Source organism: Strigops habroptila, chromosome Z (assembly GCF_004027225.2).
Source record: "Strigops habroptila isolate Jane chromosome Z, bStrHab1.2.pri, whole genome shotgun sequence".
In the NCBI taxonomy this organism is placed as follows: Eukaryota; Metazoa; Chordata; class Aves; order Psittaciformes; family Psittacidae; genus Strigops; species Strigops habroptila.
Window position 1 is genome coordinate 87,028,296 of NC_044302.2, and position 144,179 is coordinate 87,172,474.

Consider the following 144,179-nt stretch of genomic DNA (forward strand, 5'->3'; position numbering starts at 1 on the left):
CTGCACATGGATGCATTGGGTGGTTTCTACGCGTATGTCTGGGCTTTCATCTTCCGCATCCACCCCACCGTCCTCGATCCCCTGCTGCCCTGGCTGCAGCAGGAGCTGGGGCAGCTGGTGGAGGATGCCCAGGCAGTGCCGGCAGTGCAGAGCCTCGTCATCTCCAGCCTGCGCTTCTCTGGGCTGGATGAGGAGGCTCTGATCCAGCTGCTGCAGCCCTCCCTGGGCCGGCGCATGAGGAGCTTCAAAGGTCCTCCATTTGTCTTTATTTCTTCCATGTATTCTGGACCAAGGTAGTAACTTGCTAGTATTTCCTTTTTCATATTCAGTTTTGATCTTGTTTGCATTTATATTGCATTCAAATATATAGTAATTTAATACTGTGTTGTTCCAACTTACAGTTGTCAGCTCCCACTAATATAGGTGTTGTGATTTGACTGCTTTATACAGAAGAGTTAATTAGGCAATACAAACACAAACTGAGACATCTAATCAAAGTGCTCATTTAGGTATTCAAATAGGTGAACCTCAATCAAACATTTAAATTATATTAGAGACAATGGGCCATAGTATTTCTTGTGATTCTCCCACACCTGGTGACAACTCTGTCCCCAACCGAGTCCAGCAGTACAGCAGTGAACTACTCTGTTTTAGTACTTCGCAAGGGAATAGATGTCAGATATTTAGCTACTTAGGACAAATTCCTTGTTGTTAACAGCTTTTTACTGGTTATCCACACAAGTGCAACATTATTTGGGTTTTCTGAAATCAGGGGAGCAAATTTTAACATGCAGTTAAAGTAGCAGAAAAATAGTTTAAATATGCATACCAGAATACAGGAAAACAATCATAAATACAATACAGCTGATGAAAATTGAGAAAGGCGAAATTATTTGAAGTCATCAATACACAACATTTGAAGTCACAATATCAGGTGATATTCTATTCTTTCCAACTTTGCTATTTTTGGTAGAATTTTGTTTACATATTCTTTAGGTATTTTTGCACTTGATTTGAGAGATGAACTAGAAAAATATGGTTCCTTTTTACAGTGGTAAAGACAGACTTCATTTCAAACTTCTGCTTTCCTTTACTATATGATAGTCTGTATTTTTATTTATTCTTCTCTATTTTCCATAGTGATCAAAGCAATAAAGCCAGTCTAAAACTCTGTATGTGCAATCTCAACATATTACAAACTTTATCATCTGAATCCATGCAGTTAGAGATCAGCAAGCTATGCATGGGACAGCATGCACAGCAAGTGGCCGTCTGTGTTCACATTGCTTAATTAGTGCATCATGTTCTAGGTGTGAAATAGTATGCCTGTGCACATTGTATACCATTCAGAAAACAGTTTACTGGTTTTTGACGCACATTTGTATTGCTACTAGCACAAATGACCCTGCATATACCGCTTTTCTTACAATGTTACAGATTAGACCCTTCCACAAAGCCGTAAGATCTTATACAAAACGCAGCTATTTCGACAGTCCAGGTTAGTGCTGAAATTCTTAAGCCATTAGACACAGCCTCTAACTTGGAGCCAGTGTCCCTTTCTGAGTACTCTTGTAGACATCCTTCAACTTCACCCTTCTGTACCTGACTTAACCCAGCCAGTCTGCAATAGCCTGGAGGAAAGAAAGTAATCACCAAATCGATGTCCAGTTGGCAGGGCAGCATTTTGGGTGCCTATTAGATCACCTTGTTTTGTAAATACAAGCATTTTACAGGAAGGTGGAGAAAAAGAAAACAGAGAAGGGGAGAGGGAAAGAGAAATAAAGCAAAACTCAAACCGGGGTTCCCACCTGGCTGCAATAATGTCCTTTCCCAAAAGATCAATAAATGAAGAAAAAAACTGGTAGCACGCTCAGCTCGTATGTTGTTTTTACTAACAATAAGCACCAACCTTGGATAAAGCCCATGCAGCTTGCACACCATGTCGCATTTGTCACCTATAAAGGTCAGACCTCTCTTCAGAATTCAAAGTATAATTGATCACTGGAGTCCTGTCATCTGCTTAGGTACAGCTGTAACTGAATTTACGTGTTTGGTTTTGTATTTCTGTGATGTCTGTCAACTGTTCTTGGTTCTCTCTTTTGTGGGTTCTTCTATGGCACCACTGAAGGCTTCTCAGACCTAAATCTCCTAACTGACCTTCTACAGAGAACATTTTCAATGAAACAATGTCTCACCTTGATGCTGATTATTCTTCTGCTGTGAGATATGGGAGGCAGAGTGCTGATAGACAAAATACGACACAACCTAAAAAGATGCTGAGTTTATGTTAGTCAATGTTCAATAACTTAATGCTAGCATTTTTAAAGCCGAGGCCTCATTTTATTTTAGAACTGAATTTCAAGTAGTTTAAAAGTCATTCTACAAGTCACTGTGGAAGCTAATAGCTGTGAACTTGTTACATTGTTCCTTAAAAATATGGGATGTTGCTTGCATTCAAACAGAATTGTAGGAAATCACACAGATACAGATGGGTACAAAGCCTGATACTTCCTTGTCTCCCTTCCGTGTACGTTCTGTACATATGCCAAAGCACTGTTAAGAACTGATGGAAGCAGAAGACAGGAAATTCAGCGACAGAGAAATTAGCAGATTTCTGTACTCTCTATTCTTCTTCTAATTTGAAGGAAAAAAAAGGAAAAAAGCACAACAACATGATTCACAAGCCTACTGATGCTGAGCATGAATTGTGATTCAAATTAGAATTGCTGTGGGAATATTTCTCTTTAGATGATGTCCAGAAAGTGCATCATTAACTTATGTGAATTCAGATGTCAGGAAGTGAAAAATCTGGCACCTTTACACATTAATGCAGGCTTACTGAAGCTTTTTCCTGTGTTACACAGTCTCTTTTAACATTAATTTGTGACATTGATATTAAAACTTAATTCTGATAAATTAAAGCGGGCTGAAAGCTTCTCACATTTTCTGTTCAATTGTGATCCTTACAAAAATGTTTGAAATTAAAATTCTAAATCACTCAAATAAAAGTTATGTATGTTTTAGTTTCCTGGTTTTGACTATTTTAGCATTTTAAATGTTAATTTACTTCATGTCATGCAATTTTTAACAGTATAAATATTATAAGTAGTCCCTATATTCCTTACCAGCCTATGTTTTGCCACTGGCTGAACAATTTACTTGGTTTTGTCAAATTAAAGTATCCTTTATACTTCCTTTATATTTTTGTTCATAATTTTTCTTGCACAGTAATGAACAGATAGGGTTTAATTTTTTTACCCCTTTAGGGTAGAAGGATGTTTTAAAATATAAAGAGTTTCCATGGACCAGAATCTCTGCTTCCAACTGTTACATTAATGACTGTAATGTAAGTAACGCTGAATGGTCTCTGAATCAGATTTAGGACAGTTACTAGAAAAAACTGTTCAACTTCCTGATGTCTGCACATTTTAAAATCTTTGTATTTATCTCTCTGTCTGCAGGCACATTCAGGGGCCGTGCTTAGAGTAGGGAAGAGAAAGCATTTCAGTCTATATCATTCACTTAGCCTGGAATACTGGGGAAAGGGTGTTGAGGTGATGGGAGTCCCTGATAACCTTCCTCTTCAGTCAATCTCTCCATACATAAATACCTCAGCCAATTGTTACTCTCCCAGATTCATCTGTTTCTTTAGAGGCAGGGTTGGGAAGTGGTTTAAAAATAACCCAATTACAGTCAACAATAAAAGAATACGGGTTTGGGTATGTAGAAAATACCATACAATAAATGAATGGAAGGAAGGCTACTGGCCTAAATGCAGTGTGAATGAGTTGGTGAAACAAACTGGAGAACAGGTCATCTGGTCAAGGTAGTAGGAGTTCAGAGGTCCTACTTTATATTCCCATAATAGGGCCTGGATTTGGACCAGGGAAGAGGAAAAGAGAAGGGAGAGAACTAATGTTTAATTTATAAGGTTGATAAGAAATATGGAAACTTGAGACATCTGTTTTTTTGAAGGTGGCTATGTTTTATGTCATAGGATCCCAACACTTATTTTTTAGTAGAATTGATCTTGAGGCAGCTTATGCTCCTGAATTATCACAATTAAGCGTTGGGCTGGCGTTTGCTCTTGGCGCCACGGAGGGAGGCGGGAACATGGCTACAGCAACCTGCTTCATCTTGTAATGGCACGGACCTTCCTTGACTGCCGAGCACGGGTGGTTTGAAAACCGAGCAAGGTTCATTAATTACAGGTACGGCTGTGTGCCCTGCACCGCCTCACTTGGGCGCCAGGAGGGACACCCCGCATCAAGCACAGCATTGAGCCCCGCTTCCTGCTGTCCGCGGCCAGGACCCGCACGCCCGGGGCGCCGCTGGGCCGACCCGGCACTCCCCCCCTCGAACTGCAATGGTTTGTCCCGGGGAGAGCGGGAAGGCGGTAAAAGCGAAGCTCGCTTCTAGCTTTCGATGCGGGCGGGCGCTGTGTGGTTGCTCCTCCTCCTCAGCTAAGGCTCCGGCGCGGGCGGGCACTATGCGCAGACTCGGCCCTTGGCTCAAGATGGCGGCGGCGGATAAACAGAAGCACGAGCACGGGCGGGTGAAGATCGGGCATTATATTCTGGGCGACACGCTCGGCGTCGGCACCTTCGGCAAAGTCAAGGGTGAGCGGCGGGGAGCGGGGCCGCCGCCTGCCGCGGGCATGGGCGCAGCGGGCCGGGCTCAGCGGCGGGTCTCTAGTTCTGTCCTGCCGCTGCCGCCGGTGCGGTGGGGCTGGGCGGCCGCAGGGGCCTGGCGGGGCAGGGGGGGTGAGGATGCCGCCGTCGCAGCCTGGGCTTGGCCCCGTTCCGTCTCCCGACCGTAGCGCTGCGGCGGGCCGGGCCTCGCCGGCGGCGACGCCGGGAAACTTGAGCTGCTAGGCGCCGCCCGGCCGGTGCCGCCGGGCCGGGTGAGTCATGGGCTGCGGCGGCGCTGGCGGGGCGGAGGAGAGCGGTAGGGTAGCGGCTGCGGGCCGGGAGGCCGGCGCCGCCGCAGGAAGGCGGTTCATGGGCCATTAGCGGAATCTTTGGCCGCAGCCGCGGTGGAGAACGGGCCGGGGGGCTCCGGCCGAGCGTGCAAGCATCGCCCGGTGCGCTGCGGGTGGCCCTCGGGAGAGGAGTTGTGTGCGCTGGCGGGGGACCGGCTCTTGTGTGTTGGCGGAACTAACTACTGCAAGTTAATGATGCTGCATTTATTGCAGGCAGCACCGGATGTGTAATGGGAGTAGGGAGACTTAGTTCTTGGGCTGTGTGTGCCTTGCATTTTGCTGCACAAGTACTAACTGATGTCCTTGTAAAGGAGGCAAGACTTCTCCCTCTGCAAAGAGGGGAGTAAGCATACACAGATGAATCTGGAATTGCTGGATTAACTGGCAACACAGCTGACATACAGATACGGGAAGACTTTATGCTAAATCCACTTGACTAGTGGTTGCCAAAGTAGATTTTTCCATCTCGGACTTTAAAAACTTTTCCCAGTAGGGGTGCAGATGCCACACTGCAGATTTGAAGCCTAGCAGAAATAGAAATTAAACTTTTCCTGAATGCCAACTGCCACAGGTGGAAAAACTGCAGTAGCTTATACTGTTCCTGCTGTGGCGTTTGTGAGAATTGTTCAAATACTGAGGTATGCAAATGGAAAACAACCTTTCACAACTGACTTAGACTAGACTCTCACTGCATTCTTTGTAAGGTCTTTTATGGTTAACCTAATGGATTGCTCATGATTACAACCAGTAGAGAACCGCAGCTTATCCTGTTGTATCTAATGTGCTAGCTGGCTTTTAATATGGTATGTTTTTTCAGTGTCGATGTTTGTACTGTATGTTCTCTGCACAAGCTCTTTCAACTATTAGCATGTTCTGAAGAAATTGCTCACATACAGAAAATAGGAGAATATTTGCCTTTAAGAGTAGCTAGGAAAATGTTTCTGAGACTAGAGTCCTCCAGGTCTCCTTTCTTCAAGGCAGGCTTAAGAAGTGACACCCCCAGCCACTTGGGAGCAGCTGGAGTACCATTACTTTCTGTGGGATCTTAGCACCTCCTTAAATAGAGAGGAAATGAGATAAGGCAGAAGGCAGGGATCAGATTCTTCCTCCTCATGGAGGGACTGCGTGGTTGAGGGGAGGAGAGCAGTCAAAGGTGTGGGGTTCTCCCCTCTACAATGCACTTCACAAAACCAAAGTTGGTATACCTTGCGTAAATGCTTACATAAACGTTGTTGTCTCTGTTGGCAAAAATGTGTCTGAAGTTGGTACCTTAAAAGATGATCATTTTGTGGCACTACTGTTAAAATTTTAATATATTATTGAACATCACTACTATTAATATTTCATGAAATATAGCTGGCTTTAAACAATTTAAAAAAGAAATAGAGTTGGAAGTTTTATTATTGCTCTATTTCCATAATACCCCTCTGCCTGCGTTATTTGACTTGCACTTACAAATCTTAGTGATGTGATGTTTTCCTCTGGCTGCGATAGCCTGAATTAACTACTGACTGACTCTTGACTGCGCCTCAGATGGACAGTCATGGATGAGACAGCTGTTTCTGGCCAAGATCTAGGCAAAGCTAAAATGCCACACAAGTGAAAAGCTGTGGGGTAGAAGAGTACTGAGCTCAATCATGTGAGACATTCTTATTTAAACTTTACTAGGATTTAGTGTAAAACCTCTATCCCTATTTTTATAGAATTTTATGATTTTGGGTGGTGGTTTTTTGTTGTGGGATTTTTTTTTTTTTTTTTTTTGTTGGTTGTTTTTTTTAACCACTGCTGATGTTTCCTGCTGAAACAGGAATGCAAACTTTGTTTCCAGACAGTTTTGGAAATAGTTAACTTCCATAGAAGGAGGAGTAGTCAGGCTTCCAGTGATTTATACTGAGAAAGTGATGGATTCTACTTAAGGTTGTAAATATACAATAATTGTTCCAAGCCCTGGTCTGTATAGAGTGCAAAACTGATGTGAACAGGTCATCTTGGTAAAGGCAATGATGAGAGTCCTGGATGGTGAAGATCAGTTTGCTATTAATGTTGTGCAGCAAAATGCCTTTGCATAACATTAACTCACGGTTGTTTTGTTTTAATGTTAATGAAAACATTTGTTTAGCTCATACTTTTTAAGACCATTTTCCTCTGAGCCTCAGAATGGCTTTTTGGCCTATTGCAGAAATGTTTCATTAAATACAGCATATGCATATTTAGCTTTTTCTCCCCTGCATTTTTATAACTGATATTTCAAAAGAATGTTGTATTTACTCTATATAGCCTTGTAATTGGTTTTCTTTTATATTTGAAGATCCTGCTGAACTGAGTTTAGGGACTGCTGCTCCTGCAGTTCAACAGTTAGAAGTCACTGCTGCTTTGAGACTCTGTCAGTATCTTGGAAGTTGGTGTTATGCATTAGCCATAGTGAAGCTTGGGGGCAGTGGGTGTTATCAGAGAATAAAGAAGTACAGGGAAGTATTAGGTCTGTAAAATGAACTTATTGCAGTAATATTCTTCAGAAGGACTGGTAGCTGGTTGAGCATTAGGGTGACTCATAAATAAATTTTGATTACTTGCAATTTCTGAGACTTCCCTTTTATAGGTAAAACTTCTGCGAAGAGGTAATACAAAGTAGCTTTCTGAAAGATAATACTGTCTGCTTACCTTTCTGCATGATGTTATCATTTGAGGTCTTGCATTCAGTTCTGTTTTCATGCCGAATTCAAAAGTAGTTAGCAGTCTGCTACCAGTTAGTGACTGCTGTTTTACTGTTAACAGATACCATGAACCGTGTACAAGGCAACAGTTTCATTTGCTAAAATAGTTACTTAAAACTTAAAAAGCTTTGTTAAAATCTTAAACTAAGTTTAAAAAGGGATGCAAAAATTATTAAAGAAAAAACTAATTCAGTTTGAAATGTCTTAAGCAAGTGAACAGGCTTTTGGGGATCTTTTTGCACCTGTACAAAGCCACCGTATGTTTTCATTACAATAATTTATTCAAAGTTGGCAAACAGAGTTGAAGTAGAAAATCTGTTTTCTCCTAGTCAATGAATAAAATTAAGGCTGGAAGCGCACAATCTTGATGGCTGTGACAGCTAGAATTAGTTTTAGTCAGCTGCAAATGTCACTGTTTAATTACTTTAAAGGGAAAATGTGTATTGAAGACCTTATGTGACATAAGATTGTTGTAGCTAGTAAATTACTTTCTAATGTTTTTCTGAGGTCTAATGAAATTGCAGTTTTTGTCTAAGGTAGACTGACAAATCAGAAGTTAAACAAATTGGCCCATAAATGAGAATTTGTAACACAGTGCATGTCAGAACTGAATATTTATATGCTAAGCTGTAGAATTATTCAAATATATGTGCTGCTTACTAAATTAAACACCTTACTACATGTACTTTGTAAAGCAAAGGAAGATGCAAATTCATATGTCTCTTTCTTTGTTTAGTGTCCAGGAAGCTGTTTCTTACTAACCATAATTAATGTTAAAATTTAACTTTTTTTTTTTTCCCCAAAAAATACTTCTGGCTTACTTGAGTTCATGTTACTGATAAGTAAAAACTCTGTAATTCAAATAGAATAGTTGCTTTTCTAATGTTTTATGTCACTGATTTGTTATTTGTTAGGGTTTGAACATGTGTGGTATAATTTGTTTGGTTCCTTTAAAACTTCATTCACATTTGAACTGAAGAAAACAAAGGGGATGCAATTGCTTTAATTGTAGAAGTTGAAAGCAACTAATTCTCATAGGTGACATGATTTTACAGTTCTAGGTACTGGCCTGTCCATGCGTTGTGGACTGTCTAGAACTTGTGGTGGGTGGGGGCTTTGTCCTGCATTCCTCAGCAGCGCAAATGTGCCTGTCTGGTGTTTTGATTATTTTGGCCATTTTTAGGTAATGGTTCCTTGAATGAGAGGAGGAGTTTTTTCACCTTGCAGTTGGAGCCCTTCTGTATTTTCAGGTTGTGATGGTTGAGGGTTTTGGGTAATCCACTACGTAGTTACTTACCTACAGGAACTTAGACAAACTGCTTTATTTTACACAGTGGCTATCTTTGTTGTAAGAATAATTATTCAGGTGCTTATCATTATCTCTGTGTCTTTGCTAAGAATTTCTTCTCACTTGTGTTGATTTTTAGCTCAATATAGAGGCAGAAGGTAGCTGGAAAGTTCTCTGTTGGGAAAGAGATTCACAGATTGATAAGTGTTTGCTGATTCTATCCAAATTATTTGTTGAATGCAGGAAGGTTTTTGTGGATCACTGCTGTTTATCACAGTTTCCCATGGATATGTTTAAATAAAGCTTGAAGCCTGGGGCTTAGTTAAATTCTCAGGTGAGGAAAGGCACCCAGATGAGTGAGTCAGCACATGTCTGTTAGCAGTGTCTGTTCAAGTGGACAAGGCTGAACAATTAGGTGTCCCTGGAATCTGACTAATCTTCAAAAGGCAGGAATCGGGGTGGCAAATGAATATGATGCTTGCAGAATATAGCTGCATGCGGAAATCCATGCAGATAGTGAAGCCTTCCAGTGGAACAGATACTTGCCTTCTGTGCTTTATCTGTGACCCAGTGCTGGGTTTAAGAAAAATATTCTTAGCAACTTTGTTGTGGTTACATCACATAGCACCTCCAAATTAAGGAGGGACAGGTGTCGAGGAAGTGTTCTACTCTTTTCAGTTCTCCTCTTGAAAGAAAATTAAACTCCCCCAGAAGTAGGAAAGAAACTGAGGAATATATGAGGTTGCATGTTTGCATTGCTTCTCATAGTTACAATTGAATTTTATTTTGTGTGTTTCCTGTAGCTTTTACCACTTATTTTGTGTAATAAAACCCTGGAGTTTACTGCACAAACTGTGGACTGTACAGTCAGACTGTTCCAAGGACAGGTAATTACTTTTCAAGTAAACTGATACTCTGTGGTAATTCAGAGTAATTGCTGAATCCGGCTTCTTGAGGGAACAATAGTGATTTCTTTAGTTAGAGTGATCCTTGCAGATAAAGTAGGAGAGCTGCAGGAAAACATGTCTGAGTTGGTTACCACGTGAGCTAAAAGTTTGGAGTGACTTATACAGGGAGAGAAAATGGTGTCCCTAATTAGCAGGGATGCCAGCGTTTTGAGATATGCTTTGTTTGTTAGCAATAGTGCAAAAATGTCATGCTGCAAGACATCTGAGGGCTAGGTTTAAGGTTTTTCTTTCCTATCCCATTCATCTTCTAATGGTAGAATTGTGGGAGAAATTGGAGTAGGGCAGAAGAAATGACATGCCATCTTTTTCAGCCCCATTTCAAGATAATGGGGATATGTGGAATGCTAACATTTTTGTATTTCTTGGCTATGGTTGAAGGGAACAAATTGTCTTTATGGAGCAGTTGAAAACCCTCACTAAATACTTCCTTGTTCTTGCAGTTGGCAAACATGAGTTAACTGGGCATAAAGTTGCGGTGAAGATCCTGAATCGACAGAAGATTCGCAGCCTTGATGTTGTAGGAAAAATCCGCAGGGAGATTCAGAACCTCAAACTCTTCAGGCATCCTCATATAATTAAGCTGTAAGTTTTGCTTGCTAAACATATTTAAGCAGTAATCTCTTTTTGCTCTCACTGATCTGAAACATGTTTAAAGGGCAATTCTAGGAGTATCTTGTCAGGAAAATAACCAGATTCCAAGTACACAGCCATTTTCAGTGTCCTCTATAATGTGTTTTCACAAAACTGACCTTCTCTGCAGGCCACAGGGCTTCTTTTAGATCTTTACTTACAAATTCTTTGAATGGATATGTAAAAGGTAATGCCATGATACTTCTAGTAGCATCCATCTCTGTTTTTTAACTGATGCTTCAGTTTTCTTTTTCTGGTTTTATTTGATCTTTCTTCTGCTTCAAAAATGAGTTAAGAAGATTGTAAAGGGCCATTTCTGTAGTAACTTTATTGTGTTTTCTTACTCAAAATATGTTGTTAGTGATGTGCTGGTCAATGATCTATGGTTTTCCAGCGTAGATGGCACTCTGTGAGATACTTCTGAATTAAGAATGTGCAGTTGGTTAAATTATTTTGCAATTCTTCATTATAGCTGCTACCACTTGTCCACACTGCTACAGTGTGCCTGTTTACGTCTGTTAGTTGATGAATAATTCAAAAGTGGAGTTCAGAGTACAATGAAATATCCCCCAGAGCAGACCCCTTGTCTCTGGTCTGAGGAAATAAGTTATAAATGCTGTTGATTTTTATACTTTCATTTCCTGTAAAGTATATCTGCGCCTCCAGAGCGTGGGTGATTTTTTTCACTGTCTTAATCGTGGTGTTGGTCCTATCTTTTTTTTTTTTTTTTTTTATTGGCAGTGTCTTCTCTTAAGACCCTGCTGCCACTGACATATGCCAGCACTATACACTCCCTTTAATTTGGCAACAGCTCTTAACACTGAAGCTAAATTGGATGTTGTAAGATCAACTTGCTTCTTCAGTGGGTTAGTTTGCAGAAGACTGTTGAGCTGATTTGGCTGCAGAATTCCTAGTGCTGACAGCTAGAGTTCATGAGCGAGTCCAAAGGACATACCTGTAGCCAAAACAAGATAGGAAGTGTCAATGTACCAACTGAGATGTGAGGGTGGAACAGGAATGCGTACTTGCTGAGTTGCTAAACTGTTAAGTCAGCTTAACAAGTTTCAGATGACAGGTTTTTTTTTTTTCTCAAGGAATTATGAGGAGATTTTTCTTCTGCATGTGCAGAGAATGGAGGAGATATAGGAGATGGTAATCCATCAGTTTTTTCACCAACTTTTCAGTTGGTCAGTCTGCATTTCTAAAGTAGAAGGATTATTAGCCTATATGTGTGTATCACAGAAGATGTAATTGATATTGTTATGCAGGTAGATAGCTGGAAATTTGGGATTGTGCTGCTCATGCTATTAGGAACTGCACTGGGGAACTGCTAGATAGCGGCTTAAGATATTTGGGATAAAGATAAACAGATCTCTTCAGCTTAGTATTAAAAGACAGACAATGTCTAATTTGAAACTTTTCTGTGCTTTATGAAAAATTTCGTACATGGCGTTTGCAGTATTTACAGTTGCCAGCCTGTTGCAATAAGATTTTCTTTCTATACTGTGCTAAATAAAGCCTTTGGAGCATCTCCTCCTGCAGTTTTTGACCTTTAGCAATAGAATGCATCTTGTTTTCCTCCATAAAATTGTCTCTTTTTCATTCCGGTCATCTATGCTGTGTGGTTCGATAATCTTATTGATGTTATAGGTATGTAACTATTCCAAAACCTCCTCTTCCATACCCAGAAAAATGAGCTGACTACGAAGAAGCATGGCTGTAGCTTATGGATTAAATTGATTAAAATACTGTCTCTGTAGTAGTCTTTTAGTCATGGCTTTAGAATGTTGTTGATGTTTAAGTACATAAGGTACTTTCAACCATGGTGTTAGAGAAAATCGGTAAAGGTAAAGCATGTCTGAACTCATTGCTGCGTGTAGTTCAAGAATAACTTGTCTCAGTAAGCTGAAGCACGTCTGTTTTCTCATTTGTCTTGAAGTATAGTTTTACTTATGGCAAGTCAAGTTTTTTGCATGTTGAGAAGTATGTATTTGAGATGCTAGCAAAGTCGTCCTGAATTTGTTCCTCACTGAACCAAGCTGTGTGCAAGGTAGCACTGTACAGGAATCGTTTGGACTAAGCTTACCCTCTGAAAGTACAAAGGCTGATACTCCTGTTGGGAAATACAAATATGCTGTTAGTCTTGGCAATGACTACATCTCATAGTAGAAAGAGAGGAAATGGCTTCTGAAAAATACTGTAATTCCAACAGCTGTAAACTGGCTGTTAAATATTTTAAAGTATACTTTTATCTGACTCTTTGCACAATGTTGTTTTTAACTAAATGTAATTTAGCATCTTTTACTAGAGTATGTAAACTAACAAATGCCTTCTCTTATCAGGTACCAGGTGATCAGTACGCCAACTGACATTTTCATGGTAATGGAATATGTTTCAGGAGGAGAACTGTTTGATTATATCTGTAAAAATGGAAGGGTAAGAAGTAGTCTGACTCTACAAATCAATGACTTATACTGTTACTGGTTTCACAACACTTATGTCACCTCACATTGAGAGAACAGACAGGTTCTTTTTGGGGATCCTTTTGGGGATGTATTTAAAGCTTTATTTTCTTAACAGGATATTATAGTTAGTGTAGCACAGAATTTGTGACTAGAGTGGCACAGGATTTCAACAAGCAGAATCAATGTAGTACAATTTGTAAGTAGCGTAATACAGAATTTATAACAGAATTTAACTTTTAGAATTCTAATCACCTGGACCCTCTGCAGATCTGGTCAAATCTTAATGTATGGTTTGCTGTATCAGTACAACATTCATAGTCTAGACTTGAAAATCATATGAAAGAAAACGAGTCACTCAGTCCTTGGAGGAAGCAGAGGATGGTGGAGGTGTCTCTGGCCACCAGGGAGTTGTGGCTCTCACTGTCCAGCAGTGGTTCTGTTCCAGGTTCCCCACTTAGAACTTGTAATTGATTTCACAGACAGTGCTCTGGGTGTTATTATGCTTCCCTGTTCTGTGACGGTGTTATCACCACCACCAGGCTGGCTAGGTGCCTGGGACCTTCAGGAACATTAAGGAAAGGCATTATCAGCCTGGTGCCCAGGAACCTTGAGGCCAGTAGGGACAGAAAGAAATGTTTGGTTTGCCTAATGCCTTTACAGGACCTTCAGGGCCAGACAGTGAGGGGAAGGGCACAAATACGTGACTCACTTAGTCACAGAATGGCTGCTTGCCTCATAAAATGGTGTTAGTTATGCTAATCAGATTACCAAGGGCCAGGAGCAGAGCGTACCAGTCACACCCTGTTGAATGAAGGTTTGTTTTTCTGTATTCAGCATTAATTTTGCAGTTAGCAATTAAAATACTTTATGACTACATCTTGTTCTGAAAATGAAAATGGTAGAATGTTAACATTTCATATTTTTATGTATGACTGTCATAGCACTTTTTCTCTCTACTGATCTGTTAATTTACAATTACTGGGAGCAGACTGGGTGGATATGTATCCAGCTGAAGTAGCTGAAAAATATTTCTTGAGCATAAGCCATTATTGGAAAGCTACTGTTGTGGCCTTAATACCCTCTTCTACTAGTAGAACAGTTTTTGTAAAAGCTCTGAAGACACTTTTGACAAATCAGGGTACTTTAGTTGTTAGAACAAACTCTGACATGGATTGGGGCATGTTTGTAGGAAATGTCCAGCTAAGTCTGCTGTTTGGGGCTACCTACTTATACTATCTAAAACTTACTACTTCTGTGCTGCATGTCAGCAGCTTTTGTCAACTTAGATCTTATGCTGTACTTTGGGTGCTAATGTTTCTGATTACTGAGTATGTAAGAACTGCCTAACCAATTTCAAAAGTGCGATTAGAAATTTCAGTGACTTTCTGAGTTGGTGGGTATGTTTTGTTTTAGTCATTTTTGAGCTGTGGTACAAACAAAATGATGTAAGCTATGGAGCTTTCTGCTCCAAGTTCTGATAATCTGCTGTATAAAGTGTCAATGATAAATGATAACTTCAGGTGATGGGAAAATTTCCCTTAACTCATACATATGAAAACTAAGTTATCTTCCACTGTCTCAATTGTTTTAAAACCTTTATCTGTCTTAGCTGGATGAGAAGGAGAGTAGACGTTTGTTCCAGCAAATCCTTTCTGGCGTGGATTACTGTCACAGGCATATGGTAGTACATAGAGATCTGAAGCCCGAAAATGTACTGCTTGATGCACACATGAATGCCAAGATAGCTGACTTTGGTAAGCATTGCTGGTTTATATCTGATCATGTTCCTGGTGGTGTTTAGGCCCCGTTAATTATTATGAGAAATGTTCAAGTATACACACTTTATTAAGTATCCTGGTGATGGGACACAATACAAGAACCTGAAAAGTACAAATGTAAAGCAAAATTATGTTTCTTGCACATGTGTAGAATTTTTTTTTTTTCCTCAAGCTTTCTCTTTAGGAATTTTCTGTGACTGGATGAAATTATGAACTGATTCATTGGTTTTGCTTAACAATATTTTCTCTGAAATGCTAAATAGGCATAGTTCCTGACCTTTCACTTCAAAATTCACTCTTACTGCCTGTTTCACCATCTGTAAACTGTAGATGCTTAGCTTTCTTGGAAGTACAGTGCAGGAGCAGTTCATCATGTTTAAGAACTACATTGCTGTGGTAAAATACACTTGTCCTCCTATTGAACTACTCTAAATTCACTTTAAGAACTCTAAAGATGTGATTGAAATAATGTAATTAAAATGTAAAAGGTAAAATAAGAACAGTTAATCTTGCAAACTGTTGTGCTTTTTTGCTATGTACCTGCCTAACTGATCAGAAAGCTTAAGTGTTTATACTACCTGTTTGTGACACAGCTGTTGAGAAGACTGGCAGCTAGTTCTTTGAGCTATCTGAATTGGGAAACCTCACCATATAAGCATAGTAAGGTATCCATACTGCTATAGCATCATGATATATCTCTTGTAGACATAGTGGGTAATGCCTGCCCTTGTAAAGCACTTTGAGGTCTCTGATGAACAGTGCTAGGTAATACTGAGTATTCTAAGTATATTTAAAAGTACAGTGGTCAATTATGTGGGCACTGGGAAGCATATTGATTTTTTTTTGTGTGTAGAAAATGCTTTGGGTGAAGTGGCTTACGTGGTGAAGAAACAAATTACAGTAACTTAAATATCTTCCTGTATCAGCAAAGCTGTAGCACTCAGTTGTTACTAGTGCATCAAACAAGATCTTAATAGAAGCTTTTGTATATTAGCATATGAAAGCTAGCAAAGCTGTACTCTTTCATCTCTCCCCTACCCCATGTAAAAGGACATAATTCCTTCTTGGAGACTGATAGTCTTGATAATGCAGCCTCCACTGAAGAAACTGAAGGTATTTTCCACAGCTATTCCAGAAGTGGTAGTTCTTTACTGATCTTAGGCTATAGTGAGGGCTGGTGAGTGAAGATGGCCTAGTTCTAAAGTCCACTTTAGTTACTAATGGAATATCTGAAATCAAACTCATGAGCTGCAGTGATTCGGGAAATTGTGAAGTCAGGTGTAGTCCTCAATTCCCATATTTTCTATATTTCTACAAAACTTTAGGCAATTCTGTGGTAGCATCTTCCACTTTGGCATTTAGAAGCAAATGTGGTTTTTAAGACTTTCTTCTTAATGACCAAAATCCTGTCTTGCTATGCTGTTCCATCTTCTTAGAACAACTTTGTTCTCTGTCATGCCTGTGTCATCCAGATCAGGCTGGTTTTTGTTTTGGTACTAATATGTTCTCAAATACTTCTAGGTTGTGTGCGATAATGGATTGATGTTACTCAAATTTGTGGTAAACTAAATGGAGGATTATGTGGCATGTTCATGTAAAAATTTCAGTAATTCCAAACAACATTATTTCTTTACTGAGATAAATTTACTGATTTTTTTTCTAATTTGAATTACTAGTGATTTGTTCTAGATGGTATATGCAGTGTGAAATCATTTTACTCTCTGAATTTTTAGTAGTTACTCTTATACACTTTCAGGTCTATCAAATATGATGTCAGATGGAGAATTTTTAAGAACAAGCTGTGGTTCCCCGAACTATGCTGCACCAGAAGTAATTTCAGGAAGGTAGTTTCTTTTATATTGGATACGTGTGTGCATGTACTTCATTTTGCTGCTTGATTCTAAAGGCTACAGAACTAGTTCATTTGACAAGCTTGATGCTGAGAAACTGGGGGCTGAACTTTTAATTGGCTTGATAATTTTTCATGAAGATTTAAGTCTTCTATGAACTAGCTTTGAATAGCTCCTGCAGGGTGGAGGTGATGTCTAATGCCCCACGTCCAGTGTGCACAGTGTGCCTGAATTGATTTAAAAATCTCACATCTCAGACCTTTGAAGTAGAGGTGTGAATACAATTACAGGCAAAGTCAGCTATGAAGCTGAGTAGCAGTGAAGTTTCTGCTGCAGGGTGGATACCTTCAGAATGAGTAACTTCCTTTTTCTTTTCCTTCTTTTTTTTTTTGACTCTGATTGTAAATCTGCTGCCTTCAGCTACCCACTCAATACTACCTCTTGCTGATGGATGCCAAATGTCTGTTTTATTCAGGCAGCAGCACAGATATAACTTCTGCTACGTAGACTTGTCTTAAACTTTTCAGCCTCACAAATCTGGGGGGATAGTTGACTTTGCACAGATTCTGCTAAAACCATGTATAACATGGGCTTTCTTAGTAGGAGGTGCAAGTTTCTTTGGGTTTGCCATTGTCTTAAACTGCATGTGTGGGCTATTGTTATACACTACAGAGGAAAACTATGTACTTGTGCCTTGTTTTATATTTGAAGTGGAAGGACACTGATATTCAAGGGAAGCATGCCATAGAACTGAAATGGTATAGTACTTGCAGATTAGTTGTCCCAAGCTAATACACTTTTAATTACTGTGGTACAGTGTAAGAAAGTAGAGAGAAAAATATTTAAATGTGTTAAACAAAAATCACTAATAGTTAACTTTTTTCCCAGATTATATGCAGGTCCAGAGGTAGATATTTGGAGCAGTGGGGTTATTCTCTATGCTTTGTTATGTGGAACACTTCCATTTGATGATGATCATGTGCCAACCCTTTTTAAGAAGATATGTGATGGTATCTTTTATACCCCTCAGTATCTGAATCCGTCTGTAATCAGTCTTTTGAAGCACATGCTGCAAGTGGATCCAATGAAGAGAGCAACAATCAGAGACATTAGGTAAAACATTTACTGATGTCTGATCACAGGATGCTGGAATGATAATCTCGGTGCAAATACGCAGAACAAAGAAATCATTCATACAGCTTGTCTGTGTTTTGTAGGCTGAGATAAAAAATTCAGCTGCTGGTGGTTTGTCTTTACCTCTGATTCTCATCTTCAGTGGCCTTCTGTTGGAGGTCATAGTAAACCAAGTTATATACATTGCATCTAGAAATTATGAGAAACTCTAGGCTTGCTGTAGCAAAGCTGTTTACCGGCAGGATGGTTTGCAAAAAATACACTATATTGGCTTTGGAGAGGTGGAGGGGGGGAGAGGTCTTTGTTATTAAGAACCACTATTCTATCCTGTAAATGTGTGAGAGGAAGTTACGGCTCTTCAGTCTGGTAACTACCGCTTTTATTCACATTTCTTCAGGCTCTGAAAAATCATCTGTTAAGACTGAATATTCCACACGCGAGAGAACACTTTCTAGTGTTCAACATCCTGGCATGAGTTTGTGTATGAGTGATAATTACTGCATTGAATGTTGATAAATTAGGGCGTGCAGGTACAGATAGCTACCATGGGCTCCAGATTATAAGAAGAGATTCTGGAGAAGGTGTCTGCTTTGGCATGTGTACGGTGGGTCAAATTAAAATTAAAAATTAAAAAATAAACGAAAACCCCACAAACAAACCCAATCAAAACAATTCCTCCAAAATGGTAGCTAATAGAACTGTACTTTATGCAGCAACTTAGTTAGGTTTTCCAGTTTTGTGTGTAAGAAGCTCTAAGGAGAGAGCTCTAATACCCTGCCTTAGTGAAAATGCTGCTGCTTTTAGGTTTGGAAGTTAAAGTCGGTGATGTTCATGTTCTTCTTGCAGAAAACAAAGTACTGTGAGAACTAAGCACAGTAAAACTTGTGGGGACATGAGCTTAGCTTACCTCAGTCATGTTAAGTAAGTCCAGAAGAGAAGTGTTGTGGAAAATGCTGGAAAACCTTTGGTTGCAGAGCATGGTTGCAGAGCATGGATGGCTATTGAATCCTAAACAGTTCTGTGCTGTTAGCCATGTCACCTCACAGTTTGAAGAACAAACTGAGTTCAGTGGAATATCTTAATTCTTCTGGGGGCGGTATGCCTTTAAAGAAGATCTTGCAAATTCCCTAAGCAAATGTATCATTACTGAGGGGAGGTATTCATTATTTGAGGGAATTAGTCTTAGTAGGGGTGATATGTAGCAGCCTGGATGATGACCAGGTATCCAAAGACCTGGATGAGATTTGGTGCACACAGTCCATGTGGCACAAGTTTGTACAAAGTGCATTGATGTCATGTGCCAACACGCTGGTGATAATGAGCTGGACAGACATGGAGGCACCAACTGTAGATTGATCGGCCAGCCAACTCTGAGAATTTGAAGAGGATCTTGCTTCCTCCACATGGGCCTGCATCTCAGCTGTGGAGAAACCCACAGGTTTCTTTCTCCCTGCCATCCCACCAGCGGGGGGTGAGCAAGCAACTCTGTGGTGCTTAGTTGCTGGCTAGGGTTAAGCCATATAGCTGCTCTTAAATCTGTAGCAAGGGTTTGTGCTCTAGGCTGGAATATTTTCGTCACTGGTGTCATGACATACACTTCAGCTAGTTAGGCAGCTTGCTCTGGGCACACAAAACAATTGTATCTCTTCTGTATGATTGGGCAATGCAAGTATTTGGTTCCTTCTGTATCTTTCCTTTTCCATTTTATGAATACCAGTGCATGGGTACAGTAGCGAAGAGGTACAGATTGACCCTTCCAGAGCTTCCCTCAACCCTTTTTAAGTCTTGAAGAAGCAGCTGCAGGTGTTGTGAATGAAAAAATTACAAGCAGCTTGTTTGGGATGGGAAATGTGGCTTCTATGTTAAAAAATCTGTGTCCAAACATCTACCAAAAAATTATTCATCTTTGGCATTTCGTAATTTTGTTAGATATTGTTATGTGTGTAATTTGGGGAGGGACAACTCAAGTGGGTAGTGTAAGAATTTCAGTTGAAAACACCTCAATAGTGTCAGTAAAAAGTATACCATTTGTAAAAAAAAAAAAAAAAAAAAAAAAAAAAAAACCAACCAAAAAAAAAAACCTGGTTGATGAGTTATACAAAGGTATTTTTGGAACTCAATTAGTTGAAAAACTTAAAAGAGGATATTTTTTAGTCTCTGCAGAATGTCTAGAAAGCTTTTGTGAAGGCGGTGTTTATGTACTTTTTTATTGTCTGTGCTGCACAGAAGAGGACGTGGAGTGACAACTGTGATTCTGTACAGATTAAAAATAATTTTGAAAGAATTTAGTATTAAAAAGGTTTGCTTTTCATACTTATACTCCAACTTTTTGTGTATATTTTTAAATCTAGAGAACATGAATGGTTTAAGCTGGACCTTCCGAAATATTTGTTTCCTGAAGATCCGTCATATAGCTCTACCATGATTGATGATGAAGCCTTAAAAGAAGTGTGTGAGAAGTTTGAATGCACTGAAGAGGAAGTGCTGAGTTGTCTATACAGCCGAAATCATCAGGATCCTTTAGCAGTTGCTTATCACCTTATTATAGATAATAGAAGAATAATGAATGAAGCCAAAGACTTCTATTTGGCTACAAGCCCTCCAGATTCTTTTCTTGATGATCACCATCTGTCTCGCCCTCATCCTGAAAGAGTACCATTTCTAGTAGCTGAAGCACCACGTCCTCGCCATACTCTTGATGAGCTGAATCCACAGAAGTCAAAGCACCAAGGTGTAAGGAGAGCTAAGTGGCACTTGGGAATACGAAGTCAGAGTCGACCAAATGATATCATGGCTGAAGTTTGTCGAGCAATTAAACAACTGGATTATGAATGGAAGGTAAAAGAATAAAATACCTTACAGCAGTCAACACTAAATTTTTGTTTGAGCTGTGTAGTTTTATACTTCTAGGATATGTAACTATGTTTGTATGAGTGGGAGGAGTTTTGGAAGAGGCTATTCATGTTGACAGGGAAAAAAAAGTCTTGCTATCATGTCTAATTTTTCTGTGGGGCTGTAGGAGTGTTTTTTGCTTGCTAAAAAAAAATCAAACAAAAACCCCAAACAAAACAAAACAACAAAAAAATCACCTACAACTGAATGAAAAAGAAAAAAACAAAACCCCAAACTTAAAAAAAAAAAAACAAAACCCAAAAGCAAACAACAACAAAACCAAGCCAAAGCAAATAACCTGCAAAACACTACCCCTGTTCCCCCAGATCACAACTCCAAACTCCAACAGGTAAGCCTGAAATCAGTTGGTAATACCATTTATTTGAAATGATAAAAACAATATGCAATGGTTTTCAAGCAGTTCTGGTTACTAACTCAAATCTCGTGTACTAGGTTGTAAACCCATACTATCTACGTGTTCGAAGGAAGAATCCAGTTACCAGTGCATATTCCAAAATGAGTCTACAGTTGTATCAGGTGGACAGCAGGACATACTTGCTGGACTTCCGTAGCATTGATGGTATGTAAAGTCTTACATAAATTTGCAGAGTTGTACAGGAAGCCATTCTAAATGCAAACCTGTCTAACTTCACTTCTAAACAAGTAACTTGTTACCCTTTAGTTTAAGCCAACCTAGATCTGTATTAGTGTTTCTTTATTCTTTCCTGGTCTCGTGTTCCTGTAGACAGATGGTTAGCTGATTCATCCCTTAAATAATAGCTTTTTAGCTATATCAGTTCCTGAATATTCCTGCTCTATTTTGTGTCTGCTCCAGCACTAATAGCACTAGTGCAAAAGGGGACTGGGCTGTGAGAGGTGAGATTTGGATCAACCTAAACTCGCTTTGGAGCCTCACCCCCAAGTTTAAACATTTAGATGTATGCATGTGGATAAACTAGTGAACATAAAGCTTGGCATCTAGGCATTAAAATTTGACTTGGACTGTACATTGCTGTGCTGGGTCTGGCTGAGATGGAGTTCATTTTCTTCATAGCAGCCTATATGGTGCTGTGTTTTGGATCTGGGACTAAAACAGTGTTGGCAACACACCATTGTTCTGGCAGTTGCTGAGCACTACTTACATGATATTCAGTCTTTCTTTTTTCCTCCACTGTCAAACTCAATGAGTAGGCCAGGAATGAGCAAGAAGCTGGGAGGGGATGCAGCTTGGAGAGCTAAGCCAGATTGTCCAAAGGGATATTCCATGCCACATAATGTTATGCTTGGCAAGGAAATTGAGGAGTGGGGGTTTGGGGAATGTAGCCTTGAGGCTGGCTGGGCATAAGTCTGCTTTGGAGGGGTGGCAAGTGGTGGCTTTTGCATCACTACCTTTTCCCCCCTCCCCCTCTGCTTTCCTCTTATTAATCTATATTTATTTCTACTTGTGAGTTTCTCACTTTTGTCTTTCCAGTTTTCTTGCCCATTGCTCAGAGGTGTTAGCTGCCAGGCAAAGTCAACCTGCCGGTGTTAGTGGTAGACAAAATTTTGAGATAGGAGTTTGTATGCTGGCAGTAACTTAAGCCTTGGAAGCAGTTCATCTAGCCTGTAGAAAGGTACATTTTATAGAGTGACAGTAATGGAGCATACAAATCCCAGTTGGATATCTTCCCGAAAACAAACAGAGGAGCTAATAGTGGCTGGCCACCGTGCTTCTCTTTGAGCATGCTAGACATAAGCAGAACTGCCTGCAGCCAGTGGTGTAGATGACATGCCTAGGAAAACAAATGACATCGAGAAATGATTTACTGGAGTGTGGCTGGATTACAGTATAGGGTGGCTGAAGCCATGTCTCGTGACAGTTCAGTCTGATCTGAACTGTCAGTTCTGTTCCTTCTGACAATACAGGTGCTTGCTTAGATCCAGTGGTACGTGATAGAGAGGACTAATAATTTTCCTGTATTGAGCTACTGCAGTATAGGACAAATACCATCCCTTTGAGAGGGAGATGGCTGCTTAGAGCCACGCAGCTGGGGGAGGGCAGCCTGCTGCAGTCCTGCCCTCAACTCTTGTGAAAATACAACTCATGTTGCACAAGCTGTTTTTATATTAATTGAGACTTTAAGAAACCCAAGATTTTGAAGTGTGAGAATGGGCAGATGTTTGCTGTTCCTATAACTGATCTGATACTGATACCTAATTTTCCTCCTCTCTCCCCTGGCCCCCCAGATGAAATCACTGAAGCAAAGTCTGGGACTGCAACTCCACAGAGGTCAGGTTCTGTGAGCAACTACAGATCCTGTCAAAAAGATTCAGATGCTGATGCGCAAGGAAAATCTGCAGATACATCCCTTACCTCATCAGTGAATTCATCGCTTGACTCTTCTACAGCTGAATTAACTCCAAGGCCAGGGAGTCATACAATAGAGTTTTTTGAGATGTGTGCAAATCTTATTAAAATACTTGCACAGTAATCTTGAAGATGGGCTTATTTGTTTTACAGCAATAAGCATGCCTAAATCATAGCCACATGCTTCCAGTTATAATCAAGTTAAATTTACTAAGGCGCTGAAAAAGCTAGCCGCAGAATGCAGTTTGCACAGGAATTGAAATGATTATGGGCAGTTCACATATATTTGAAGCTGGAGTGAATTCTGATTGTCTGCTGTCCAGTAGCAGAGGTGCAGGAAGTCACATGCCCTTGGGGCAGCATTTGTAACAATTTACATTGAGTGCACGTTAGGCTGCATATAACATTTAAGTTAGATGGACTTTGTTTTTTGTTTTCACTGGTAATACATACACCTGATGCACTGTAAGTAAATGTACACTTACTAGTTCAGTGACCTGAGTGTGACTTGTTGGTCACCAGCCACAGTTGTGACTCAGTTGGTCAGAACTATCAATATCTTCTAAGAGTAATGTGTTAAAACTGCTGTCTTCCTCCCCCCCTTACTTGACAGTAAATGATAAAGAACTGTTTAATGCATTACAGTGTACTACTTTTAACAATGGGTAAATTTGATTAAATGCATGCAGGTCCTGCCAGTTGGAAACACATGTAGGTGCTCTGTAATGCACTAAGGATAAAATTCTGTGGGCTGTGAGTAGAACAGAAATATCAAATATATATAGTTTGCAAAAGCTGTTTATGTATATATAAAGATTTTAAAAAGCCAAGATTTAGAAGCTATACTGAGTCCACAACAATGGCGAGAGACTTAATGCTGAGAAGACTTGACACCGTTGATAGGGTGACTATACGATAGACTTAATAGGCTAAAACACAGTGTTGCCCTGTCATTGAGAATGGTTTGATCTGTGCATATAACTTAGGGTGGCAGCAGCTCCCCACTGCTACTGCAGGCTCAGAATCCTGATCCTTAGTAACATTTGCATGTAGTTAAGAGCACACCCTACAGGCTGTTGTGTGCTAGTCCAGAATCTGAAATTGATGTTTAAAAAAAATGTGTTAGTACTTCGATACAGCTCTTTGTCACATGTTAACTTAGCATATACTATTTAGAATTCACTTTGCAGTTGAAACTACATATATAGGTTAGGTTTTCCTGCGCCACATCTATAGCAAACTTTGCTATTTAAATTAATTGTGAATATTGTAACTTTTCTGCTGAATATTGAAAACTGATCATGACAACTTGAGCACTAATATTTAAGAAGTTTTCAATAGTAGGTTGCGATTACCTGTAACATTCTTTTGCATTTATGGTTTTTGCAACGTTTCAGGGAGAAAAAATGAACCTTATGTTAAAATCACAACTAGAACTTGCACAAAAACATGTAGTCTCTTGTAAATTGGATATAATTAGCCATAGTTCTATTTTTATCTAGCACTAACAGGCATAAACAATAAACCGTCTGTCATAAAATGTTTAGTTTTGCATTCAGTGTTCTCTTCAAAACAAGCTTCATGATCACTCTCCCAGGGAGAGACTGGAAATCAAGGCATTACTGTGAACAGTGAAACCTGGACTCTTAAAATGCGATGGGGATCCTTGCCAGTGACTTGGGGCTTTATCCATGGAAAACTACTAGCTACAGCTATAAGAACAGTTTAATCCAAGCCCACTGGCTTCAGTCCAGAAGTTCATCTGTTACAAACATGCACAGAAACCTGAAGAAACATAAAGCTGCTTTAAGCCCTGGAACTGCTGTAACTGCGTTCTGGGCAATTGCGTGGCCTGCCTAGTATGTAGGTGCAAGTTACAACTTCAGTTCTTTATCCTCGAATGTCACGCATGGTCCCTGTGATGCAAGGTTGTATTATTGTACCTCAAAGAGAAAGATTTTTCCTTGGATAAAACTTTAGGTTTAAACTCCCAACATTGAGATGTCAACAGGAGGGACCAGCTGCAAATCCTATTTCTAAGTCACATTTTTAGTCTTGTAGGAATTGGTTCTGATGTACTTAATAAATCAGTGTGTTCATCTTCTGTTACCCTTTCATTTTGAAGTTGTTGCATATTGCACTTGTACAACTATAACAAACGCACAGTTTTTTTAATTGTAGTAATTCCTCATCTGGAATTGGTTTGGGATCACTCTTGCATATGTTTAACCTAAGTATTTATACATGGTATCTGCCCCATGTGATGCTGATCACAAATGCAAGGCGTCAAGGTGCAAAAAGCTTTGATACACTTTTTTTTGGCCCTCTTGTGCGTTAAGGCAGCCATGGGTTTTCCTTTGTCTTGTTAGCTGGAGGTCTAAGGAAATCTCTGGCAGAACCATACTGTATCTGTAGTTTTTAATAGAGTAAGTTGTATTAGTATGATAGACCAGTTTTGGTGGCCAGAAGTTTTCTGATTGAACTAAGATTTTTTTATAGGGGAGAAGGGGAGACTGACAACCTCCTTGAACCCAGAACAGTTGTCTGTTGTATGACTTTCCCATGATTTGTAGATCTTGCTGTTGAAACTGCTTTCTTCACATGTTCCTACTGATATTGCAGACCTTTTTTTAGTGTTGCGCTACTATCTGCCAATAGGCTGTGAAGCAAAACTTCTCTAAGAAAGCTGCCAGGGTTGTAAGGAGGCAGCTTATGCAAATACACAAATTGGTCAAGTAGGTTACTCTGTGTTCCCAAGCTTACTCCTGTTGGAGTACCTTGAATTATCTTGCCTTTGTATTGTAATTTTTTCAAAAGCATGGATGAGCCTGACTGTCCATGTGCAATATAACTCACTAGATAAGGGATAAAAATTCATCTTGCTGGTGCAATATTGAAAAAGGAAAAAACTTTCATGTTTGTCTTGATAATGAGTGTTTAATACAAACCTGGAAATAAAATTTATTTTACCAGTTGATTACCGTTGTAAGATATGAAGTCCTGTTCTTTAAGAAAGATGTGCCTACTTCCTATGTTCATTTCTTTTGACAAAGCTGAATCGCAAAAATGCTTGTTTATACCTGTATAACTTTTTAAACTTTCAAAACTTAAAACTAAGTAAACCTGAAATACTGAACCATTGTGTGCGTGCTCTCTTCTAGTGTTATAAATTAACGCGAGGACTGTTAGATGTGTCTTTAAAACAACAGCAACGACTTCAGCAGCAATGCAACACAACTTCCTGCAGCATTACTTCCCAGCAAGGTGCCAGCCTGGCCCCTGACTGTGCCTTTTCCCCTCGGTCCTATCAGCCCTTCCTCTTGCTGCCAAAAGCAGTTTCAGATGGAAGGGTTGCTGAGTGCTCGTGCGAAGGTTCCCCTTGGCCCTGCCCTGTGGTGACCCACCTTGCCTGCAGAGAATCACAGAATAGTTTGGGTTGGAAGGGACCTTAAAGCTCATCCAGTTCGAACCCCCTGCCACGGGCAGGGACACCTTCTACTCGACCAGCTTTGTCCAAGCCCCGTCCAATCTGGCGTTGAACACTGCCAGGGATGGGGCAGCCACAGCTTCTCTGGGCACTCTGTTATAGTGCCTTAACATACTCCCAGTAAAGAACTTCCTAATGTCTAATTTACATCTATTCTCTTTCAGTTTAAAGCCATTATCTTCCACTCTGCTCCTCTCGGGCACTGTAGGCAGTTCTTTAGTCTCGGTGTTTGCCCCTCTAGGCAAGGAGCAATGTGAAACGCTGCAGCCTGCCTCACGTTTTGCCTGTTTTTTAGGCAAACCTCTCTTTCGAGCCTCGGTCCTTTCCCTGTGCAGTGTTTCCCTCGCACCCAGCCGGCCCTCCCTTACCTCTCCCCTGCGCCTCCCGACCATCGCCAGCGGGTGCAACCCGCGCCCCCCGCCGGTGCTGCTGTGCTCGGCGCTGCGGCACCGACACGCTCAGACCGCGCATCCCGCCGTGCAGCGCGGGACGGGCTCCTCCCGCTGCGGGGCCCACACGCCTCCGGCTCGGCGCACGGAGGCCGCACTTCACCGGCGCTCCCCACCCGGCCCTGCCCGAGCCGGTGCCCGCAGCGCGGGAGCCTCCGCCAGGGAGCGCAGCTTCGGCACCGCGGGACTACAGCTCCCGGCACGCCCCGCGGAGCCCGCCCTGCCTTCCGCTTCCTGCCAGCTGCGGTCAAGGGTGGCGCGGCCCTTGCAACCAGCGGAGAGGCGCTCAGGGCACAGTGGTAGGTGACGGCGCTCAGCCGCGGGCCTGCGCGGGGATCGGGACGCGGGCATCGGGACGCGGGCGCTGCCGCGGCCTCTTCTGCACAGGAAGCGGCCCCCTCAGCCCGGCCGTGGCTCGGCGCTTGCCGCCTCCCCGCCGGTCGTGCCGAGCCGCGCTCCGGGGATGGGTGGCGGGTCGTGCGGTCCCGTCCGGGGGTGCCGGTCCCCGGAGCGGCCGCCCCGGGGAGATTCCCCGCAGCTTGGGCGGGCGGGCCGAGGGTGTTTCGGTCCGTGCAGCGGGGTGTGCGGGGCCGGTGCAGCTTGTCCGCATAGGGGCCGTGCCTGTGATGTGTCGCTTTCCTTGGAACGAGTCGCTTCCTTCCTGCTGTTGTGTCGTTTCAGACAAACTTTAAGGGGCTTTGTGGTGTGTCAGAGCTCTGGCCTTTGTTTTATTCTATTCCCTTTTTTTCTGCTGGCAGAGATCCCCTTGCAGCTGGGCTCAAGGTTATGCTTGCCTGACTGACATCTCTGGTGAAGCTCATGGGCAGAGTTTGCGTTGGGGAGGGGCAGTCTGCTACATGGTATTGTTTTAGAATCGAGATGAACAGGGTGTATTTTTTCATCTATGTACTTGAAAGCTAAATTACCTAGCTACTGAAAATGCGTTTGTCTCTAGTTGTCCAAATGGCTTCTTTTGGGTGGAAGAGAAAGATTGGTGAGAAAGTTTCAAAAGCTACTTCCCAGCAATTTGAAGCAGAAGCTGCGGATGACAAGGATGTGGCTGAAGAAGATGATGCCAACTGGGTGCACGCAACGAAGAGAAGAAAGGAGATTCTCTTAGAAGACTGTGTAAAGAAAAGTAAGGAACTGAAGGAGGAAGGTGCAAACTTGGCTGAAAAGACGAGGTACTAATGTTATCTTACTCCTTTTCATTGACTTAGCAAGTGCTAAATGATATTTTAATCCTTTCTCTAAAGACTAGGTAATTTGCTAGCAGCTGCAGTCACGTTTTTCACATTTAAAATAGTGACCATTTCTTTCATTCCGTCTTTACTGCCTGAAACTAAAAGCCAGTTTCCTTTGGTGGCGTTGGCAGCTGTGAAATGAAGACTATATTCCATCTCATTTTTGTGTGTACACGTAACAGAAAAATGATAGAAGGAGGGAAATGAGAAACTTATTGAATCTCACAGTGAGATAAGCTGCACTGTGCATAATGCTTTATCTACTCTGGTAGTTTTCTCCTCTACGGTAAATGTGTTTTTTTCCCTTATTAAGAGTAAGCTTATTGTACAGTGCCCAGGCAAATGCTGCAGAGCAGCTAATGCACTGTTAATCTGTCTAATGCTTTTGGAAAGTCAGGTTCAAGTAGCTGCTCCGAGCATTTTCTGATAGCAGTACTGAGTTGAGAGTTTGGCAATTCTGGAAGGATGTTGTAAAGATGGTGCTGTTGTTCTGTTATGCTTTAAGCAGAAAGTATATTTGGCATGGCAGGCGTTAGAAGAGGGAAAGAGGGACTATAAATTAGATATTAACTACATAATTTGGCTGGATCTTCTCTGTAGGGAGGAAAAAATCAGTTCCAAGATTAGTCTCCTTAAAATCTTCAGCGTGCTTGCAAGCTAAACCTGTGTCTTGACTTTACCTCTACATTTTATTCATTGTCCCAGATCAGACATAATATTATTTACCTGATAGAATCAATTCTATAATAAGTCAGTATGCCCTGCTGAGATGTTAAACTTCTCATTATCAGAAATTTAATCCTAAAAAAGGGTTTTCTGGGCAATATGGTAGACGAACAATTTAGAGGTTTAAAGCAGACAAGTTTATGTATGATAATAAACACATCCTATATGTGGTCTGCTCTGATTTAAAATATATAAATATAATATAATAATTAAATACAAAATGTCTTTGAGAAAAGATTTATTTGCAAATATTTAAATACTGTTTCCTCTTACTACTGTTCACTTGAATGGTGACACTGTTCAGGGGGACAGTGATTCACTTCTGTAGATCCTTTTGAGTTCCTGTGTTACATAATTCCTGCATAAGATTGTGAAGCGTTTTGAAGTTGGCCTTAACTTTAAATCAGCTTTAAGCATGCTGCCATTGTATTAATACTTTTAATGCAGCACCTGAATAATGATAGAATCCTAGAATGGTTTGGGTTGGAAGAAACCTTAAAGATCACCTAGTTCCAACCCCCTTGCCATGAACAGGGACACCTTCCACTAGACCAGTGGAACATGGTCTAGTGGACCAACCCCCATCTAGCCTGGCCTTGAACACTGCCAGGGATGGGGCATCCGCAACTACTTTGGGGAACCTGTACCAGTGTCTCACCACCCTCATAGTGAAGAATCTTTTCCTAACATCGAATCTAAACCTACCCTCTTTCAGCTTAAAGCCATTCTCCCTTGTCCTGTCACTACCTGTCCTCATAAAAAGTCCCTCTCCAGATTTCTCACTGGCCCCTTTAGGTACTGGAAGACTGTTACAAAGTTCCCCCAGAGCCTTCTCTTTTCCAGGCTGAACAAGCCCAGCTCTCTCAACCTGTCTTCACAGGAGAGGTGCTCCAGCCCTCTGAGCATTTTTGTGGTCTCCTCTGGATTTGCTTCAACAGCTCCATGTCCCTCTTGTGTTGGGGACCCCAGAGCTGGATGCAGTACTGCAGGTGGCGTCTCATGAGAGCGGAGTAGAGGGGGAGAATCGCCTCCCTCAGCCTGCTGGTCATGCTGCTTTTGGTGCTGCCCAGGGTATGGTTGGCTTTCTGGGCTGCAAGCGCGCACTGCAGGTCATGCTGAGCTTCTTGTCAACCGTCACCCCCAAGTCCAGGTCACCCAAGTCTCCCAGGTTGGTTATGTTACTATTAGTAGCTGAAAGCACAGAATACAATTCTATGTCAAGTCAATTAACGTCTTTAACACTGGAAATAAATTATTCAGTGGTCTATATAAAGGTAGGACTGTTCTGTCATTTTCAGGATATAGAGATTGTTACACAGAGCTTTCAGAATATAGAGCTTGAGAAATAAAGAAGTATTTCTAAATATTTTCTTTCTACAGCCGGTAATCACTAATATTTACTGTATTTACCTATGTTAAACAGATGGATTTTTATTTCTGTCTTACCTTCTGTTCTACCCTTGCCTTCCTCATGTTTTGCTTTGGCTGTTGTATATCTCTTCTCTGTGGATTTTGGTGTTCTTTTTTGATTTTTTTTTTTTTTTTTTTTGGGTGTATTATGTAAAGTGTAATAAATCTCTTGAACAGCAGCAAATAGTCTTTTGTATATGTGGTTTAGGGCAGGGAGATACAAGCTGCTGCATATTTATTTTGAACAACAAGTAATTTTTGATGCTTTTTTATATCCTAAGTTGAACTTCAAGTTTTCTTTTACCTGCAATTGGAAAACAATACAAAAGCTTAACCCATCTGTAAGTAGCAACGTAAGTTGTTTTTTTTTGTTAATTTAATGAGAACTGCATCATCTCAGAAGTGCTTATAAGAGCTACTGAGAAACACTGAATGGCTTATAACAGGTTTGAGGAACAAGTAACAAGAAATTAAAATGCAGCTTTTGGGAGGTTTATAAGACATATGCTCTATGTATTAATGTTCTTATATCTGAGGTTTAACGGAAGTTCTGACTTGAAATTGTAGTTTCCATGAATTACTCTAGCACACGGTACACACTTTAAGCAGTTATGGTGCTGTCAGGGTACATAACTTTTAGGCAGATTTTTCTCTTAAAAAAAAGATTTCACATAGATTAGAGTCTAAACTCACAGTGGGAGGCTTTTATTACTTGTTGCAGGTGGAATAGTTGACATACCATTACCAAGAACTTGAGGAAGTGGACTAGAAGGAATGTTTATTTTCTCTGGTTGGAAGTTCTGGTAAGGGAAGGCAGTGATGATGTTACACTCCCACTATGGATTTGTTAGTGTCTGTGTATGCAGTAAGTCAGTTTCTGTGGATGAATGAGATCTGATTGACTTGTGCTTGTAAAGTGAGTCTTCATGCTTCCTGGGGGAAGGAGTAACAAATGGGCTTCTTGGGGATCAGAACTTGTACAGCTTGCTTTCTTTGCCTGTTGGCAAACTTGGGAGCAGCATGGGTGAGTTGTTCTGGAGGTGGCAGCCCTCTATGGGTTTTCAGCTTTTATAGGAGCTGCTTGAGGATTATTTGTACCTGCTGTAATGTGGGTACGTGAACCTATTAAGCTGAGGCTGAGGCAGACACAGAAGAAAAATGGTACTGAATAGAACAGCTTCAGACCTAGAAGCTTGATCAATAGGCAGTTTGAAGATGGTGTTTGAATGACTGATCTTGCTGTCAGAACAGAAAGAAAAGGCAGATACTTGGAAGAAGTGTCACACTGTATGCTCTTGGGATATGAGGGAAGAAGCAATTAAACAAACATGTACAAACATACATATAGTCTTTTGGGAAACAGACTGTTGTCTGCTGGTAGAAAGAACACAGAATATTCCAGAGGAGAAATTGGTTTTGCTTATATGAAACTCCTGATGCTGGCAGATTATCAATCTTGAGACACTGGTACGGGTGTGTCTACATACACTGGAAATAAAAACAAAACATGAAAAGAAAACAAAAACAAAACCAACATAAAACCAAACAAAACCTGATCACAAACAACAAAACCAGTCAACCAAAAGAAAATAACCTAAAAACCAAAAAGCATAATCCAGGTTAGGTTTTTGTGTTAACAGTCCTAAACTGTTTTAAATCCAGCATAATTCCAAAGGATAAAATCTCATGTGCTCAGCCTCAGTATTTTGAATACAGGAGTTTGTGATTACTGTCTATTTTGACTGGTAGATACGTCATCTTTGACTGTGGAATGGGTTTAGATGAGATTCAACAATAAAGTATAATGTTCTTAAACATACAGCATGTAGAAAGCTGGTAGCAAGGACAAGACAAACTTCTCTCGGACTGCCATCTTCAATATAATGGAATTGCATATGCGTTTAAATGGCTTTGCAATCCCCCTGTGCAGTTTTCAAACTACAAACATTTTCGTAGCTGGTCCAGTAGGTGGAGATAGAGTCCTTCTCAATGTACCCCGAAGAGGTGCAAAAAATGCTCGTCTAAATACTTACTTTTCTTTTGCAAATAGACACTATTAGGTTTAAATTCTTCATTTGCATGTATTTTTTCGATATTGCTAAATAAAAATTAATACTGCTCTCAATTCTGAGGATATTTATTTGTTGTTCCATATTGCAGTAAAAATATCTCCATCTCTAAAGCTAGTATTGGTTTGGGAAGATCATGTTTTCAGCTGGAACACTCATACATTTTGTCTGAGCTTACAGAGATTCACCTATGTTAAAATAAATAGTTGCAGTCACTTTGTCACTTGATGCCACTTTGTCACTTGATATGTAAATTAGACTGGTTAATAAGGTTTTACTCTTTCTTTCCTTAAGCTTTTGCAGCAACAAGTTAAATAAGGACATGTCAAAGTGCTATGAGCAGGCCAGGTAGTAGGTCAATTTTCATGAAACTGTTTGCTTTTTGAGAGGAATTAATCTTTTAAGAATTACTTGATTTAATTTTATAATTATAAAAAAAAAATTTGAACTTCTGTAAAGTGCTGCTTATTCCACGTTTTAGCAATTGAGGCTTTTTTTCCCTTGATGCTAATATGCCAGCATCACTTCACCATGTGTAGCATATGATTCCTTAGCAATATAAGCTCTAATTGAGTTTGTCTTTCTCACTAGACGTTTTAAGGTGGTTGTGTAAAATGATAAGGCATACTCCTTTAAAAAGTGTGTTTAGCATAGCGGAAAGCTAAGTTATCAAAAAAATAATATTTTTAACAGATGGAACAGGAGAATAATACTTATTTAAAGTTGAAAAGCCTGTCATGTTCTTATAGCATTTGTATTTATTGAATTTACTCATGTCTTTCAAGTTTAGATTATGATAAGCATTTGATGACTAATGAGTTGTGAAAGTGCTAAAGTAATAAAATTGCTTTCAGATTATTTTGATAATTCATATTGATGCAACTAACATGACAAAGGGCAGAAGTCATTGTGTTGAAATTACCTTTCAATTTTCAGTCAATTAAACAGGTGTTACTTACATAGTATAGTGTTAATAAAGAAGTTTCCCAGAAGATCCAGCAGCTATACCTGGCAGGAACATTTCAGCAGTTTAATAGGCTCATTTACATTACAGAGTAGTCCAGTAGAAGTGCGGTATGGTAGGGAAGAATTAGGGGTTCAGAAGAGCTGGTTGCATTTTTTTTTTTTCCAAGGTATTGCCTCCAAGCTTAAGAATGGCTCATCCCGATCAGGAGGAAATCAAGAAAAGGTAACAGTAGTCCTGTGTGGACGTACAGGGTTCTCCTGGCAAAACCCAAACAGGAAATGGATAGGTGCAAGAGGTGGGGGCAGGGTCATGAGTTCCAGGAAGAACATAGAGACCTTGTTTGACCATGGGATGGGCTTAGGAAAGCCAAAGCCTGCCTGGAATTGAATCTGGTGAAGAATGTGAAGGGCAACAAGAAATGATTCTACAGATGTTTGTATTTGCAGCAAAAGGGAGACTGGGAAAAATGTGGGTTCTCTGCTGAATGGACTAAAGAATCTAGTGGCTAAGGATGCTGAACAGGCCGAGGTACTCAATGTCGTCTTTGCCTCGGTTTTTAGTGGTAAAACTTGCCTTCAGGAACCCTGGGCCCATGAGACCAGAGGGAAAGTCCGGGACAAGGAAGACTTACCCTTGGTGGAAGAGGATCAGACTGTGAAATGCTTAGATGAACCTGGCATATACAAGCTCATGGGACCTGATGGGGTGCATCTGTGGGTGCAGTGGGAGCTGGTTGATGTCATCACGAACTCTTTACTGCGTTTGGAAGGTCATGACAACTGGGGGTGGTTCCTGAGGCCTGCTAGAAAGCAAACATCACTTCTTCATGAAGGGTAAGAAGGAGGATTCAGTGACTTATGGGCTTATCAAGCTCTACTCTGTCCCTGGGAAGGTGAGGGAGCAGATAATTCTGGAAACCATTTTGAAACACAAGAAGTACAAGGTTATTGGGAATAGCTGGCGTCAGTTAGCAAATGGGAAATCATCCTGATGGATGACAGATTGACCAGAGAACAATGTGGACTTTCCATCCTTGTTGATACTCAGAACCCAACTGGACAGTAATAACCTGGGCAACCTGCTTCAGCTGACCCTGCTTCGAGCAGACTGTTTGGATTAGGTGATCTCTAGAGGTTCATTTCAATCTTGGTTGTCCTATAATTAATCCCATTAAAATTACAGACACATTTAAAATCCAGAAGATAGTTCTTCAGACTTTGAATTTGATTGTACAGGTCGTTGGTGTGGAAGCTTTCTTGGTGGCTGGGAAACTTCTGTTTATTTGTTTCAGTAGTTGGTATGTATCTTTGGTGGAATGCTTTGGGTACAGAGAAAGATGCAAAAAAATGGGCAGTCTTTGCTCTGTCTTCTTACCATCTCTGTTTGCTAACTGACCTCATTTAAGCAAAGATGCATTTTAAAAGAAATTGAAAAGGCTTGAGTTAGTAGATAATCTGGAAGTCTACAAATTTAGCTTTTATTTCTGGCTCCTAGAATAAAGTCTAAAATTCTGTTAGGCTGCTGGTATATTGCATCAGAAATATTGACTCTTATGGAAGAGTGATCTGAAAGCCTTAGACAGATTTTGTAATGAAGTGTAGGGAAATCCCTGGAAAAGGCTTATGGTGAAACTGGAGGAATGTAGTGAGTGCTCACTCCTACTTTTGTTTGTAGGCTGAAAATAACTGTTGGGTATCAGTCTTAGATGCAGTTTGCATGCCAGGTATAATTAGCTATTCCATACAGTGCTTACCTTTTTCAGAGTGAATGATCAATACCACTCTTCTCCAAATAAAATGAAAACTTTTAAGTCAGTAATTATTATCTTTGATTAGGTTGAACGTTTTCTAAGGTAAATCGTGCAAGAATGCAGAGAAAATAGGTAGGCTTGCCTATCTTCTTACATATTTTTTACTTCAGTGTAAGTAGAATGTTATAACATGAATAGGGGCTTGATTATAGTGGTTGTGACTTCTAGTCAAAATATGAGACCACTTTCTAATGTTTTCCAGGGTTTAGCATTATTGTCTGTTATGTGTATGTATATATACAACTTCCTTGCTGTTAGCTTCCTTGACAATGCCATACACGTGATCTGCTTGCTAAAATGAGACTAAGGGTGTGTAAACTCTAACTCTTGAGTGCAGAACACATGAGCTGAAACAGAAAAGACTCTGAACAAGTATGGACTTCTTACCTCCTTTTTTGGGGAAAAGCACATGTTGCAGCTTCTCTCTTATTAGTCAGAACATACGGCTTGTGTTGCAGGCCTCATAACCTTTCTAGTGAATTAAAAAAATAAGTGCAGGGAGTGTTTTACAGTGTTTAACACCCTCCCATAAATTGCCATGTGAAGTAACACGTTAATTTTTGTCTAAGTTAATTTTTATTGCTAGACTTACTGTTTTTCCTCACTTACTGATAGAATTGTTTCTTCCTGGTGATACACCTATTTGTCCTATCTCATTAAGGAGGAAGTTCTTTGCAGAACGTTTAAGTAGTTCTTTTAGTGTAAATTACAGTTTAATGTAGCTATTTTCCTTTTGTTCTGTCAAATATTATTTTCCAATGATTGGTTATTATTTGGTAAAGCAGGAGTTCAGTTTTGAAATTGTGACTAATTTAGTGTGGATTTTTCTAAGTGTTTGTGCAAGAATAATTGTAGATTATTTGAACTGTAGACAGAGTTTGAATGATTTTTAGAGTATCATTTTGCTAGAATTATTACTACTTGAGGATATTGAATTGTAAGGTACTGTCCATGTGTATTTGAGTGTATACATGTTTTTGTAGGTATGTATTTGTAAATAGAAACAGAAGGAATATTTGTCGAACAACTAGACTGGAAGCATTTTTTTACGCACATATGTTTTTCTTAAGGAGACAACATAACTTAATTGGTGCCTATATATCATCCTGTGTAACTTTAGGCCTTAGTGAAGTCAACCAAGATATAAATCTTTGTTTGTTCAGGGTCTCTTCACAATGAAAGGAGACAGAGGTATTGACATAATTCAGCTCATTTAAGAGCTTAACTCAATTTGGGATTTGGAGGTTCCTGTTGCTTGCTGTTAACCCTATAGATACCTTATTCATGTACAGGACCATTTGTAGTGCTTTTGCCTTCCTGAACAAGGTAGCTGTGGGCAAACTGGGAGGATGCTGGCTGGCTACAGCCATGCCAAAGACCACTGTCAGACAGAGTAACACTGCTCAGGTGCCCATGTCTGGGAACGTTCCCTGGACTAGTGTGCTAGTGCAGATACAGCCTGTGAGGCTACAGGTCTTTTGTGTGTGGTCTTAGTGTGAATGCTTGAGGTTAGGTGCCTAAACTTACATGGGTCAACTGGGTTTGTCTGCTTATACCTGCTTGGAGATGAAGGATAATTTGTTATCTGTCTTTGGATTTAAGTGTAGAGGGTCTGGTCCTTCTGTGCGTGAAATATAATTTACAGGACTCTGTAAGTGAAAAGCTGTTGAATTCACTGGACATGTGCAACATAGTTTTTTTTAAATGAACTCTTTCAAAATGTGTCTGTTTACTTAAAAACTCTTATTTAAATATGCAGAGTATGTTGCTGGAATTGAAGCATGAAAAAGAATTCGTTCTTAAGTAGAAGTGTCATCTGTACGTATTCATTTTCATGAATGTATTAATATCTCCAAATAGAGGAGTCAGGCCTGACAATTATGTTCTTCTAGCCCTCTAATGCTTGTGAAGTTAGTGGAAAATAATGAATACTTGCCTGTAATTTTTACATTTCATTAAAAAAGATCCGTATGTACTTCTTAGTGAGCAGTAGGACAGGAATTGATAGTTTCTAAATTTCTACATTGCTACCGGCTTCCGATGCTTCTGTTTGATTTCTAGCACTTTTTATGGACAGCTTTTGTTTATGACCAAATAAAATACCTGCATCTAATCCCAGAGTAACTCGGTAGTACTACGTAAGGTCCTATAAGGAACTTCAAAATATAATGGTCTGTAAATAAATATTATAAAAATATGGATATAGTTGTTTTTTTAATTTACAACAATATTATACATTTAATTTTTATCACTCATCATAGCTGTGCTTGAAATATTAAAAAATAGGTGAAAGCATATGTGCTGACATATTTCTAGCCTTGTAAATTATACACAAGTAGAGTAATTAACTCTCTTTACCTTTTTTGTTTTATACTTTTGACATTCTGTGATTTTCTTTGAATCTGATGTGTGTATGCCATGCAGCCTTTGAGATACTTTTCCTCTGCAACACTTAAAACCTCTTACTGCATATAAGGGATAATAAGTATATACACCAAAGTGCACCTGGTGCATTTTCATTTTCTCTCAGTGTTTGGTTGAGATGAAGTGCTCCACTACAAGTTTCTCTTACATCTGGCTTGTCTGTTTTCTGAATTGATCTCTGAAACTGCCTTCAGTCCTTTTCTCTTGCTGCATATTACTGCTATAAACTGGCTGCAACAGGGACCATCTTTGGAAATGGTAGAGAAGGTGGCAGCAGAACCAGCACTGTCGCCATCCTGCAGAAACTAATTTCTGCTAGCAGGTCTGTACTGGTAGGTGGTGGTCAGAGATTCATGTAAATAGTGCAAAAACTGTCAAGTCACTTAAAGAACACATTTCTGACTTGAGCTAAGAGATTTTTCCCACAACTTCTACTGTTAAATACACCTAGTTCCTTTTAGTTGTATTTAGAAATTATTTTTTTCATAATATTATTTCTCGTCATAGAGGAAGCTTCGGGGAAAAATAAAGTTATTTCCTTATTTAATACCTTTGTCCAGTTGCTCTTAAAAAAACTCCTAGTTATTGCTCCTGACAGATAATATTCCGTTCTACCCCCGTTGTTTTAATTGTCTTTATGGTGTGTGGAGTGCAAATTTGAAAGAGTAATTCAATACGGTTTGCATAATCCTCATTGAGCCTGATGTGTACCTGTTCTCCATATTTTTTAAAATTAACATGTACTGGATTTAAGGGATCATAATAGCCTATCGGCATTTATTTCAGGAGTTTGCTAAAAAAGTAGGATGTCAATGTGTTTTGTTACAAAGACCTTGGGTTTTATGCACGTCAACTTGTTTTATAGCTCCCTACATGGTGTCTTCCACATCTTATGGCATATCATTAAAGTATCCTTAAACTGCAAAGGATGCTTGGCAGTAAAGGCTCAGAATAAAAACTCTTTAAGAACAATGTCTTGTTCAGTCAGGTCTTTTGAGGTGTTAATTCAAATGGCAGATGGAGAAGATCAAGAATAGTACATTCTCTTTTTTCTTTGTGGAAATATTTGATGTTATAGGAGTCCTACTTGTGTAAGAGATGACTTCATAACTTAATGTACTTCCACAAGAAAAATTACTTGTAAGGGTCTTGTACACTAACATGTGGTCATCAAATTAATAAAAAAAATAATTGATTGTGGATTTTGAGTTTCTTTACTGCTTTTTGACCTGTTCATTTAGTTGCATGGGAGTTAATGATTTAGTAATTTTGTAGACAATTGTTAAATTGTATCGGGGATGAGTTAATTGAAAGCAAGGGCTGGTATACGTGCTACCTAGCTTTGGTTGTTTACAAGTCAAGTATCTAGTCAAAGGTTGCAGTTCCATCACTGATTAAGCTGGTTTCAGTGAGGGTCAATATCACCCAACTCTCCTGCCCTCTCATTCCACCCATTTGCAAAGTCCCATATTTTTTTTGTTTTACTCTCTGGGGAGCCAACTTTGAATGCTAGTTTGTCAGTGGACTGGAGAAGAACCCTGGCTGGAAAATAGCCTCCAGAGGCTATTTTCAGCCTCAGATCAGAGCGGTTGCTGGCTCTGATCTGGTTCACAAATGCTTTTGTGAAATAGGCAGGAAAGTGGGTGTTAGAGTAAGTGGCCAAAAGCAAGGGAAGTGGAGACAAGTTCTTTCATTCATGTGGTATTGTTGTCTAGTTGCTGCCTGTGTGTTATTGTTACTGTACTGCACTTACAATTTCAAATGGATGTCTGTGAATGTGTTTTCGTTCTTAGGCCAGACATTCCAATTTTTACACTTTTTATGTGTTCATTGCCTTCAAAATGAGTCTAATTCTTCACTCACTTTGAGTGGGCCTTGAACGAATTACTTAGCTAGTATGTGCCTGTGCTAATGTGTTAAATGCAGAGCAGTTATTTTCTCTAATTTTAGCACTACATAACTGAAGTACACTTTTTTTAGGGTGTATAGGTGCAGAGAGAGTCATAACATGACAAAATTGTTAACATATACTGCCAAATACTTTTAGTAAATTGACCTATATGAAAGAGGTGACAGACATTGTACATTTTTCTTACTACAATCATTTGGGTGACCATGCATCTATCCCAATCTCAAGAGAAGAATCATGGTATTTATATCATGCTCAATTTTCTAATATGGTGTTTGAATACCGTAAGTCAAAGATGTTAGATGAAGAACCATATCTTTCTACCTGTGGATGGTGCCTGGTTTATACTAATACCGTAGAGTGACAAGGATAATGTGTCCCTCCCCTCTTTCTTACTCTCTGAAAAACAATCGGAGAAATTTTGATTTCATGGAGAACCGAAGTTTGCTATTTGGAAGCCAGTTCAAACTGACAATTTTTACAGGCTGCCTTTCTTAGAGTGTATTGGATGTGTTTTCACACTAGTCTCTGGAGTTTCACTGGCTCTAGAACCTAAATTGCAAATCTTAAAAAACATTGTTTTATCTTTGACCTATGAGCTTTAATAGAAGTCCAGTGTAGTGGACCATGGCTTATGCTTTTTGTCTTCTGCAAAAATTAAGAAATGACAGTTAAGACAAAATGCAGATGATAGTTGAAGATTTTTTTCTAAACTTAATTCTTTGGATAAGAGATGTTGGCAATGGATAATGGTTTGTACTCAGCTGGCTCCGCAATCCTATTTTACTGTTAAAAATGGGAGACACTTGTTAAGTAGGATAAACTTACTGAGAGGAGTTCTACGGCCTACGCTTCTCTGTAGGAAGTTGTGTTTGTCTGAAAGCTTTAATACAGGCTTTTATTTTCCTGGCAGTCTGATCTTGTGATGATCATAAATTCATCCTTAGTGGATTTAGATGTTGACGTAGATGTTTTTATTGTCCTTAGTCTGTCAGTGAAACTCTTTTGTTTGTCAGAAGGTTAACATTCCCTGGTATTTCTTACACATAGCTTATTTTCCTAGACATTTATTTGAAGTATTGCATGTTCTAAAATAGAATTGTAGTTCAGTGAAGTATTTCAACTTTCAGTCTTCAAAGAGCATTTCTGATCTGAGTTTGATTAATATTTGAGACTTCAAAAAGGACTTAAATAGGGACCTAATAAAAAAAAAGGTTTGTGTAGAGCATTCTGGGTGATAAGATCACATGTTGAGATTGAAATAAAAATTTTCCAGTATAGAAAATTCTGGTTTAGTCAGCCCTTGCTAGACCACCTTTCCATCACTGCCAGATTGAAAAAAATCTGTAGAGCTCTCAGCATGAAGGTGGTAGGAAGCTATTTGCTAAAGGTGCCTGTTTTTTATAATGCATTCAGTTTCATGACTATCACAACTCTTGTCTTGCTTAGTAAAGTAAGGACAGTGAACTTTTTGAACTTCCAGACATGTATTTGAGATATTAAAGTTTAACTACCATGTGAAACCATTACAATATAGCAGTGTCATCGCTGCCTAAGTAAAGATCTGTTCTTTCTGTTCATGCAGCCAAATGGAGAATTACACTGGGGAGCTGCTTAGTGTTTTAAAACAAACTAATGTCATAACCTGGTTATGTTGGCTTGGTTTAAGAAGCAAAAGCTTTTATAATGGTAGAAAGCAGGGACTAGGAAGTAGACTGAGGTGGGAAGAGTGCAGAACGACTTACAAGGACTCACTTAGAATGACTCTGCAACTTTATGTTAAGACGTTTGTATTTGCCTTTCAAAAATATAGCAGAATTCCAATACGTCCGTATTGTGGGTGGAATTGAATGAACAAGGTTTCAGAAATTATTTTAGTAGCTGATTCCTTTTGTGGGATTCAAAACAAGAAATGAATTCCAAGCAATACTAGAAAAAAAATTTATTGACATACAAAAATAAATAAGTAAGTGCTAAAATTAGAATTGTAAATGCTATCATTCAAGGAAAGGCTAGATGGGGCTTTGAGCAACCTTGTCTAGTGGAGGGTGTCCCTGCCCATGGCAGGGGAGTTGGAGCTAGATGATCTTTATCGTCCCTTCTAACTCAAACCATTCTATGATTAAAATGCCCTAATTGAGTTATGGAATAAATTGCTGTCATAAAACCTTAGGAAGTTTTATGTAAATTACTAGTATAAACAGCTATTACGTGGAGCATTGTATAAGTATGGGAGAAATCTTTAACCTAGCTTTTTTTTTTCTGGGTAATTTATAGTTTTTTAGTATATTGTGAGAGCGCCTAAGTTATTTAGTTTCAGTCATCATATTTTGCTAATAAATTGAGATTGAGAGAGAGAAATTTTAAATAACAAGCAAAACTGGAAAAAATCCACCAAGTTGAGTGTATTTCTCAGTCTAAAGAAATTTCATTGATGTTGTTAGAGTTTGTTGATGGTAGCTTTTGTTAAGTCTAGGAAAAGGGTTTGTAGAGAGAGAAGGCTTTTACAAGTCAGACTTAATTATACTTAATAAGTGGGATCACTCTAATGTTTAAAGAAGGAAGATAGTAAGGAATATACGTTAAAGGGCATCACTGAGACACTCGTCCTTTCTCTGGATGCAATACTGAAGCTATCAGTCATTGACTGCTTCCGTTTCTTTTTTCCTCAGAAGAAGGGATCTTCCAGTTCACAGATGCATTACAGCTGTGTGCAGTATTGCAACAAACTAGTGTTTGTTGTCCTGGTTACTTTTCTGAAAGTGAGTTGTAAGTCTATGGGTAGTTTTATGGGAAGGGCATCCTTCCAGAACTCAAAATATTCTTTGTAGATGTTCCCTGCTAGGTAGAGCATAGGATTTGAGTCAGAAAATAAGAGAAAGAATTAATTTTGGAAGTTAGGATTCAGAAGCATAGGGTAGTGTGGGCTAAATGGCTTAAGTATTCCCATCCAGTAATTAATGTAGATAAACCCATCTGAAATATTAATCTTCTATTGAATGTTTAATGTTTTATTTTGCATCTCATGCTGTGCTATGGGAAATATTAAAGAGATAGTTCAAACAGTTTTTGCTGTTAACTCTCTTTTGATAGGCACTATTGTGTGTATGCAAAATCACGCTGACAAAAAAAGTAATCAGTCTGAATCTATTGGTTCTTGTAAAGTTCACAGAATCATTAGCATTGAAAGGGAGTTCTGGAGATCATCTGGTCCAACCCCCTGCCAAGGCAGGGCCGCCTTGGGCAGGTTACATGGGAACGTGTCCAGGCGGGTTTTGAATGTCTCCAGAGAGGGAGACTCCACAACGCCCCCTGGGGCAGCTTGTGCCAGTGCTCAGCCACCCTCAACGTAAAGTTCTTCTTCATGCTGAGGTGAAACTTCCCATGTTTTAGTTTACGGCCATTGCTCGTCATCCTGTCACTGAGCACCACTGAAAAAGAGTCTGGCACCATCCTCCTGGCAGTTGCCTTTGACATAATGATCTGCATTCATGAGTTCCCCTCTCAGTCTGCTCTTCTCTAGACTAACCAGGCCCAGCTCCTACACTCTCTCCTCATAGGAGAGATGCTCCAGACCCCTGATCATCTTTGAGGCCCTCTGCTGGATCCTCTCCTTGTCTTTCTTGTACTGAGGAGCCCAGAACTGGTCACAGTACTTCACATGTGGCCTTGTAAGTTGCTTATTGGTAGGAACATAACAGCTTTGTAAGGGACTAACTAGTAGCTCTGTCACAGAAATTGGAGCACAGACATGCCTCATCTGTACCTTTACAGAACATTTTTGCTTAGTGTGACTGAGGCTTACCACTCCCTGTCTCTGCAGTGCTGGCAGTGAGAGTTCCCACTTTTCTTGCCACTTTTCTGTGTATGATTTACATGTTAGTCATCTTGGGATTTATAAGTGTCTGATACTTTCCTTCCTGGAATCAGTTCTGGATGATGACGCTGAATAATCTGCATATCTATACATTTATGTCCTTGTAAGTAGATCCTACTGTTTATTACACATCGATGTGTCACTTATTTCAGGTGACTTGTTGTTTTTTGCTGACTAGTATTTGCATTGCTGCTTTCTAGTAGTTTTACATCAATCCTTTCTAATTGTTTCATGGGTGTTTTATACAGTACTTTCTTACCTAACTTATTCGTACTTTCATGAAAAATGAATTAAATTTGCCCTTTAAGTCTCTTTAAAATGCCATAGAGGATTACCTGTTTCCTCTGTCTTTAATCTCTTTCTCTCTGCTTTTGTACATAACTTGTCATTATTACTCTGATGTTGACATCAGCAAATATTGTAAAGAGGACAAAAGTAATAGAGGGAAAGAAAATGAAGGGAAATTACGTTATTTAGTACAGATAACAAAAGCGTGTCAACTAGATGAAATGGAACTGCTGAGAATAGAATGTGAGCACACTATTGCTTTTTTGTGTATCATCTCTCCCAAAATGTTTTGCCCTGTTGATGCCCTCCTCTTGAGCATCATATTTTGGCAATAAGTGATTTTGGGAAGGGAGAGAAATACTGGAATCTAAATTCCAGAAACTTTTTTTGGTGCTGTTAACAGCTTTTGAGTTCTCGGCTTAGTTTCTATGACTGATTTCTGAGAACCAGGAGGATCATAACATGAGGTAAGAGTGACAGAGCTGTCAGTCATATGTGGACAAATAATTAAAAGATATAAAGGATTAAATGCCTACTCAACTAAGAAGAAAACAGATGGTACCTATCATTGCAGCTCTACTACTATTTTTCTAAAGGCTATCTGAACAAATAATTCTCAAGACCAAAATATGACCTCAAAATTGCTTCAAATGCAGCATAACAGTTTTTCTTCTACTGTTCCTGAAGCATCAATTTTTCTTCCTGCTGCTTTCATAGGAACTTCTGTTGAAACTATTTTGAGGAACTCAAGCTTTGTATTTAAAATTTAATGTCGGCAATAAAAGTACATCACTTACCTCTGAATACTTAAAATATGACAACTATTGCAGTATCTGATACTTGATTTATATTAATAATATATTTGCAGCTTTTGTTTAAGATACTAAAGTAGTGAATTGATTTTGCTGAAACCATGCAATTTCATTTCTTTTGACGCTTGTGAGGTTATGGCGGTCTATTCTTATTGCATAAATAACGAAATGGTAGCCGGATGTTGCATTTGTGTTGCAGATTTTCTTGTCTCCTTACAGATAAGTGCAATATCTGAGTGGGGTGGATGGTCAGACACCGGAACAGGCTCCCCAGGGAGGTGATCATGGCACCAAGCCTGTCAGAGTTGAAGGAGCATCTGGACAATCCTCTTAGTCATATGGTTTAGTTTTAGCTGGTCCTGCAAGGAGCAGGGAGTTGGACTGTGGTCCTTATGGGTCCCTTCCAACTTGAGATATTTTATGAATCAGTCAGTGATTCACCAGATTGTAAAGAAGGGTATGAAATAAGTCAAAGGCAGCAGGGCCCTTGGCCACAATTCAAAATGAAATGTATTTGTGAAATATGTCTTATGGAGACTGTCGAGTATAGGCAGCATCCTATTCTATTCACTCCCCATCATTACCTAGTACTCTGTTGCATTACTCCACTGTCATTTGTTGTTAGCATTTACTGCAGTATATTCCATTCCTGGGTCTCAATAAAATAATTGTGAAGTAGTAGTGCGTGGTTAGTTTTTCATATTGTATGTGAGGAAATTAAGTGTTATTCCACATGAGAGAGGATGTTTCTGTCTGAAACAGTACCAGAATCCTGATTTTGTGGCACTTGCTTCTCTTAGTTAAGAGATCAGTTTTCCCCAGTACTGGATTTCATACCTTTTCTTTGTCAAAATTAGTTTCAAAACTGTATTTGCCTAATAGATGCAATGATAAAAAGTGTCTATATTTACATGTGTGGCTGAAAAATGTTGAGCGTTCCTTTCATTCTCCTTTATTCTTTTTAGCTTCCTTCTTCACCTGTTCTTTTGAATCTTTTCTCCCATGGTTCAGCCCTTCATCATCTCCCTGTTTAAAAAAGGAAGTCTATTCCTGTAAACAACTTCTGCTTTGCTTTTAATTTTGCTTTTCTTGGTATGTACTCTGTATAATTACTGACTATTGTTCTTTTCCTCTATCTTCCACCAAAGTCTGAATTTGACCCTACGCTACGTTAGAATTCTTCTAGCTTGTGTTTCTGATGGCCACAGACTGTTCACATTCATCCTTTATGGTACTAGGATTTGACAAATGTTTTTGGTTTTGTTTTTTTTAAAAAACATGTTTTTGTTTTTTTAAAATGTTCATTTTCCCTTCTTTAGCTCTGTCTAACTGAGCCCTCCTATAACATCTGATTGCAGAAGTGTCCCTCCAGGTCTCTAAGAATTCCCAGGAGTTACATTGCCTTATCCTTTCTTCTGAATCAGTACTTCTGTGCTCTGCTTCTCTCCTGCAGGCCTGTCTCATTTTACCTGAATTTGATACCATCTCATCTCTTCAGTGTATCTTCAGATATTTTCAGTGTCATTCTGAGCATGCCCTGTTCCTGAAGCATCAACTGTGGCAAGTCTGTTGGAGTAAAGTTAAAAGATTATAAATCCTGTGTGATCTGCAGTGATAATTTTTATCATTATATATATATATATATATATATGATTCAAAAACTGACCTCTGTGTAACATGAACAGGGTTTGGTGGTTTGGTTTTTTTTTTTTTTTTTTTTTTTTTTTACCCAGAAGCCTCCAATTAAATATTTTTAATGGAAATATGAACTTGTTTTAATGATTTTGTGTAAGAGTTCAAGAGATCCTGTTTTCCCAGAAGTGGTCTTGAAAAATGAAGTATAAGCATGAGATGTTTGTTTCAAAAGTTTAGCAAGCTGTAGTAAAATGTGCCAAGTCTCTATGGCTCCCAGATGGTCACTAGCATGTCTGAAGAGAGCAGTTTCAGTACTTTAGGGCAGCTATGGGATTTCATATACTGTTAAATAAAAATTGGCAAGATTCATCAAGTTGTGTACACTGAAGCCATCCCACATTTATCCAGTTCTCAATAATTTATTTCTCTTTATGGCACTGCAATAAAGAAATTTATGATTAAGTTTTAGTTATAGTTGTATAATTTTTTTTTTTTTAGTGAGGTGTACTATTTTACTAAAATGACAGTAGATAAAATTAAATATACTGTATCGCTGTACTCGCATAAATAGTAACTCAGTACTTCAAAATATGATGGTCTCTTAAAAGTGCTTTATATTATTAGAGTTTTGTTGCTTAGTTACAATGTATATACAAGTCAGGGCTTCACTTTTGCTGGAAATGTTAATTTGATATTCTATAAAATCAAGATATGCCCATTATTAATATTCTGTGACTTATTTACTGCTACATTACATAAATCTTCATAGTAGTCCTTCATATCTAAAAAATAATGGGTCTATTTGTTGCAAGATCATATTTTGCTTAAAATTTGTTTTCATTTAGTCAAGAGCTAATCGCATCTCATCTTAAATCATGTATCACTAAGGTTGCTGATGTAGCATCATATAATCCTAAGGAACCATAAGAGATTTTCTACTCCAACTCCTGCTCAAAGCAAGGTCAACTAGAAGTTGCTCAGGATGTTGTCACTTGAGTTTTGGATATCTTCCAGAGTTGAGATATGTTTAAATTGGAATTTCCTATGCTTCAATTTGTGCCTGTTGCTGCTTGTTCTGTCAGTGGGCGTGACTGAGGAGAACCTGATTCCATCCTTTTTACTCCATTCCCCCTTCCAAATTGGGTATTTTTACATTTTGATAAGATCCTGCTTGAGCCTTCCCTTCTCCAAGCTGCATAGTCTCTCAGCCCCTCCCTATATGACAGATGCTCCAAGCCCTTAATCATCTCTGTGGCCCATTGCTGGACTCACTCCAGTATGTTCCTGTGTCTGTCATACTGTGCAGCCCAGAACTGGACCCAGTGCTCCAGATGAGGTCTCACCAGAGCTGAGGTAGATCACCTCTCTGTCTGCTGGTGATGCTAAGGCAGCCCAGGATGCTGTTTGGCTTCTTTGTTGCTAGGGCACATGCTGGCTCATAGTCAACTTGCTGTCCCCCGGGACCCACTGATCTTTTATCTGCAAAGCTGCTTTCCAGCCAGTCGGCCCCTGGCCAAGTGGTGCTTGGGATTAATCTCCACTTTGATAAATATTAGAGGTTTCTGAAGAAGGTTTATAGCATCACCAGTGAATGAATCTGTGAGTTTTGAGTCTCATTCTTCTTTCTGAGATGTTATTTTTGACACAAGCTTGATTTTTTTTTTTTTTTGTTTTGTTTTTTTTTTTTTAAGTGCTAGGTTTCATATCCCTTTTTTCTGAAGGGACATAAGATTCAGATGCATGTTACTGTGCATTACCTGTGCTACAGCATGTGTTCTGAACATGTATGCTCTCTTTCCATATCAAGCGTATAGGAAGAAGTTCAGGTAGACCTCAGTGGAACAGCATTAAGTTAAATTTGTTATTTCGCTTTTGCCAGCCATGACATGGCAGTTTTTGCAGCTCAGCTGCTGCATGCAAATTTGTTACCTGCTAGTCACTCAACTGCATGCGAGCTTATTTATTTGCTGAGAAAAGAAATGGGAATAGCAAACGGAATGCTTATTAAATTTTATGATATTCAAATCATATCAAATCACTGACAAAGCAAATGTCATATTTATAATGAAGTTTTCCTTTTCAAAACTAGTTCTCCCTCATATAATGGTAAAGGTTCCGTACAGTTCAGCTCAAAGAAAGATATTGAGAGACAGTAAAATGATCTATTTTTTTCAATTATGTATTTTACAACACTACCGCTGTGCTAGCTCACTTCTTATTTCAGACAAGGTTTATGGTTTTCATAAAACATTTACTGGAACATTGACTTTACAATTTTATCTTGTATCCCCAGGCAATTTTTTCAGTAGGATGTTTGATATTTTGTACAGTATATAATCTTTTCCTTCAAAAGAAAGAGGTAGAAAATTCTTTGGTTCTATGATTATCTTTAGAGAAAGGACTTTCTTCCTAAATGTGCATTACTAGAGCAAGCGACAGGGCTCAGTTCTCTTAAAAAGAACATAGTCCTTAGTTTTTCCTGAAACAACAATGAAACATCTTTCTTTCATGAATATTTAAAAGCATAGAACAGAGTTGAGTAACTCACTGTTCATACACAGAACACACGTAGCGCAACATTTCTATGAATGGACAGACAAACCTCTTCTCCTTTGCCCATCTTTATTCTTTTGGCAGACTTGACAAATTGGCAGCAAAACCCAACAGGATTTTGAGAAATATTTGCTTATATTTGGCGCTCCCTTCAGAGGTATCGTGTTCTGGCTAGGAGTTTTTATCCCATTCAGACTGACACTTGGAGCAATGATGTCTCTGCTGTTGAAGTAAAAATGAAGATTCCTGAAACGCATCTTTTATCTTTCTATTTGCAGTGTTGTTCCTTCCTTTCTGGTTGCTGAAGTTGTTACTGTATTTGCTCAGTTTTCCAAAATTGTCTTTTTCTAAACTCTTTTGGTACACTCACAACATTGCGCCTTGCTGCATGGCCAGGACACTACCTAACTGAGCTGAGGATTTCTGTTATTCATGTAGGTTTTATTCTGCTATGTTCATGCCAGCTCTTGAACAGAATTATCATATTCTACTCAAGAAGTAGTTCTTGCTAACTAAAGCACTAAAGAAGCTTAAGGCTTCTATTGACATGCGTAGAAAACACGGTGTGAACACCTGCGCATGAGGACTGAACTGAGATGACAGATGCACAGCTGGTGGCTGAACTTTGAGGAAATGTGAAAATTTATTGAAATGTCTTTTGCTTAGCACTCAAATTAAACATCATACGTATCAGTGTCATTTACAAACTAGTAACGCCTGAATCACAATGAGAGTTTAACTTCAGTTGCATTGATTTTCCAATCTATTCTTCTATTCCTGATTGGTTCAGAAGCTTTTGAAGTCATGTCTCTGCTCTGGAAAACCTGGAAGCATAATACAAACCAGAGGACTGAAAAATGGGGAGGGGAAGGAAAAATGGGGAGTAGGGGAAGATAAAACCTGTTTCCATATGAAAATTCTGGGAGAATTTATTTATTATATTAAAATTGCAGTGTGTCTGTCTATCAACAGTAATTGTTTTCATGCCTTTGCAGTGAAATTAATATGAAACTGTGTAGGAGCTCCTATTTTTATAACATAGGTGGATTTTGGAACAGATTCAGAGAACATGTGGCATTGCACAGACTCATTAATGTTAACCTGGAGCCACCTTTAGAGTTGAAAGATTGCACTCCTGTAACTGCATCTTACTCTGCTGTTAAAATTCTTCAGTCTGGTTCAAAACTAGTATACATTTGTCAATATTTACTTCTCTATTCAAGATGAAGACTTGCTTTTTATTGTTTTGGTCAACTCATCTCTTTTGTTGTGTTTTCTAGAGAAGTGTAACATATTATGAAGCTACTGTATACCTTTCCAAAGTTCAGCGATTTCAAAATAGCTTTTTGCTTTCAACTTTCTTTTTGTACTTGCATACAAAAGTTATTCAGATGTCTTCAGTATCTTACAGTACAGAAATGCAGGAAAGTAAATCATATGTTTTAGCCTTTTTAGACTGAAAAAGAATTTTAAATTACAACTGTAGGAAGGTGTGTTGGACTCAGATTGAATTTCGTTACGCCTGACTAAAGGTGATTTTGACAATGAGAAGAATTCGATTCAGTTCAGAATTTCTAGTTTTAAGTCATTGCTTTGCCATACGTTTCGTATGTTGACTTCTAAATTCACTTGAGGCCAGTTGTACAGTAGTACTTAACATCCATTTGGTCAAAAGAACAAATAGGTAGTTCCTAAAAACAGTTAAGCGTATCTTAATAGGAAAGTCGTTAGAAAAATCATTAATGCTAATGAGATACCATGGCACTTCGTCACATGGCATAATGTCAGGATATAAATTGAAATAATCTAATATCTTTAAATATAGTGAGACTGTAATATTGTTTTAACTGCAGGTACCGAGAGGCTATTCGGAAGTGGGATGAAGCACTTCAGTTAACTCCAGAGGATGCTACGCTTTATGAAATGAAATCGCAGGTAAAGCATGACAGTTCTTTATCAGAAAACACTGTGCTTGTGAACAAATACCATGCAAAATTGTGCAGTGGTTGTGCACAGAAAATACAGAACACTTTAGGTCTTTCATTTTTCCCAACCCTATCTTTTAGGTATCTTTTAGCAGGAATTAAAATAATGGTGTTGTCCCAGCCAATCACAATAACCAACATCTTTGTTAGGACAGGAATTAGGATGTTACAATGCGGAAGAAGCAACTGGAATATTTAAAAATTGCATTGGGAGGAGCGAGGAGAGCCTGACTGTAATAGATCAGCGAATTTGACCATTAAAAATCTGGCTGCTCGTTCTAGAGTTGGTTTAATACTGTCAACGTTAAACAAGGATACTATATGCAAAAGATATGCTCTGTTCTGTTTTCATATTTAGTGTTACATAGTAATAGTTTTGGAAAAGAGCATTAAACAGAGTATACTTGTGATGTCAATTCATCGGAGCCTTTATTTTAAAGCTGAGAAAAAAGGCTTGCAGCTGTCAAAACCTCACTGAAGCGATGAGATCAGCTTGTAATTTCAGTGTGTCTTTGCATGGTTTAGATAGCAAAAGTACAAGGATCTGTTATTTTGTTTTGATTGGGAAGCTTTGGTCTCCATCTGTATGCAAAGATACAAAAATACATATTGTTTTTCTGTATTAAATAAAAATGCTCTTCTGCAAAAATAGTTTTAATTTGAATTGAGGATGAGATGTATGGTTTCTTTCAACCAAATGGACAAATTAGAATGGGAAAAACTATTTTTAGGATGGTAGCTACTCAAGACATGGCTGAAAAAATAAATTTTTTTTAAAGATAGGAGAAAGAGAAAGGAAAAGAAAAGAAAAATGGTGATAATAACTTGTAGGAAGCTGGCTAAATTATTTAGTTTTAAAATCTTTGTTGTTTCTGTAATTTTTTTTCTCGTATAAAAAACCAAAACATCACCACCTCCCCGTCCCAAAAAAACCCTTCCAAATCCCAACTTCCCTCAAACCAAAGGTGTGGTAACAGCTCTTTTTTTTTTTTTTGTCCTGGATGCTGTCACATCTCCTCTTCACCTCACAGTCATGTTGCCTGTGAAGAAATTTTGATACTGCAAAGGGATTATGTGAATAATCATAAGCTCATTTCAATGCAAAATGCTGAAGGAGTCATTTGTTTTATATAGCTGCAGAAGGTTTAGATCTTGCATTTGCATTTGGTTTGAGAAATAATTTACGGCTTTAAGGGTTTTTCTTCCTGAATTATTCTGGGAGAAGTGTATTGTTGGATTTCTTTGTCAACATATCATATGTGTGTAAGGGATCCAGATAGACTGTATAAGGAAAAACTCGGGGGGGGGGGTGTGTCTGTGAAGGGTTGATTTCTGACTTAGTTTGTTAATTTGAATGGTGTTGGCAAGAAGATGAAGTAATTTTATTTTTTGACTTTAAACTGCTGAATTTTTCTAATGCAATCCTCTCATTCTATACCCTGCATGATGCTGAAAAGTGGGCATTTATTCTCCCCATTTTCTCCCCAAGTTAGATTTGTAGTCGGTTATTTCTTCCTAACTTCTAAAACTGGAGGCATGTATGTCCATAGACCTTTTGGAAATTTTGCAGCGGTACTTTCGTTTAGCTTGGGCACACTGAGGATCGGATCTGTATGTTATTTAGGTTGCATACTAGTATTAACAGATGTCGTATATGATTTAGGTGCTTGACTCCTACATGCTTCTATGGTAACAAAACATCATAAACATGCAGACCTCCATTAAATATTTACTTTTATTTGGATGCTTTTACATCAATGCTAGCTCAAATGAAAGAGCTGTCTAGCATAGTATTCTGACAACTTCCAGCAGTGAATGGCTGTCATCAAGACATAAAGGCTCATATAAACGGTATGAGCCTGCAGCAATACTCCCCTCACGATACTTTTCCCAGCTTCTAGCAAGCTTTGGCCCTGGGACTTCTCTGTGTTTAGAAGTGCTTGAAAGATATTTCTTCAACAAATTTGTCTCATTGCTATCTGCTGTCATGTGAACCTTTAGCGTCTGCAGAGCTGTGTCAAGGAGTTCCAAATCTTTAATTATGCATTATCACAAGAGACAGAATAATATAATTCTGCTTTAATTAGCAACTTTCTGGGATGCTGTAAGGGTGGTTAACTTATGTAGCTGTTCATTTGTACATTTAATTTTTAACTCCACTAGTAAAGAAATTCTGTTAAGATATAAAAATAGTCCTGTAATTTTATTTTATTTTTTTTTTTTTTTTTTAAACTCTGTTTTGAATAAAACAGAGCACCTAATGGGATTTCTTCTAGTTTGGGAAGAAATGGTTCATGTGCTCTGATGCTGGCTCCTTAACACAGAGTGGTTTTGAAGCAGCCCTTATTTTGTGTTTAGAAATCATATATATATATATTTTCTTTTTAGCTTAAAGTCAAGAGAAAACTGTTGAAAAGGACAATTATACTCAGTGGGATGAATTAATGAATAGCTCTCTTGTAACAGCTATTTATTGTAATCTTATGTGCATGCAGGAATTAAACCAGCTCTCCAAAAGTACTCTATTTAATTGAAATTATACTAAAATATTTTCACAGTGGAAATAACAGGCGAACAGGGAATAATGTTATCTTACCAGGATCCGAACTATGATGCAGTGACTTATCCAAATGGATGCTCACTACAACATCCTTCAATTGGTGCTTCAGCTGCAGTACCTAATACTGAGAGGTGGTTGCTTACTTGGCACCCCATTCGCTGTGTTTCAGCTAAATGGCAAAGGTGAGTTGGAGCTGAGCTGAGGGGCCAGCTGTGTGACTCTGAGTCGTCTTGTAAAGTATTTTTGTCTGTCTAATGAAACCATTGGGGTTTAATGACAGCTGAAAGAATAAAGGGACCCAGGCCTTTGCTTCCATGATGCCCTTGCTTCCTTTCCTGAAGAGCAGTTCTGGGCAGCTGCCCTGTCTCTCGTTAGTTTCAGTTTCTGATATTGCATAACACTTCTGTTACACTGTGAATGAGAACACAAGAAAAGCTTATGTAAAAAATATGCATTTAGAAAATAATTTATTGAATCATGTTAACAAACCCTCTAATCTTTAAATTGGTAACATCTCTCTAGTAACATCTCTCTAGCAAATAATTATTACAGATGTCTTTTGCAGTATGATGCTTACTGAAAGCTGATTAGTATAATGTGCAATTTGATACCTTTCTACTTTTGAAGGCACTGATGTGAGCTGTAGAAATCCATTTTTGCCAAAATAGGAATATGTAATTAATTAAAAAAAATTGTGGTTAATATTTAAATGATATTGTCTTAGAGCTGACTGTGTTATTCCAATCCAGCATACCAGCGCAAATACTGCAGTGAATATTGTGTAGCTAAATGAGAAACTTTGGGTAGTTCCAGATCTGGGAGGACTGTACACCAACTTCAGCAAGGGCTTGAACAGCACTAGGCCTATGAAAATCTGCATGTCTTGGTATGGGAGTCACTAGAGGAAGTGATTCATGTTAAGAATGATTTTGAGTGATACGCAAAGATTCTTTATGGTCTATACTAATTTTCTTTCAGTGAGGAAAAGTTTTCTCCTGAAGTAATACCTTTTGAGAATGAACATTGGATGGAGTGTTTTGCACAGGCTTGAATATCTGTATGTCCTGTTACATTGATTGTGATAATCTTATGTTGGGTTATGTAGCAGGTTTCCAATTCATCAGTATTTCCTTTCTCAGCAGCAAACTTAATATTTTAAATACTCTGTTGTTTAATATGCAGCTCAGATAAATATGCTGGTGACACAATAGGAATCTGTAAATACTTATGGTAAGTTCTTAAAGATCTGTATTTTAACAGATGGAGAACATATGTCTTTCAGTGTTTCTGAAGAACGGAAATAGCGTTTAAAGTTCCTAGTTGTCAATGACACTTGCAGTAAGTGTGTTTCCAGAAAAACACATGGGAATTGTGGAATTGCTCAACTGCTTCAGAAACTCATAAAAGTTGATAGGATTTTGTTTTCCATTGTGCTCAGCTACTTTTTGATCCATTTAAAAACAGATTAGGATGGTATGTGGAGAGGTTAAGGATGCACCTAATACTGTTCTTTGCATGCACAATGTTTCAGTGTATATACTTGACATTCCGGTAGCCTAAATGGTTGCCCCATTGAAAGAACAGTGCTAAGTAAACGTTTATGCAAGCAGTTCATATCTGTATTTTTGTTGAAAACAAACAAAACACACACACACACACACACACACACACACACACACACACACACACACACAAACACAAAAACAAACCGAAAAAAACAAAACCGAAACAACCCCAAAACCCAAGCAAAACAACAGAAAAAAAAAACCCACCAAAAAGTTTAAGCCCTCCAGTACGCAAAGAACAGCCTAATGTTGATTCTAGCATTCTAAGTTGTATCATAAGTATATTCAAAAGAGTGTATGAAGACTACCTATATTAATACAGTCAGTAAGACTGATTGAAATTCATTGTAGGTTAGGTTTCTTAAACATTGGCTGGATTATTTTATTGCTGCTTTGAATTACAAAGATGGAGGAATAGGCTTTTGAGAAATTTTTGGAATTAGGATCTGAACGTTTGTATGCTAGGCCATGTGGGACTCTTTCTTGGAGGAAGAGAGATAGCAAAGGACTTACTACATTATGACATATATAACAAACTCTCTTGGGAATTGGGCACTCTGCTGTTCTACACCACTCCTGAGAATTCCCTGGTTCATGTTGCTCATCCAGTGGTACTTCCACTTCAGATCTCAGATAACATTGCAACTAGGACAGGATTCTTGAAGTACACGATACAATTGTTCATAGATATTTATAGAAACAAGTAAATAGTAAGCTTTTTGGATATTTGTCATCTCTTGTCTGAGGATCTTGTTTCTGTACAATCCTGAATCCTCAATTTGCATTGGTTGAACAGGACCCATCATGCTTACATTCAAATCATTCTGTTTCCCCTCTTCTAAAGTTTCCTTAATCTTTAACTCAGTGAATAAGTAATATCAACTGCCACCCATCACTGCTGCTACATAGCAAAAAGCATTACTTTGTGGTACAACGGTATTTGCTTTACAGCATGGATAAATGTAAACTGCTTATGGGTAGGAAGATTTTTATGCATCAGTGTTTTGAAATGGGTTTCTGGGTGGAAGAAGGAATTGGGTCAGTTTCACTGGACTTGGAATGTATCTATATATAGTGATTCAGCTTCAAGCTAGTGAGCTCATCTAAAACCAGGACTTACTCAGGTTTATAACACTAACAAAAATATTGTGGCCAGGACTGGGTGGGTCATTCTGCTGCCTGGGTTTTTAATACTTGGTCAGTCTCCTGATGACAGTTGCTATGTTTAATTGGGTTTTTTGACACTGAGTTATTATAATTCTTCTAATCTGTCTCGTGGTTTTTTTTTAAACTAGGTTTATTAGACTAAGTCATCATAGTAACACGTATGTTCTTTGTTTTAATGCATGTGATGATGGTAAGTCTATGTTGGAATAGAGTAAGTTCTGAAAATCCACCCACTGAACATCTTTGTAAGACAGTTACCTCAGTAATTTTTAGTATGTATGTGCATGAGAGTCTTAAGATGTTTTTTCTGCTTTGTAAGATTTTTTTCTAATTCTTTGATTAGTTTTAAGAATGTTTTCTAATGAAGCGTTATCACTATAATTGGAAAATAAATCAAATACTAAGTGAGATTACTTAACTGTGGAACTTGAGTGCCATCCTGCTAAGGAAGATGGCAAAAGAAAATTAATCCAAGAAATTTATTTGAGAGCAACAGGAAAGGAATAGAATCTTATATGTGTCAGCTTTTAAAAGGTGTTCATAAGCAAATGCACACATCCTCATCTTTACCTTGGGTGATTCTGACAAAATATTCCTTTTCTGTAATAGCTTGCTTCAAAATAGATTAAGGACCTATTTTGCTGGTAGGATTGTCTCTTTTATAGTTTTCCCCAGCATAATTTTGATTGGTGAAAGCTTAATATCTTCATACATTCAAATGACAAGATTATTTTGTGCATTTTTCTGAATGTATGACCATTTAAAGAATCTAAGTTGATGTTAAAACATGGAGGAAGAAGGATTTAAATTGAGTTTTCAGCGATAACATTGCCCTGTGAAACATCATGCTATTTGTCTGGTTGTTGAAAAGTACCCTAATACAACTGAATTAGTTTCTCTAAAAACTAAACATCTGTTTAAAAAAAGAAATAGTATGTCTGAGAACTCTATTATAGTGGTTTGTGACCTTTTCAGAATAATGCCTGCTTGTTCCTCTTTTTACTAGTAATTTAAATGTTTTGTGGGAAGTAAATAGCAAAGGGTGACAACTCTGCCATCAAAAAACCCCAAACACTAAAAACACATTGAAATCAGTGTAAAAGTAACTTGAATCAAAAGAGATTGCACAGAGTTACTGGTTACTGAAGAGATAAAGTAATTAGATGCAGGTCTGGATTTGTGCTGATGGTGGCTTGTAGTTTAAAGTCAACTGTACTGAAGTAGTCCATAAAGGATTAAAAGAGTTTGTTGTAGTAAGTACAATAGAGCTCCCAACAAGGAATACTCCCCACACAGAGGAGTTCGCTAACGCACATGCTTGTTTTGGAGGGAGCCCTTAGGGGTGTGTTCTATTTATTTCATTTCCTACAGAATACTGTTTCAAAACAGTTACTAAAGTTAAATGTCTAAGTGTAAACAAGCGTATAAAGAAAATAAATTACTGTGACAATGGGATAAAATTGAACAAAGGTAAAAATAGCAACCAGAATTTTGCTCTTGATTGGGTGTAAGGACTGCTACTGGCTTCCAGATTCATGTTTCACTCACACATCTGAATGAAAAGACAGTAGTTTTCCAATCAGCTGAAATATTTCTAGCATATGGCCTGAAATGAAAGACCTGGCGGCGTCTTTGTAAGGAGCTGAAAAATAGACCATTATGCTCATGCCATGTTGGAGCAAATAAGAGTAACTTATTCAAAAAGAAAAAAATAATATAGATTCTTAAAATGAGAGGAGAAAATCAAGTTATCTACAGTAGAAAGTGGGAGCAAGACCTTGAAGAATTACGACACCCAGTGAGTGTCTTTTTTATTAAATCAAATGGACTTTGGTCCATCATGGTGTGATATGTAGGGATCAGGGAAACCAACAATAAAGACGATATAATCAAGACAATGAAAAGAGTTCTGCAGATAGCAAAATAACCTTGCTTTTATACAAGGCATAAATAAATATAGATTAAATTTATGTGAAGGAAAACAAAATTAAAAATGATCCTGTCATGATAATGACAGCACTACAGATAAAGGAAAGTAAGACTTAAACAGGGGAAGTTTAGATTAGATATAAGGAAGAAATTCTTTACAGTGAGGGTGGTGAAGCACTGGAATGGGTTGCCCAGGGAGGTTGTGGATGCTCCATCCCTGGCGGTGTTCAAGGCCAGGTTGGACAGAGCCTTGAACCACGTGGTTTAGGGCAAGGTGTCCCTGCCCATGGCAGGGGGGTTGGAACTAGATGATCTTAAGGTCCTTTCCAACCCTTACGATTCTATGATTCTATGATTCTATGATTTGGGAAGGAGGCAAGGAGTTCAGTTCTAGGTGTGTTTAAACTAGTGAGAAGTTATGCAAGATCTGAAATGCAGTGAAAGTAGTATTTAAGAGTAGCTGCATCCTTGAAAATAAGCCTCATATCTTGTATTGTCATGCAGAACTCAAGATTATTATATTATTCAAGTATGCGGAAATACTGAAGTATGTGTTGTGCATTAAATATTGTCTATGGAATTAGAAGTATGATTGTGGATTTTTGTTAAACAGGTATAGCTGAGTCATTTTTTTAATAACTGAAAAAAACCACCTGTGCTGGACAAAACACATATACATTCAGATTTGTGTTTGTTTGAATGTACCTTGAGAAACTGATGCCGTAGTTAGTAGAAGCACTGTAATTACCACCAGGATCTGGGAGAGCATTTTTAAAGCTGCTGTCTAAATTAGTACACACAATAGTCATAAATAGATGAAAGTGGAATAATTGTCTTTTATTAGTGAGGTCACAGTTCAGTAAACAAAGCAGTAAAAATAATTAAAAAGTACAAAAGTTTTTGCAAATACTTACGTAGATGTTTTGGAATTGTGTACTGGTAGGAAATACTGAATACTCAGGATACATAAAAATGTTTAGACAAGTGTATACTTGGATTTGTTTCCTCTTATAAGAATAAACATATTAAAAGATTAATGTAAAAGCTAGCTGATATTTGCAGAGTCACTTAATCTTGATAAGCTATGCACCTCTCCACTAGTAACAGTTTGATTCAATTCACACATCTGCTGCAGGTAAGAAACTGCACACAAAAATGCAGTTGAACTGAAAGTTTTGGAAAAATAGGTGGTATTCATTACAATCTTTGCTTACAAAGCACAGTCATTGAGAACTGTTGAGGAAAAAAGGGAAAATGACATGATATAAAGCTGTGGGTTATTTTTTAAAGGTTTTTAGGTACTTCTAAATTCCCATGTACAGCCTGTTATATGGAATTGGAGAAAAGCCAAAGGACTAGTCTAGAAAAATTTTGTTTTACTTATTTAGTCTTACTAAACCAGCAGGAATATGGATCCAAAGGGTTTATCAGAAGCTATGCTTCCTGTGTGTCTTGAGTACAGAATTACTTCCTGTAGTAAAGCCTTTTTTTTTTATTTTTCCTGTACTCACCCCAGTGCTGTGCAAGTACTTTGTTAATTAAATACTGAAGATCATTGTATTTGATTCCTCCTCTACTCCATGCTCATATTTATCTAATTAATATATCGTAGAACAGTGAGATTAAATAAATGCTTTTTGCACTTCAGCAGTAGTCCTAATATGTTCTATCTAATATTATTCACTAAACTTGTGGGTCAGCTGCGATGAAAGTGGTTGCCCACACATGAGTCTTACTCTTGTGGTTGACGTTCTCATCATACTGTAGGAATGCAGTTGTCGTTTGTTTCTTATGCTGGTATCTATCACCATAACATGTGGGTGTCTGAAATCATGATCTCAGAGTGATGCAGGTCTTCAGGTAATGTGCCAATCTCACGGTGGTCTTGGAAAAATAAGGCAAGCTTTGAGCCATGTTACGTATTGTTAACTAAGATTTACAGGCTTGGTTATGGAGATTCAATGCAAGGAGTGGAATACTATGGTAACAGGCTGACATTAACCTGTACTGCTGAGTAAAAGACATTTCCACATTCGGAAACCACTTTTATTTTAATGTAGGTGACTTCATGTTTAAGTTAGGCTTTGCTATTGCAGAATGCTTACTCTTCAAATAGAACAGTCATTGTTAAGGGCTGTTTCCATGCTGCATTACAGGGATTGTTTCTATAATTATATCATGTGCACTACAACTGTATTTGGTAGATTGCAGTCTTCTATTAAAATAATAAAATACAATCCAGAAGTTTTTCAACAATATTTGCTTGCTTATTGTGTGTAATTCTCAATATATTTGTCCTTCAGTGTATTCTGTTATGTTTTTACAGAGTGTAGGGTTTGTAGGGTTTTACAGAGTGTAGGGAGGAAGGGAGAGGGAGGGACACCTTCAGAAGCAATTAATCTACTTCTAATAGAGCTGCTTAAATGGTTCAGGTGAATCACCCTCTAGCATACCTGTTTCTCTTTGTGGGCTATGGAGTGAGTCTGGGTGACTATCTGCAATTATACAACTAACTTTTAGACTAGAAAAAACTAGGTAAGATGAACCTGTCCTTAGTGATTGAAACAATGATGGCTGCCAGGGTAATTGCAGAAAACTTGCATCTTTTTCGATTTTGCTTATTCCTCCTGTTTTTCTTTTTCTGCCATAGGTCCTGATGTCTTTACATGAAATGTTCCCAGCAGTGCATGCAGCAGAAATGGCTGTCCAGAGAAACCCACGTTCCTGGGATGCCTGGCAAACTCTGGGACGTGCCCAGCTTGGATTAGGAGAGATAGCACTGGTAGGAAAATGAACATTAATATGCTAAACTTGTAAACTACATCCTCTGAGTTGCATGTGAGAGAATGAAAGTCCAGAAATACCAAGGTAGCTGCGTATCCTTATGTAACCTGAAAGTAGGCAAGGAAAATATTGTTGTTATTTATCTCCAGTATTCATTCTACTTTGTTATTTTTCACAAATGTTTCCTGTGTGGTTTTGTTGCTGGGCTTGTGGAAGACCTGCCTAGCTCAAAGCCTTTTGTGTTATATACTATATTTATGTGGTGGCTTTATGCAATAGAATAATTATGTTGACATAACTGCACATACTACATTCTGGGTACTGTACTGCTACAGCACAAAGCTAACCATAGTTTGAAGATGAAGGTACTGTGAAGACCCAGTTGATATTTGCTCAGCCTGTTAATAAAATTCTGGTATCCTGTTTTCAGTCTCACACTTCCCTGCCTCAGGTGCAGCAAACTGTGTGCTCATTCATGGTTTCCTCTGGCTCCCAAGCCCCAAATGGTAGCTGAAGTTGCTCCTTTTATTAATAAGACAATAAAAAGGCTATAATGCTCTGCATTAGCTCAAGTGTATCTTTTCTCTAGCTGCAGCTGCATGCCATGGCGCTGGCTTGGCGACATGATATGATGCAAAGAGAGACTTTTCCCCCACATCACACCACATCACATCACCCTCCACCTACAGGCTATATACCTGTAAATAATGTAACCTATATTTAGGGTAATAATGTTCTCCTGGGCAGTGTGGAAATATAGCAAGTGAACTTTTAAATTCAGACACATCCACAAAGTCATTAGAAAAATGATTCATCATGAACCCTCAGATAAAGATACTGGTTTTATTTATTTCTAATAGAAGTGGCTGTGTGCTGGTGTGATAGAAATAATTTTGTCATTCATTTGGAGTGGTTTTGCAAGGTTACAATGTTTAGACTGAATTTTCAAGAATAAAAAGAGAATTATGATTTTTTTTTTTTTTGAGGGAGAAGGCTAACAGATCATCAAAAAAGCAGTTTATTTTTAAAATGTAGTAAGGAGCAGTTAAAAAGAATCAAACCAGACAAAAAAACCCCAAAAAATAAACAAACAAAAACCCTAAAAACAAAAAACCCAACAGATTGTGAGAATAACATAAGAAAAAAGCTGTGTGTTGCAGATGTGCAGTGTGCTACCTTGTGTTGATGCAGTATCATAATATGAACTATTTAGAAATACTTAATATAAATCCATGCATATCTGCATCACATAACTGACATTATGACACAAAAGTGTCATTCCATAGCTTTTGTGGTGTAGAAGGTCAGAGTAGATGGTCTGTCCTGTCTGGATCTACAATCTATAAATCTTTTTTTTTTGTTTCCTTAGTGTCTGAAATTGTCACTGTAAATTGTGCCTGGGATTTTTAAATGAATTAGTCTCAGGAAATTCAAAGTTTTATTTCCTGCAAGGATCCTAGGTAACTGATGCCAATTATTCTATAAAAAATGCTACAGTTACTGTCATGCGAATTACAGATACTGATATACCCATACTTGTAACACTAGCAGCTCTGCTCACCCTTTGTCTACATTGGCAATTCACGTCGCACCAGTAGAATCATAGAATGGTTTGGTTTGGAAATGACCTTAAAGCTCATCTGGTTCCAACCTCCTGCCATGGGCAGGGACAGCTTCCGCTAGACCAGGTTGCTCCAAGCCCCGTCCAACATCCATGCCAGGGATGGGGCAGCCACAGCTTCCATGGGCAGCCTGTGCCAGTGTCTCACCACTCTCATAATAAATATAGGAGTGGATGTCCTGAGTTAATAGTGGTGGAGACCCAGTGTTCACATTATATTTATTTTGGTTTACTTCAGAATAGCATTTCAGGTGCTCTTTTGGAGTGCATTGTCAAGCTTAATCAGAGAGTAATGCAGTTTTTGTAGTCTGAAAGTATTCCGTGATTTAAACCAAAGCATTTTAAGTGGGAACAATCTGAGATTTTCATCAAAGCATGTTTTCAGCTGAAACAAAATGCTACTATAGGTGCTCCTGTAATTCTTATATTGACCTTGCCATCTGTGAAGAGAGAGGGAGGAGGAGTTATCAGCAGGTAGTTTGCCCTCTTAATGTTTTTGTCTGTCTCCAAGTAGGGAGTGCAGGGGTGAGTGTGATCCTGTTGATGTCTTCAGTGCTTTAGGACTGGGTGTTTCTACTTTTTCACCTTTCTGTCTTTAAGGCATATTGAACTGCCTTCTGATGAATATGCTCTCATACAGAGAAGAACGTTGGGAGTTACTCTAAAATGCAGTTAATGTTCACTATTTATTTTTGAATGAAACAGTTTTTAAGGAATCTGAAAGCATGAAGACTGGAGGAGTCTTTAAGACTAAATTAAGGTTAAATGTTTTCATAATTACTGAACCTGTGGAGGCTTCTTGACCAGGTAATCTAAGTCATAATTGTCCTGTTCTAAGTCATAATTGTCCTTTTCCTATTTGCCTTTAATTGCCATTATTTACTAATGTTTCACTGCATTGTACTTTTTACAAAAAAAACTCAATAAAGTATAAATGTCAGGGCTTTTTAGTAATGTTTGAGATTTGGAAATTAGTGCCCTTCTCACGAGCAGCTTCTTCTGTTTCTTTGTTTCATTTCTCCCCCACCAGTGCCTGTCTTCACTACCCACATCCTGCCAAATGTTCTGTTGTAAATATTTTTATTACTTCATAATAAATCATGCAGTTTTCTTAGGAAAAGACAATTTACTGTATTTTAATCTTGAAGTTTCCCAGGTCTAAAATACAAATCTAATTTATATTATGAGCTGTGTAACATATGAATTTCTTGCAAACAAAGAAAGATTTGTTTTGATTTTTATCAAACTTGTGACAGAGTGAGATAAATTAGCCCCTTTTTATTTAGCTTTTGAAAAGCTGTTTGCTCTTTTTTCTGACTTTACTAAATAGGTAATTCGTAGGTAATCTTTAAATGTGAGCAGGCAGAACTTTTTGTTTCTGTAAAGGCAGAAATTCCTTAAATTCTACAAATCAATTTGCAAGACCACACCCAAGTAAACTGCAGTGTGAATGTAGAAATACAGTCAGGCTTGAAATATTTCTCTCATTTAGTTGTGAGCATTTTTTACGATGATATTTACTGTACTGGTGATAACAACTTAAGCCATAACAATTTCACACTGGTACCTTCATTAGAACAGTTCTTCCCATAAGACAGAGTGAGCACCGGACTTTGATTAAACAAGCAAACAAACCAAACCAACCAACCAAACAAACAAATGAAAAAAAGCAGCATTAAAAAATAAAAGACCAACTGAAAGTGACTGAGTCTCCCACCTTGGAGAACTTCATAAGCCATGTGGATGTGGTCATGGGCAACCAACTCCCAGTGGCCCTGCTTGAATAGGGGTTGGCCGAGATGACCTGGGAAGGTCCTGGCCAACTTCAACAATTCTGTGATTCTGTGACTTAAGCCTACACCGTTGTGGGCTGGGGCCTCTGTGTCAAATCTGGAGTACTGAAGATGACAGAGTTAACTGGGCAGATGTGTAAATGCAGACCAGTTGTGCATGCTTTTTTTTGATGTTCTGAAGGATGTGGTTTGCTGTATTGTTACTAAGTAGTTAGTGGTTTAGCAGTCTTGAAGTGTGACACTGCATCTTGTAAGAGGAATCAAGCCCTTGATAGTATGAATTCTCAGATCAGCCCGTTCTTTTATTTCTCTTGAACGAACTAGTTCTAGTCTTTTACGTAATGCTGGCAGTTATGTACTAGCAAAGAGAGGAAATACTGCATTTTATTGGAATCCAGCTAATTAGCTAATTCTGAGTTTGAGAGAATTTTTCAAAATGTTAGTAATGTAAGCATGTAGAAACAGATTTTGGTAATCAGAAGGAAACTGATGGTTGGCTTTCCATTGAAAAGCAATCAAGTATGTGCTTCAGATTGTGTTCCTGTCAACTTGAGCGGATAAATAACCCAGGTATTCTTTTTATAGATTTAGATGAGATTAAAATATTTAATTGTGCTGCTGTGGTAATCTTCCTTATAAGCACAAAAAAATGTGTGTATTATTTTGTATTGCTGGAATATTTAACTTTATCATCCAGATTGGATGGGGCTTGGAGCAACCTGGTCTAGTGGAAGGTGTCCCTGCACAGGCAGGGTGATTGGAACTAGATGAGCTTTAAGGTCCTTTCCAACACAAACCATTCTGTGATTCTATGATTACTATCTTAATATTGTTGATACCTATTCTTCTTAAGTGCATAAAAAGAGGCAGTGCAATTTTGAAAATTACTATTTGTTGTTTAATTTTGGCCTAGAATTTCTTGTTATTCCATTTGCAGGTTTTGTGTCACACTTTAAATGGTACTGTCGTACTTATCGGGATTTGATAAAAGACATTTCTTTTGAAAATATAACCTGTGACAAGGGCATATTTCTGTCCTGCTGATTTCATCTTGTACTATACTTCTGGGCTCATCTGTAACAACAGACCTTGGCAAGGGTACTTAGTTCTTGTGAGCATTCCCCACTGGCTTGGTTGAGGCATATGTCCTCTGGCCTCTCCTGCCAGCCATCAGTCACGCCCTGTGCCCCAGGGAGACCATGACCTGAGTCACCCCTGGCAGTGATGCACCTTCATCTGCACTGCATCAGTTCTCTGCAGTTCAGAGTTAAAATAGGTAACACATCATTCAGATTATATCATATAAACTATTAGAGTGAAAATAGCTGAAAGAATTGGATTTTTTTTTTTTTATTCTTTAAAGAAATGAGTCTTTAAATACACTAAAATTTCACAAATGTCTCTATGTTAAAGGTTTCTGTACAAATTACTCATATTCATGGTAAGTAGTACAAGAAATAAGGCAAAAATTCCAATAAAGTATTATCATAGAATCATAGAATGGTTTGGGTTGCAAGGGGTGTTTAAAAGTCATCTAGTTCTGCAGTGAGTAGGGACATCTTCAACTAGGTCAGGTTGCTCAGACTCCAGTCCAACTTGACCTTGAATATGTAGATACGGGACATCTACCACCTCTCACTATTTCACACACTGTTTCAGTGTTTCACCACCATCACAATAAAAAATTTCTTCCTAATATCTAATTTAAATCTACCCTCCTCCAGTTTAAAGCCATATTCCCTTGTAAAAAGTTCCTCCCTAGATTTCTTGTAGGCCCATTTAGGCGCTGGAAGCTGCTAAGCTGGAAGTCTCCCTGAAGTCTTCTCTTCTCAGGCTGAACAACCCCAACTCTCCCAGCTTGTTTACATAGGAGAGCTGCTCCAGCCCTCAGAGCATCTTCTGGCCCTCCTCTGGACTTGCTCCAACATCCTTCTTGTGTTGGGGATCCCAGAGCTGGATGCAGTGCTGCAGGTGGGCTCTCATGAGAGCAGAGTGGAGCGGGAGAATCACCTCCCTGGGTCTCCTGGTCACTTAATGCAGCCCAGGATACAGTTGGCTTTCTGGGCTGCAAGTGCGCATTGTTTGGTCATGTCCAGCTTTTCATCTACTAGTATTATGCTGGATGCTGTTAAAACAAATCCATATTTAGGGAACGTTAAATAAAGAAAAACATTACCTATAGATGTATACCTATCTTCACTGATGGACATCCTCTGAAATAGGTCAGACAGTGACTGTCAGATGTAATATAAAGGTCTAATTCAAACCTTGGGGGCAGGTGTGAACTGCATAACTTCTTAAAACGCTCTCTTACTTTTTTTAGGGGTCACTGTATAGTGGCAATTACTGGGTCCTTATGTTACAGAAACGTGCTAGAAAAAGCGTAGTCTGATCAAAACTTCCCCTCACATTGAAAGACTACAAACCAGCAGAAAAGATTCTGCCCATAGGACAGATGAAACATTGTTTGCTACAGAATACCCTATAGTGAGATGAAATGTAAAATATTTTAAAAATATGAATTCTTCAAATATTGTAATTCAGCAAGCAAGAGAATCTTGCAGGAGATTTTATAATACTGTTTCCTATAGAAGGCCTGTAGTCCTTACATGCAGGGTCTCTTAAGATCGGAGTGCCTTTTAAAATGAGGCTAGAAATGCCGAGCTTGTGTAGTGCCACTACATTTTGCTATAGTGCCAAACAGACAGTTGGAGATTTACATCTCCATCGGGGAGAATTAAAAGTAAGACTGTTCTTTTCTTTTCTTTTGTCTTAATAGAAATTAATGGCAGTGGAAGCGGTTACAGCGTCAACATAAAATTTTATGAGGATGGCAGTTCCGTATTTTTCAGTATTACATTGCTGCTTTAAAATGAATCCCTCTGATCTTCTGCAACATTTCAAATTTACTTTCTTTTTAATATTTTATTATTTATAAAAATATCACACAAAATCTTTTTTTCCTAGTAGATTTACAAAGATGATCTTTTTATGCTGTATTGTATGAATCAACAAAGCAGTTTCTAAGCTTAATAAATGTTACCTTGTATTTGATTACTGTTCAATGTTGTCTATTGTGCATATACATAACTATATAGACAGGTTTTAATTAGGGCACATCTTTCATGGAAAGCAGATGGTGTGTGTTTATATTTTACTTTCAACAGAAATACAGAAAAAGAGCATTTAGTGTTTACTTGCAGCTCATGTATCACTGGAAATTAAAAGCTAGCAAAGTTGAATAAAACGACACTGTGTTGCAAGAATTATACTGCACTCCTCCTTCTGTTTAAATTTCAGCACGCTCATACACTTCAAAGCTGGCTGTGGACCAATCATAAAGTATTATTTTTTTTTCCTGGAACTGAAAGGCTGACTATTACAACAGCAGTAATAGTGATAGCACAATCAGCATTTCTTAAATCTGATTTGTATCTCTTGTCTGCTGAGTTCACATCATATGGATTTCATGTATTAATCTGAGCCAGCAGAAAGATGAGTTGGCCATTTCTGTCAATGCAGAAGAAAAGTTCTGATTTTTGAAATTGATTTGGATGCTTTAAGTATTTATAAATTACAACAGAATATGGCATTTGATGGTTGTTCAAACATCTTTAAAGTCTTTATAAGTAAGTTGCTAGAACTTTTCCCAAATACAATCCAAATCCATGTCATCACTGTTTTCCCACACTACAGGAAGGCTTCTGTTCATCATCACACAAGAGTTTTTCCACTCAGGTGGCCATTTCCACAACTGACCATACAGTCATAAATGTGAAATACGCACAGGCCTGTGCATACATACACAAAAGTCTGAGTAGATCAATCTTGAGCTTTTCACTGTGACTGTAACTATAAGACAATACATTGTAGATTCTTCGTCTAGCATTTTTCCAATATTGTAGCAATCTCTTCTTATTGCCGAATATCACATCTACTGGGTTAGATGTTCACCTTTTTCTTATGCTTAACAATTTCTGTGTTGGTTATTTTATTTGTGAGACTTCTCCCAACTGAGCTGAAAGACAGGAGAAACAGTGTCAACTATACTAGTATTGCTATTATATGGTTTATAAGAATATAAAAATTCTTTTTTAGAATAAATTTCTAAGTTGGGAGTTAGTTTGTCAACTTTTGTCTGTCCAGGTAAGTGTGTTTGCAACCACAAACCTGTTACAGAAAGTGCTTATCACGGGGCTGTGATTACTGTAGTACTAGGTGTGTATGTGATATGACTACATGCTAATTTAAAAGCAGCAATATTAGTGATGCATGAAATCCCAGTCAGTCCTTTTATGTATTTCTTTAAACCATATCTGTCTGCTTTTGCTTTCCCATGCAACTGGTTATAAGAGAAAAGTGGGATAGAAAACCATCTAAACAAAAATTATTCTTGCTTTTACCTTTTTAATTCCAATATTATGTTTGACATGTGAAGACTTATTTGTGCCCTGGTTGCCAGATTTGTTCATTCTTGGTACTTTCAGACAATTGTATGCACAGTTGAACTTACAGCTGAGGGAGGATTGTTCCAGATAATCAAGACTGGAGTAAAATCACTTTTGTCTTTGCTTGAATGATGTACTTGTAGTATTTTGTTGTTGTTAATTTCTATTATGAAATATGTAGGTTTTAAAGTGTCCAATCCTTGTTTCTTCCCTATTCTGTTTCTAGGCAATCCGTAGTTTCCAGGTGTCCTTACACATCTTCCCAATGAACCCTGAAGTATGGAAAGAGGACCTTTCCTGGGCAAGAAAACTATACGAACAGCAGAAGGCAACAAAGACTGGGGCAGTGCACACACTAGCAAAAGTTAAAGAGCATGCACAAGAACCAATCCCAGACTATGACTTTGAAAGTGATGAAGTTGTGGCAGTCTGTGCTGCCATTGCAGAGAAGGAGAAAGCTCTTTCAGAAGCTAAAACATTAGTGATTGTGTCTGCTTCAGGCACAGTAGAAACTGTTATTGAGAAAGAGGATTGTCCTGCAACTCCTGATGAAACCCTTTTCATCAGAGCCCGATAGGGCAGCCTTATGGGTTGCCATACTCCTTTAAGAACTACTGTAATTTATTGTATTGGGCTTCCTTTGGTTTTGTTCTTTTAAGCAATGTGAGAGCCTACGAAAGTTAAAAGAATTGCAGTTAATTTACCTTTGTAAATTGAAAAAGCAGTGACCTGAGTTATTTCATGCGTATTTTTGGAGAAGAAAGCCAAGAGCTTACGAACAAATACAATGTTAAAATGCTTAACTACATTTTAATAACTGTTTTCATCTGTATGAACTATGTAATTTTACAAGTTAATGTCTACATTTTCCCAGTAATTAATAAGCTTTTATTAAAACTCATTGAGAAGAAAAATGGGGGTTTTTTTTAAGTCTATTTCAGTCCTTATTCATTAACATTGTTTTCGTTCCAGATAAACTGTGAACTGTTCTCTGTTATCAGAAGTCTTTATTTGCTTTATGATTACTTTTCTAGGAGGAAGCTTCCTATGAAGCAGAGATGGATTGTTATTTTGCTTGTGTGTGTGATAGATCCGGTATCCAATTTGTAGTCAAATGAAATCAATAGAAGCTTTCTTGTTGCTTTCATAATTGGATGGGTTAAACACTTTCTGGTCAGATGAAAAGGAATGCTATAGCAAACAGGGCCCTGAATGCTTATTTATTACTGAATGTTTCACCAGAAGAAAGAACGTTCAGCTGAGACTGAAACTGGCCTTGAATGCTGTGCTATAGACATCACCAGAAGTAAAATGGTGGGAGTTGGAAGTAGGTATGTCTGAAGTGTATTATGTTTAGGCTTTTATTTCCTAGTAAGCTAATCTGATAAAGGGAGTCAGTTTGTTTTTCCTAATTTTTATGACCTGACATTTAAAGTGTGTTCTTAATGAACCAATTCTTCAGGATAGCATTACCCAAGTCTTCCTTTTTATCCTTTTTGGATTTTGGGTGCTGTGGTGGGTATTCACATTGTGTTAACCTAGAGGTGTAACATAGGAGATTTGTTTAATGTTCATCTTTCTTTAGGGGAAGGTGTGTGTTTGTTCCTCACATGGGCAGTTCAGAGAAATGAAGTCAGGCTGTTTCTTTTCTGTGCTGTGTGCTGAGGCTGCTCTCTTTCCACTGCCTGGAGACATGATAGAGATGGTTGCCTCCTAAACTAGGCTGGAAAAAAGTGGTCAGTGGACGAATTCTGGGGCAATTTAGGATTGGGAACATATAATTTGTACTTGAATTTGATCATGTTTTGCATGATAAAAACATTTTTGAATAATAGTTTTATAGAGAAGTGAAACCTTTTGAAATCAGTTCTCTTTGTATTTTTCATATCTGATTTCTGTTTTCAAAGTAACAAATTTTAAAAGGAAATAATGTTGCTTGAGAAGCATAATGATTTTTGCAATAGAAAATGTAATGTAGAAAAATCAGATCATGCTTTCAGTTGAATAACTTTACTGAAGAGGACACTTACCGTCTTTGCAGAACTTAATTATCCCTTTGAAAAACTTAATTGCGATGTTGTACTTCCTAAGTTTGCATTAATTTTTGCAAGATTCTTCCTGAATATATTTTTGTGTATGTATGAATTTTTAGCTCTGTGCTTGCACGTGCGCACACAAAATTTTACACTTTCTAACATCTCCCAAGTATTCAATATAATTATAATTACAGCAACTAAAATATACCAAGAAATGTAAAATATCACCATGCTACATTTTTATTTGTTCATTCAGTTCAGAAATAGATCTTAAATGCTTACTGAACAGATGTTCGATTAAGATATGGTTTGATAGATGTTTTAAATTGTCCCAGTTGAAGAACTTCTTCATCCTATTTTTCCTAACAACTTAAATAATACAATCTATTCAGCCACAGGACGAGTTAGTATGAGAAGGATTTAGATATATTTCTTCAAAGAGGAGATGTTCTCTGGCTAGAAAAGGAAATGTGCTGGAAGCTGTAAGGTATGTTTTCATTTTGAAGGAGGTCAGCTATAATACAACACATCTTTTCTTTCTTTGTGCTTTATACTTGCGTCAGTGTTATGTATTTACTCATACAGGAAGGACTGCCTCCCTCCTCTCAGAAGTCCCATGTTATCACAGAATCTGTTTCCACTGAAATGATTCACAAAATTCCTATTGACTTCTGCACTGCTGTGCCAAACTAATGGAGGGGCGTGCATCTGCACCATCAGGCAGAACGGCCAAGCTGGGTTCGAGGGGTGGTTGTTTCTATCCCTGTGCTAAATGTGTTTTCATTCTGGTTAGATTAGGCTATGAATTCTAGGTACTGTCAGGACTGTAGTGTTTTGTAGAGCGCTGTAGAGCAGGTAAATTCTTGCAATAGTGTTAATCTGAGACTGGGAAGAAGTTCAAAAATTGATGGTTTCAACTTTGGTTTTTTGTACAGCATGCCACGTTTTGCTTGTATGGGATTTTTTGGGTCTGTTTGAATAAAATACTGACTTCTCTGCTGCTTAGTGATGCCTGTTTATTCTTTGGTTATAACAGGAATAAAGATTACCATTGACCATTTTAGAATGTCACCCATTTAATCACTTGGCTTCTTCTGTCTCTGCTGAACATGTTAATGTGTTACAGTTTTGGAAAAAAAAGAAGGGACAACTTGGGAAAAATGTTTAATAAAAGGTAGTGAGTGTTTAGTGCTTTTAAACCTCCCAAGGGTATCCAAATGAGAAGCACCCAAAGGAGAAAGCCTTCCTTACCAAAAATAGGGTATTTATGAAGCACGCTCCCACTTTGCCATCGGGAATTTATTTTTATTGTTGTTCATCATCAATTGTGGCAGCGGCTGCAGCAGCTTCCATGTGTTTGCCTTCCATATGAATCATATATATTAAAATGCTAAAGTGTTGCAACATTGTTAAAGAGGAAATCTCAACAAGGTTAGGTGGATTAATTTGCTTAATTTGGCATCTACAATTAAACGTTTAAATACAGTTTTTTCCCTTTGAATCCTTTTATATCCAGTGTAAAGGAATACACAGCCTCAGAGGGCCATTCATATGCCTGGTGTTAAATAAGAATCTTAGGATACCTCCCTAGGTGCCTAATTTTTTTCTTTGGCTAAAAAGGAAGCTGAAGGTGACTGAGTGGCAGTTAACTTCAAATGCTGAAACAGGGCAGGTTAATTCCACTTTTATGGATGGATATACTATCTTAAAAAAAAATTAAACATAGTTTACACTGAGAGAGAATAAATCCTTTCTGACAATCTAGAGGGTAAAAAAGGCATGGATCTGATAACACAACAGTGACTAATTTGCTAATACCAGAAGAGATTGGATTTTAAAAGTAGTTATGGAGGGGAAAAAAGCAAATGTAACAGTTCACTCTTCTAGTTCCTGAAAGTTGTCTCAATATCTATTACAGATCAAGATTAGAGAGGTAGCATTGGGAACTTACCTGGCCGTACAAGGTAAGTGCATCCCAGACCCTAAAACCAAGGGAAAGGAGGTAAAAGCTAGTGCTGAGGGTATGTGCTTGCTTTATTTTGGGGTCATACAATAGCTGTAAAACTGATCTTGGTTTATTGGCAGGCTGCAGACACCGTGTGTTTGTTGTAGATTGGTATCACATTAACATCATATTCTTGAATGGATTGGAGTCCTTGGCCGTAGTTCTCTCCACAGAGGACTAGTTTAGAAGCGGGAGGAGCTTATGAGAATGGGTGATTGCTGGATCCTCCCAGGTGTGTTGGCCTGGATTTGAGGGTTGATTTTTCTAGGAGCTATAAGGTTTCTAGAGGGTGAATAATCATGGGAAAGCATTAGAGGTGGGGAGTGAGTTGGCTATTTGGGTTCAGAAAGCAGATGATTTAGGCTTCTCTTGGTTTCCAAGTCTGGTAAAGCTGGCAGGTCCAGAACACTACTAGGAGTGGAAAGTTCTGGTGGTAATCAGTAGTTCTAATAAGTCAATCTGCCTTAAATAGAATATGTTTGCAGTTGTCCCTAGGAGCAGAACTAAAATCTGTAGAAAGTTGCTTGGTTAGGGTGGTGGCTGGTGCCATTTGAAGACAGTGGGTTACACTGATTTTGTTAGTGCTTTGGCATTGCGCCTATGGCAACAGTTTGGGTTAGGCAGCACTAGTGTTGTAGGCAGCAGAGAGTTATAAGCTTGATTTAAAACAGGACCCTACAACCTACCCTTACCCTTATAGTCCAAGTCCGGTGTCAGTATTTCTTACACGCTAAACCTAGGGCCAGTTGTAATGCTAACTTTTAGTATTGATCAGAGATTCAAATTAATTACAAATATTCATAGAAACCACTGTCTTGAACAGATACCGACTGTCATCCTGCCTGTGGTGGGTAGATCCTCCAAACTGTGCCACAGGACATGGCCTTAAATTGAGTTAGGGCTGGGGCTTGGGGTGTGGGATGGGGGTCCAGCAGTACCTCTGGGTGGAAAGGTTGTGTGAAGGAGAGGTCTGGATGTATGGACTGCTGGAAGTGAGGGAGCGGGGCTGCCACTCACAGGACTAGCAGGATGGAGTCAGGTAGACACAATTGTGGTGTGAGAAATTCCTGAATGGCAAATCAGTGCATTTTCTGTGAACACAGAGGGCTGGGGAAGGGTTATGCAGATGTGGAAGATAAGCTGCTGCTGGGCTATATGGACCTTTGGAAGCCAGGAGTGGAAGGGAGCTATTACGTGTGAGAAGCAAAGCCCTTTGAACGTATGGGAACTACTCAGGAAAATGACCTTGTAACTTCCACGTGGCAAATTAACCTCTACAAACTTGTAGCTTTATTTTATGAGACTGATTATGCTCAGGGAGGCTGAGGAAGATAGTTCACTAGCGTGTTTGTGTTCAGCATGGAAGAGGGTACCAAAGCTGAGTGGGACTGTTGGGCAGGGGGGGGAGACTCAGTTGTCTGTCACCCTAAAAAGCCCTTTTAGCCATGCTACTTCTGAACACCCATCTGTGTTTGTTTGCAACGAGGCAGTAGAGGTGCTCCCAATTTCATCTTTGTGCACTGCCATTGCCCTGTTGCAGGCAAGTCCAGTACTGCTCAGGACACTTTGTAAGACGGTTGGGAATCCTTGAGTTCATCACTGAAGGAGTCTGTGTTAATGATGTGTACTGTGAGCCCAGTCCACTACTGACACACCAACAATGCTGTGGGCAGGAGGAAGGTCAGCTACTTAAGATGGTCTATTCTTGCTTAAAGCTCTTCCAGACCATGTGTATTTCTTGTCAATAATGATGAGAAATAAAAGAGTATCAATAAAACAATTAAAAATAATAAGCCCTTGCTTATTTAAATACCTATTATAGACTGTTGTTATTTAATTCTGTCATTGCATGCAATAGCAGTAACGTTGCTGTACTGCTTTGGGCTGGCTGCAAAGGTGTGGTCCGGTGGTGGTACAAAAGTGGCAGTCCCACCTTCCCACTCTGCCTGGTATTATTTCCTGTCTGGGGAAGTACTATGAGTGTATTCTATTTGTTGGTCACTAGTAAGCAACAGACCATAGGTAAGTGATTTAATTGCAAAGGATTCAGGCAGATCTTTATCCGTAGCTGCAGCAGGAACTTGAGTAATACTGTTCTGCAGCTTAACTGGTGGAAAAGTGGCTTCTGCTGCAAGTATTTGTGTAGATGTTTAACTTCACTTTCTATATGGATCAAGGCAAATAAGCTCAACAAGCTTATTATTCTCTGTCAAAGGAAAACATCTGTGATGTCTGTTTGTTTACATAAATAATTTTCATGGCTCCACACTGGTGCTCTTGGGGGCGTTTTTGAAGATGGCTGCCTCCTGCTGGTATTGATCACGCTGTGGTGGTTTGGAAACTTAAGAGGTCAAAGCATTCCAAGATGAGAGGCTTGTTATGGCAAGGAGCTGGCACTGAATGGCAAACTCGTACAAACAGCTGAGATCAAGCAGAACATTTCCATTTAATTGTGATCTCCAAAATTACTTCGGTCAGTACAATTGCTTAAACATATCAACATAAGGCTCAAGATTGTCACTACAATATAGCATTCACATGAAAACACTTTAAGCAGCATAACATGCTTAGTATTTGACAAAACATCCTCCAAATATCTATACAGAATTACTTTGATAAACAGTGTTTCTGGAACAAGATCTAACCCTTACAACATAAAACACAAAACTCTTTTTTCAGTGGTTAACAGCTGGTTTTGGTGATGTATTTGCCATTAAAACTGTAAGAACAAATGATTTTCAAGACGCAGCTATGGCTTTATATAACCTATACTTTAAAATGAAGATTCTGCTTCCATGGTTTTGTACATTTATTTGATGGAGTATCAGATTACACAGTCATAAAATTCTATTTACTATTTAAAGTAAAATGATAAATGTTATGAAAAAATACCTTTACTACATCAGTGATGCTTTAACTAAAGTGAGTATTAAGACTATTAACCAGGGTTTAAAGTTTCAGGCCCTGATGTTGAAAGCACTTCTGTACATCCTTAACTTTATATGAAAGGAGTCTCCCTGACAGCAAGGGGATGACTCTGAAGGGTGATGTGAAGTGTGTGCCTAAATGTGTGCAGACTGTGGGCCAAAGTACTCGGAGAGGCATGGATGTGTTATACAGGAAAACATTCTCAGCACATAAATAAAATCTGGCTTTTTAGTATGTACATATACTGAATAGGAATATTCTTAACTGAAAGGATGTGTTTTCTTTTTCTCCCTTAATAGCGCCTATATTCCCATTTCACTCAGAAAGTGCTTATGTATTCTCAGCTAAAGAATTACCTCATCAGCTGCGAATCTAGCATAGACAACAAATCTAAACCAAGACTGTCTTATCAGCAGGAAATACTGGGGGAAGAGAAGGCTGGCAATCATTTCTATATACCTTGTATTAATAAGAAACCTTCTCACAGAGAAGAATAGACTTTTAAATATTTTCAGTCCTGATATATGTACAATGGTAAAAATTCACATTTTCATGCTTTAGTGAGACACTTTAAAATTCTGCCCCAGGCAGCTCTCAGAGTAGCTGTGTCCAGTTCCTAGCAGCTGCCTCACATCCAGCTCTAGTACCAGAAGCTTAAACTCTCGATAGCTGAGCAACCATGGGGAGAGAAAACACAGTTCTAACATATTTGGAAAGGGAAAGAAGAAAGAAAGAAAGAAAAAAAAAAGTGATGGGTCTTCCTATTTCCAGGGGTGCAGTAGCTCTCCCTGTGTCCCAGAAGGCAGTTCATGTTTCCAGTCCCATTAGACCTGCCTTGTACCATTTTTGATGGCAGAGTCCAAGTGCAGTGTCTGTTCCATACAGTCCTCAGTAGTCTGAAAGAAATATACCCATCACACGGCAAGAAAAAAAATAGCCCTTTGGAGCACAGCTGATCCCCTCTGCCCTCAAATGGGCAGAACACCTCTCTATTGCACCAGTTTTTCCAATGTACCGGGAAGTATCCCCAATGTTGATGCCTTTCATGGCTATCTATATACACTTTTCTGATAAATTCAGTGTCTCTGTGGGGAAGGTGACCTGCAGAGGGCCACCCTTGGCTGTAGAGCTGGCCCCGCCACCAGACCCTATTTCGTTCACCAGGAAGACGCTCTCGGAGTCCTGACCCTGTGAGGAGTCCGAGGTCTCCGAGCTGCGCAGTGTCCTCACTGAGGTGGTGTCAGACTGAGCCAAGCTGGCGCTGGGCCCTGGGAGCAGCACGCGGCCACCGACACTGCTTTCGCTTAACTCCGGAGGATAGAGCAGCGTTTGCGAGGTGCTGCTGATCTCCCTCAGCTCACGGGAGATGAAGGAGGGCGACTGACTTGACATGGCGGAGGAGGTCCTGCGGCCATCCACGCAGTTGAAATTGCCCCCCGAGTGCTGCCTCCGAGCGCCTCCGATGCGGCAGAAGAGGCACTTCACCTTCTCAATGGCTTTGCTGAGCACGGTCTTGCGGAGGAGGATGTAGATCCATGGGTCTAAAATGGGGTTCACCGAGGCAATGCGGATGGCCTGCAGGTCAGGGTTCTGCCTCACATCCTTCACTGATTCTGGCTGGTACAGCTGATTCACAAAGACACGGACCTACCCAAGGAGACAGGGGAAGAGAAAGATACAGTTATACCACTTTGCCAGAAAAACAAAGTTTACATTTGAAAGCAGAGATCTACATTTGCTATGCAAGCTATGACAAGAGAAGAGGCTGGCAAAGCCAGGCATCTCAGATTGGCAGCCGTGATGCTGTTTCTGGAAATAGCTAAGAGATATGAATCTGCTGTAAATTGGTCTTCTTTGTTACAGGTAGGAAAGGAATAGCTCTTTCTCTCTCCTTCCCCTCATAATTAATCCCTGAATCTCCAACTTTTGGCTGCTATTTTAAAAAATTCTTTTTTCCTGATAGAATTCGGGAGCAAAGATGCAGAGCTGTATCCCGCTTCCTTGGTACGCCGGGAGTTTTATGCTACCTGCAAAGAGATATCTGACTGAGGAGGCCTGGGCTATCAGTTCCTCCAGCAAAGGCCTAATAACTGTTTGTTTAGAAACAAACTGAAACACAGATTGTAATTCAAGCACATTAGACTCTGGAAGCAAGTCCAGAGCTGTCGATTCTTAAGTTTAGAAATGCATTTTGCTGGCACCTGTCCTTACCAGAATTGTTTGTACACCCTCAGCTGTTGGCTTACTGCTGCATGGTTTTGAAAAAGAGAAATGTACCAAAAAAAAAAAAAAAAAAAAAAAAGAAAGAAAAGTCCCCCAGCTAGGAGATTTTTCATCTTGACCTTTTACTAGGTCAAGATGATGAGGTGACTGCAGCACTGGACTGGAGTGCTCTGCCCTCCTACATGAGACAGCATTTTGGTTCTACTTACATAAGCATAAAAACACTGATGAAGTGATGAAGAATTTAAGATGTTGAAGCTGCTGCATGAAGGAAGTATTTAATTAGCAATTTTAGTTTATCATGCACAAAATTTAAGAGTGAAGGATCCTGTCTTCTACATAGGAATGGCTCCTTCACCTTTTTCCTCTGAATCCAGAAAAACCCCAGTAACCTAGTGCCCCTCCTGGTTTAGAAGCCACTTCTGTAAATGCTACTGTAAGGCACAGCCCAATTCTTTGATATCAATTGTTATCTTTCCAATGTCACTAAGGAGGATGGCATCATGGCATCATAAGAATTTATGTTGATCAGTCTCAAACAGCTGTTCTCCATTATAGCAAGACTTACTCAGTGTCCAATTACAGGAAGGCCTTGGAAAGCCACTGAAAAGAACTGATAATGGAAGATGCTGTTTTCTTCAGATTCCCTAAGGTAAGGCAAAATAAATCCCTTAATTATCTTATTTGATACAGTGAAAATCAAGTAGCGAAATTATGAGGTTTTTAAAATCTTATCCTTGGCTCCTGAAACGAATCACGTCTTGCCTTGCTAGGAGGTTACAGACAAGGAGGCAGACAAATATTTAAATAAACGAGCCAAACTAGCACAGACCTTTTCAGTCATTTTTTATTGGAAGTTCTGCATGTGAAACCATCCATGTCTGGTGAAGAATTTCACAATTCTGTCTGGACAAATTTTCCTGCAGCAGGGCAGTGCGGTGCCATTTGGCCTGTCAAAATTCAGAGACTGCGTATGCTCCAAAGCTATCAATAAAGTATGTTTAAAATAATGTGGAGTGCCTCTTTGGAAGCCCTAAGCATAGAGTCTCTCTCGAAATGACTGTCAAATCGATGATTGCCTGTATTTTCTTTCTCAGTGCTTTTCTCTAGGTTTATGGGTAACAAGTTAAAAATATGGGAGAATCTTGAATTTATACAGCAATATAATGATGCAAATTTTATTCTCAGTTACTTTCCTAATAATTTCTAACACTGCCGATATCTTGTTGACAACCATTTATTTATCTTATTTTTCTGTTAAGCCAAACACGTAATTCAAGTATGTCAAAGAGTATTCTTCCACATACTGACCTTATTTTTATGGGGTTTTCTTTTATGCAGCTTTACCTGCTTTAATTTTTTTTCACTGTTTATTTTATATTGGCCTCCATCTGACATCCATCACCACATGATTCCATGAGGAGCAGACCAGCCCCTCCAGACGCCGAAATTTTTCAATCGTTTGGCTGTTACTACTGCTGATTCCTTAAAAACGCCCTTCATGAAAACCTCTTGCCGTTTGCTGGGGGGTGGTCTGCCTCGTCCACACCTTTCCCGAGGGCACCGCTAGGTGGCACGGGTGTCCCGCGGTCACGGTGTCCCACGGTCACTGTCCCACCGGGCCACCTGCCCCGTACCCGGGGGCTGCCGTGGTGCATCCCGGGGATGCGGATGGAAGTGGGCAACCCCGGGTTAACGCTACATGGAGGGGAAAGCTCTGCGACTCGATCTATCAGCTTGTGGAAGTCGAGCCCCTACAAGCAATGCCGGGGCTGAGAGGCAGCAGCAGTTGGGGTCCCTGAACCTGAAATGCTGAAAAAAAAGTTGAGGCAACGTCTGGCATCGGCTAAAATCTGTTCTTGAAATACTTCTCCATTTGTGTGAGATTTTTTTGTCCCTATGAAATGGTAGGAGGTCAAATGTATAAATATACAAAGGTCAAATATAGAAATGCACCATTCCCCAGGAGATTTAATTTGTGCCATACCAACTGTGTTCTGAAACACTCCTTTTCTGTACTGAGATTTCCTTATGTGGAGAAATACACCCTGAAAGTGTGTAAATGCTGATCTACGTATTTCACCAGTTGTTCACCGGACAGCTATGTGTCCTGAAAGCCAGGAGTCCAAAGGACAGCGTTGAGGGAGTGGAGGCCTTCTAGCAGCTCACACAACTGAACGCCGTCATTATCGGGAAGATTAGAGGTGTGACAGGGAGGGGTATTTGCTGATAAATTCATCCAGATCAGAGAACCCAAAGGCACCCTTTGAAGATAGCTGAAGAAGCCCAGCTATGGAGACCTGACTTTCCACCCCCCCTTTTTTTTTTTTAACTTGGAGCTATAGTTACACGTCAGTGATTTAATAGTCGGATTGTTCTTTTGATAAGTGGTGTATGAAATTGAGGTACCTATTTCACCTTTCTCTGTCTACCTGGCTTTGCTGAAAGACAAAAATGTCTTTTAAGTGTTCGCCCTGTGGCAGAAAAGGACAATTGCTAATTGCACAGTGCAGCATGCTTCATGTTATCTCTGTATGCTTTATTTCCATTTGACAGCTATGCAGCACCTACAGGTTAGAGATTTGTAAAATGGACAAATTTAGTGAAAACTTTGGACTGTAAGAAACTGTTTCTACTTCCCAAAAGGTCCCACGTCTTTTATTAGAAGCCCCCACAAATGTTAAAGGCATCTATCAAGCCAGACCTATTGCAGGGATTACATATTAATCACAGTAAAGTAAAAAGTTAATCTGTGTTGGAATGCCAATTTTATCATTTCTTTACGTACTGGTGAAACAGCACTTACTAATGTATCATATGCAAGAACAGTAAGAGATGTTATCTTGTTTTGGCCAGAAGTCTTCCGCTGCAGGAGGCAGCATAATAAAGGATATTGCCTTCATCTTCTAAGCACCAAGTAAGTGGAATCCACTATTAAATTAGCTAATCTGATGCTTGAATTTGTGCAATTTGAAATGGTAATTAAAGAAAGAAGCAAACTAGAGCAATTCAAGTCTCAAAATAATGAGTTTTGTATGCTAGTTTTGCAACTGTAGAATTCAGGCAACATATCTTAAAAGTGCTAGCAGTTTGTTTGCAATTGCGTTAAGCAGGACATAGCTCCAAGGTATGTTGAATTTACTATGTTCAGGTGATAGGTAGTTGTAGGATCAGTCCTGTGAGCTGTTTGCTGCTTTTCCATTTTACTAACTACAGATGCAAATCATGATTTCCGATCCTATGAAGTACTATAAAGTGACTTGTATAGTCACAAGCACACTGGTAATTGTCTTCCTAACTTCCACCTGCCCTCAAAATCTCCCCACATACTGATTGGATAAACTTAAAAACCATACACTAATAAGCAGGAACAAGTTTTTCAGCTCTGCAAGCCAATAACCTTTGCCCTTCAAGGGCCTGGTGTCTTCTTGGTGTCTACTCCACTGCTCAAAAATCGTGCCTGCCACGTTGCTGTTGGCTGCAGACAGTCCCTGATACTTCAAAAGTCAAAACCAATCAAGCCAAAAGAAACCCCAAACTTTTAGATCAGTTCAGCATTAATTTAGAAACTCCTGATTATTTCACGCAATCAACCAGATCTACACCCTGAAACACTGTATTTTATTTTCCACTTCACCATAATGTAACAACCATGTTCAGTGGTCAGGATCAGACAAAGATCATGCACTAAAAATTCTTAAGAGTATCCGACACACTGCTGGAGTGAATTACAGACTCTGAGTAGTGTGCGCCTATTTGCTCTTGAAAGAGTTTGTTTGTTTTTAAAGGCTGGATAATAATTTCTACTATATTCTTGACAAACATCTCTCCTAATATAACTTACTCTCTAGTTTTAACTCTATCCAATTCTACCTTCTAAAAACTCACAATATTTTACAAGATGAAATAACCAGTGCGGAGTTCAGACAAGAGTTAGCACCCAACTTATACATTTTCCTTATTTCATTTTTAAACTGTTGTCAGATTCTTCTTCATGTCTTTCACATTGCTTTCTGTATGCTAAGAACACAAGGTTGTAGCGAAAGTTTCACTGTTTTCCATTCAGCTTTTCTTTCCTTGATAAATCTGACCAGCCTTCAATTCTGTCAAGTTCATTCATCATTTTGCATAATCCCCCACAATTTTGTTATAGTATTCGTCACTGTAGAAGTTTGCTGATTTTATGAACAAATCATTAAGACACTCAATAAACCTACTTGTAAACTGAGTGCTGGAGCATCTCGTTATTAAAAACTGCTGTTCTTTGTGACTCAGCTTGCTGTTCTTTAACCACTTTTTAAATCAAGACAAGCCTTTGTTTATTATTTCAGGGCTATTTAATATTTTAAGACTTGAAATTTTTTTGTCAAACCCTAATAAATGTAGTCTGCATGACTGCCTCTGCTGTTTTATGATGTTGTGAGAGTGTTCATACTAAAATGTTAGAGGTTTATGTCTCTCTTTCAGAAGTTGCTTTGCTTTGACTTAGGTGATGGTTTATTCAGCTGAAATCATCAATAGGAAGTCAGCTCATCAGAAAACTTCAGTCACAAAGCACCCTCTGAGCCTGCACTGTGTATCTGAATCATGCTGCTGCCACCACCTCACCCTTTGCCTGTTCCCGGTGACTGCCAGGCTGCCCTGTTACACGAGCCTCTCGCTCAGTGATGGCTCCCTAAAACTCCTCCAAGTCGAGAATATGTACCTCTGTATTAGTGATTTACCTACCTCTGCAAGTGGATTCTTCTAGGGATTTACAGCATAAAAGCGTCACTTCTCTGAGTTTCTCTCTCAGTTCTTAATCTCAGACATATATGCAACCACAGGGCTTAATACAGCAGCATACACTGCAGTACCTCACAGCATAAAGCAGCATATATGGCCATAGCACTCCCACAGGGGGAGGCAAACAAATTATAAAAGCTGCTAATGAAGAAATTTAACCACACTGGTCACTGTGATGATAGGCATACATGTGGTTGGTTGGGCGTTTTAAAAGAAAGCTTCCTTTTTTTCTTAGTCATCCATCTAGGTGAAATGACATTCTCTCACTTCATTTTTAGATACAGAAAAGATGCGGCTTTAGCAGGGAAAAGCTGATTTACATGAACGCTCCCGACAGAACACTGTGCCTTTACAGGTAGTGAAATCAAGGTCTGAAAAAGCTACACAACTTCATCACCTTCACCTTCACATACCTTCTGCGATGTACAAGTTTTTCACTAACTACTGTTTGAATAATAAACCCTTTGCTCCACCCAGGTTCATTAACTGCAACTGTCAACAATCCAGTTCACTTTCTGTTAACCCTTCCCGCTTGATTTTTCCTTTTTTTTTTTTTTTTTAAATATTCTGCAAAGACTGCTTATGAACAAATGATGTGAACAGTTTAATTTTGTATTTTACATTCAAACTTCTCAGCCTTCCTCTAACTGCTTGTCTACACAAGAAGTTTTGGCCTTTTTTCTGAAACTGATTAAGTCCATCACATCACAACTCAGTATTTAATTCCCAGAACCTATTTTCTGCATTTACCAGCATCTGTTTTGAAAATGCAATATCGTTCCTTTGTGAAGTAGCTGTTTTAATCCTAGATTAATCAAATTAAGAACTGTCAACCCACAGTACTGTCGGGGTTTTGACCACTCCACGACCTGCTTCCCAGCCAGCAAGTTGCAGTTTCTGGAGCTTGACTGCAGGGCAGGTTGTGATCAGCTCCTCCATCTAACACACATGCACCTCCCGGAGATACCCTGTGTGCAGCTCAGCACCTCTCGGCTCCCTTCAGATGTCAAGCAATGAACACAAGGCATTTTGCTCGGTCATGCCATGGCGCAATGCAAAGTGACAACAGCAAAGGACAGAACACGGCTTTCAGTGACAGCCAGGGTGCTGGGGCACAGCCACACTTCAGTGGCTCCTGTTTATGTTAGTAATGTGGCAAAACTGGCCCAACCCTTGCGATTACAACTCCTCTGAGGCAGGGGGACAGACTCACTTATTTCTCAAGTCTTGTGTGTTCACATGTACTTCTCTAAACTTTCTTACCATGGTATACACTATTTGTTTCACATCCCCATCTGGCCAGCTATGTTTCACACAGATCACCCTACCAACAATAAACCCCCTCAAAACAATCTTGCTAAAACACTTTCTGACAAACACTGCCTGGCTCCCCACACTGTGTTTTGGAAGGTGGCGAATAGGGCAAGCCGGCTATTTGTTTTAACGTCTTTGAGCCAGAGGAGCAGAGAAGTTCGCCAAGCTTTATTATGGGGGGTGGCAAGCAAGAACTAAGCCTCCAGCTAGTGGGTGGTTGTTATTTTTTTTCTTGCTTGGAGATAAGGTGGAGGAACAGAAGTGGATCCTGCATGTCAATTTAATGACACTAATTGTTCTGCTGTTTCAGAAAATTAGCAAATGGTTAGTGGTAATGTTGCTTGATATTTCAGCATGATCTCTAGGTTTACATGGACCAGATTCCTCCAACTCTTATTCAAGTGAGCACCAGCTGATGGTTCCACCAAGTTTACTTCTCCTACAGCAGGGATCTGCCGGAGGGATGCCTGTGTGGGATCACCCCAGAGATGGTGGCTGAATCCCTCCCTAAGGACGGGAAGCTCATCTCAAGTTTTGGGTTGAAGCACAGTGTGTATGGCTGGTGCCAAGTGAACAGAGCTGTGTCCTCCTTTCACACATTTAAGGACTGCTGTACCTGTCAGCAACGGCGTGCACATTTTTAAAACACAGTAAGCATCCAGAAAGGCAGGCCAGATCCAAAGCTCACTCATCACAAATTAATTTTCGAAGTGAACTTTAAAGTGCCTCTAGCTCTCAGCAAGACTTTTGCTATGCAGATTCCAGCTGAACAGTGGAAAAATTACTGAGAACTTTTGGCGCTGCATTTTAACCAATTAAAAAAGCCCAGGACTTGGGATAAGCAAGTTTTTCATCTAAATATAAATCAACACAACTTTCACCATGCACGTATGCTAGCAGCCTTTAAGTTATTATAACAATTTGCAGTGCCAGCTAAATAGGATTCTGTCCTACAAGCACAGACTAGGAGCACGAAAGACTCAGCTGTGCGGGTGATGGAAAAGAAGGGTTGCACAATGTTACTCACCACCAGAGGAATGGAGCAGATCACCACCACCAGGGAAGTGGCAATGAGCAGAATAACCATCTGGATCTCTGCTCCAGCCATCCGACGGAAGCTCCGGCGCCTGCGAAAGTCAGATAAACGGCTGGAGGTGGTGTCTGTCCCCAGCGACGTGCGCCGCATGAACTGCCGGTGCATGCGGATGAGGGCCACGCACACCAGGATGTTGCAGACCACGGTGACCATGATTAGGAAGGAGCTGAAGCCGGCGTACATGTAGGAATATGCTGCATGGGTGGCCTCCTTTGCTCGCCAGTCTATGAAACACCAAGTGTAAGGGTACTGCAAGGTAGACTTGCCGAGTCCCATGCTGGGGAGGGCACAGAACAGCACGTTGGAGGCATAGATGGCAAAGAGCGTGAGTCCTGCCAGCTTCTTGTCTACATAATGGTTGTAGAAATAGGCATGGTTGATGGCCAGGTACCTTTCTATGGACATGGCACAGATAATACTGAGGCCAGAGAGTCCAAAGAAGAGGAGGATGAAGGAGCTGTACTCACACAGTGCCGATCCTCCTGGCCAGCGGTTCTGCAGGTAAGTGGCAATAGTGACCGGACTCACCAGACAGGTCCCTAAGAGATCGGTGACAGCCAGCCCGCAGACCAGTGTGTAGAAAGTGGTCTCCTTCTGCTCCTTCCTGGACTTGCAGAGCACCACGATGGCTATGAGGTTGCCCACCACGCCGAAGATGAACATGACGGTGGGGATGGTGGGGGGCTTCCCACCCTCCGCCCCAGTGGCGGTCCCGTTGGCGGAGCCGTTCGCAGGTGGCATGATGGTGGGGTCGAAGGACATGATGCCCACGGTGCTGCTGGGGAGTCGACCGGAGGCTGGAGCGGGTCCGGAAAGGCAGAGTAAGGGAGGGGAGGGATAGTTCAGCGTGAGAACAAAACTTCAAGTGAGGAAGTAAGAAAAAAAAAAAGGGAAAGGAAAAAGTGGTGTGTTTTGGTTAAAAAAGGGGAAAAAAGAAAGTCCTAAAGAGGCGCCGAAGCGGGGTGCCGTCCGGCAGCGATCGACTGCAGCGGGGGAGCCGGGGCTGCCTCTTCCTGCCGCTGCTCTGCCCGCGGCGCTCCGCCGCCCAGCGCGAGGGGGGATCGGGGCGGCCCGAGCGTGGAGCAGCGCGGAGCCGATGGGCGCGGGGCCGGCTCTCAGCTTCTCGCACCGACGCTGGGGACGGCTCGGCTCAGCTCAGCGCGGCGCTGGGGCAGCCCTGGGCGGGCGGGCGGCGGCTCCAGGTGCCCTCGGGGGCGGCGCGGGGAGGTGCCGGAGCGCGGTGTCCGCCGCTCATCCCCTTCCCGCCGGCCGGCGGTGCGGTGCGGAGAGGAGCTGTGCGGCGAGCTGCGGGGCGCGGACACCAACTCCCTTCCCGCGGCGCTCCCGCCGAGTTTCGCCGCGGAGGGCGGAGGCGGCGAGGGCAGCTCCCGCCGCGCTCCCCGCCCTCTCGCCCCATTGGCCGCGCCGCGGAGGACAGGTTGCGCGGGGCTGGGAGCGGGCACCTCCGCCCGGGGCTGCCTGAGGGGCGGGGTGGGGCGGCTCATGGGGCGTGTGTGTGTCTGTGTGTGAGGGCACCGTGGGCACTGGCCGGCCGAGGGCACCTGCGCGCGCGGTGTCCGCTTTGCTTCTGGTCCCTCGTGGCCGGAGGCCCCGTGCGGCCTCACCCACGTGTCGCGGATGGGGCGAGGGCTCCTCGCACCTTCGCTAAAGGGCAGCGCTGCCGGACGGGCGCTCCGAGGGAATATTCCCGCCAAATTCCTGCCCTGGGGGTGAGCCCCTGTCCCCTCCCTGTCCCCGGGAGAAGGGGCTGCGCCACCGGCTGCCGGCTCCTGAGGGGGAGCGGGGGGGAGACGGGGCCGGGCCGCTTGTCAGGAAGACGAGCAGCGAGGAAGTGGTACCACAGGGCGCGGCTGCTGGCAGCGGGCTCTCCTCGCTCAGGCCAGCACGACCCGTGCCTCCCGCTGCGGGAGAGGAGATGTCCTGATGTACTGCCTGTATCTAGCCTCGGTTAGTGATGTTAGTAAACACAGGAAGGGTGTGTGTACATTCGAGGGAAGTGTTTATATATTTGTTTGAAGAACTTGGGCTGTCTTCACCGTGGGGCGATTGTACATCAATTGGAAATAGGGTCACACTGCCCGGCAGAGCCCGATGTGCATAGTTCAGTCTCCAGCTGGGCTGGTGGAGGGACAGCAGTCATGCTCTGCGATGCCTGTGTGGTGGCCTTGACCCAAGTGAAGGTTGTGGGGGAGTCCCTAGTCCGGAAATGTTCACAAAGCCCTCAATAGGGTGGTGTGAAGCACATGGGTGTTTCTGCTGGAGGGGAAAGTACTGGTGACCATACTAATGCTGTTGGGTCAGTGAGAAAGCGTCACAACATCGTATAGGATTAGACATGCAGATCCAGCTGGCCTAGCATTCTTGTACATTAGGTGACACGGTTGCTACAAAGAACACAAAACCTGTGCCCCGAAGCATGACATTTATATCCTTACAGGAACCTCTTGTCTGACACAGAGGCAAAATGTATTATAAAAGTCTGATCTTTTTTTCAATCTTATTATCCTCTCCCCTCTCTTTCTTTAAGCCTGTGAAAGTGATGCCTGTTGGCTTACTAGCATTCAGCAAAGTCATGACAATATTGTGACATGCTGACAGCAAAAGTACTGGCAGAACAAAGTGCATGAGAAAGAACAAGCGTGTACTGTGGGAAAGAGAACAAAGTTTCCGTTTTAAATGCTGTATGAACAGACATGAAGAGAAAAGTGATTTACCAGTTTTTAGTGTTGTTACCTAACTGCTTTGAAAACTAAATTTTAGTCTTAGAAAAAATAGTCAGTTTTGATGCAATGTATATAGAGAGAAAGGATGGTGGTGGTGGTGGTGGTCTGGTCTGCTCAGAGAAAATGAACTGAACTTTTATGTTTTGCTAGTATTGACAGCTCTTCATCTTTTACAAAACGGGAAAATCATTCCATCACAACCACAAAGCTATGTGTGGAAGTAGAGGTTACTCAGGTTTGACTAATTGTCAGAAGCAAATTATAAGCAGTTCAAAATTCTTTCATAAGAAAGCAGAGCGCAAAGGTTGTGTTTTATTATCTTTTAAACAGTGTTCTGGCGGTTGCAGGAGGGCTGATCCAGATACCAAGCAAGCTCTGCATTTGGGCGATGTGATTGCCCATGCTTTCTCAATACTCCTCCTTTCCTGCGCTGAGACTTTGGTGCTCTGGTATTAGAGGCCCTAATGTGGGATTATGTTAACACAGGTGCAGCAGTCATTACTGGTAGAGGCAAAGAATCACCTTGCTTCCCTGAAGTGGTGCAAAGGTTTTTAATGACTAAGGGCAGAGGAAATGATCTATGTTTCTTTGTTGCTGACTTTTTTTTCACTTTTTTTCTTGTCTGCAGATCCAGTCTTATGTGTATTTTGTATATCTCACAACAGTGTGCCTTCAGAAGCCTCAGTCTGTAACAGAGGGTTCTTAGGTCCTTCTGTGGGTACGTATACATGTGTGTGTATGTGAAGGAGTGAATGCTGTTTCCCACCCTATGAGGTCCGTGGTACATCTAAAGAACTAATGGAAAATGCAGGGAAGCCAGGAAAATCAGTGAAGAACCAACAAAAGTATAGTTTTAAGTGCAAGGATAGTAAGATCAGATTTGTGAAATAGTTCTTTAATTAGAGAATGTGATAGAAATCAGCCACAGAATTGAGGTTATGTTGCATAGGAACTTACTGTATCTACCCATTGTGTAAACCTTTTAGAGTTAGAAAAAATCGGTAACTTCTTTGAGTTTCCCTTTGAAGTAATGGTTCTGATACCTAGAACTCCTAGTTTAAGATGAAAAGCATAATCACACAAAAGCCTTAGTCTTCATAGCAAAGACACTTAAAGTGGAACTGAAAAACTGAAGAAATTCCACTTGCAACACAAGTAGTCATGCTGTCACAGCAGAAATGTCACACGTGGTAGCACTGAGTAACCACCAAAGAACTTCTGTTTGTGCAGAAAACGCTTAGGTGAGAACTAAAAGTATCTAGAAGAAAAAATCAAAGATTTGGAGTGATAATCCTGTACAGAAAAAAACCACAACCAAACAACAGTTCCTTTAAAAAATGCTCGATTAGAAAAAATAGACACTGAAAATAATTAAGATAAACTTTTACTTGCCTCGGAGTAAACTTCTGGATTTAATGTTACACTTTTTAGAAGATTAATTCTGAAGTACATGAGTCAGCTACTATAGCTTCATTACTTGAACTGTGTAACTAACTGTGGTCATATTTCTAGCTTGGTGAAAGATTTAGATTAAAATACTTGACTTTTTTTTTTTTCTTCATCCGTGATGTGGTAAGAGCCTCATATTTGTTCAGCATGTCTCAGCTGCCACGTGATATCCCTTACAAACCTCCTTTAGCCAGCTGATGGTTCCAAAACCTTACCTGCATTGCTCAGGGGCAGCTGGAATATAGACAAATAAACTATGCAAAGGTCTCCCTGCTGTATGTAACTGTGATTTTAACGTCAAAATGCCCATGTAGGCATGTGAATTGATGAGTCTTTTCAGGAGGTGGTTCTGTGAGCTCCACTTCCAGAGGAACTGTGTGTTCAGCAGACAGTAAAAGTGGATATACAACCAATTTTGGAAACTCTGAACTGCTGTTAACATGCTGCAGGTCTGAAAAACGTTTTGCATGATAAACTCTCATTATATGTCTGAAGTTCAGTAACATTCTTGACTTGGTCAACAGTTTATCAGCTTTTCTTCTTTGGTGGGAAAGTTGGCCATAGGAAAACTTTCTTGTTGCTTTTTTGCTTAATTTTTGTTCAGCTGTCATGCGTTTGACACGCAAAGGTTTTCAGGAAAAAACAACCATTAGACTAAACTCTGTCTGTATGCCAAAATAAAATCATTATTAATAGACAGTGGAAATAGACTGAACCAAATGTTATATAATATTCTCTCTTTAATTAACCATTAGAAAAGAAGAAATATAGAAGGACTAAGTTGAAAAAAATGTTTGAAAGGAAGTGGGGAATTCTGTAACTTAATTTGAATAGAAATTGCATTGTAATGAGATAAAAAAAATTATATTTTTTAAGCATAATATTTTCCTTCCCTCATATTTTCATATAAAATCATCACAGATAGAAAGAGTATAAAATTTGTTTTAGGAGTTCTGGTTATTACTGGTATGACTAGCCAGCACTTCTGGCACATTTTCATTGTATCTGATAAGACAGCTTGGTGAACGGGGGCTTTCCCTGGGTGGGGGAATTCTCTGGGGAGTGAAAGCAGTCGTGTTCCCTCTTCACCCCCCAGCTCTTGTCACTGCATGACTGAGAAGAGAGCTGCAAACTGCCACTGGCAGGGGATCTGGTGGTGCCTTCCTGGCATGCAAGGCACCTCCGCACTCCAGAAGGACACCGTCGTGCCAAAAAATACAACTCTGTAATTTACTCCACAGTCATGTGTTCCGTATTAGTCAATTGTGCTACTGAAGTTTGGGGTTTTTTCCCTGTTTGAACGATGCTGTTAGTCTTTGTAGCACACTGAATGACTTTTTCCTCTGTAATAACATTTGTCACTGCAGCGGTACGTAGTTCCATTTTAGTAGTTATGAAGTCGGCATTACCAGCTAAAACACTTTTAGGCTGTTTTTTTCAATCCATTTCTTTGGAGCATTATAGATTAAATTAGCTTCTTCCTCAACTGCTGTTTACACTGGTTTTTTCTGATTTTTTTTTTTTTTTTTAAGTTTGGCAGTTCTTACTTGCTTTTCAAAGACCAACAGCATAAAAGGGAAGTTCATAGAAGAGCACTAATAATTAGCTGCCAACTTTTTTTCTTATTTTAGAACCCTTAAAATAATTTTAACTACTTCAGGTCTTACCTGATGAATTAGAAGTAGATAGCTAAGTCAGACCCTATGCATAAAAAAATGCATAAAAAAATGAATATAATTCTTCTTGGGAACAAACTGTGGCACCTTCACTAAGGTAAACTAATATCTTTTTAGAACATATGCTGGGTTGCTTTTACAGGGAACTTTAGAATATCCTTTGTAAATATCAGTGATTGGAAGTGTTTGTGTTGTTTTAGCTTTCTGCAGTTGCTTGTGTGTGGTGGTTCATTCTGTTGTGATGAGGTACAGTAATCGATGGCTGCGGTGGAAGCAGAAACAATCCATCATTGCATCCGAAGCAGCTGTCTGGCAGGTCCTATTTGAACCTCACTGTTCTGCAGATTTTCCACGAGAGATCTGAAGACTCTTTCCAAGGATCCTGACTGTGACTCTGTGATCGTATCTGTATGCCTGAAATTTCAACAAAGTGGCAAGCTTTCTTGTGTTCCCTTTTTTTTTTTTTTTTTCTGGAGGTGTGATAATGGGACCCAGGAGTGTGTTAAACAGCCCTGTTCTGTAGCTTTGAAGAAAGAACTGAAGCTGTGCATTTCATTTGAAGGCTGAAACTTTTATCAAGTGTTAAAAGCTGTGTACCAAAGGCACCTGTGGTGAAATCAGTGGACCTGTGATTTTTGCAGCCATATTAAGAGTCATGAAAGTGGCTTAATTTGTGATATGGTTTTGTAGCATTCCTTTCTTTGTTGTCATATTTGGCTTTGGGGTTTTTTTTTCAACACCTCTGTGTAAAATAAACTGAAGTTTCTCTGGAAAGTATACCACCTGTGCACACATTGTGCTCTCTGTTTCTACCCTGGAGAAGCACTCCAGAAGATTGTCAGTAATTTTGAGGTAAAATTTGTTTTCTTCTGTAAAGGTGCCTGGCCCATCTTTGGAAAGAAGGCAAACTCCTTTGTAGTATATGCTGAGGCTGTATGTTACCTCTGCAGCATGAAGGCTGGCTTGGGCATGTGATTTGAGGATAGATGTGAGTTACGATCAGCTGAAAGTTTAATAGAAGTTTCTTCTTGTACCATCCTGCCCACTATGGGGCTGGGCTTGAAAGCGTTTGCAGCTGTCAGGATAGATTAACAATTAGTAAAACAATGCAATGGCTCTTTCATTGCCTGGTGGAAGAATTCTCCTAATAAATTCTGAGGCTGGGCAATTTGGGACAGATTTTTCCTTTCTGCAAATGCTTACCATTGCAATTATTCAGGAAGTTTTTGTACACTATGTAACTATTGTATGTAATCAAATCTTGCATGGGGTGAATTATATCATGGGGTGAATCAGAATTAAGCTTTGAATTCTGAAAGATTTCAGGACCAGGAAAAATAATACAAACCAACAACCTACTGGATGCTATCTGTAAATCAGCAGTTTGGTTCCTAGAAGAATTTTCTTAAGCTCATTGAAAAGAGCCTAATTTTGTGACAATGATTCATGCATTAGGTGAGTCAATTATCTTTCGCTAAGAGGACACTAGCAGCAAGATCATTGGAATAAATGCCAGCTTTTGTAAGCTTGCAGCAAATGACAAACTATATTTGCAGCTGAATGCCTTTAAAAAGGTCTGCAATAAGTTTTTAAGGAACTGTTTTCTTGCCTGTAAATTCTCTGTTACTCCAGCAGAGGGTAGTTTATCCTCTAGGAAGCTAGGTGTGTTGAAGTAATGGTCAGGAAAGGTAGCTTAATGATTCCCATTTCCTTTTATTTGAGATAGGGCAATGAAAATTAACTTCAGCAGACTGACTTCATCAGATTAACAAATGCTGAAACATACTGTTAGGTTACGGTATGTTCTTAGGGTGGAACTCGAAAAGGCAGCCAAATTCAACACTAGTCCCATTTCAGTCCTGCTACCAAACACTTCATTTGCCCTTCATGAATTACTACAGCTATTCTCAGCTTATGCTGAGAACAGTTGCATTATCAGCCTGACGCTTAAAGAGCTACCTGACTTTCATTTGTCAGCTAGTAAAGTAGATACAACATGAAATAATTTTTAAGCTGAATGCATAGAATCACTCTAGTTGAAAAGTATTCGGCTTGTTCGCAGTTGCTTAAAAACTCTTTGAGATCTGGACTGATACAGTTGTGCCTAGGTTTAGCTCTTTAGGGCAAGGGTATTTAGCTGTGGCGGGGAGACACACACCACTAAAAGCCTGGTACAAAGTTGGCAGTCATTCTGTTCCGGTGGTATCTATCACCCTTCCTTCTGCCACCGTACCCACTGCTACAGCAGCTGATGTTAGGAAGAATATATATTTGTGGATTGTTGTAATAATAATATCTGCCTGCATCTGCTCTCTGCTATACTGATAGTGCATGGTGACTAGGAGGATACTCTCTCTGAGTTGTCTATTCTCTGATAATTTATTTTAAATCAGTTTAAATCATACCAGTAAGCTTCTGTGGCTGTCAGTCCTGAAGTGCAGCAGCAGCTCTTCTGACGTGAGAGCATGAGGGAGTGCAGTGGCCACCGAGTTTTTGAAAGGATAACAGAATGAATATGTGGATCCGCAGCTATTCTGTTGCCATGATTCTGTGAAGCCCTTTTAATCAGTGTTTGTTTCCATTCAAAGCAGCATTTCAGCTTCTCTTGGATGTTAGTCTTTTTACCTGATTTCTAGAAAGTGTAGTTTGGTCTACTAATCGTGGAAAAGAAAGGTGTGGTGTGCTCTGAGAGTCCCATGAGGAAAAACTAAGTACAGGTCAGTACTTCAGGCTCATTTGGGCCTCTGTGGATCTTGCAGCTGGCATGTGAAATTTTCAACATTGCCACTGATTAACCACATAATGGAATAGTAAACAACATAACGGCAACTAATATTTATCAATTTATTCAGCTTATTCAGAAGTCTAGTATAACGAGTACTGCACTGCATATTTTAATTTCAAACATCTGTATCATTTGCTCTGGAAAAAAGGAAAAAGCAGTACTCCTTTAAGAAACCCGTAAATATGGTTAGTGTTAATCATGCCTGTGGAAATGTTTCCACGGCTAGTTTGATCCTGGCATTGCTATCATTCAGAGTTTTCTTTGTCATGCACAGGACTTCTTCTTTCCCCCCTCCCCCCCCCCCCACCCCTAAATAGGTGTCTGTGTGGTAGGCCTGTAAGTCAAATCTAGCTGTATCCCTCTGTGTTGTAGAATCATAGAATCATAGAATGGTTAGGGTTGGAAATGACCGTAACATCATCCGGTTGTAACCCCCCGCCATAGGCAGGGACACTGCACACTAAACTGTGTTCCCCCCTCTCTTCTAGTTTTGAATTTGCTTTCAGAAATGACACACTTTTTTTTTTCCATTTATTGGGAAAAAAACCAAACAGACTGTATCAGGGAGGAATAATGTATCTAAATTCTTTATTTCGGAGCGATACAGATATAACCAATTACCTTGATTTCGTTTTGAAACCCATATCTCACATAATCAAAGGAATACAGAAAGGCTTTTATATGGATCAGTAGAAGATTTATGTTGTGCTTTCCATCGATTATACGAGAAGCCAAGGCAATTAATCACGTAAGGCAGACACTTTGGTTAGGTATCTTACTAACAAGGGATGATTCCAGACCTAAGTACTGATCTGAGGTCACCAGACACAAAAAAGTAGAGGAACCCAGGATGGGTTTTCCAAAGACACGCAAAGGGTTAGTGCCAGAATTATTACTTGCCCGTTCCTTGCACTCTCAGATGACTCTGTTACCTTCCAAAGTGGAAATAGCTTTGTCTGGAGGAGACAGACCATTTATAGTTGATTTAATGCATTTAGTTTGAACTTTATACTGTTTCACTGGTAAGCAGTTTGCAGAGGGCTAATGTCTGGTTAATTGAACTGTAAGCTTGCCACAGATGGAGAATGTATGTGTTAACAAATAATATACTTTAAATAGGCATAAGTAAACTTTAAACCACTGCTTTCTATAATCAGTAGTTCACCATTTATTAAAGGTATTTATTAGCTTAGTAATATTTTTGAGCAGTTCATAAGTGAATCTTCATACATATGTTGCTCTCTACAAATACTTGAAAGGAGGTTGTAGTGAGGTGGGGATCGGTCTCTTCTCCCAAATTACAAGCGATAGGATAAGAGGTAATGGCCTCAAGCTTCACCAGGGGAGGTTTAGACTGGTTATTAGGAAATATTTCTTCACAGAGAGGGTGCTCAGGCATTGGAACAGGCTGCCCAGGGCAGTGGTAGAATCACTGTCCCTGGAAGTGTTCACAAACCTTATAGATAAGGCCTGCAGTGACATGGTTTAGTGGTGGCCTTGGCAGTCCTAGGGTAATGGTTGGACCTGATGATCTTAAAGGTCTTTTCCAACCTTGTTGATTCTATGATTCTATGATTCTCTGTCTGGTATTTATATATCCTATCCATTATTATAGCATCTGGCTGTGATAGAGTAGCAGACTGGAACAAAATGAACTCCATTCTCTTTAGAAATGCAGAGGGATAATAGTTTTAAATAATATACAAATTGAATTCCTGATGCTGCTTTCTTCACCAGCTGGAAAGCCTCTCACTGTCAGAAAGGCATTCAGCGTGTTTGACATTAAGGGTGGGGGAATGTTTGTGTAATTATAAATGTTAGACTTGCAAATACGCCTTTTGATTGCAACAGGCTGAACTTCCACATGTCAACAGGCATCGTAACTTTTTACAAGATAAACCTTGGTTTCTGTACCTTGGCATTGTTGCTGCTCTTTTCTTATTATTTCAGTATGCATATCACTAAATTGTAGCTGAATTTTACATGTGTGCATGTTTCTGATGAGACATTTAGATAATGTCAGTATTCTCGACTAAACATTCAGTTCCTACAGCTACTGTACGCAGCCGTAACAGTTTTGGTATTGTGATGAAAGCTCAAATGGCACCAAGTATGAGTAATTACCTGTGATCATACAGGCCTGTGATATCTTGTGCAGTGCTGCTGATCCTAATATTAATTTTAGAAAGCTTTTTGGTTTCTGAGGTCTGAACATTTTCAGGGAACTCTACACAATATTTTCTTAGTTATTTAGCTCAAAAAACTGTAAGTACTCTACAGTGTCTCTACAGTGCTTCATGTGGTGGTTGTTGTTGTTGTTGTGGGGGTTTTTATTTGGTTTCAGTTGGAAGAATTATTTAAGGATGGATTTAGGAAGTGGGGTGCTGCACTCCTTATCTAATCTGATGAGGAAGAAAGAAAGAAAATTGAAGCTGCCACCATGTCATGTGAAGGATTGCAGTTTAGGATTGTTTGTTTTAGTACAGTAAATGAAGTGACCGTGTGCTTCCCGTCCGTTCTTAGATAAACTGACTTTCACGTGCATGACGTGTCTAATTCTGGACATGATTGGGCAGTTCTTAGAAAAATAGCTCAGGTTGTATTAAGCTTAGTACCAGGTATATCTGTGCTATGTGAGACTCCTTGAGACATGCCGACCAGAAAGAAAAGGGAAAACAATGCAATGCAAAGTTGCAGTGTTTCTTGTTGGAAGATAATGGCCTATGGAAATGTCAAAGATTTATGCCATCTTGTTTGTAATTTCTTCCTGCATCTGTAATGTGCTTATTGCAGTAATGCTTCAACCACACCTCCCTGAGCAGGTGCAAGTATAGCAGTGTTGTGGGACACCCTTTCTGACATCTCAGATCTGGAAGGAATGTGTGTGATGTATCACTCAGTTCATGGACATGTATGCCATGTGGAAAGCATTCCTGCATAATGGCCTGATGCATATTAATTAGGCAAGGAAGATACTTGTGTGATGTAAATCAGGTAGTTTCTTGGAAATGTACTGATTCATATCACAACTGAGAATCTAGCCCAGTATCCCTAATTAGGGGAAATCACAATCTGTGTTACAAATAATTTATAATTATTTTTTATATGTTCAGGGAGAGCGATATACTCATAGAATGTTTTATTTTAATGATTAATGGTTAATCGTGTTAATTTTATTAGTGTGATGAGAGAAGGGATGTTATCTGTAAGGCTGTGGAAAGATGGTAGCTTTCAAGAAGTCACCTGGTGTGGTGTAAAAATTGTGGGAGTTTTGGTGATAAGACTGGAAATAATGGAAGAAAGGAACACAACAGAAGCTTGTAGAGAAGTAGAGCTGGAGAGGATTTGTTTTGTAGGTGCACTTTTCCTCTGAACTTCACTGTTCGAATATCCAGAAAGTTTTCTTCATTTTCTCATGACTTTCTGCTGAATTACAGTAAGTGCTTCCAGTTTGGGCTCTTGCTTTTAAACTCTATTGGCTGGAGTCCACCCAGACTTCTCCTGCCACCCAAGTCATCACATACACTGCCAGTGTATTTCCCCACACTGGCAGTGACAAACTATTCTATGATTCCATGATCTGTAAGTCTCTGGGCATCATACAAGGAAAATCACAACTCCTGCAGCTCTGAGCTTTGCACTACCTAGGTGCTCAGTGTTAGTGAATTAGCATCATAAAGGTCAGCTTCTTAGGAAGTGCCTGTGGAAAGGAGATCTGTATAGCAAATCCCAACAAGCCGACTGGAATGCTGCTTGGGATAGATCTTTAAAAGAATTTCAGGTGGGGGAGTACCTTAACCAGTGTCATTGTCTGGGACTAGGATCATAGAATCATAGAATGGTTTGGGTTGGAAAGGACCTTAAGATCACCTAGTTCTAGCCCCCCTCCCATGGGCAGGGATGCCTCACACTAGACCATGTTGCCCAAGGCTCTGTCCAGCCTGGCCTTGAACACTGCCAGGGGTGGAGCATTTACCACTTCTTTGGGCAACCTGTACCAGTGCCTCTCCACCGTCACAGTAAAGAACTTCTTCCTTATATCTAACCTGAACTTTCCCTGTCTAAGTCTGAACCCATTACCCCTTGTCCTATCGCTGCAGTCCCTGATGAAGAGTCCCTCCCCAGCATCCTTGTAGGCCCCCTTCAGATACTGGAAGCTGCTCTGAGGTCTCCATGCAGCCTTCTCTTCTCCAGGCTGAACAGCCCCAACTTTCTTACCATAGTATCCTTCATCACAGGATCCCTTTCCTGAAATAAGTCATATAGCCCTTTTTGTTCAAAAGCTCTTGCTCTTCCGTTCCTTGCCTGCCACTCCCAGTGCATGCTATGCACTAGCTCAGCAGTTAAAAGGCATCAGGATTGCATATGGTTTCTTCCTCTGCCTGAGGGAGCTCTAATCAGCAGCTCCTATCTTCCAGGGAAGTATTCTGGCTATAAAATACTCTGAGATGGGATGGTTGCAGTATCTCCTCTTGAAGGTGTTTTGCTATGCGTGGAATAATTAAATATTAATTGGGAGTGCAAAAGAAGATCAGTTTACGGATTAGCTCACCTATCTGGGAGCAGAGAGACATGGGTTTTAAGCCCTAACTCCAGGGAACACTTGTTAGTCTTGCTGTCTGTCTTCAAGCTGTTTTTTTGAGGATGTCCTTGATTAGGGTGTCACAGCTGAGGGAAGCAGAGGAATGTGGAACTATACGTAGATATAAACAGAAGTGAAACTGATTAAAATTAGGATGGTACTAGAGGTGTCAGCTATCTTGAGCAATAGCAGCTGAGTGTGCTGATATTCAGGGTTAAGTAGCAGTGATGATGCTGAGTATCTAATTTTGGAATTTAAGTACTGCATCAAGCATCTAAATCCTACCTGTAGTATACTTTCACAGATATAACCATGCGTGTCAATGCTGAAATGTAAGGTATTTTTAAAGTCCCATGTAATCTCTTGTGCTGCTGTCGTCACTGCTTTTATCCTTTTTGTATTTTATGTGTCTGTCAAAACTCCTCTTTATGTCTTCTATTTTCCTGGCTTCCCATTTCCATATATGTTGCCACGTATTCTTGCAAGAATCTCTCAGTTCCTTTTTGCTAGATTCCATGTCTGAAATTGCTCCTTCAAACACACTACGTCATTTAGCTGTTCAGAGCTGATTATCTTACCAATAGTTTCTGTAGGTTGTTTTGGGTTTTCATCACTTCTTCATTGAAGTGCTTTCTGATACTGCGTTAACCAACTTCACTAATGTATGACACTGATAGCATCAGTGTTCTTTCTGCTCACTTTTTGTTTCCTACAGGAACTAATCAATCTGTTTTATCTGAATTATTATCCTAGTTTTAGTTGATTATTTTACTGGATAGTCACCTTTTGAGAGATTAATGGATCATCCAGTACCTTATACAAATGTATAAAGATTTACATAGTAGAAATTATCTGTACCAGTCAGATTTTTATCTGAACTCTTCCAACATTTGGGAACTATGCAGATTATAGCATTAGTTCTATTTCTTTAATAATAATTTTTACCATCCGGATTTTTTTTTTTTTTTTCAGTTTTCTACCAGTTCAGAAAGAACTGGTAGAAATTTGACTGAAATTGTATTTTCAAGCTGTAATCTGATATGACTTTAGTTGTAATATTTTAAGCATATAGTAGTGTCTTCAATCTTAAAAACTGTGGCGGGTGTTAGCACTACTGCAAAACAGATTTTTTAGCAGAACCCAGAAATAGTCAAGAAGCCTAAATTGGTTATGGTAGTTTGCTTTCACTGTCACAAGGATTTGCTAATAAATAGTGTGCTTGGTGAGACTCTCCCGGTAGCTGAGAAAACCCCACACAAACTCAGGAAGTTCTGTAATAAAATACATTACTTCTGTAAATGTCTACTAGTTAGAAATTGTTAATACAAAGGCTGATCTTGTAGACATAAGTTTTTGAAGTAGTTGCTCTTCAGGAAGCCTGAATGCCGGAGGCATCTGTAGTGAACAGTATTTTGAAAAAGTATGTCTGTTATCATGGGACCTTACTGGCAGTTCTAAGCATTATGTTTTGTCTGGGAATAAGAAGAGAATGTGTTGGAGCAATACCTAATCTTTTATAAACCCGGTCTAAAGTCCGTTATCATAATAACCAGAAACCTGTTTAAATGTCTGAAATACCACAGCATGGCAGATTAATGGGTATTTTAGTTACATGAAGAACTGCATTATCTATTTTAGTAGACCAGCATGAACTTTTCAAAATACTAGTTATCTGAACTACACAGATATTAATATCAGTCCATTTTAAAGAAAATGGATCATCATGACATTTCAAGAGCGCCAGTAAAGGTAGTTTTGACTATATGCTTTCCCACTGATTAAAGAGTGTAATGCATTCTCATTCATCCCCAACAAACATTATCCATCCCTTTTATCTGCAGAGACAGAGTAAAAAGCACTTATTATTTTAACACTTTCGTTAATGTTTGCAGCGTTATTTTTTTTCTCTGTGCTGCTTTAAGCTAACAGTATTTAGTATATGGTTTTCATGCAGACTGATGTATTAAATTACTGTAATCAAGGTGTTTAGCATTGCAATGATTTCTAATATCATAATTCAAAACTGAATTAACTGCTTTTATATTTTTTTACTCTCCAGCTCCCAAATTACTTAGTACTGAGAAGAAAATGTGAACTTACTGATACAGCGTAAAGTAGTTGTGATGCTGGTCTTAGGGGGGCAAGTATGCAGATAAGCTTGGAATTGCCCAGTTACTAACTTCACTCTAGTTTCCCCCTAACAGGGAAGAGGTCAGAGAGGTTTTTTTGATAGCCAGACAAGAAAGTTGCATCACAAACGTTTTAAAGTGACAAATAAAATTCCATTAATTATGGCCTGTTTCTATGAAACCATAGTGATGCACCTAAGTGAAAACAGATTGACATCATGCTGTGCTGTTCCTGGCTGGTGTTTTCAGGATATTTATGTTATCAGAATATTTGCTAACTGTGGTTGAATTGAAGGTACATTAAAAATTTCATCAGTCATTGTCATGATGAGATGCACAGATGGGCTAACAGTACCATTGTCTTTGTCAGTTATTTCTTCACTGACACAATGTGCATTAGAGAGATGATTTTTTTTCTTTTTTAATCTTAAAATTTTTTGTGTGTTCTTTATTTCATTCTTCACTTCAATTTTTCCCAAACAGCATCAAATTTGATTTGAACTATCTTATTTGTTCTGTTGTGTTCATGTCTCAGAGAGATATCAACAGTAAGTAAACCCATAAAGTAATATAAAGTAATACTGGATAACAATAAAGTAATCCAGTAAAGTAATACTGGATACCAACTAGTATAAGGTAATACCGGATAACAGCTACAAGGCCGTGTAGTTCTTGTTTAATTTTAAAGAATGACCTCTTTTCCACACATTTTCTTATTTTGGATGTGTGTTTATAACCCCTGAAACTGGCACTTTGGGTTATTCCTGGAAATAATGTCATTGCAATTTGTTTATGGTCCGGGGGAGTTAAAACTAATCTGGATCATGTCTCCTGTCTTCATATCACCAGCCTTAATGCCATTTCTGAACTCCAGTGGGGCATGTGGTTTTGAGAAAGATTGCAAAGGGGCATAAAAGAGGAACTGCATCCTAATTTTATGCTTCATTTCCTCCACACGCTCGAATTTGGCCTCCAGAAGTTTGTTCAGCAGAATGCTTAGTAGAGGCAACAGAACTCTTGAGCACTAATGAGGTACAGAAAGATAAATACACTTCATAATAAATTTATGTTACTATCCGCTCAGAGCAAATTTTAAGGAGGCAAATGAAAATTAAATATTTATAAATAAAATGAACTGAATTGCAAAACAAGTATCAGTCTTTAAGAGGAAGGGGAAGGCTTCTGAAAGCTAAAATTGCTGTTACAGTAACTGAAAGGCTCAAATATTGCACAAGAGATTTAGACTGACAGCAGATGAACAGTTTAGGGAAATGCACAGCCGAGCAGCTCTGTTTCCAGTAGATGTAATAGACTCAGCAGATTACTTGTGGATATTATATCCTCAGGATTGGAGGGGTACTATGGTCTGTCATTTTTTGCTATTTTTAAGCCTGAATGACCTATACTGAAAAGGCACACTGAAAGATGCTGCTGCTAGTTTTCAAGAAGGGAGCTTAGACCATAGAAGAATTTGGCTTCTCAGTAGGAGCATATACTCTTACCTTGCTCTTTGGTTTTCAACTCGCCCTTGCTATTTAATCTTCAGCTAGTTCCTGAGCCTTTCCTATGATGGCTGGATACTTTCTTTTTCTGAAAATAACTTGCAGTTGAAGAAAATTTTAACAAATAATTTACTTAATGTCTTGCTGAAATCTACATTTCAGAAACTTTTGTCTAGTTGATTTGCATTGATAAGTGTTGCAGTTTTAGATTGTTGAATAGCAGATCTTTGTCTTCATAGAGATTAGATCGAAAAAAACCCCAACCAGTATGGAGATTTTCACCCAAAAAATTACTCTGTGTAGATCTTTACAGATCTATACCTGTTGATCTGTACTGTAGGGATTGATAACAATGGTAATTTACTTTGTATGATATTTGAAGAAGTATCTGGGAGGAAATTCCGTGCCTGCTTTTCAGTGTGGCCTTTCAATTATGCAATTAAAGAAAGAGACATCTTTTCATCTGTTTTCAAACATCTCCTCTGTTAGGTAGCCTCAGTTCTGCTTTCCAAGAATGTTTCCCTGGTAAGTCCCAGCATTTCCCTTTTTCTCTCTTGAGTCAGAGGACTACCTATGTCACCATTTCCTTGGTAATTATAATGTCCTCCCACAAGTTTCTCTGTCCTTTTGCTTCTGAGTAATGCCTTCTGTCTCACTCTTTTTCTTTGTCTTTCTTTTCTTCATTTGCCAGAGGCTTCTGTGGACACTGGCATCTCTTGGGTTTGCCTCGTGTCTCTGGTATCCCTTATGGTCTGGATCTGCATTCTCCTGGACACTGTAAAGCAGGAAAAATACGTAGTGCTTTTGTTTGTTTTTTCATTTCCAGGTTTGCAAATAAAGATTTTACTCCTATTGCCACCCTGCTTGATAATATAAACATTTTCTATGTACACATTGCTTGTAGTAGCTTTTATTTGAAAAACAGTACTGCTGTGGTTTTTTACAAAGTTAAACCTTCCTGAATGAGACTTGAAGAACTGAAACAGGTGGATTGCTAAGATTTTTTTTGTGTGTGTCATGAGTTAATTTCTGACATTAAAATCATGACACAAGTACTCCCAACAGAACTGGAGAACATACAGTTCTAGACAGTAGCTATATTTCTTGGATTAAGTATTTTAAAATCCAGTATAGTTAGCAGATTAGGTATGCCACCTGTCTGTAATCAGGGCAATGGACAACATCCTAAAACAAAAGCAAACAGACTAAGGTGTCATTGTAATTTTAATTGCATGATATTAGATGTATATGTCAGCAGGAGAGAGACAGAAACAGGGAGATCAGAGGCTCATGGATGGGTGTTACCACGTAAACGTTTCAGCTGTTTCAGGGTCTGTATTGTTCTGAGCATGTGAATTAGGACTAATTCAACTGGGAAAGAGTGCAGCTATCTAAAACAGTAATACTGAGAGCCAGGAATAAAATTAGGTTTCAGATATATGTTGTTAAGAGATCATACCAATACATTATATGTTTGCTAGCAGCTAGAGACTTCTTGGGCTGGAGAATGGACAGTGAGATGGCAGGCGCTGAAGTCTACCTAGAAAAGGTTTCAAGAACCTTGTGCCAGCGTTAGACTTGGTGCACTGTGGTCTCATGGTTTAGTATTCTTGAAGGCCAAGATTTAGTACTTTGTTGTCTGGCAAAGCTACCTGTATGTCCTTGGCATTAACAAGGCCTCATATAGCATGTTTTCTGTAAATGGTTTTACATAGTTTTGCGGTTCTTGAATTTCTTGATCTTTGTCTCTCTTCAGAGAGCAAGGAGACCAGGGACCATGCTGGGACTCCATTTGGTAGCACCAGGAGTTAACATGGCACAAGCCCAGGAAGACACATTCTGTAAGCTCTAGGACACAAAAGTAATTTGGCCTTTGTGTTGCTAATTAGCTGGTGGAATAGGTTTTGAAATGTCACTTGCACCAGGTCACACTTTTTATAGGAAATCTGGAAGGTCTGATGCTGTCTTCTCAAACTTTATAAACAGCCTGGTAAGTCTTACAAAATAAGTGATACAAAAATGATGGAAATGGAAATTTTTAACATAAAGCTTTATTCTATGTATATTTATGTATCCTTAATCTTAAAAAAGCAGTCTACTCTTTCACCTGAAATATGACAAATTTAGTGTGTTTACAAAGAAGATTTCTGATGCTTTTTTTTTTTTTTTTCCTTGGCAAACTGTGTTATTTGGTCATATTAAGTTAAAGAAGCAGCCAGGCTTCAGGGTTTTGGTTTTTGGTTTTGTTTTTGGGTGGGTTTTTTGTTGTTTGTTTTGTTTTGTTTTTTGTTTTTAAGAGTTTAACTTTTACTCTACAGATGTAGCATAGGAATTGAAAAAATGCAGGTTCCATATTATTTTCAGTACTTTCTGGTGTATAATATTTTTGTTTGTTCCAAAGATATAGAGTTACTTGCTAAAAATAATCCATGGAGATTACCTCGTTGTGCTTAGAAACCCTGCAGGATCACCTTTTATGATTTTTATGAACTAATAATAATACAAGTCATTAAAGCTCTAACAAAACAACAAAAAAAAAGAATTATCATGGAACAACTCCGCAGGGATTTAGAAATTCTATATAGTAGTCATTAAAGGCTTTTTTCTTCAGCTTTCAGGTTCCAAAACTACTAATGCTACAGAAGCACTCTAAAGTCCTCATAAATTATTATCCCCAAACTTTCTAAGGTGGAACTCAATTGCACATGAAGAAGTTTATGATTTAGTTTCTGAAATTCTAAAGATGGATCTAGCTGGATGCACTAATGCAATAAGGCAAGGACGAAAGCATCGTACATCTAGAAGCTCGCTTTGTTGTTTGCATCTTCACTACAAAAAAGTTTTGCACAAACATTTGAACGGTATGTAAGAAAAAACCTTGCTCCACAAGCACTGTAGAAAAAAATCTCATAACCACAGTCTATAGACCATGGGGAGATTAGAGACATTTAAGCAGGTTTCATATGACTTCATTAGTCTTACAGTGTTGTCTAGGTTTCTTCTGTAATGAAGGGCAGTCTGCAACTGCCTCCTACCTTAAGCTACAGTTTTATCATTATTTTAAAAGAAACTGGGTGCAGGCTGCTTTTCTCTGCATACAGATCTTTTTCTGTAGGTGTTTGTTGACTCATATTGGGTTTTATGATTCTGAAAGGTTGTTGCCTGGAGTCCTTTCACCTGAATTTGGAGGTCAGTTTTCACCTTAATCTGTTTCCTGATCTCACTGAATGTGAACATACAAAAGCCTGTAGGAATGTGCAGCTGAGGGAGGATGATGGTGTTCCTTTCAGCAGCAACCTGAGCTTAAGAGTGTTTCAGATGCCATAGAGAACTCTCCTGAGAGCATGTAGATTGTCCTCTGAGAGTGTCTGTCTGTCTCCTCTGACCAGAGAGAGAATCTTGATAACTTACTGAAACAATATGCTTCATTCTTCAATGGAAAATCGAGTGTGATCAATCCTGTTTCCAAATTCTGTGTTTGAATGTTATGTAAGAGAGGACTTGTAGGATATAGGCAGATACCTGTAAGAAAACAACATTAACTTGAATATAAGTTCCATGACATGGGCAAGTTTAGACTTGCTGCTGTTATATGAAGAACAAGATGTTAAAAAAATGTATAGGAAGAATGTTTTTCTTCTGCATGCAGGAAGGGGGGGTATTATTTTTTATATTTAGAGTTGTTTGTGATGGGTCAGCTGTGTTGTTTCTGTTTCATAGTCATTTATACAGCAATACTGCCAGTCTCGGCTGAAAAGTACTATTCACGACATAGGAGACTCGTAAGGAGTGTAGTTGCACTTGAGTGAAATCAGAGTCTGCTTTTAGTGTCTTATCTACTGGTGAACATCACTTGTTGCTTGCAACTTTATTCTGTAAATTAACCCTACTGCTTTCACTTAGTTGCAACAATAAACTCAATCAACTGAAAGCACTGTAGTTATGGAAATATGTTTGATTTCATTGTTTATCTTATGTAACTTGATTTATATTTAAAAAAACATGTTGCACAAACAACATTATGATTTTATTGTAATTTAGGTTTCTTTCCAGTGAAACTGTGGAGAACAGGTTTGATTCTGCAAACTGCTACAAATGAGAATAGCACCATGAAATGAACAGCTAGAAAATTTGTGTCAAATCTCATAGTGAGACAATAGTTTATGTCTTTAAAGTATTAATGTTGAATCCAGTGCCTTCAATATTAATACCTTTGGGTTTAATGAGGAAAGCACTACACTAAGTTAGTTATATCTGTAGCTCCTGTTTTTCCTTTAATCTCTTTGTGTTTCTTACTGTTGTTTCCCCACTGAGTTTGTTTTAATTTCCCAGCTGGGGTTTTTTTTCTTTTAACTTTCCCTAGAAACTTTCAGAAATCTGCAAGGTTTGTGAAGAAAACAGAAGGGAAATTTGTGGGGTTTTTTACTGCATTGTGTTTTTCCAAGTAGAGTTTGAAAATGTTGACCTTTTTTTAATGGAAAAAATACTTGATCGTTGTAGGAAAGTGACAGTGTCTCAGTAACTGTGAATAAAACAGCATTATATGGTATCCTTTTACAAGAAAACCTGTTTTTTGGGTTTGTTTGGTTTTTTTTTAATACTGTATGCATTATAAAGATATTACTCATTAATCAGTGTCTGAGACAGTTTTGGCTTTAGCTTGAAAAGGTTTCCCAAGGAGCAGAAAGGGAATAGACTGGAGAACTTTTCATATAGACATGTTTTCTGGCTGGATGTTTTTTTACCATAGAGGTAAACTGTGTGTGTGCTTCGGCTCTTGTTTTCAGCTGCTCATTCTGGAGAAACAAAATAAAGGAAAAAAGAGGCTTAAAGAAGCATGCTTTTGACCTGAAGACAGCTACTATACAACTTCCAATTTTCACCATACCGAAGAACAAAGAAACTTCATTGAAGCACTGGGTAATAAAATGAAATAATGGAAAATGAATTTGTGAGGTTAAAATAACTGTAGTGATACAGTTCTGTGAGGGCTATGCCAAGGCACAAAGGGACAATTTGTTCTTAGTTTCTGTTTCCAGTGTCCTCTGTTATTAAACACATCTGACCAAAACATTATCTCAGTATCAAAAGACAGCATTCTCAATGTCTGTCCTGTATGTGGTAATGCTGATACTAATCTTTCTTGTCCAAACTCCTCACAAAAGAGTGATTGCTGAGCATGTGATTTTGGCCCTACAAAACTCACATGTTCAGCACCTTACCTGCAAGAGCTGAATTCTTGTTTATCTTGTTCTGTATCAGCTGGTGTAAATTCTTTGGACCAATTTACCATTGCCGTTTAGGCTGAATTGCTTCATGCAGGTGAAGTGGCATTGATTCAGATGGGACTAAAATGCGTGTGGCTAATCTGTGGAAGAAAGAAGGAATATTTTTAGCTATTTTTTTGAAGCAGAATATCTGTTTTATTCTGTGCCTTTCTGGAAAGTAAGTTTGCTAAATCCCAGAGTGTATTACCGTTTTGTGCCTTACAACATTTGTGTGTGTGGTCATTGGAAAGTAAGAAAGTTCCAGCAACTGATACTTTTACTCAAGATGAAAAAACATTCACAGTTAAGGGGATGTTTTCTGGCTGCATTATACCTATGAAGCTACAACTATATTTCCCAAGTCTTAATTTTTGAAACTTTGGCTTATTTTTCTGTGATTTGTTAGCAGCCATTGTCTGTGTTATATTTCTATTTCTGATGACAGGTAGAAATATCTTTACAAAAAATTGTTTGAAAGCCTGGTTTTACTGAAGTCAACAGCAACAGCTATTAACCATATCACAGCTGTTAACCACAGTGGGACCAAGATTTCGACATCAGCTGCTTCTTAGAAGAGGATTCCCACTTAGAACAAAACCAGCTTAAAATTCTTTTTCAGAATGAATTTTACAGGGATCAGCACAAAGGCTTAAGTGGAATATAAAGATAACAGTTTAGTCTGGTTCTCGACCTGAACGTTCCAGACATATATTTATCCTCTTTAAGCTGTATGGTAACATTCTTGATACCTACTTCTCTTGTTTATAAACCATTTTAGCACTTGATAAATATGGAAAATTCTGCATAGAAGAAATGACTTTTGTTATTGTTTTAGAAATAAACTATTGACATTCACCTCTAGCTTAAATTATATGATTAATTCCTTTAATTGCCTTTGATGGGCTCAGTCATGATTAGGGTATAGGTCATCGATGTTCTCTACTGGGTAAATGCCTTTTGTGGCTAGTAACTTTATTAGCGGTATCAGAGGTACAAAAGTGTACAAATCTATGAACATGTTTATATCTAGGACGGCTGTTTTTTATTTTTCCTATTATTTTAATGTGCTATTTTGGGATGAAGTGGCATTACTAGGTTATTATTTTACTCGACAGCTGTGGTGTTTTGCTGTTTTCTCTTTCAATGGCTTGGACTGACTATGTCTCGATGCTGCGAGTTAGATGAATGCAATAAAGAAGAAGTTTAACTTAGTTTAACTTCAGTAATATGAATGTATTTTGATAGTCCCACTTATTTGGGTAACTGCTTTTATTAGCACTGTTTCATTGGTGTGTCCTTTTGGAGAACTATTGTGGAAAGAAGATTGCCAAATAAAGCCTGTGCATGCACCAGGTATACAAACTTTGCACTTGACTCAAACAAGTTTGCTGTTTGTTCCATTTTCCTTTTATAGCAAATGTTTCTTGTGAACAAAACAAATGACAGTGTGCATTTGTAGGCTTTGATTCAACAAACACAGCTGGCGTTTGATCCTTGAAGTCACTTGAGTTGCTTATTATCTTGAAGTTAGCACATATGGGTTCTGCTAGGTTGAAGCCCTAGAAAAATGTCTGAATTTCCCCTCCATCCCTTCCCCACTTTCATTTACAAGCTGAGGCATTTGATCATACAATTTCTGTAATTCTATGTTTTAGGAAGTGCACTGTAGCCTCGGATCTTCCCTCTGGGCCCCCCCAACTCAGCAAGGTGAGTCTTTGCCTCAGTCTTCCTGCAAATGTAGTTGAATTTGTTCATGCACTGAGGGAAATGTGATCATAGAAATGGAAAACAACATATAGAGGCACCTGATTAATTAGTTCATTGAATAATATGTTTTTCATCCTTTGAAGAAGAAAGAACAAAAGAACATCAGGGGTTTTTTTGTTTGTTTTGTTTTTTAATTAATGACTGGCAGAAAGCTGGACTAAAAATTTTTTATGTCTGTTCAAATCTGTATTTTGATGTAAGGTGAAATTTTTTTCCTGCTTAGACAATATACCTAAGACCTATAGATTGTTGAGGAAGCATGGATTTTTCACCCAGAAGAGGGATTGCTTTTGAATAGCATCACTTAATGTTCCCAAAATAGCAGAATCTCATACAGGAAATTAATTAAGAGTATCTCTTACAATATGGAGATGTGTATAGTCATCTTGGAGTGGGTAGATTTCCTGTGGCCTTTTACATAGTAATTGCAATAAAATAGGCACTTTTATTTTCAGTTTATGAAATTAAACCTCATGCAATTGTATTTCTATGAGTAAGGTTTATGGTTAAATGTAATAAAAAGTGCAGACCAAACTGAGTCATAGCATTCCCTATAGTGAACAGTACAGTAATCTGCGGATAGTACTACTGTCATCAATGGGACTATTCAGTCTCAGGAAGTGTTGTACAGATGGGCTTTGCAATAGCCAGATGGGTTGGAGTTTGTTCAAAGGGAGTATTTTAACATTAATTTCTGGCAAAATTAAACTGTCCCACACTGAGCAGTATATTATGTAAGTTAAAATTTGTTCTGTGCAGCTTAATGTTGTGCTCACCTGTTCGTGTCAGGAATTCCATCTGTACGTATTGGTAATTTCGTCAGAGTTCATTCAGTAGCTATATGTTTACCCAGAGTCTTTCTGTGTGTGGCACAATATTCATTCAAACAGCCTCAAAACTGAAACAGGTTTCTGCATCATCTTCCTCCTCTTTTCCTGGGTGAGCTCAGACCTACTTTCTTGTGTAATGGATCAAAGTGATCTCTTGTTGCATTGGAATACTTTTTAAATGGTGCCTGTAGCTCCTGGGTATCAATATTTATCAGGCAACAACATTAATAAATACAATCTATGTATGGAAGAAACAACTATATAGTCCCTCTGGTATGGGATATTACCATTTTCATACAGTTTTGGCACCGACCTGTTTAAATCCTATAGGCTACCAATGTCATGACTAACGAATTCACAATACTTGCTATTTTTGAGAAGGTGGTGGTACGTCACGTGTAATCCGGGGTCAAATCTTGTTACAGCAGAAGCTGATGGTAAGGTTTTCATTGATGTCTGTGGAGCAGGACTAAGCCCTGAACCATCAGAATGTGGTTGCCGTTGCACTGAGCAAATCTTCCACCTGTGGAACCGTGAACTCACCTTATGCAGACCTCCAGTAACTGAGTTGGCTGATGTTCTTATGCTTCTCCTTGTCCACTTTACAGGGAACTCACTCACACAAAGCTCCAAGGAGGACTGGAAATGAGATATTGTCCTAAACAGGAGTTCTCCCTCTTAAACACATACCCAGATCTTTTGAATCTGATAGTAATTTGAGTGGTTGAGTATTTTCCAGCATTTTCTATTCCAAAATAAAAAAAAAAAAACTACTGAGGAAAATAATATGGAGGGATGAAACAAGTAGTATTAAAATATTAAATAATCATACACATCTAAATTAGAGGAATATAAACACTTCCAGAAACAGAAACAAATAAGTATTGTCCTACTTTCATAGCAAATTTCCTGTTGATTCATTAGGGCCAGGAATTTACCTCAAAACAGAAGTTGAGGTAGAGAGAGAAGTTAACTGGCAGTAGCTGTAGTTGTCAGCAGTGAAAGTGTAAATGGGTTTTCTAATGCATACTATTATCTCGAATATATGGTATGCTGTGGTAGCACACTGTGTGCCATATGCCTCACCCTTTCATATTACTCCCCCTCATTTTTAATGACTCGTTCTGTATATTAAAGCGTGGAAACTCTTCCAGCAGTGAGACTGGCACATTCTTTACACAGCTGAATTGACACGTCTGAAGCTGCCTCTGACTACTACTTATAGACTGCCTTGCCTTTCTTTCATGGAGAATGTTTTTTGCCTAATTTTAGTCATGCAAGCCCCACAGTACGATGCTGTCATAAGCCCTTGCGCAGGAGAAGGCGGCAGTCTGCCTCCCTGTCCATATATGGCTTTCATGTTGTTGCTGTGTACCGCCTCTGACATCACCTGAATGTCACATGCATTTCATTTTGTGTGATATAAGTACATCAGAGGGGAAGAAAAAGGTTTTCTGCAAGAGAGAGAAGTATCTATCCACTTAGGACTTCTGTAATGACAGTAATGAAAATTAATAATTAAAAAAAAGTGTATTTTATTTGATGTTCCCCCTGTTGTAAAATAAAAATACCACCAAAGTTTAAAAACCTCCCACAGTTCAGGTGCTGGTAATCAGGGGCAGGGGTCCAGGAGCTGCTTAGTGCTAGAGAGCGGTACTGGGGCATCTGCCCAGTAATAGAACTGGGTCCCCTCTGCTGCTGCATTGCCAGATGCATTGCCACAGCCATCACTGTGACCTGGCCCAGGCCAGCTGCTGCTCTCCCAGGCAATTCCTAGGCAGGATTTGGGAGCTGGCACTGCCTCACATTCCTTTGTAGGTTGTGCCTTCTCTGTTTTTCAGTTTAGTAGTAGAATCCCAATCGGCTCTTTGCCAGTTGGCCTCAGTGTCCGAAAATGGTCCTGGCCATATTTGCTTTGCCTATATATACACACATATATATGTGCATGTGTATATGCATGTTTCATGCGTATGAATATAGCCAAAGAATCTTCGTTCCATCAAGAGGAGATTTGTAAAGCTGCATATATAATTAGTAATTTATTTTGAGTATCACCGGCAGCTGAAAGTGTAACTGTCCCTGAAAGTTGTGCCTAAAACTTTTTTAGTCACTGAGATGCACGCTTTAAAATAGAAGTTAGTTTTTTAGATGCCTTTGTGGAGCCTCAAACTACCATCACCGTTACAGTTGCTTTCTGGACAGAGTTTTTGTTTTCCCACCTGTTTATAATGTGTTAGCTCTAAAGCTTGCAAGTATGCCTTTTTTGAGGCCTGTGCCAGCACACCTTTGCTGTCATGCAGATATACTCCATTTTAAACAAAGCATAACTCATTACATTTCCACCTTTAAATTGGTTAGTTAATGCTATGAGAGGCCTAGAACGAGCTTCCTCACCTAGGCTTGACCTCCTCCAGTTGTCTATCACATCTCTGCCTTAGAAAAGCTACTTTTGTTTTCCCTGTTTATCTGGATTTTATGGTTGTGTTCAGGGAATCCTTGTTCCTTCCCTGGTCAGCAACTTTAGTTTGGTATTTCTATTGTCATTAATTCAACATTGATGAATGGATTTTGATAATCTCTTATAAACTGCTTTTCACAATGTTGTGGTTTAAGCCCAGGTCGCAACTAAGTACCATGTAGCTGCTTGCTCACTCCCCCTCTGCCCATGGTGAGATGGAGAGCAGAATCAGAAAAAGGTAAAACCCATCGGTTGAGATAAGAACTGTTTAATAATTGAAATTAAGCAAAATACAACAATAATAATAATAGTAATAATAAAAGAAAAAGAGAAAGGAATGAAACACAAAAAAACCCCCAAGTGATGCACAGTACAACTGCTCCCCACCTGTTGACCAGTGTCCAGCTTGTCCCCATGCAGTGATTGTCCGTCCCAGCCAAGTGCCCCCAGTTTATATACTGGGCATGATGTGCTGTGGTATGGAATACCTGTTTGGCTAGTTTGGGTCAGGTTTTCTGTCTCTGCTGCCTTCTAATTTTTTGTGCCCTTTCTGATTGGCAGAGCATGAGAGACTGAAAAGTCCTTGACTTAAGAGTAAACACTACTTAGCAACAACTAAAACATGGGTGTGTTGTCAACATTATTCTCATACTCAATGCAAAACACAGCACTGTATTAGCTACTAGGAAGAAAATCAGCTCTATCCCAGCCAAAACCAGGACACACTGTTTCTTTCCAGTGGTGGTGTGCCATTTCCTAGCACCTCCTGTCTTAGCTGTCTGCACTGCTGATGTGCAATGCACGTCACTCCTTCATCTCTCACAGACGTATTGAAGGGACCAGAGTGAGATCAGTTTTGTGGTTAGTTTAGTTCAGCAAGCTGAAGCCAACTCCGGCCATTGCCAGGGAGGTGAGGAAGTACAAGAAACAGCTCATAAAACAGAGGGTAATCTGCCTCTTAGGTTTGGCTTACTCGTTATCCCTAATTGGTTTACCATTCCATCCAAAAATTGTTAGAACACTGTAGTTCTTGATTTTTAGTTTTTTTTTTTTAGTTGCTTCATAACATATTGAAATGACTGAGAATAAGTACTTGGCTTTAATCATGTTTATGCTTTATACGGATTAATTATGTGTTAGATGTGAAGCATCTCCTTTTTGGTTTTTGAATTTGTAATGTTTTCATGTCAATTAATGACTTTGTTCTTGTGTTTTGAGGCAGGGAGAAGGAAAACCTTTGGTTGCTTTCTCCATGCTCCATCATAGTGTACATTTGTCATTGATGGTCTGTTCCTTTCAGAAGCTAAATAATGTTTTTCATCCTTTCTGATTATTGTATATGAGGTTTCCACAGCCCTTTGGTTGTTTGCATTGCTTTTCTCTGAATCCTGCCTAGTTCTGCAGTATTCTTTTTGAGACTGGGTAATCAGAAGCGCATACAGCATTCCAGATGAGACTCCACCGCTGATTTATATCATGGCATTACAATACTTTCTGTATTATTCACCATCCTGTTCCTTATCCTTCAAAACATCATGTCTGCTTTTTTACCACAGCTCAGCATTGAGCTGAGGTCTTTAATGAGTTTTCTACAGCGATACCAGACTATTTTCTCAAGTTCACACAGTTAATTTAGAATGATGAAAGTATGCTCTTCCTTTTTCCTTCTGTCCAATGTAGGTTATTTTCTATGTACTAAGATTGAGTTTCATTTGCCATTTTGGCGATTACTTTGGTTTCTTTTGTAAACTTCTCACAGTCCTGTCGGGACTTGACCACCCTAAATAACTTTGAAGCACCTGCAGTTTTCTCTTGCTTACTACTCAGCCTTTGTTCCAGTTTTGTTTCAGTTATGCTTAAAAAGAAACAAACAGCTTGATCTTACATTGATCAACTTACTTTTTCAGTAAAGAAAATTGACCGCTTAATACTGTTCCTTTTTTTTTTTTTTTTTTTTGTGTCTTAGACAATTTTGATTTATGACAATACTCCCCAGCTCACATATTTAATGTACTATTTCTGTATTGGCATTTTGAAATGAACTTTTTGGAAATCTGATTTCATTTTATTAAGGAGCCAATCTCTGCACCCGCATGAAGTCCTGGCTTCTCAGACTACTGCTGAAAACATCTGCTTCTGTCATTGTAACCCCTTTCATTGTATTTTTCAACAGTGAAAAGAGTTCTTGCAGTTTAGTAGCAGAGTGACAGTCATAGGAGACAGGACAAAGTGCGGTTAATAATGTGTTATTCATGTTGTTTAACCTCTTTTTAAAGACTCCTGATGATGCCTCTCAAGCCGTTTGTCTCAGACCTTAGCCTGTACTTACTGCTACAAAGTTTTCCAAAACATTTGAAGGCTTTCCAGTTACTTAAACCTAATCACTGCTCCAGAAACTTAAAACAATGGCTCCTTTGCCCATCCATCAAAGACATGGATGACAGATTATTGCCTCTTTTGCATTATCAGTATACCTGTAGCTCTTTCACCTTTGCTCTTCCTTAGGATAAAACTTCTCAATCTTTTTTCACTGATCATGCTACCTAGGTCTCTAATTATTGTTGTTCCATGCTTACCATTCCAGTTCATACACAACTTGTGTAAAATGCTGTTCCACAGACTGGGCACAGCTGATACTTTTCCAGTACTGAGCCAAAACACTTCTTCCCGTGCCCCGAGATAGTCCCATAAAACTTACCTCAGGAAGGTAGTTTTAAGCATCAGAAAGCAAAACTGCTGTGTCAAAGAGCAAGAAAGCCTCAGATCTGCTGCTCGTTCTACTGATGCTTCCAGTACTGATGTTCCCAGGTACCTGTCATCAGCTGACATCTTTGAAACTCAATTTGTCTCCTAGGACCTGGCTGATCAGGGATGAAAAGTATGCTTGCTGGGTAGAGGTGGCATGCATAATAACTTCAGCAAGTTTGGCTTTGTTTACTTTTATTTGGCATTTATATTATGATTTTGTTAAACATCCCAGCTGCTGTTCTCACTGTAGAAATATTTATTACTGCAGTATCATTCTACACTGTATTAAAGAGTCTGTGAGAAGTCTTTGCTAACTGTGTTCATTTTTTAACAGCTTTCAAAGATGGGATTATGAAAAAGTAAGAGTCTGGTTTTATTTTCTCTCCGGGTAGATTCTTTGTCTTCTTTGTTTGGGAGGGGATGAGGAAGAAAAATCTTAGGCCCATACCTTCACTTTTAATTGTGTAAATTATCTACTTAAACTTTCTTAAACATTTTTATGAATAACGAGACTACAGTTATTGACATACTTGCTTTATTTTTGTATAGTAATGCAGGAAATACGTGAAAAAATATAGGAATTACTTTGCAGATCCCACATAATTAAGTTTGTCTTCGAAGAGAAGTAGGCAAATTGTGGTACAGAAACCTGTTTTTATGTAGTAGAGATCGGAAGGAAGAGGATGAGATTGTGATGTATTTTTTGCTTTGTAATTTTAAATAAATGTCAGAATTTGCAGAACCCTTGGAAATGCACTGTATTTATTTGAATCAAACAAGCTAAAGCAGTCATATAATTCAAGCGGGCCATCTGCAAGTATGAATGCTATGCTATCTGTGGAGTACATTGTGTTTTGACAAAGGAGGAATGGCACAGCAAAAAGGAAGAGTCTATAGAGTGGTGTCAGAGGATCAGAGCCCACAAGAAACTGTTAAATGAATGAAACCAAGAAAGAATACTACTGTCGTCCCGAATCTCAGGCCACTGTGTGCATTATTTAGCGGTCCAAAGGTGTTCTGACTTCTTCAGATGAATACCAACCCTTACCCAGCCATAGCTGCCAGTTGGCCAACACAGTAAGGATGAAACTAAAAGAATGAGGCTTTGATGAGCTTGTTGTGTTTCTCGTACAGCTCTTATTTTTTAAAAAATTTAGAAAACAAGGTAAACAGAACTGAACAGTGTCTTGCTGGTGAGAGTGCAGTTCTGAGTTCCGCAGGGACTTTATAATGTTTCTTCAAACATCCTTGCTTTTTGTTTGCCTTTTGGGACATTATTACACACTGGCCAGCATTCTTAACTGAATCATCAGTGAATGACAGTTAACTGACAAGCAAAAGATGTTCAGATTAGGCCATCTTTGCTTTGAATGGCACAGTTGTGAACTTTATTTGTTATTCCTCTTTTGCCTAGCTTTGAAAAGATACTCTGATACTTCTCACAGCATTTGATCTTGATTATCTGCAACACTGATGTGTCATCTGCAGATCTGGCTATTGCATTGCTCGTTACTCTTCTCAAGTGACTCATTTTAATATGGAAGATTGGATGTCCCACCTTCAACTTACTAATGTATCGTACCTTTTCTATGTGCTTTTCTTTGAGATTCTGTCTGTACCATTCCAGTGTTTAATCAGCTGCTTAGTCTATATCAAAGCTGCTTCTGATGGCTTGTACAAAGTTTTTCTTCAGTGTTTACTGACAGAGTTAGTATTCTGCTGCCGTTCTTTGGAATGGCAAGCAAGGATTTTGGATTGCCAGAGGTTAGTTAGCTTAGGCTTTAAAGTTTCACCAATTGTTTTTCAGGCTTTCTTGTGGGGAGGAGGAGGTATCTCTGTTGAAGCGTTAGGTATGACAGCAATTCACACCAACATGCCCAACCTGAATTAAGTAGTTTAATGGTAATAACCACATAACTGTGGTGCTGTGGAGCTGAGCATGCAATGCAATGTATGTCTGGAAAACTGTATAAATCTCAAATGACCAGCCAGCGTGATGCTGGCTGGTTAGTGTTCAACCTATTTCCAATCCAGCTAGTTTCTGTCTGCTGTAATCAGTCTTTTAAATGCAGTATAAAAATACCATGAAGTATTCCGATAGCACCATCAGGGAATTTCCATTAGGACAATATGATCAAATTTACCTTTTTGTTGTCGTTTGGGTTTTTTTTAAATTGTATAGCTATTTTTGGGAAGTCTGTACTGTGGTTCTGCCATCTGCTCCATGGGCTTGTGGACTAAGCATAAACAGGTAGCTACTGCTTTCTGGCATTTCAGCTGTGACTGGCATGTACATATCTCTGCACACACCACTCGGATGTGAAAAGTCTAAGAAGTGTATTACACCCAAAATACTCCTAGTAGAGCATGGATAACATAGGTTAGGTGTCCTTTGCACATGCTACACAGTACATCTTTGTTCATTATTGTATGCTGTTTATAAGCACGTTTGTATTAACATTTGCCATCTGTTTTGCTTCTTGCATAGTAAGGTGATGTGGCTGTCCAAGAGTCAGCAAATTATTCTACCTGGCAGCTTCTTTGTCCTTGGTTTTCTGTGCCAAGTTCCCACTCCCCTTTCTAAACATATCCTGCTAGTCTTGCTAACTGTAGAATTTATTTTTATCACATATTATCTGCTGCTAAATATGCATAGATGCCTTTTCAAAGATAAAATTCTCCCACTTTTCACCAGTCTGAACATCTGTGAATTTTGGCTGTCTTTGTTTCTCACCCTTAGGACAATGTTTTCTGAAAGGGGACATTAATGCCTAAGGAACATACTTATACAGCACATCTTAGCAGTTGCACAGGTAATTACTATAATTAAGAGCGGAGGGTCCAGTGCATAATGCACAAGTAAACACATTCAGAAGTAACTGCTCAGCACCGGATTTAATTTTGTGGCCATATCCCAACCTCTAGCACTTTGCATAGCTCTGAGATTTTAGCGGCTTTGTGCCAGCTTACAGTTGTTGAAGATGTGACCCAACAATTCAACACCTATTTTTCAGTAGATTACTCTGACTTATGGTGTCTGCTGGTCTCCCTCTCTTTTCATTTCCTACAACTAGCTTACAGCAACTAGCTTTGTCAGTCTGGTCTCAAAACTCACTCCTATGTACTAAAAGCCCTCTGCAATTAAGGCACAAGACAGTGCTGGGCAAAGGTACTTTCATCTACATCTAAGGATGTTAGCTGGATGTCATTAATGTAGCAACGCCCACAATTATCAGCTTGGTATGAATTAGAACATTACCTTAAAGAGCACCATGCTAGTGCAGTTACACTGCACTGTAGTTAGGTTTTATCTTGCCAATGTCATTCCTGTTTGGTTCTAGCTGTACTGAAACAAGGAGAACCAGTGAGCTGATGCCATTTAAGTGGGTCAAGGCTAGAGTACAGTTTAGCTATATAAGTAGGTCTAATTTCCTGTACATTTAATTGAAGGAAGTATAATTATTTTGCATACATACAAAAAATATGAGATTAACAAAAAGAATAAAGCTCATGAGTACATACACCCACATAGCTCCAGCATCCGCCTACATTACAGTGTGTAGAAGGCCCCACAGATATGTTGATTCTCTTTATCAGAATCAGGAGGTTGTTTTTCATATTGAAAGTAAACTGAGCTCTGAAGAGAGTGTAAATGAATAAAGTCTAAAGAAATAGAGTGATGCTGCTTTTGTATCTACCAACTTTTACATGCATTTATTTCCAATGATTTCAGTAGCTATGCTTCTACTCGGGCAAGAGGAATATAAACCTTTAAAATTTTATGATGGTGTGAGCCATTGTAAAAGCCACTAGTTACCCAGTGAGGGTAACTAGTTTGAGCAGCAGTGGCAATAACAGATTTCTGGATAAAGCATAGAAAGAAATTAATTGGGAATTATCAGTCTTGCAGGTTTTTTAACCTCCTGATGATTGCACAGTAGTGTGAACTTGCTGCTCTTTCCCCACCTTCATTTCTCTAATTTTTTTAAAGACTGCTGCTTCTGTCATATTTAAAATTAGGCTGCATTTATTTTGAGAAGGAAATGCAAGTTCTGTGCTGGTAGTCTGCTAGTTAGGGCTATGGGTGCTCTAAAATGAGTGTAATAATATTAATTGTCCATAGAGATAAGCATAGAAAAATATTTTATTTTTTTTAATTAAAATACAAATCCTTGGTCTATTCATGTAGTCTCATTTTCTGGAAGTGAAAACTAATTTTGCCATTTCCCCACAAAGAAATTTTCTCTTAGCAAGCGGGATTACTCCTGTGTCTTACTGTGACATGCCCCTCTACTCTGCTCTCGTGAGACCTCACTTGGAGTATTGTGTGCAGTTCTGGTGTCCTCAACATAAAAAGGACATGGAGCTGTTGGAGCAAGTCCAGAGGAGGGCCACAAGGATGATAAGGGGGCTGGAGCACCTCCCGTATGAAGACAGGCTGAGAAAGTTGGGCCTGTTCAGCCTTGAGAAGAGGAGCTGCGTGGAGACCTCATAGCAGCCTTCCAGTATCTGAAGGGGGCCTACAAGGATGCTGGAGGGGGACTCTTCATTAGGGACTGTAGTGGTAGGACAAGGGGTAATGGCTTCAAACTTAAACAGGGGAAGTTTAGATAGATATAAAGAAGAAAATAAAGAAATTTACAGTGAGGGTGGTGAGGCACTGGAATGGGTTGCCCAAGGAAGTTGCGGATGCTCCATCCCTGGCATTGTTCAAGGCCAGGTTGGACAGAGCCTTGGGTGACATGGTTTAGTGCGAGGTGTCCCTGCCCATGGTAGGAGGGTCAGAACTAGATGATCTTAAGGTCCTTTCCAACCCTAACTGCTCTATGATTTTATGATGATTCTATGACATTTATAATACTGCATATTGGACGGGCTCATCATTCAGGCTTAGCCTACTTGTTAAACATGTGGAAGATTGAATACTCACGTAAACTTTGTTCTGTTTCTGCAAACTGTGTTGCTCAAGTAGAACTTATACTGAGCATTTATTACTAATGCAAATATAATAGGACATGGATTATTGAATTAATGAGAGATTAATTATGAGAGATTTCCAGTTTTGCATTAGGAAGCACACAGGCCAGGTGTCATGGTTTAAGGAAGTAAAATAGGAAGTAAACTAGGAAGTAAAATAACTCTATCCCAGCTGAAACCAGGATACCAGGTTGTCTGCTGTTGTGAAATGCTACTGAAATGAAAGGGTTTAGCAACCTACGTACATCGACACCCACAGATGATCAATACAGGAGCTCTTTATTTAGGTATCTCTTTTGCCAGAGGTTTATCATACCACTCAATTTTTCAGCCAAAACGAGAGTAATGATACTAACTCAGAGCTGCTGGAGTTGTTATTGTCTTAATCAACTGGTTTGTATGATTTATTCTTTATAAGATGATACAAAAGTTCTAAACTTAAGAAGATAAAAAATAATACCAGCTGAAATAGTATCAGTGCCCATAATGTGGCAGCTCTTTTTTCCCAACAGTGGATATTGATAAGAAAATCAGTGTTTTGAAACTTTTTATGCATATTAATCTAGTGTTTGTGAAGAACTGTGCTAAATCTTTTTGACAGGGCTGTGCAAAATGCGCTATGTAATTTTTCTATTCATGACATCAACAAATCATACACTGGATAGTGGTACTAGTTTATTATGCTAGAACAACCAGTGCATCTGAAATCTAAAAAATCTAAGGTGAATTTCTCTTCGTGACCTGTGCAGCCACAGGGTATAAGTGGTAGTCAGAGAAATGTATAATTTAATATTTGTTAAGCAAATGCACAGGTAAACATCTTGCTTTAACCAAGTGGCTTGTCAGTAAAATTGCGTAGTGTACAGTGAAAAAAATAGGATTAATAGAAAATTCTGAGAATAAACTTTGTCAGATATTTGTTCAATGGAGCTTCTAAAAGATGTTGTGTAGTGGTGTTTTGAAAACTGCTAAAGAGCACTGTTAAGAGAATGGTCTTAAATAATTAACCGTCTCAGAGTTTCAGTCTTTAGTTCTTGCGTGAGACAGTTCAAGCAAAAGTCTAAGTGACTACTTGCATGGACTACTGGGATTGTTCAGATGCTTTAAGTTATTCTTATGTTAATAATATGATCTCGATGGAAATCTAAGGTGTGAACTCTAAGCTGTTAGCTGGAGCCTCAGGGCTTGAAGACTAAGATGAGGCATAGAACCTCGTGGTTGTTAATGAACATCATTCCATTGGCCTTAATGGGTAATGCATTATAGCTTTGCCACCTGGGCGAAGTTTGTGCATTGGCCAAAACCAGTTACATACCATAATTTCTAGATACTTGTGCAAGACTCCATAAAGCCTGGAAAATCTTCAGGAAACCTCCTGGATATTCAGAACACTTCAATAACTCTCCCTATCTCATGGCCATAATCGTCACTTGCTTTTTCAATCAGAAAGAATCTACTAATTCTTCAATTACAGAGTGAGAAAAAATCTACTAGTGGCATATTCTGTAAGTATTAGTAATATCCTACAGCATCCTGTTCTATCTATGACCTATTCTTTTAGTTTTCTTCATGTATTCTCCTTACTTCCCAACACACAGAACGAGGTCCCTGTGGAATTAGACTGCATCCTGCCTTGTGCCAAATATTCGTTATGCAGCTGGGCTATCATTTCCCCACTGATTATATTCTTCCAGGCTTCTTGCAATGATGTCTTTGGTGTCCTTTTCCCCAGGAGCACTTAGGGCTGATCTTCCACAAGGAGGAAGCTATCTGATAATTAGGTATTTGAGGAATAGGTAAAGCATGTTAGCTAGAGTGCAAGGCCAAATAGGATGCCATTTTCCTAGCCCTTCAAGTACTAGGAAAAGGCAAGGTAATTTGAAATAATCTCAATTTTGTATGCTTACCTGCATAAAGGACTTTCCCTTTTGCTATCTATCTATAGCATGCTTTGTAAACCTGCATTGGCAGGATGGAATGGATTTCAGAAGTAAAAGCCAAGACTATAGTTTACACAGACAGTGAGACACAATCCTCTATGTGCTTGTTATGATTAACTGAGTACATACCAGCTTTATCTCAGGATGTCAGACCACAGGTCGTGGAAGTATGGTTGAACCTCTGAAGGTTTCTAGTCAAACTTTGTGCTCCAAAGACTATCATGAGCATTAGGTCAGCCATAGCTTTGTTTGGCCAAGTCTGAAAAACCTGCAGGGATGGAGATTCCACAACTTCTTTGGTTGCCTGCTCCAGTGCTGCTCTGCTGTCTTACATAAAGGACCTTTTTAAAACAAGTAAAGTAAAGCTGTAGTTTAACTAGTACCAAGTCCAAAAATACTTTTCATAATAGAAAACAGGTACTATAAATTCAGGAACATTTTAGTCTGGCATAAGCCAGTGGTCCTACTTAAGGAAGTCCCATCTCTTGCCAATCCTCTATATTCATTCTTGCTCGGCAAAAATTAAAGGTGACTTTTTGTCTGTATCAAATCTCCAATCTGCTGTTGTGTGGGTATGAAGCTGAATAGGTGGTGTGCAGCTTGAAAGGAGCGGGTTGCAGAAGGACCAATTCTGGGAGCAGTACCAAATTGTGCCAGTATAAAGAGCTTGTGGAGTAGAGCATGATAAAACAATGAGATCATCTGGTACAATGTGGCTGCAGGAAAGCTTGCTGAGTGCAGCCTCATTATCCATTTCAGTTCTAAATTTTGACAAATTGTCAAATTTTTTAACAACAAACTTCACATTCCATGAAATAAGCTTTGATTTATAATATTTCTTAAATAAGTCAAGTGGGAGTGGAAAACATGCATTTTAAAGGTATTAAAGATTTTGATTACTGGAAGAAAAGGTATTTTATTCCCCTGTTCCAACACCACCATGTATTGCAAATATGGGAAAGTCAAAATGCTAGGTTTGTCCTACTTTTTAAAAACAGCAGTGCTACAACTGAAATAAATTATTCTGAAACTTCACAGTTTTTATGCATCCAGTACAACTTTTTGAAAGACCACATGCAGCTTAGTTTTAGGTCTCTGGAAAATTTTCATATCCTATAGGAGAGAATGTCTTCCTCTGATGTTAACAAATTGATTTATAAACAAGGAATACAAATTGTAATATGAAAAATTCTGATTGCTTATTCATCTTCTCTTATAATGTGTACTTGTGTTCTTATCTTTCATTCTTAAATCTATTATAATTTATAGCTTATCTGAATTCAGGAAATAATCTTCAGACTGAAAAAATTGTTGACCCTTTTCTAGGCATGATTGGATGCCACAGAAAGGAAACGGTGTCAAGTGTTTTAAAGAGCATTTTAAACAGTGCAAGAATTATAAGCCAAAACCTAGAAGCTTTGGTGATGAGATAATGGTTATTTTCATATTTAGTTGTGGTGGAGCAGTCATTGTGCCCTCTGCATTTCATTCCTGGAAGAAATGACAACAATGTCCCACAATTCATCGGGGAGATGTGCATGTGTTTTTCCTCACTGTGAAGGAACAGAGCCTTTCTTACAGCTGAGCAGCTGGATCATAGCGCTACCTATGCTTCAGTCTTTCTTCTTGTTATGATTCAAGATTATAGACTCCGGTTTTTGTAATTGATTATCTTTAAGGCTGTGAACCAACCCTCATTGAAGTCAAGGGAGAAATACAAGTGGTTGAAAGGGATTCCTTGCTGTAAATAAGGTGCATGAGTGCATGTGTTCCCAAAGATAATGCCTAGTCAAGAGTCCAGTTGGCGTTCTAAAGGCCTTCATTTAAATTCTTAATCGTGCAACGAAGTGGACTGAAAACTTCATAAAAATGTGGAGAACTTTTGTATCGTTAAAACAAGATTATAATACACCCTAAGATGCACAGCTTTTAATATTTAAAATAGCATTAAAAACTGAGGGTATCCTTCAACCTAAAGTCCTGTGGGTGTGATAGCACAGTAGACTCTGTTAATTGTTGAGGAAAATAAAAGAACATCAGGATACTAGAAGAACTCTTGGTAGTTTACAGTAATATGTTGACAATATTTAGGCGTTCAAGCTATATAAAAATAATTCTACAGTTATTTATCAGACTGAAAACTGTTTGACATCTGCTGTGTCTTACAGAAGCTAGTGTTTGCATTTGCTTTGCACGGGCTTGATTTCACCTAACACTCTTCTCCATGAGTATTTCTAATCAGACTGAAATGCTGCCAAAGTAGCTGAGGATGTATTAGTTCTAGACAGTATTATCTCTGGGAGCTGTGTGAAGCTAGGTATCTCTTCATTTTAACAAGTTAAAACTAGACTTTTCAAAAGTATTATAGTTAGATTTTTAGTAAAGGGTTATCACTGCATTTTAAAATTAACTCATTGTTAAAGAACTGCCATGTATGAAAGTTTGTTTATCTTCATTACCTTTATGGAAATTATTCTGTCATAATTTATGAGTTCAAGTTGTACTAAAACCAGTATAGCTGGGAGTTTCCTGGCACAGGGATTGACTCTGTATTGGCAGTTGGTGGAGAATGTTTTTAAATAGGCTCTTATGAAAATGCAGAAATGTAAAAATGTAATTCATATGAAATAACAACTCATCTCCCTACCTTCTTACATAGGGAATGTCCTTTACAGATGATGCAATTGACAAAAGTCCAAATTCAGTACCAGTGCGGGAGATAGATAAACTTGACTGCAGTGAGCAGAACAAATGTCGCTGACAAAACCTTAATGCATTAGCAGCCTTAATGCGTAAGCTAGGCTTAGGCAGAAAGGGACATGACCCTCTGAATTTTCAGATAACAAAGGTAATTAGTATATGGTTGCATTTCTTTAACTGCCAGATGCAACAGTGGCTTTTCACTTAGAATAGTTTTAAACGAGAACAGAAAGTAAAAAAGTAGTAGAAAGAAATTATTTTTCTTTCTTTTTTTTCTTGGCTTTGTAACTTGAGAGAACTAACTACCTTAGAAGTTTGAACTGGTGGGAGAGAAGCATTGTAAGATGAGAGAAATAGAGAGAGAAAGCCAAGCCACAAATAACTGCAATATTGTGATCCCTAAAGCCCCACAGTTAAGAAAGGAGAAAAAAAAAGTCTCCTTGCTGAGAATTCATAGAAGGCAGAGGAAATAAAATGGGTGAACCGCAAGATGGAAAACCGGTTCCAGACTATGATGTTCTAGTGACGCAAGCCGAAAAAGGTGCTGTGGCACAACTGCACTCTCCTGAGACCCAACAGGAGTCATTTCTATAGGAGAAAAACCACATGAAGACAGTGAGTAAGGGAAATTTTAATACTAAAGTCGACTGGAAGAGACTGCAAATGCAAACTATTTCAGAAAGCAATTCTGTGTCTGAGTGGAAAACAATGAGGCCTTATCCACAACTGAAATGACGATAGAGCATGTACTGGGCATTCTACTAAACAGCCGAAAAAGGAAAGGGAAAAGAATTGGAGGGGAAAAGATAAGTAATCACGTAAAAGGTAAAATAGCAGAGTGCTTGAGTGAAAGCAGAATGGTACTAGGGGAAATTTAAGGAACATGTTCACAATGGGCATAGGTAAACGGAAGATAAGAGATGTTTCTTATAATGAAGAATAGATCAAGTTCGGGATCAAGTCCTGGATCAATTAGGCATACATCTATCAAAACTGGTGTAAAAACAGGTCCCAGATCCTCTGACAGCCTTTGTGAAGGATTAACCTCTACTAAGTGATTTGTAATTAATCCAAAGAAGCAAAATTTTTGCTTTTCTTCATAAAGACACTGTTTAAGCTTGAATCACAGACACTGATAAGAAATGTGGGAGCCATCTTTTTTCCATTCATCTTTATAGAAGACATTTTCTATAAATGTTGAATATGATTCTTAAATAGTATTATTGTAGGATAAGGCTGGATGCTAAGTTATGTCTATCTGTAGGTGCCAATAAGGAGTTTACCATGAGGTTACTTTGAATGTTTTTAACATGGTAACAGTGAGGGTGGGGAATTGAAGAATCTCTGGACCAGATTCTCAAGCTGACAGTTTGTTCTGAGATTCTAACCTCAAGTCCATATAAAAGAAGTATTTATTAAAACCTATATGGCTCCCTCATTTGAAAGGCACTGCCCTGTAACTTCTTTTCTGTCTTTTTGTTCCTTTTTTGATTACCTGAGATTTTCTTTTTGGTTCTGAAGGCTAGAATTCACAAAAAGAAAACTTAAATTATTAAATTCTTTGAGCAGAATACCTCCTTCCCTGAGATTGCAAATTTAGACAGAATTAGGTATGGCTTAATTGAATATTTTCATGCTTATATCCTGTAATGTTTAAGCACTACTGTAAGTGTGCTCAATTTAATGAAAGATCGTGCATGGCACCAAGGAATATTTCTGTGCTTAATACTTGACATTTGGATAAATTCTTGGAACTGAGTTAGGATGCACATGAGGAACAAACTGAAACTGAAGTGAAACAAAGTTTTAAGACTCAGTTCTAAAATGAGAGAGAAGTTATGTTGGCACAGTACTAATGAAACATACATTCTAAGGAACATAGTTGACATTGATGGTACATTGTTCAAAACAGTAAAAACAGAAGTAAAAACTTTCTGTATAAAGCTTTTAATTCCAGAAATGTTTATATATTTGAACAACAGGCAGGTGCTGTTGCCTAAACCAGTACAGTGTTTTTCACTGACAGTTTTCTTTACAAGCGCATGAGGGACATAGTACTTTCAGTTTCCGGTTGGTCATAATGCAGTCCACATTTGTGGTCCTAATTCCAAAATTTTTTACCTTTACAATTTTTCCCCATGAACAAGTGATTTTCTCTTATTCTCCCAAATAACCTTGCGATGTCATAAAAAACTCCAAGTAGGTCTTTCCCTGATTCTGCAATTTTCTATACCCTTCAGCTGCTCCCACTGTTGCAGTAGAGAGGTAGTGTGCTCTTTGTCCCCTGATCAGGAAACAAACCATGAAGATTGCATGCACTGGAGACTGCGGATAGGCATACAGGTCTTAAAAAGCCCCCACTGAGTTTCCTTTTTGATTGATGTGCTAACCTCAGACAGGATGAAGAGAATAACTTCAGCCTCTTTTTACATCTGAACATGAAAATAAAATTACTGTTTCTGCTGTAATCTTCACATTAAGAAGCCTTAAAAGACCATGGCTATATCACCATATGTCTAAGTGTCAGATTTAGCCCTTTCCTTGGTACCAGGTAGACCTAGGTTGAAATGAAGGGCCATGCTTCTTTCTCCCTTTTTATGAATCCATAACCTTTGGCATTTCCCTATATAATCCAAATCTCTCCATGAAAGAGATTAGAATTTTCTGTTGGGAAGCCCAGACAAGCTGATCAAGAGGAGTGCTGGTATCTTTCCTAGAGGACTTCACATAGCAATATGTGGTAAACAAATTGGAATGATCAAAACCCATATCACAAGCTGTTGTCTATTCCCACACCATTCATGCACTTTTAAAGTAGATGCACTGGTTACAGGTTTGATCCTAATGTTTGATCCTTGGATGAGTGGGCACACTTGATTCAGCAGTGAACCTAAGTACATACTCAACTGGAAGACAGAAACTTTAGCTTAGTTTGTGTTGTGTGACATCCCAATAAGTGATACTAGGTCTAATCAGAGGCTTAAAGCTATTTATATGTTTAACTGCATTGCTGGATTCGAGTACTCTAGACTTTCAGGATTTAAACTTCAAAATGTTTAACTAATGATACTGAAAACTGCTGGTCTAGATTGCAAGTACAAAAGGATCAAGTCAATGTGTCTCAACAAGCAGAAAGAAAGAGAAGAATACTGTATAAGGGATTATTGGAAATTTATGTATATCATATGTTCCTTGTTTGGTTGCCATTTAGATTTTGTATCATAGAATCATAGAGCGCTTTGGCTTGGGAAGGACCTAAAAGATCATCTAGTTCCAACCCCTGGGCAGTCCGTTTCGGTTTCTCACCACCCTCATAGTGAAGAATTCATTCCTAATATCATAGTAAGTTATTTCTAGCTTTATCGACAGTTGGTTTTGCGTTATGAACACCTGTCCTTAGGTGTATATAACATGGAGTATATGTTAGAGGTTATTGATGTGATGTCAAGTAAAATAAAGATTTTGCCTGTAATATGTATCTATCATTTGGTATACGATTAAAGTGCTTAAAGATAAAAAAAACTCATCTTACATTTGTTCATTATGTGATAGGAAAATGTTTTATTCAACTCTTAGTAAACTAATTTAGTTAAATCAATAATTAACACACTATACAAAGAAATAGAGTCAATAATCTTTTAATCATTTTAACTGTAATTAAGTTTTTATGTCAATGTTTTTACTCTGAAACATTTAATCTTGCTAAAGATAAAGGGAGCCCATTTTGGAATTATTAATTTGCATTTTTCTCAGCTGAAATGAACGGAAAAGCAAATATTTGGCTGAAATAAATATCAACAATAATTATGGGAAATTTAAATCACTTGACATTGTATCTGTTTATCATTCTGTACTCTGGCAGCCAAAGACACTATAATTATGAGAAACTGAAAAAGGAAAAGATATGTGCTACAATAGAATCTTAACTGAGATTCATTCTCATTGTAGCAGAGGATGCAGAGAGTGAGAAAAAAGTAACCAATAACTAATTCAAAAACCTATCAGACCAAATAATACTACATAATAAATATGTAGTAGCTATTAGAGCTGTTCTTGGAGGAGTATAGGAAGGAAATCCTTTCATAGTTAGTGCACAATCCAAATTCTTTGAGGTTTGCAAAGGAGGGCAGCCAGAAAGTTTCTGTGGAGAGCAAGCAAGGCCCACATTAAATACGTGCTCGCCTATGAGGATGAAACTTGTAGAACTGCATAGAAAGAACAATGTGTGATTTTCATCTACATAAAGATGCTGCATAAGTAGAAAAGCACTTTAATTGAATGCAATTTAATTGAATGCAACAGAAAGATTCCTGCTGACCTCTGTATGCATTGGATTAAATGTAACACTCTTGAAGAAAAGTTCCCATTAGATGGTGTTCACTTACTTTTTCATAGCTTCAGATAGTGTGATTCACTACTGGCATAAAATAAATAATAATTGGGGAGCAGGGACTTCTAACTTGTTTAACCATAAAATTAGTTTAATAAATATTGTAGTTAACCAACAGAGTTTCATTTTAATAGTTAAGAACCTAAAAAGTATTTAATTATGACTAGTCTTTTGCAATTGTGTTGTATGTTTTAATGACACATAAAACTTGTCAGCACATGTTAAATAGCAGGCAGTTTATTTTAAATCCTCTTGCCTCATGGCTTTCAGGATGAAGTCACATATACAGATATTGTTATACTGTAGAGATGGACTATGTCTTTTGATTTCCAGTGTTTTCAGTTCTAAAGGTCTGTTGCAACAACTCCTATAAGAAATTTCGCATACACACATTGTGTACAGCAGACTGTTCATATTAAGCAAACATATCCCTTTATGTTATAGAGTGCATAGGCAATATTATATAAGGTGGAATTCAACAAGGTAGAGTAAATGCTGGTGAGGTCAATTGACTGAAAATAGCTCTCTCATTGCTTGAGTCCCAGTCCTATGGATGTTAATTTATGTTACACCCATAAATTTCCAGGCAGAAACATACAATTTTCTCTCCATCCATCCAAACATGTACATGCATAGCCATTTATTGTAAATAGTTTTGAAAAAGTTCAAAAACATAGAAGTGAAGTATTACTGGAGATGCTGACAGTGAGAATAATTTAGATTCTTCAGTCAGTTTCCGAGGAAATTTTAAAAGGATATCTGAAGTTTCAGAAGCTGTTTGATCTCACACAATTCAGGCAAGCTTCAGGCACCATAAATGATTTTTATGGCAGCCTTTGTTTTATTAGTAAATGAATTTATTACACAAGAGAAGAGAATCTTCAATGAGAAAAACAAATGCCTCATTCTTCCAGAACTCCATGCTTATCATGCATGCTTCTCTTTCATTCTTACCCTTTAACTACACCTAGAGAAAATTTACCATGAACTTTTCTTTCCAGCAGTGAAGTCTCCTCAGAAGATTACTGTGCTGACACCTTGCTCTGTGTTATTTAGGCTTGAATTCTATTTTGCATCATCTCACTTTTTTTCACTATATTCTAGGTTCTTTGTATCAGTTCACAAGAATTATTCCTCAAGAATTATTAAGTAATTCCTTCACAAGTCTGAGTTCTAGTACTTAACGTTTTAAATCACATTATAACTACAGTTGCATTAAATAGCCATTCTCAAATTGCTGCACATTTCCCAGGCCCATGAGATTAAATGTTATGCATCATGTATTTGCATTTCTCAGTTCCCCATAGTAATTAAAAAGGAAGAAAAAAAGTATTTCTCATTTCAATATTTTAATATTCTGTTCTGAGAAACAAGTTTTGAAAGTCAAGTGCCCTCATTTCTATATCCTAGGTCCTTGGGCATTGTCTGTCTGTATTTCGGCATGACAGTCTTGCTGTGTTACAGCCCCACTTACGATGTTTCATTGGCTGAGAATGTAGAACATGTGGTTTTGGCTGGAATCATTCCTGAACTAGCTGAGACGCTGTTGCATAAAGCGCCAGGGGTATTATTCTGCTGTATCATCCACTGACCTCAGAGAAGGGAGTACTCAACCGGTTCTTCTGTAGAAATAGTAATGCATGTGTTATAGTTTTACTTGGCTGGAAAGCTCTTTGGGCACATCATGATTTTGTCCTGGCAGAACAAAGCATGAAATGTAACAAGAGGCTTGGATAACTTGTAGTGTCTGTGTGCGCATGCATTTTTTTTCCCTAAAGAAACAAATGGAAGAAGATGCTTTACACATCATTGCAACTGTTCCTTAACTGGAGCAGATTCAAACTCCACTGAAGTCAGTTTTAGGGCTCTGATTTACTGATGGGTCAAGCACTAGAACATCCACAGTGTGAATGAGAATAGCTAATAGTGCACTGGTTCCTGAGCTCCAGTAGGTACAAGAGGGGACAGAATTTAAATACAGCTGCCATGTGCTTTTGTATTGCCCATTTTGTTTGTCCTATTTTGCCTACTTCATTTTTCCTTCATTTTCCTAATACAGGAAAAGAAGAACTGGAAAAAATATTATTAAACACTATTTTTCATATTAATTCTTGCAGTAAGTTCTTTCCAGCTAGCTTTATTTGTCATGTTATTGATTTATGAGTTGAAAATTCAGTCACAATATTTTTCAATAACCATTGGAATTCTTTTATAGTATACAGTAGCACTGAAAGCTTCTGAATGCTGCATAACTCCTTGCTGGTTATCTTGTGGTGAAATAACATTTAGTAATTCTGCTGTCTGCTTAAGAGATTTAAAGAAACACCTAATATTATTTGCTGCTTAATAAATCATGATGATGTAGATGTTGTACAGGTAATAATAACGAGATAGCTTATTAAGTAATTTATACCCATCATGGTCTGTCCTATTAGCAAACAAAATTGTGAGCAATATGTCTGTGTATTGTTTAACTGTTGGACTTGATCTTAGAGGTCTTTTCCAACATAGTTGATTCTACGATTCTACGATTCTATGTTTAATGTTCATACTGTCCAAGTTTATGTGAACTTTACTTGCTTTTAGCCTAAAAACTGTACTGGAGGGTAGTGTGAATATGTGGTTGATGATAGGAGTAAGTTTGTGGTTGCACAAATGTGTATGAGCATATTAAACTGCTAGGACTGTTTTCTAGCACTAGCTTACATGAAACAGGCCAGACAGTAACAGTATGGTTGAGTGAATCCTTCCTGGGATTGTTCATTGAAGCTGATTAATTTATGAGCATATATGTTGACCATATGACCAAGCTCTTGTTTAACACCTAAATTCCACTCTGAGCTATTTTAAAATTGTTCCATTAGCAATGGATTCTGGCATTTGACCTAGTCCTATCAGCACTGGAGACTTACCAGAAAAGTAATTATTAACTTAATGTTAAACAGAAATACAGGCAAGCTAAATCTCCTTCGGCAACACAGAAAAGAAAATAGTTTAAACTACACAAGGTAGATTTGGGTAAGCTCAAGAAGCAGCGAATCTGTCCCTGTTAGGAAAGAGTTTGAGAAGAAAATATTTGAAGCTGTAATGATTTTCCCAGCCAAAGTCTGGGCCACACAGTCAGCCAAAGAACAATGAACCAATACAATATATCAAGTTCTGGGCAACATAAGTAAAGGAACTCTCACAAATGACGTCAGTCAGGATTTTGACATTGCAGTGATTTAAATTCTTATTCTTCACATGCTTAATTTAAAGTTTGTGAGTTAGTTAAATAAATGAATTAGGCAGATTCTGCAGAAAACTGGTCAAAAGCACTGTTTCTTTTCCTATTAATTAATTAAATTTTAATTCCCTCCATTCCCTTATTTAAAATGCAAAAATTTCCAGTTGATTGTAGCTAGGAAAAGTGCATTTTTTCAGTATGAAGTTTGTGTCTTCCTACATTGTTATACATCACCTATACACCCTTATGCTTACATATGTAGAAAATATGTAATATACATACATCAAGGGTCTATGTGCACGTTGCATTTTTTTTCTGATAATGAAATACAATTTTTAATTTATTTTTATTTTCATTTTTACTTTTGTAATTGATCCTGTTGAAGCTACTGTATTAGACTGAGGTCTTCTGCTTTGAGTAGCAGGTACTCCTGCTGAGTACTGTGTTTGAGTCACTGTTTCTTTCCTTGTCTCAGCTGAAAGATGTTCTTTGTGTATCTCACGATGACCTGCCCTGCTGACTCATTTGATTCACTCTTTTGGAAAGGACAGTGTTGCTCTCTTGAGTTAGTAAATCTGACTATGTTGGGCTGAGGGGTATACCCAGTAGCTTTGTAAACAAATGCTGCTGAGCTTGGATTTTTATCTGCTTTTAAAACCAGTTCTGTATCTTTAAATATGGTATGCAGTGATTTATGTCTAATTATTGCTTATTAGGTGCAAATAACCTTGTATGGCTATGTCTAAAGCTGGTCTTTCTGGGCATTGCTGGAGCAATGCCCAAGAAGCAGAACAGATGACAAGAAAAATGGCTTTGCTCTCAGGAAAATGCTGTGAAACACAAGAAGATGCAGGAAGGGAATTCTCAGCTTCAGCAGGTACCTTAAAACTCATGACTAGTCACCACTGGAGATCCAAGTCTGCTAGGAGCATACACGGACTTCTCTGAATTCTCTCGGAGAGAGTCCAATAACACTATTTCCCATGGCACAGAGAACTCCCAACACCCTATAGCAGAGTAACTGTATGCATTAGTGCAGAAAGATAATTTGGATGGGCTTGTGCAGGAATGCCATCTAAGCACCAGCAGCAAAGTTCTCTGCAGATGAGTGTTTTTTGTGTGGTTGATCCACGTATCTCCAGATTTGAAAATAATACCTTCCTATGGAAGCTGTTAAAATAAAGCTAAATCTCGAGGGGACTCGAGCTTCCTTTATTATCCCTGAAATTGTCACTGATTCAAAGAAAAAACCAAAGGATTCTGCAATGTTTTTCTCCATGGTTTTGGCAGGGTAACACTATTGCTGAAGTACTCGGTCTCTTAAATATCTGGAAGACCATGTAGATATTACACATAATTAGGGCAGCCGCTTTACTTTGTGTCTGATCCAGCAACCCAGTATGATTTGTGCAATCTACTATGGCAAGAATTAACATGACACATCTGAGGAAACGTGAGACCAGCCTCACAGCTAATAAAATAGAAGATTGTTGATCAAATAAAAACATCTGCAAATGTTATTTTACTTGTCTTTGATTAAGCATGACACAGATTAAGGCTGAGAGGCTTGTAAGGTCTAGACAGTGCCAGCTCTTAAAAAGGTGCTCAGTGTGGGTAGGAGGACATAATTAGTTCCTTTCACCCGCTCATTTTTGCCTGCAGAAGGACCAGGACAACTGCAGCATGTGCTGTCTCCTTCCTTTCAGCCCACAGTTCTTCAGAGCAGACATGGGTAGGATGAGGGCTTTGCAGGGGAAGGTCATGCACCAAAGCATCAAAACTGGACATTTTCCACTTAGAGAAGCATTAAGGGCATCCCTTTACCTAGCTGAAAGCTCAAGGAGACACTTTGCAGGATACTTCCTGCCCCACTTAGTGCTGGGGACCTTCTAAGTCCAGGCTGTAACTATTAAGACTCAAACTTTGACATCTAAGGCAACAGAAAATGAAACTATGAGATATTGGAGTAAAAGGGACCTGTTTCACTAAGTATAATTCCTTTTTTTTTGTGCACAACAAGGACAATCTCTGCTGCACACCTTCTATTAAGTAGCTGTTGGAGGAAACAGGTAGAAGGCAGCATACTGGGCTTCAAGAAAGTGTGCTGTAGTCTGGCTTCTGGCTGGAGCTTTAGGATAATGACTTAGAAAAAACTGTTAAAGCAGTTTGCATTGGGGTTGAAGTCATGATCAACCACAAAGTGTGGGGAATGCTATAACTCTTTTTTTTTGTTGAGAAAGACTTAAAACCACAGTTCTTATCCTTCAGCAGGGTGTAATAACATTCCAGCTCACCCGGAGATGCTTTACAACCCATCAAAATCATCAAGATTCAGTGACCAAAAGGGTTTCTTGTTTTATAGCTAGGTGACCATGCATCAATTGGCTACAAAGGAAGAGAAATAACTTGGATTTTGAGCCTTTTCCCCAGGAATTCTTATGTATTTTGCAGAGAGTTATGGAAAACTTGGCAGGCACCTCAAGTTGAGAGTTTATCTAGTGTTTTTGACAGAAATGTTCATAGTCTATTTTTAAAAGCTGCCAGCAGCAAAAACTTTAATATCTCCTTCTGCAACTTCATTGTCCCCAGTGTTAGAAAGACTTTCCCAGTACTTAACCTGAATCTTTCTTCTAACAAATTATTTCTTGTTTTATCTATTGTGACCATGGAAATACACTATGGCTTTTCTTTTCACAGCAACTTGGTATGTATTTAAAGATTGTTCTCACCTGCATAATACATTACATATATGTAACATAGCATAATATGTTACAGGTTAAACAATCCTGATTCTGTCTTTTCTCATACTTAATTCTTTTCTTGTGGGTCCTGTGCAGTTAGTCCACAGTTTTTTTGAAGGACAGTTCTGAGGACTGAATGCACTATTACATCAAAGGCTGGAGTAGTGATCAGTAAAGCAGAAAGCAATACTTGTGGATAAACATCTGAGTATGGCGTTTGTCTGTTTTTTTTGCAAGACCATCTCTTTGTTGACTCATATTCAGCTAGTGAGTCACTATAATCTGTTCTTGGAAAAAACACATAAACAAGGTTTATCCCTAAGGATAATCTTATATGAGACAGTCCTATATACTGAGTTTTTCAAGACTTATAAAGCTTCTTATTAATGGGAAATCTTGATGGTATTTAGCTTTGGACTGAATGAAAAAAAATTTATTTTTTCAGTTAAGGTTCAGGAGTCAAATGTCTGTGGCATTACTTAGTCCTTGTATGCTACATCACCACAAGCATTATTTTTTCCCTTTGTGAAAGTGATAATTTATCAAACTTAATGCCACTCTACCTGCTGAAAGCTGGTGAGGGGCTGAGTTTGAAAGCTGATCAGCTTCTTTCAGCCTTTCCTTTTCCTGAAATCCCGGCAAGAAAATGGGCTATGAAAAACACATGCATGTTTGTACTCTGAACTTTACACATACAGTTTCTGCAAAGCTCACTCTTTCCTTATATGAAGCAAAAAAAATGCAGGCCTGGGAGCTTCTGCTTGCCACAATGGCACATGCTGAGGTTCCTGGCAATACAGGCTCAAGATGTGAGCAAGATGTAGTGTGGTAAGGCTGAGCTTGGAAAGCCCAGATGGCAGTTGAGTGATGGGAGGCTGTGTACAGCTGTTACTCCTTGCTGAGGCTGCTGTTGGTGCTCAGGCTCAAAGCTAGCAGACTTAGATGTTGCAATGATGGATGTTGCAGCACCTCACTCTCTAGGGGAATCCACAGCTGTAGTTACAGTGCACAACAGGACTTTAATGACTAATGAAAGAGGGAAAATAAGAGATCCTGTAAATCCGAGCGTCTTAGTTGCCTGCTTCAGTAAAGACTTATTAAATACTCATTGCAACAGGGAGTAGAACTGAATTTTACTGGACCAATGAATTTTTAATTCAATCTTAGAAGGTCGAAAAAAATTCAAATGTGATTAAGGGAGCCACATGTGAGAACACCTTTACATCACCATGCTTACAGCATTTATCTTGTCAGGGAAAATTAGTTGCCTTTAGGCACAGAAGGAAGTTGAACCTGATTTTGACTGCACAGGAGATGAGCGTTTTAGTCCATGATAAAGGAGGAAGTGCTGTCTTTACTTCCAGCTGCACTTACTAAGTGTATGGATCCCGCCAAAAAGTTTATTAAACGTTTCTTGGAGGTGAGACAGATAAATTTCAGTTATGAAGGAGTATTTACTCACTTTGTGTATACCGTGCCCCAGTAGTGGCCACAAGTTGAGTACAGGAAAGAAAAGTATAAGAATGAGGTGGGTAGATTTGATACTATTTCTTACCACACTGTCATCCACCAAACGTTTTCATCTTGGGGACTTCATGAGCTACTTCTATGTAGTAATCTTCATTAGATTTCTGTAAACCTGTCTGATGACTCTGAAATCCATTTAAACTTTCCGCATCCTAAACATCTTTTGGCAAGCAATTCCATGGCTCAGTTACTTATTTTGTGAGGAATCGCAGATTGTTTATTTGAACCTGGTTCTTGCTAGATTTGTTTTGTAGTAATATTAGTCTGAACTTGGGGAGGTCTCTGTATAAGCAACAGCAGTAACCTGTGAGACTGTTCTGATAGAGGACCTGGGACTGGAGCTTAAAGTCCAAAAATTCTCATTCTGGGATTTAGGAAGCTCCTTTGACAATCATATGGCTTAGTTGGATAAATTCTTCTGTGTTTCTAGACATCGGCCCTCAAATAAATGTATTGAAGTTAAAAGGGTAATTTGCAGGTTTGCTATCTGTAGTGCAGTTAGACTTATGTCAACAAGTAGCGGAAGCCTGTAACGTCAAGTATTCGCTTAAAGGTAATAGGAAATATAACAGGTTTCTAACAGTACTTGGCATGCAGGACAGATTTTCAAGGGTTCACCGGTAACTAAACAGCTGTCCTTTCATGAGAAGTCATCATGAGTGACTCTGAGAATACTGTACAATTTATCAGCATAAACTGTAGACAAAGCTGAGCAAGTTTTGAAAAGACTATTTTTAATTTTTACATTTTTTAAAGTATAAGATCTGGAAATGTTAGCAATGATCTTTGTGAAAGTGTGTAAAAATTACCTGATTCTTCATGTAGAACACTGAAGACAGAGTATTAAAAGGCGCCCTGCTGTTTCTCTCTTTCTTTTTCCCTTTCTTAGAGATAATTACAACACGAGCTCCAGTGTTTAGAACTATAATCTCCAGAGTTGATGAAGGTTTGGACCTGTATTGATCATATGAAGAATGCTAGCAGAGCTCTGTGCTCACAGCACCTGTGCGCTTCAGTTCTCAGGTTCTATAAAGTGCTTCTGAATTTATATTTCCCTTTTGAATCTCTCCAGAATTATGTGAGCTAAGGTAGTTTTAAAATACATTTCTTACACATATACATTTTTTACAGATTCATGCTCACTTTACATTAAACATTAGCAAGAACAGGAAAAAACAATGAAAATGTTTTATTTTATGGTCTCCAGGTGCTGTTAACTTCAGTTCATACATACAGGGTGTCTGAGGACAACACCAGGACCATTTTCAGGAAGCTGCTTTTTGTGTGTCTACTTGGTCATAAACTACCAGGTACTGCTGGCATTGTAAAACAAGTATAGACTCAACTTACCATGCAGACATAGTTTTCTGATACAAGACCTTAATCTTGAATAACAATCCTAACACTGGGGGCATTCTTCTGAAATGTTTGAAGCCTTCATGCAGTATTAGTTTTGCTTTATTATGTTCACCCTTCAGCTAATTCATTGTCAGTTCAGGCTAATAATTGGGTACTAAAGATGGATTCTTTGAATCTGGATACTAATATCCTGCTTTTCTCAGGAAGCAGCAACCAGGTTCAAAGGTCATAATGATCTACTCAACCATCCTAAACACCACTGTAAATTCAAGCGATTAGTGCACTTAACTTTAGGCAATAACTTTAGGCAAAGATATAAAATATTTGATCCAGAAAATTATAGTAAACATGGAAAAGAGTACAGAATTTTTGCTTGAATGTATTAATTTTATTGGCAGTATTTTCAAGTTATGATTGTTTAAACTAGCAAAATGCTTTTTGTTCAGCTAACTTTTCCAGGCTTTCCTGACCCAAAGGTGTCATAAGCTTTAAGTTCTTCGTTGATTATTTTTATTTATAAAAAGTTAAAGAGATATTTGAAAAATGAAGAATGATCTGAGATAATTTGAGATTGATAATGCTATTATCAAAGTAATAGAAGACCAATTTTGAATTAAGAGAGTAAAATTAAACCTTCATAGTTCAAATGGTGAAAGTAAGTTTCTAAGGTAACTTGCGATGGGTAGAGGATTTATCCATGATTATATTTGTTCGAAGAGATTGTGCGTTTCTCATGAGTGAGGAGAGGAAGTTTGTCAAGTCAAACTCTTGTTTGACAAATACATAATCAAAACGAGCTCTGCGGAAAAACCATACCGAATCCTTGAAATGCAATCATACTTCAATTGAGAGAGGATTATTTTTTTCTGTTTTGAATTGAAGATCCTGAAAAAAGTCATAGCTTGGTGAATCTGAAACAAAAAGTATTCCTAGTAGACAAAAGTACATCTTTTCAGATCGTCCCATCGTCTAAGCTGTTTACTCTATTTCTTATTATGCTTGTTTTCCTGGCAAACCACAACTAGGAAACAATATATTATTTGGCAATTCAAATATAAAGAAAGAATCCAGGAAGCAATAGTGGAGAATAGGAGGATGTTGTGTGACAAGTTGTACTGTTAGTTGTGGATCCTAATTAATTTTTTGGTAGGAGATGCAAAACTAGTACTTGTCCGTTTACTAGTCTTTAAAATTGTGCCTTATATTTTCTTCTTCATGTAGAGATATCTGTAATTGTACATAGTGTTTATATTAAAATAGTATGCAGGGATAAATTCTGCATTTAATTTGTCTGGTCTGAACCTAGACAAACTTTAATACATTCCCTAGAATACTCCTTTCTATAGAGGCAATAGAATTTTGTACTAAGATTAAAATTTTAGTTGAATAGGGGAAATTCAATTTCCTCTATTGAGTTGAATTGAATAGGGGAAATATTTGGTAAAACACAAGAAGACTGCCAGCCATCATGACACTATCAATAATATATTTTTCTAGATATGCAGAGTTCACTGCTGGGAAATAGCTGTGAAGATTTCCTGCACACACGTTTGTAGTAGCAGATAGTTTGAAATTATTGGACTAGTTTTCTATGATAATACATTATTAAAATTCAAATATTAATAATTGTAGTTTATGCATGACCTTTTCCTATACCAAGTCGCTTGGAGCTCTTGGGCTGGGGCTGTGAGGCCTTTTCATATATCCCCATGATAAAATTAGTTGATTTGAAAATTTTCAAGGCAAGTATATTAAGGCAGTGTTGTAGCAATTAAAAGCTTGTATATGGTGCACATACTTGAAGTTACCAGCTGACATAGTTTCATGCTGCCACAACCGGGTTTATTTCCACCTTGTGCCTGTCAAGAACTGAAGGCACTCAGCTGTGTCTTGTATGCCATAGTACTGCCTGGGCAAGGCTTTCAAAAGGGTTGGGAGTCATTGGGCTTTTAGCTTAGTTTTGGTTTTGGTGCAGCAGCTGACTCTAATAATCAAGCTATGTCTGCGAGAAATAGCATGATTTTGAGGAAAACGATTTTACAGTGATAAAAGTGTCATGTATTTAGCAGGATATTTAAAGGTGGTTGAGATCTTTCTCCCCCCTCCCCCCCGACCCCCCTTCTCCCCCCCCCAGTTTATTGCGATATAAAAAGTCCTCTAAGGCAGTTATTAATATTGAGGAAATAGGGTTTACCTACTCCACGAATAATATAAGTGTATTTAAATTTGGGGCAAAGGGAGTCAGTAGTTGGTAGATTCTTTTCTCATGTAAAGGCCTAGGAAAGTAACGAAAGGTGTATCTTCTGGTCCTAGTCTTTTCCCCTGTTTGCGAACTGGCTGGACTCTGTACCCTTTAAAATATTTATGGCAGAAAAGTTCAAATGTGCTCTCATTGAAATGAAAGGTTCTGGTAAGCAGGAACGTGTCCAAAGCCACAGATAAGACTATGTTTTTGCTTATACTGGAGCCCTTTTTCAGTACTTTACCCCAGTAATATGACTTACAACCATTTTAAGACGCACTGACTTTATCAAAAGGAGAATAAAGGGATCCAGTGAAGAATCTAGGCCCCTTTGTTTCTTATAAATGTTGCTTCAGGATATGTTTTGGGGATTTTACATATGAAAGAATAAGATCATAACAAAATCTGAAAGAGTAATTTACTGGACCTAGTTTATTCTTCATTTTCCCCTGTTGTTCTCAATCGTAAGGTTATTTTGTTTGATCATCAGCTAAACCATGGTATCTTTATAGGGATATAAATTTTGCCTTTGTGTTGTTAAAATATCACTTCTAACATTCCGTTGGAATTCCTTACATAAATATTAGCCAGAACAAAGAGAGGATTCAAAGCCAGTCTGAAGTAACAAGCAGAGGTTACATCTATTATCACTAATAAAGTGTTCCCTTGGTTGCTTTCTGGCATCAGGGTTCAGCCAACACAGCCCCTGTTCATGGCATCAAACTTTGCAGAACATATTGCCCATATGCAACATGCCTCTTGCAAATGGCCAGTACTAACTATTGATCTGTGCTTGGGGATTATTTGGCAGTGAAGGATCATATTGAGGCACTGATCTCTTGGTTTCCCTAATGACAGGTAGTCGAATCCTGTTGCCCAGGACATCCACAGATAACTGTAGCACTGAAGAATTGCAGGGCAGGCCAGGTTGCATTTTTGTGCCAGCCTGGGGGTAGTCTAAACTAAAATAGAAACTTTCAACTAATAAACTTTAAACTAGAGTTAAAAATAAAACTGCGGAGATCAATGACAGTTTTAGGTTCAGTATGAATCTTCATAGCTTCAAAATTACTCATTAAATTTAAAAGTGTTCACATGACTTCAGGTAAGAGGTATCCCCCATGGCGGTGGGGGAGTTGAACTAGATGATTTTAAGGTCCTTTCCAACCCATACCATTCTATGATTCTAAGAGAATCTCATTCAGGTACTTTACATAAAGATACCAGTAAGAAGGTACTCCACTCGTTTCCTCTTTTTAATTCTCTGTTTCACAGAGACAATTTTTATGTGACTTCCCCTAATTATCTGGCGTAACTTCCCCCAATTATCTGGCAAACTATGTAGTTAAACTGATTTGAAGATACCAATAGATGCTAACTGGCACTTAATTTGAGCATTTCAAACAGGTCAGCTGTAGCTCATAATTGCCATAATACTTGCAAACACTGAAGTATTTCACTGTTCAGGGTAGGAAAACCTCACAAACAGTAGTGATCCTCCATACATGAATCTCCTCTTCTTAATAGAAGGTAAGTCCATAAGCATCTGTGTCCAGAGGAAATCTACTGATGGATGCACAAAAACCCACACAAACTGAAATCTGTAACCTTTGAAATTTCTGGGATAGAAGTTACCGGCATATGCTAGGGGATGACAAAAGCCTCTTCTCAATCAATCTATGTCTCCTAAAATTCCCCAATGATTTTTTTTTCCATATCCAATGCAGTAATACTTCTGCAGAATATATTTAGAACTGCAAAACAGGTTGTTTCACACATTAATAATTAACATCGATAAATAGTGTTCAAGAACAGGTTGTGACAGATTCAGACTCAGATATCCCATGAATAAGTATGTAGTTGTTTTATTTTGTACATAGAAATAAGGCATAGATTGTATAAAATGGACAAACAGAACTAAGATAATTCTCAGCAACAAATAAATAAATCTGCCAGAACAAATGTAATTTTCTAATATATGTCACAGTTACTAACTATATTTTGGCAGAGCTCTCCTGCTTAGCGACTCTAAAATGAAACATTCTGGATACATCCTTAAGGGAGCCAAGTGCATATCAGCTATTTTGAAGTTGAAAATTGTATCAAAATATCACTGTGTTTACTCCAGCTTTCTTTAATGCAATTTCTTTAATCCTTTTGTTTTAGCTTTTAAGGCCTGACTTTGTTCCCACTGAAATCAGACAAAAAACCCAAACCAAACCAAAACTAATAACCCTAAAAAAATATGCGATTTTGTTTAGGCTATTCTAAGTGTTGCACACCAATATTTATTTTATAGTTGGAGTTACAGAGAGGGTAACCAATTGTAATGTTGGGTCCTGATCCTGTAAATCCTTATACATGTCCACAGGGCTACTCACATCAGTGGCTTTACTCCAGTCAGTAAGGGTTGCTCATAATCACAAAGGTTTGCAGGATAAGTTTCTAAATGACTGAAAGCCAAATATTACAGAATCTACAGCTCTAGAGAGTTTTCAAACAACTTCAAGTGTTACTTATGTAAACCCTCTGCAGCTACTTTTCCTTCTAATTTTATACCACCCATAAAAATAAATGCATTTAGAAACATGAACACTTTATTTAAAAAAAATGAGTCCTATGCAACTTATATTGAAATCACAAGAGCATGCATTGACATAAACCTGTGAAGGACTCTTATAGTATAGGAGTCTTATAGTATAGAGAAGCACAGGAAAGAATACCACACTTCGAGCCATCAATGGCTTGCTCTAGAGTATCCTCACTTAATAAAACCAAAACCATGATCTAAAAATGTTATTTATCTGGGAGATGAGCACTTCCTGCAAGATCTGGAGTTTCAAAAGTCCTGCTGCATTCTCCCAAGACTCATATCTCCCAAGATGCTCAGATTCCTCAAGATGCTAAACTACCCAGCTCAAATAAGCACTTACTAATTAACTTTGAGATGAGTTGAGCACTTTTGGCAGGGGATTGCTTCTGAAGAAAAGTTAACTTTTGATTAATTACTTGTTTTATATAAACTATCTGTATTTACAGAAATAATTGATTCTGTCCAGTAAAAGTTCTGATCTTTATTTTAGTTGAGAATTCTTAATAATAAAAAAAAAAAAGGTCAAAATTGTCCTTGAAAGTACTTTATAAAAATGTTTGTACTGGTTTTTGGAGAGGAAAATGGAAAGAACTGTTTTACATTATGGCACAATACAACTTTGAATAAAAAGAGTATTTTTGAATTACTGTTAAATCTTAAAATTGGTGTTAAATAGAAAATAAAAAACTTGAATCATAACAACACAATTCAAAACAAAGAGAGGACTGGTACAAACTGATTTGATATTTTGCAATAATATTAATTTAAAGGTGCTGTGGAAATCATAGTTTCTGGTAAGTAAAGCTCTTACAAAATTTCTCCATTCTGAGTTTACATGGTTGAGAGGCTCTATTTATCCATGTTGTTTATGGTTAATTCCAATTTGTCTTGTTCTCATCAAAGTGTATGTCTGTTTCTATGTCTTTTGAATCTCGTATAATGCAACTCTCATTATTGTAGATCTTTTCCAGACAGTTATGTGATACTGCCTAGTTCTGGACGTTGGTCAGTTAGCCTGTCCATCTCTGTTTCCATCTTCAACTCCCCTGTTTACTCTCTTTTTGAACTATAGTCATTTAAATTAGAAATTTAAAATACAATAATAGCTAATGACATTCATTTTAAGAATTCTGTAACTCTGACAAAGAAAACGTTTACATGTAGGTATCCTTGCAATGCTGGTAGTTGAAAGAAAACTTTCATCATTGCAGCCTTTGATTCTGTTATTAGAGTCACTTGCCAATCTTTGTAGCATGAGAGAACAAAATGAAATCCATGTTGTATCTGTTGATTTAAGACTTTTGTAAATTTTCACAGAAAAAATAAAAAAAAGTAGATTTTTCTCAAGGAAAGAATGTTGCTAATCAGAAACATCAGGCATGACCAATCCTTACCAGGAAAGGCTTTAGGTGGAACCAGAGTGCGGTATTTTTTCATGTCGAGAAAAAGTTAAACAAAAAAAAGAGCAAAAAGGAAAAAGGAAAAGAAGTTCTGATTTTAGTTTTCTATTGTTGATATAATTTTGAATGTGGGGAAAATGCCATGAAAAATGTAAACATTTCAAGAATGCAGAAATTGGACTGCAGTTTACATGAACCTGG

At 38.8% G+C, this 144,179-nt stretch overlaps 3 protein-coding genes across 6 annotated transcripts; 2 read left to right on the forward strand and 1 right to left on the reverse strand.

Annotated features, from left to right (window-relative positions):
• The first annotated feature begins 4,442 nt into the window (after positions 1 to 4,442).
• Positions 4,443 to 26,187, forward strand: PRKAA1 (protein kinase AMP-activated catalytic subunit alpha 1). 2 transcript variants are annotated; one of them, XM_030469849.1, is made up of 9 exons: positions 4,444 to 4,619; positions 10,392 to 10,533; positions 12,924 to 13,017; positions 14,656 to 14,800; positions 16,581 to 16,668; positions 17,563 to 17,787; positions 20,160 to 20,646; positions 21,154 to 21,280; positions 22,927 to 26,062. In XM_030469849.1, exons 1-9 carry the CDS (start codon positions 4,490 to 4,492, stop codon positions 23,169 to 23,171), a joined length of 1,683 nt encoding a protein of 560 aa, XP_030325709.1. In that variant the 5' UTR covers positions 4,444 to 4,489; the 3' UTR covers positions 23,172 to 26,062. The 2 variants fall into 2 exon arrangements, with proteins under 2 accessions (XP_030325710.1, XP_030325709.1); XM_030469850.1 differs by lacking the exon at positions 17,563 to 17,787 and having other exon boundaries at positions 4,443 to 4,619; positions 22,927 to 26,187.
• An 832-nt stretch (positions 26,188 to 27,019) lies between these two features.
• Positions 27,020 to 71,655, forward strand: TTC33 (tetratricopeptide repeat domain 33). 3 transcript variants are annotated; one of them, XM_030469789.1, is made up of 5 exons: positions 27,020 to 27,282; positions 27,939 to 28,167; positions 50,561 to 50,642; positions 60,564 to 60,695; positions 68,786 to 71,655. In XM_030469789.1, the coding sequence occupies exons 2-5, from the start codon at positions 27,947 to 27,949 to the stop codon at positions 69,134 to 69,136; spliced, it is 786 nt and encodes a 261-aa protein (XP_030325649.1). In that variant the 5' UTR covers positions 27,020 to 27,282; positions 27,939 to 27,946; the 3' UTR covers positions 69,137 to 71,655. The 3 variants fall into 3 exon arrangements, with proteins under 3 accessions (XP_030325649.1, XP_030325651.1, XP_030325650.1); XM_030469791.1 differs by lacking the exon at positions 27,020 to 27,282 and adding an exon at positions 27,608 to 27,686 and having other exon boundaries at positions 27,947 to 28,167; positions 68,786 to 71,600; XM_030469790.1 differs by lacking the exon at positions 27,020 to 27,282 and adding an exon at positions 27,738 to 27,843 and having other exon boundaries at positions 68,786 to 71,600.
• A 3,372-nt stretch (positions 71,656 to 75,027) lies between these two features.
• Positions 75,028 to 86,228, reverse strand: PTGER4 (prostaglandin E receptor 4). Its single transcript, XM_030470429.1, has 2 exons — positions 84,878 to 86,228; positions 75,028 to 77,175 (listed from the first exon to the last, which is right to left on the reverse strand). The coding sequence occupies exons 1-2, from the start codon at positions 85,706 to 85,708 to the stop codon at positions 76,582 to 76,584; spliced, it is 1,425 nt and encodes a 474-aa protein (XP_030326289.1). The 5' UTR covers positions 85,709 to 86,228; the 3' UTR covers positions 75,028 to 76,581.
• Between the last annotated feature and the right edge of the window lie 57,951 nt (positions 86,229 to 144,179).

Bases quoted from the DNA above. Each gene is read 5' to 3' on its own strand.
- PTGER4 (XM_030470429.1), bottom strand. From the start codon at position 85,708: ATGTCCTTCGACCCCACCATCATGCCACCTGCGAACGGCTCCGCCAAC. The intron at 77,176-84,877 runs GTGAGTAACATT...CTCCTTGGGTAG, and splicing joins TCTGCTCCATTCCTCTGGTG to GTCCGTGTCTTTGTGAATCA.
- TTC33 (XM_030469789.1), top strand. From the start codon at position 27,947: ATGGCTTCTTTTGGGTGGAAGAGAAAGATTGGTGAGAAAGTTTCAAAA. The intron at 28,168-50,560 runs GTACTAATGTTA...TTTTAACTGCAG, and splicing joins AACTTGGCTGAAAAGACGAG to GTACCGAGAGGCTATTCGGA. The intron at 60,696-68,785 runs GTAGGAAAATGA...TTCTGTTTCTAG, and splicing joins GATTAGGAGAGATAGCACTG to GCAATCCGTAGTTTCCAGGT.
- PRKAA1 (XM_030469849.1), top strand. From the start codon at position 4,490: ATGCGCAGACTCGGCCCTTGGCTCAAGATGGCGGCGGCGGATAAACAG. The intron at 16,669-17,562 runs GTAGTTTCTTTT...CTTTTTTCCCAG, and splicing joins CCAGAAGTAATTTCAGGAAG to ATTATATGCAGGTCCAGAGG. The intron at 21,281-22,926 runs GTATGTAAAGTC...CTGGCCCCCCAG, and splicing joins GGACTTCCGTAGCATTGATG to ATGAAATCACTGAAGCAAAG.